This window comes from Chroicocephalus ridibundus, chromosome 23 (assembly GCF_963924245.1).
Source record: "Chroicocephalus ridibundus chromosome 23, bChrRid1.1, whole genome shotgun sequence".
Taxonomy (NCBI): domain Eukaryota; kingdom Metazoa; phylum Chordata; class Aves; order Charadriiformes; family Laridae; genus Chroicocephalus; species Chroicocephalus ridibundus.
Genome location: NC_086306.1, coordinates 5,034,676 through 5,171,572, shown reverse-complemented (window position 1 = coordinate 5,171,572; position 136,897 = coordinate 5,034,676). Strand labels below are relative to the sequence as shown.

General features: G+C 52.2%; 7 protein-coding genes, 1 long non-coding RNA gene and 1 other non-coding gene across 11 annotated transcripts; 5 read left to right on the top strand and 4 right to left on the bottom strand.

Annotated features, from left to right (window-relative positions):
• Positions 1-29,305: 29,305 nt before the first annotated feature.
• DUSP26 (dual specificity phosphatase 26) lies at positions 29,306-33,773 on the top strand. The gene is made up of 4 exons (XM_063358770.1): positions 29,306-29,648; positions 31,677-31,949; positions 32,326-32,534; positions 32,998-33,773. The coding sequence occupies exons 2-4, from the start codon at positions 31,771-31,773 to the stop codon at positions 33,195-33,197; spliced, it is 588 nt and encodes a 195-aa protein (XP_063214840.1). The 5' UTR covers positions 29,306-29,648; positions 31,677-31,770; the 3' UTR covers positions 33,198-33,773.
• A 2,859-nt stretch (positions 33,774-36,632) lies between these two features.
• RNF122 (ring finger protein 122) lies at positions 36,633-44,599 on the top strand. The gene is made up of 6 exons (XM_063358771.1): positions 36,633-36,757; positions 42,106-42,262; positions 43,171-43,216; positions 43,460-43,501; positions 43,845-43,927; positions 44,137-44,599. Exons 1-6 carry the CDS (start codon positions 36,733-36,735, stop codon positions 44,249-44,251), a joined length of 468 nt encoding a protein of 155 aa, XP_063214841.1. The 5' UTR covers positions 36,633-36,732; the 3' UTR covers positions 44,252-44,599.
• Positions 44,600-44,733: 134 nt separating this feature from the next.
• Positions 44,734-44,829, bottom strand: LOC134526746 (small nucleolar RNA U13). The gene has a single exon (XR_010074027.1). It is a non-coding gene; the product is annotated as a small nucleolar RNA U13 (small nucleolar RNA).
• A 407-nt stretch (positions 44,830-45,236) lies between these two features.
• TTI2 (TELO2 interacting protein 2) lies at positions 45,237-49,051 on the top strand. Of its 2 annotated transcripts, XM_063358793.1 has the most exons (7): positions 45,237-45,965; positions 46,239-46,425; positions 46,925-47,017; positions 47,400-47,584; positions 47,666-47,809; positions 48,297-48,459; positions 48,742-48,877. In XM_063358793.1, exons 1-7 carry the CDS (start codon positions 45,313-45,315, stop codon positions 48,820-48,822), a joined length of 1,506 nt encoding a protein of 501 aa, XP_063214863.1. In that variant the 5' UTR covers positions 45,237-45,312; the 3' UTR covers positions 48,823-48,877. The 2 variants fall into 2 exon arrangements, with proteins under 2 accessions (XP_063214863.1, XP_063214862.1); XM_063358792.1 differs by lacking the exon at positions 48,297-48,459 and having other exon boundaries at positions 48,742-49,051.
• MAK16 (MAK16 homolog) lies at positions 48,907-52,375 on the bottom strand. The gene is made up of 10 exons (XM_063358794.1): positions 52,293-52,375; positions 51,845-51,894; positions 51,508-51,617; positions 51,311-51,375; positions 51,016-51,167; positions 50,656-50,710; positions 50,491-50,565; positions 50,042-50,149; positions 49,760-49,816; positions 48,907-49,480 (listed from the first exon to the last, which is right to left on the bottom strand). Exons 1-10 carry the CDS (start codon positions 52,305-52,307, stop codon positions 49,292-49,294), a joined length of 876 nt encoding a protein of 291 aa, XP_063214864.1. The 5' UTR covers positions 52,308-52,375; the 3' UTR covers positions 48,907-49,291.
• A 41-nt stretch (positions 52,376-52,416) lies between these two features.
• Positions 52,417-56,485, top strand: LOC134526545 (uncharacterized). Of its 2 annotated transcripts, none has more exons than XR_010073995.1 (3): positions 52,417-52,561; positions 53,922-54,065; positions 56,393-56,485. It is a non-coding gene; the product is annotated as an uncharacterized LOC134526545 (long non-coding RNA). The 2 variants fall into 2 exon arrangements; XR_010073996.1 differs by lacking the exon at positions 56,393-56,485 and adding an exon at positions 55,947-56,267.
• Positions 54,089-62,552, bottom strand: SLC18A1 (solute carrier family 18 member A1). Its single transcript, XM_063358500.1, has 15 exons — positions 62,270-62,552; positions 61,685-62,045; positions 60,957-61,015; positions 60,619-60,702; positions 60,245-60,337; positions 59,859-59,948; positions 58,863-58,906; positions 58,700-58,760; positions 58,445-58,540; positions 56,628-56,706; positions 56,462-56,513; positions 56,188-56,251; positions 55,965-56,084; positions 55,627-55,760; positions 54,089-55,307 (listed from the first exon to the last, which is right to left on the bottom strand). The coding sequence occupies exons 1-15, from the start codon at positions 62,391-62,393 to the stop codon at positions 55,194-55,196; spliced, it is 1,575 nt and encodes a 524-aa protein (XP_063214570.1). The 5' UTR covers positions 62,394-62,552; the 3' UTR covers positions 54,089-55,193.
• Positions 62,553-68,439: 5,887 nt separating this feature from the next.
• Positions 68,440-77,509, top strand: ATP6V1B2 (ATPase H+ transporting V1 subunit B2). Its single transcript, XM_063358499.1, has 14 exons — positions 68,440-68,596; positions 71,296-71,351; positions 72,051-72,149; positions 72,792-72,885; positions 72,984-73,061; positions 73,569-73,708; positions 73,842-73,943; positions 74,325-74,422; positions 74,673-74,796; positions 75,220-75,370; positions 75,733-75,815; positions 75,907-76,011; positions 76,225-76,354; positions 76,478-77,509. Exons 1-14 carry the CDS (start codon positions 68,443-68,445, stop codon positions 76,618-76,620), a joined length of 1,557 nt encoding a protein of 518 aa, XP_063214569.1. The 5' UTR covers positions 68,440-68,442; the 3' UTR covers positions 76,621-77,509.
• A 5,814-nt stretch (positions 77,510-83,323) lies between these two features.
• LZTS1 (leucine zipper tumor suppressor 1) lies at positions 83,324-102,965 on the bottom strand. Its single transcript, XM_063358730.1, has 4 exons — positions 102,819-102,965; positions 88,673-89,160; positions 87,428-88,249; positions 83,324-86,140 (listed from the first exon to the last, which is right to left on the bottom strand). Exons 2-4 carry the CDS (start codon positions 89,021-89,023, stop codon positions 85,475-85,477), a joined length of 1,839 nt encoding a protein of 612 aa, XP_063214800.1. The 5' UTR covers positions 89,024-89,160; positions 102,819-102,965; the 3' UTR covers positions 83,324-85,474.
• Positions 102,966-136,897: the final 33,932 nt, after the last annotated feature.

Genomic DNA, 136,897 nt, shown 5'->3' with positions numbered 1-136,897 from the left:
AAAGGCAGAGGTTTGTACCTTCTGTGGTAGTAAATGGGCAAATATGACTGCAATAACCAAATCTGCAATTCTCTTCTGTTGTGGGAGCTCTTCCTCTCTGCTCTCTCCCTGTCAGCTCCAAGTTGCATTTCTCTCTTCATTATGTCAGCTATAACTATATATCTCAACCCTCTTTCCCTGCTCCCCCTTGTTCCCTAGAGCTTTTCCTGTGAAGTTCTTGTATTTCATTCTTTCTTAACTGCAGTTATGTCCTCTGCCTGACCATCAACCTTAGAAGTTGTATGGGTACAAGAAAATACTGCTATATAGGGGCATATTTCCATCACCTTATTCTCTAAAATGTCTGGGTTCAAAGCACGACTCCATAGACTCCTCTCACAGTCGCAAGATGAATTCCTCTCGTGAGCAATTCAGAGCCAGACCTAACTTAGGAGCAGAGGCAGCTTGGAGTGAGGAGGAGCTGACGGTATCAGTTTAATAATCATCCCTTTGCAAATGAGAACTTCTGTGCAGACAGCCCTGAGTGCAGAGATGATAAGGCAAGCACCCCCACTTGTTTTCATTTTTCATTGCTGTCAAGCAGGAAGATCACAAGATTTGGCTATCGTATCATAGCATATATACGCACCGGGCTGTGTCTTCTCTTTAAAACATCCAGCGTTGAAGGCGGTTAGAGGCTGACAGAGCCATAGCGCAGCCAGTGGCCTAATCCAGCCTGGGAATTGCAGTGGGTCCTGCATTACCGTGCATCAGGCCTCATTTTCCTCTCAAATCAATGTATATCAGAAGTATTTATAATTGTGTATTTGCACCTTGTAACCAGTAAAAGAATTGTACTTTCTTTTCTTAGCTTCAGTGGCTGAAAGGTTAGAAAGTGAAGAGGATATTTAATTCCTAGAACTCAGAGCATTTACAATTTTCCTCATATAGATGGAGGTGTGGACACATGGAGGTGCATGACTGCATATATTAAGGATGTCATACAGAGTCAGTGACAAACTGGGAAAAACTCTCATAACTTCCAAGACCAAATGGTATAAGAGAGATCAGAGGAAAAGCCTGGCAGAAAATGACAAATGCTTCCTTTCCAGGGAGCCAGAATCCCATCTCACTCAAATAGCCACCAGTACTGTTCTTGGCATCATAGCGTTAAGTCTCCTGAAATTGCCCTACTGCTTAATCCTTCAAGCCTAGCATAACATGATGCTTAATTAAATATACCGCTTCCTCTTCCAAGTAACGTTTCAGGAGTAAATGGAACCCTTGGCCTCAATGAACAGGCCATTTTGTGTGTAGTTATTAGAGTCAGTTTGTGAAATGAGCTTGCTGTGCTGCGGAGATGGTTATTATAACACAGCTGTCAAAGACAGAAGCTGCCCATATCGCAGAGGGCGAAGGTAAAGCTGCCTGGCCCCAGCAGCCTCCCTGCTCTGACGAGGCGCAGCCTGGAAGACCTCCAGCCCTGGGATGCATCACGGCATCCCACTCCAGCCCCAATCACTCAGGTTGGAGCCTGACAAAGCAGGACTTTATTACTAATGAGAGCAGGAACAGGCCATGTTACACCACTGTGCAGGGTTGCCTGAGCTCACCCGGACTGTGCTGTTATCGGCCTGCTTTAAATTAACTTTTCTCCTCTGTGTGGCATAGCATCAAACTCCTGAACTTAGGAGCCTGGTGATACCTGGCCCCTTAGTGCGAGATACCTGTTTTTAGAGCACTGCCAGCATAGGAAAAGTGTGCAATTGGTGAAACCTAAACCTGTTTGGCAAAACAACAACAAATCTCTGCATGGTGCAGAGCTATCAGGTTATGTCTACAGCTGTACGCCTGCTTTGCCCACACTCGGGGCCAGCTGGGCGTCAGCCAAGCCTGAAGTGGAAGCTGTATAGAGGTATGAGTGCGGTGCCAGCACCAGGCTGGTAAACTCTCCTGAGAGGCTGGGCACATTACCCTGGGCTCAGCATCGCCCTAAAACTGGTCCACCTCTTTTGGACTGGAGCTGGCTCATATTTTCCCGTAGCTGACCCTGTAGATACTCCTTTAAATCCATCATTTCCCTGCTAGGTCTCTGCATAGTGACGAATCTCACCTAGTATAATTACTGCCCAACTCCAGTCCCTAAGGTCAGAAGCTGGTTCCAAGGAGTTAAAAGCATATCCAGGGAATTTTGGGTGATCTGGTATGCACGGGCTCAGGCACTATTTGGAATAGTTCAGTTCAGGAGGCTGCACTTAATTAAAACTGCAAAATAGAACAATTAGCTGAGGCTGAAAATTTCCTACAGCCTCAGCTGAGTGTAAAGGGGTGTTTTCTAATCTCTCTATTTATCTTATTGTTAATCTGTAGCTATCAGTTAAAATAATTCTCCAGGCTTTGATGGGTTCGTTTGGAAACTACTCAGATAACAATAGAATCATTTAACTTTTCTTTGGTGAGGTTTAATTTGCCTTCACTTTTTTTTCAGTGCTTGCCATTACTGAAGGGAGTTTGTGCTCTGATCTCAGGCCTGGTATGTTACGGAGGGTGCCATTGGGGTAACAACACTGGCTAGGCTGGCGGAAAGGGCAGAAGTATCATTTAAGGCAGTTTTCAGATGCTGTAGTAACTCCCAGTCGTGCTGATAGTTTCAGTCAGTTGAGGAAAAACATGCAGCAGAGTCTTGGGCCAGGAAAAAGCAGTTGAGGTATGGAGCCTTTGATGTCTGAAAATTGGTTTTCTTCAAAAGGAAAAAAGCTTCCTGTCAGTTCACAGCTACAGTCATGGGCAGTGGTGGCTTTTTCCTGTAGTCACAGTTCAAAACCAGGCTAAAAGTTAAAGAATAAATAGTGTGTAATGCTTAGTCAGTCACAAGGCATTACTTTAGGTCCATTTTCTGCTTGTCACGCTAGGGGCATCTAATTGAATTGGCACCGGTGAGAAACTATATTGCCAGTTCAGGGTGTCACAAACTTCTGCTGATGCAAGGAGGCACAGCGCAGTCATTTCGCATGAGCCACACAGCTTCTGCCAACCTGTCACCCTGGCCGTCTGTCCCAGCCCTTGCAGGGAGGCTCTCTGGGCTCAGTGGAGATTTAAGTCACACCATTCTGTCCTGGATCGCTCCGTTTGCCTTTTAACAAGGCTGGCAATTCTGGTGCGTGTGGATTTTTTGTTTAATCCAATGTAGACGCTGTTCTTTCAGGCCGTTTCACACAAGTTGCTGGGCAGGCAGAAATAACCTGTATTGTTTGCTGGCTTCAGGCAGTGCTCGGGGCTGTAGCGGGGGGGACAACAGCTCTCCCTCCCTGCCCCCTCTGAGCGGAGCCCTCCACTTCCACCTTAGTATTTGATTCAATAACTATGAATAAACTGTGGGAAGAACTGACCTTTGCAGTGACCCTTCCTGCACAAAGCTCGTGTTCTCGCTGAGAGCTGCATTTTTGTTTTTAGCATGAGTTTTAAGCACTCTAATTAAATCAGGGACCTGGTTTAATAATCCTGGTTGGCTCAGGCAGCTGAGACAATTCGTTCACAGTTGCTTTATTAATGCAGCAGTAATCTCCAGGTTGGGAGTTCACCTCTTTATTCATTCATCCAATTCTTTGGGAATGGGGAATGATTTTTAAAGCAGCACATGCTCTGGCTGGGAAGGCCCAGCCTGCAGCCCAGTGCATAGAATTAAAGTGCTTGCCCAAAGAGGGCAGAGGAGGATGGAGCAAGGAAACCACACTGACAGTTTTCCATCAGGCTTTCACATTATACCACTTTGTATTTCTGCAGCACCCGGCATAGTTCAGGTCCATTAAGTCTCTCATCTAAGGTTCTGGGCACCCACTACAATTAATAAATCTATTGTCACCTGTCCATGGTTTAGAGCGAGCCCAGCAAAACCACCGCCAGGTTTTGAGCTGAAAATCACATTGTTCTATGAGTCATAAGTATGTGGCTTTGACTGTTGAGCTTCCTGTATGTGGCTTGGATTAGAATTTATTTTAGTATCCTCCCTGTAAAACTGATATATTCATCCGATGTCTGATGCTGTTTGCACTCACTAGGGTGTAAACCAGGAGCCGCTCGATTCAAATTGACAGCTACACCACATAAAAATTGGCATGAGCAAGAGGAGAATCAGTCCCCTGTGTATTTTCAAGGTGTAGAATGAAATGCCTTTCAAAATGCTGCATAATACACAACCTAGCGAGTATACAGGATGGTTTGATTTTTCTTGGTTCCAAAATATGTAAGAGAATAGAGATAGGAAAAAAAATTTGCATTGTTCAATACATGGAAACTATATCACAAAGTGGCTCTAAGGCAGATATATTTTCTTAGATGACACCAGTTTCTTAGTAAAATATCTGACATCTCAGCTGTTGTAAATCACCATTGCTGTGTTGACACACGTGAAGCTGCATTGATTTACACCAACCAATGATCTGGCCTTTATTCATTATTATGACCTCAAATTAATCCCTCTGGAGAAAAACAGAGAAGTTTGGAAAGTTGGGCTAGTTTGTTTTGCATGTGTATTTAGTCAAGACAACTTCCAGAAACTCAGATAAAGAAAAACATTCAAGTGAAGCAAAGATGAGTAATTGACGATCACAACTGTGATTATAAGGTATAATTACAATTAGCTGCACAAGGGTGTTAATCATGAAAATAATTACATGTCAGCTGTTTCCAAAAGAAAAGAGAATGTAATTAAGTGGCCCAAATGGGTGACAAAAACACAGTGCAGGACTGACAGAGATGGTGCTGGCAGAAGGGGGAACAGGAGTGTGCTCAGAGGCAAAGTCCACTGGATATTTGCTGGTGCCTCAAGACCTTCCAAAGAAAGAAAAGCGGGGAGTCAAGCTCTTAGCTCTAATAATGGGCTGTTTAGGTTGATTGAGCCAATTTTACCACCACTAGAAAATGGGGAGAAAAGGAATCTCAGGGATACAGCCACTGGATTTCTAATCTTTGTTGGGTTAGGGCTTGCTTTATTTCTTTTTGCAATGGGATTAAGATCAGGCCAGTCCTCAAGCCACCTCTCCTTTACTGGAAGCTTCTTGGTTTCTCATACAAAATAAGGTTTGAGGCAGCCACCCAGTTTTTAGAAAATATTGAGCAAGTCTCTTCTGTTTCTCATGGGGCTGTTTTAGCTGGTTGTACTGGGAGCTTGTTTTTGGTCCTTTCTCTCTTTTTCCTTAGACAGCTACTTCTTCTTCCAGCTGGTGTTGGGTGAATCAAATGCTGCAGCCTCCCGAGCAGGTCACTGTGCCACAGGGTAACTGTCAGAAAATCCAACCGTCCATTCCCTTACACACACATTGTGAATTATAAAAAGCTCTCTTCAGAGAGCGAGGGTGGCAGGGTCCTGTAATTTATCTTGCATGAAATGAGCTTGTTTGAATGGACTGGAAAAGCCAAACCATTAATTTAGAATAGCTTCTGGACTCTGCAGAGCTGCAATTCCATTCTACATATCCACTGCCGTAAAAGTTATGGCATTTTAATACCCTTTCCTTCTTTCCTTTTTTTTATTTTGTCCTGCTGCGGACTCAGTGCTGGCTGCTCCGGTTGCAAGCTTCTGAATGCTTCTTCACCTCACCAGTCACGTGTGAACAATTGAGTAAGTTTGCTCAGTGTAAATCCTCTTCTTTAAACTCATTAAAGTGTGCCAAGCCTCTCCAAGAGCCATTTGACATACTCCCCTGAGTAGCAAAGTAGTGTTTATTATGATTATTATTACTATTATTATTTTCTCTCAGCTCCATCTGTAATGTAAACACCATTATGTTTTAATTATCTGTTTGAAAAGGAGATTTAAAAGTGAATCCCGCAGGAACCTGGCCGGCATACACAATAGAAATCCCCTTGAGAGTCATTCCTGTAGGTGAAATCTGACATGGGAGGCATCAAAGGTGTGCTGGAAGGAAGAGGGCTGAATGTCACAGCCATCCCGTACCCACAAAGTCTTTTGTCCCGTAGAAGTGGGACTGAAGGCTGATGAATCACCGCCTCCAAGAGGGTGTTTTTCCAGGTCTATTCTCAGCTGTCTGTTAGGGGAAGGAAAGTGCTGGCAAAAGGATGTTTTTCTACCTTTGGTGAAGGGATTGTCACCCATTCAGCAGAGAAGGGACTCGGGAACTAAAGGAGCATCATCCTAAAGACGAGGGAATGAAAATGCATTGGTTGCCATGGTGCCTCATCTCAGACACGATGATAATAACAAGTATGAGATCACACAGGCAGCGTACCTCTGCAGACCCCGTACAGATCACCAGCTGGAGATCTGGTTATTCTTGGCCAGCTTCTCAGATCCCTTTTTTGTTCCCTCGCTCCTACGCCAGCTCTGTCCTCTCCCCTGTCACGCCCTACAAAGGGAACTAGGAGTCTCTGCTCTTTGCTGGTTTTCCTCCCCTTTCTCAAGCTTAGGACTGTGTTTTAATATGCAGGGTTTGGTGCGGAACACTTGTACTCAGACAAATAAAGGAAATAGGAGGGATAAGTTGTTAGGACAGGTGACCAAAGGGTATGGAAATGCATTCAAGAATTAAAAATGCTGCCAAAAGGCAAGGCACACTGAGGGAGTGGAGACAGATCAAAAACAAGACAGGAATGAATTGTTGCAAAACCTGAAAAACATCTTTCTCACTTCTTAAGCTTGAAGTAAACTCAGCTTTGTGACCCCTTTTTCACACCCTGCATTGGGACAAATCTATTTGCCAATCCTCCTCCGCAATGTAATCACTCCACTGTTTAATGTTCTGCATTTTCCATTATCACTAATCTCCTCAAATGAAAGGCAGGAACCCAGGCTGCTCCTCTGCCCGTGCCAGAGCCAATGTGTTAATCGCAGCCCTCCTGCCTGCCAGGACTGTGGGAGGTGGATTCCCTCCTGCGCAGCAGTCTCTTCTGACCGTCCCCTGTGCTGACCGCAGTGAAGACACCTGTAGGGAGGATGGACAGCAATGCACAACAGTCTTCTGGACTACAAAGCTCTTTTTCCCCTTCCTGCATTCCAGAGAGGTCAGCAGCCCCCTGTAACATCATGACTTACATGTGACCGTAACACCTTAAAACTAAAGGGTTCTCAGAAACTTGGAAGAGGCCCTCCTGTGTCTTGCAAATCCACAAAGCTTAGAATTCCTCTGGGAGGAATGACACCGCGAAGATGTGAGATGAGAATATTAACACCCCCAGGGTTACCAAATAAAAAAAATTGATTTTTAATAACTCTAACCATCTCTTCAGCTTTCATTAGTCTCCTCTTTGGCTTTATAGTGCTGGGCATGAAGAATATGAGGATTTGAAGAATTAACTGAATTAATGAAGGCTGATTATTAATGTTCAGAGCTCAATAAAAAAGGGAGAGAGAGAACTGAAACACAAAAAAATGAGCTGAAAATAAGGGTAATCTTTCATTCCCCCAAAATGAGATACATTGAATTATTGCTGTACTTAAAATTGAAGCACCAGAGGAATGGAAATAAATACGTCCCATTAGCTATTGGAAGACCTATGAAATTTGCTGCAAGCAAATGTCCAAATCAGGAGAAGAGGATGATAATGAGGAAATGGTACCCAGGATTGTCGCTGAGGCTTTGGGCAACTCCTTTTGGGCCCGACTTTGAAAAACACTCAGCCTCTGCATTGTGGCCAGATCACCAAAGAACCCAGTGCCGCTTCTGCCCTGCCTGAGGATCGAAGGGGATCCTGGAGTCGGCAGAACCTGGTCCATAATCGGAAGCTGTTTAGGGGTTCAGCTCCTCTAAAGGTTTTAGCATTCAGTCTTGTAAAAGGCCTGCTCCTTTGCGCCTTTGAATACCTGACCATTAATTCCGCGTCTCCCATGAGAGCTGTACGGACAGAACCATTAATGCTCCCATGTGTTTAGGTTGCAAAATCTTCAGGAGAGGGATTGTCTGTGGAAATCTGAACTTAGTCCAGGCCTACAGTCACAACTGTAGCGCAGGTTTCACTAACAGTAATCCCTACCTCCCCTCCATCCCAAAGTCCTAACCAGCTTCGCCCTTATGAGAAAAGCAAAGCACTTAATTATCTGCATAGAAAGAAATACAGAACTGACTGCCATTGCTCCTTCTCCATGGGTGGGATCGTCCAGGATTGTCAGGGCTAATGGTAATTGATGTTTCCTTTCACACCTGCTCTCTTTCCTGCTTTATTAAGCCTCTGCAAACACTGCTGTCTCTGGGGAAACAGTGGGAGTGGAGGAGGAAGCCTGTGGAAGAGAACAATTCCGGTTGTTCAGCACAGCGTTTTGCTAAATTGCATTCAGCCTCTTTTGCAGAGTAATAAAGTGTTGTCTGAAAGGCAGCATGGAGTTTTAATTTTCTCATTGTCAATGGATGCTGTAATCACATAATTAACAAAGTGCGGGAGATAGCCATTTAAAGCAAGCCAAGAAAGCCAGGACACAAAGCAGATGCTTGGGGGAGTGGAACAACTTTTATTTCAGCTCTTCTAGACCTGGAGACCTTTTTAGTACTTGAAAGATGGAGGAATCCCATTTGGTTAACAGGAGTAGTTAAAAGGAGGAGTGTGCTTTGATTTGATCCCTGTACTAACTTAAAAATTCAGGGGTTAAGTTTTCCCCTGCATTGTCCCAATCTGAGAGTCTGGGTACTCAGTGAGGGGTAAATCCCAGCATCCAAACCACTGGCTGCAGGGGACACTGATCCCTGTGGTCCTACACCCTCAAATCTCGTGCTGCTTTTTTCTCTTGCATCTTCAAGATTTCTCCTTACCCCGGCAGTCTTCACTATTATCTATTTTTCACAGCCACTGCACTTCTACCATAGTTTATTACTGGTTGGTCAAAGCCCTGACTGCTTTATATTACAATGACACCAGTGTTTCTTCTGCTGTGGTTTTGCGTTTTTCTCACAAGTGAGCAAAGGGCTTTTTGGACCAAATAGCAGCAGTGCCTCCCCTCCTGATGGAGCTGTGAGGGTGTTGGGGTTGTCATGGCACCCGCACAGCCATAGCCTACGTCTGTCATATCGGAGTAATCAGCAATCTTCAGGGAGACAGCAGGCGGTGATACGTAACCAATAACTTCTCATACTCTGTGATCAGCAATAGGCAGCTGATGACTTTTTCAAAGTAACTGTAATAACCCGGTGCACAGACCGTAGGCACAAATGCAGCAGCTGCATCCAGACAGCTCTGGTCCTCGGCCCCGGGGCCTGTTTTACAGAGAGGCCAACGGCTTCTGGGCCTGAGCCCTGGCCCAGAGTCAGATTTTCTGGTGCTGAAGAGACTCATGAGTGCAGTGGTCTCTCCTCCGTTCTGCACCAGCTCACTGCGTGGCTTTGGCAAGTGGCAAGACCATTCGAATTTTTTACTGCAAATTCTGCCTGCCTACATGCTGCGTAAACGCCCTCGTGCTCCTCCAGTGCCCGGTGCCTGCTGCTCGGGTGTGGGGATGCTGAGTGTAGAGCAGGTCTTGCAGCTGCTGAGGACAAGCCCAGATCTGCCGCTGCATCTCTTCTCTGCAATGGCTTTCTTCAGTGTGGGCTGAGAGCTGGAGAGGGTCAGACCACGGTGTGCCCAGAAGCCTCCATAAAGCATCCTCTTCTTACCCTCTCTCTTTCTATTAATTTGTACATATTTTAGGGTGAGGAAATGTAATCTATCTGCAGGGAAAACTTTCTTCTTCAGTGGCTATTGACCAAAGAAAGAGACTGTCTGGAGGAAGGAGAAGAGAGGTACTATTTTTTATGCAGGAAATGCCTCCCTAAGTCTGGGAACCCAGTAAACAATTACAGCAATGGAAGGATCCCGGAGATTTAGAGATGCAAGAGTGCTGACAGAGGCTAAGCTTGACCCATTTATCTCTCAGCCCCTCTCAGCATATTTAGCAGCAGCTAAGAAGCACCTTGCAAAATTGAAACCGGTGAATTTAAATGATAGCCTCTTCTGTTCTGGCTTTTTAATTTAACATCCCTTGGATGCTCCCCTCCCCACTTTGAAATGTAGAGTCCTCTTCTTCTCCAATGATATATTACGTGTCTGTCCCCACCTCCACGCCACTGAACTGGAAATTGTTTACAAAATGGACATTACAGGTCTGCTGACTTTAATTAGGAGGAGATACCAGCTTACAGGTTGCAGGCAGCAAGTGCAGACTTTGGGACGAGTTGAGGTTTAGGGAGTTGGTTTGTGGGCCAAAGTGAGTTCAAGGAAATGTTGCAGATAATGAAAGGTCACAGTGTTCCCCTAGATGTTTGCTGCTGCGAAGCTCCTTTAACTACCAGACCCCTGTTAAAGTACTTGTTTGCTTTATACCTCATTAACTGAGAAAGAAATCACCCAACAGAGACCATAATTTTGTGTGCCTGACCTGTGGATGCTCTGTACTTATATGGCTTTGAAGAAACCATCAAGATTTGTAGTAGTATTTATAGTATGACAGTGTTTACAGGCCCCAGCTGAGAACAAGACCTACAGTACAAGGACTCATACATACGTAGTGAAAAACATGTGAGGCGCGAGCTTACGGGCTTAAAGACTGAGGGAGCAAACAGGCTGCAGGATTGCACAGGAGGACAGCGCTGGAGAATGGTTCAGGTGTGACACCCTGGTGACAGGGCCATGCGGTGATGACTGTCCATAAGCATCAAAGTAGAATCGAATGGAGCTGTGCTGAAATTCAGTATCTTATCAAGGCTTCAATACTGGGATTTAATGGGGAACAGCATCCAGATTATATAAAGGTTCGAGACAGAGACCGCTAATGGAACTGCCCCTGCAGTCAATGGAGGGAAGTAGTTTCAATTCTTGCATAAATCACCTCTGGGAGACAACGTTACTGCTTGATATTACACCCCTAAATAGTATGCGATGTGCATCCCACACTGCTATCTTGAATTTAGGCATCATAGTTGGTGGTTTGTCTCTCAGTGCCTCATTTAGTGTTTTGGGTGTAGGAACTAGACAAGGACCTCCAACATTTTTACCCATAACATCACCACATCTGTGCAAGATTGATGCCAGATTTATACACAAGCGCAAATGCACTGGCTCAGTGGAGTGACTCCCAGTTTGTGTGGGAGTAAATAAAAGGAACATTATCTCTGTACGTGCTGCATGCAGTCCCCGTTAAGATTTTCTTCAGAACTGTCACTGTCTGCAGTCACCCTTCCAGATGGGAGAATAGGAAACCTTGCTGGTAGCTACAGTGCTAGCAGCGGTGCAGAGCTTGTCTCATCTGCAAGTCACTGCTTGCACAGCCCGCAGCCACCCACAACAGTAATTATTCACAGCTCTTTAAATTCCTTTTGTACTGCTCCACTGCAATTTTAAATCACTCCATCAGTTGTGACAGTTTATGAGAGCTGATGTGGCTCATCCTCTGGAACAGACAAGCGGGCACAGGAGCGATTATTCCATAAACTCCATTTTATTTTTCACCCTGTGTCTTCCCTGATCCTTAAGCCTTTAAATATCAACTGGTTTCCTTTTTTTTTTTCTTTTTTTTTCCCCCTTGAGCAACTCTTGTCAGCAGGGCTGGAGCCCAAGTTGTTTTTTTCATAATACCCCAGTGCGTTCACAGCTCCACCACTCCCCCACAAATGACAGGCTCCATATTGTGCCAGGGAAAGGTAAATTGTTAAGTGCATTTACTTCTGTTAACAGAATAGTCAACACGGTGCAGTCACCTGTTTCAGCTGCCAGGCAGCGGTATGATTTTTAAGCAGCTGTCGCTTAGGTACATTGGAAGGATAAACTGCACTCTGAAAACTCAAAGATGCGGTATTTCCTTATGTAGCTCCTGTGAAATGATAACCCCTATTAATTAATCACTCCCTTTCCAGGGTAGGTGTCAAGATCAGACAAGAGCCAATCAGTAAACATGGGAGCATGAGTCTTGTGCAGGAGCGGTGCTGGCAGCAGCAGGACACGGGACGAGGCGAACGAGCAGCGGTGCCCAGGGATGATGGCATCGCCCCGCTGGTGTCTTAGCCCACAGGATAAGCTGTTCCGGAGCCAACCAAGGCCTTACAGGTAAACTGTAACGATTCTCCTTAGCTTACCCACAGCAATGTATAACAGGAATAGCCCTACTGAAAGTTAACAGGCTATGCCAATGTAAAAATCACTGAAGCCTAGAATTTTAAAATTCGTTTAAGCACCTAACAACCATTGAAATCAATGGCAGTTAGATACTTAGAATCCTTCAAATACAGCAGACCTTATTGAAAGCCAGTGAAGTCAGTGGAAAGAATCCTGTTGATCACCACAGATATTAGTCCGAGATGGAAATGTAAGACAGAATCAGGGAACAGTTTGATGTGGCCCTGTTGGTTTCTTCTGGTGTTACCCTCCAGGTGGTCCCAGTCTCACTGCACATCTGCACAAGCCAGGACTCTTCTTCAGACAAAGGGGCATGTTCAGATGTAAAACTTGAGCAGTAAATTGTTTCCAAATGCACAGCTAGGTCAAGGGAAGGAGTTAGCAATCCCTGGGCAGTTGTATGATCTAATTTAATTTCTCAAGTATATCAGTCTGTGGTTCATATAGTCCCTGACATATATACTTGGACAAAACCTAGGAATAAGAGTATGTGGGTGGCAGGAAAACTCTGGACGAGACAGGAATATAGACTCTTATCAGCAGAATGAAATCATCAACCCTTTATTGGCTTGAATTGCTTACCTTCACTCTTCTACAGAGTCAGATCTCAAGCTGATATATATCAGCTGAGGATCTTCCTCATGGCAGCATTATCAGCAGAGAATAAAGTCCTTAGAAATGTGCATTAATCATCTAGGAGGAAGCATTTGCATCTACGCACACAGTTGAATTTTGCCTTGAGGTGTGTCAGTTTTGTCTCCATTTAAAATGGCAGCTGTATCAGCACAGCCGAAGGCAGAATTCATGCCAGTGTGGTTTGGAGCAGCAAACGAGACCAAGGCATAAATGTGGCCAGGGCTTCCTCTTCTCACATTTATTTACAAACCTGGCCAGGGTGAGCCTGCATTTTGTTTGATACCATCACTGCATTCAGAAGCATAGAGGATTATTTCTGGCTTTGTGTTGAGGGTTATAGTCCCCTTCTGCTCCAGAAACCAGCTGTACGAGGCCACCCAAGTATCTGAGAAGAGGAATTAAGCTGCAAGATGGCTGGTGAGGTCACGTAACACCATGAAAGCTGTAATTTTCCTGCAATTGATTTCCTAAAGACAACTTGTGGTCTGTGTGCAGTGAAAGCTAATTTAAACAAGAAAGATGAGTCTTTCCAACACACCTTGATTGGCAATTGTGATAAATTCCTATAATTACTATTGACTCCACAGAGGGTTTTCGTTTGTTAAAAATGTTGCTGAAATGACAGCCCAGCAATGGAATAAAACAGGCAAAGGGGAAAGTTGCACGAAATGCCTGTCTTTGCAGAGTTCCCTGAGTAGATCTGTGATGAACCACCAGTTTTCCTTCTCTCTCCCACCAGCATCTCACTTCTCACAGTCAGATAATGCACACTGAAGTTGTTTTGTTCTGTTTTCTGGCCAGGTAGTTTCCAACATGGTCATTTATTATTCAGTCCTTGCACTGAAATGCAGAGCAACGTGTGCTTGAATCACATGGGTTTTAGTCATAGGAATAAAATATTTACAAATGTGAACTATTTCACAACTCTCTATGGTCTCCACCAAGCATTGAGAAATTAGGAGTACCATCCAGAAATATTTTGATCTCTTTTTAAAAAGTCACAAGTTTAACAATGCTATAATACGTGTGGCATCTTCGTCTTCTGATTTCTGATTCTTCAAGTTTCTCTCTTGCTTCATGTTTTCAAGCTTTTGTCATTCCCCCTCTCCTTTTTTAAGAAAAATGGAAATTGTGATGTTTTTTGCCATGGTTCAGCCGCTAAAATTGTAAGAAAAAATAAGAGCTGAGACCCATGATAAAATAGCAAAACCAGGCAACATTACAGCACCCCCCCAAATTAATCAGGAGGTTTGCAAAGCCCTAATCTCTAAGGAGTCTTTCCAGATCTGTATGAAAGTTGTTCTTGCCTCAGAGCTTCCAGGACAAGAAGAGCAAGGAAAAATGAAAACTGGAGATGGACTCCCTTAAATCAGCTGTGGCTGAGAGGGGTCCTGGGCTCTGATGTAGTGGCATCAGCAGGATTTGGAAGGAGCCCAGGAGGAAAAGAGCTCCAGAGCTAGTTTGCTGCCATTAAGGAATGAAAGTATGAGGCCAGGTCACTCAAGAGCTCGTGTTGGTGACCGAGCTCTTTTTACAAGCAGACCACACGTCCGCTAAATTCATTATTCCCGTCCCTGCTCTTTGCAGACAGCCCCAGAGCCCATGCTGGTTTGTAACCTCACAGATTAAGAAACACAGGCCTGGAGTTGCAAAGAATGCCAGTCTGCATGACCAAATCCAAAGGGGACAGATATTTTCCTCCTGAAAAGAAAACTACATGTTTACATCTGCTATTTGTTTCCAAAAGAAAAATAGTTTATAGGCGGCGGACAGACAGAGCCCGTGTCTTCTACGTGAAACACTCAAAAGCAGGCAGGAATCATATTGGCCAAACTTAAACCTGCCTCTCTGCTTTATAAATTTTCATACCCTAAATTTGGACAATTGTGTGGGTGTGGAAAGCTCAGCCAGAAGCCGTGTTTCTTGCAGTGAAGATGTGAGTGAACACAAAGCAACAGAAAGGGAAAAGAACAGCAGGTAAAATGACTGCCTTGTAGGAGTCCTCCACTCATTACTGCAATGATGATTTGACTTGTGCACTTTTGCTTTTGGGCTTTTTCCCTCCTTGGAGACAGAACACTTAATGATAAAATACCACCTTTGTTAAAGCAGAACTAGTATTTAACAGCTGCAAAGCAACCAGTTCACACTGGAGCCAGCTTCCTCAGTGGAGAAGGAAGGGGGAAATGTCAAGGGCACAGCAGGTGCTGCAGTTTCCTCCCAGCCTGCTCGCCTCTGTGTTTAAAGTGGGTTTATAGATTGCTCATGCCCAGGTCCATGGGTAAACTGCAGATCCAGTGCTACACACATGTGCGTGGATCTGTGACGTGCAAGTCACGGCTGTGAACACACTTGGCCGCCTGCAAGATACGGTGTTACCTCTCGCTTCACCTAGCAGTACTGGAGCAGATGTGTCTCCGTGGCCCTCTGTACAGGTGCCACCAGACACATGTACTAACATAGACATACCTTATTGCACATGTCAATATGCCGCTACACAAACTAACGTGACTGCAGCCACCTCGGGAGTACCTGGCCCTGCTCACAGCCAGAGAGCTCTGAGCTTTGCTTCCCATCCTGAAGAAGGTGAGAGCTGGGAACAGCTAAAACCACACCAGCTGCGGTCTGGCCGGCCTCTCTGGACCTTGCAAGAGTAGCTGGCAGAGACCACTCGCAGGTGAACTTCTTTGTGGGGAATGAACACCGAGGTCCCGACTTAGCCCTGTGTACAAATTGCAGTCCTTGGGATATTTGCACTGGAGGAGGAGGAGAGAGCAAGCTGCGTGCAGACACAGAGCAGATTGCTGAGCCAACAGAGGAAAGGAAAGTGCAAGCGCTTCCTACAGAAATATGTGACAAGACATTGGAAAAATTTCAGGCAGAGAACTCACTGTAGTTTTCTGTTCTGTAAGAACTTTGTGGGCAGAGAAGGAGTGAACTTCTGGCACTAAAGGACATTTCTGAATCAACTTTTCCAGCGATTGCTGAGTCTGTGCTGGAAAGCTCAGCACAGGAATTTCACAGACTGAGCCTTGCCAGTGACCGGGTTCCTATTCTCGGTAAGGGTCTGCTTTCAACTCTAAGAACTCTCTGCTGAAAAGGAGGGAGAAACTTCCCCAAGTCTATGTTTGAAGGCCCAGTTTTCTCCTTTAGATTCTCACTGGTTTTAGTGGGAATCTAGCATACACAAGGGAAGTGAGGGCAGAATCAGGACTTGGAACTTGCTTTGCCCACCGATGAGGGAAGAGGCAGGCTGTGCTCCTCAGGCCACCTTTCAGAAAGGCATCTTGACTACACCTTGCCAAATTGGGACCTTATTTTCACTGGGGAAGCTTCTGTGAACTTGGTCCCACCAGAATGTCTTGGAAATAACTGCACAGAAAGCTCAGATACAGATCTGTGTTACAATGCAAGATAAGTAAGTGGGAAACTGGGTCCTGTATCGGCGATGGGGAAAGACATCTTAAAAGATTAGTGTCCTCACCTATAGTTTGCCAATGGTTCCTGTTAACTGTATCATCCGAAATTAGCCCCTTTCCACTTCTTTCTTAACCACCTCTATGCCAACGCAGCCCTACGATTCCCAGCAGAGTTACTTTGTAGATAAGCTATTTTAGTGAATGGCAGAATTTGACCTGTCTTGCTGCTGACACACTTTCCTATCATTCCCGCCATTCCTAAGTAATTACATTATTGCATTATTGCAATATATATATTATTGGCTTAATTCTCCTCCTTTTCTGGAATTCCAGGAGTGTGTACGCATATTCCAGATATATTCTGCATTCTAGCCAGAGCTTGGCGAGTGCAGTATGTGTATCACACCAGTTACAGTTACAGCTATAGCATGAGTAATTTGGGGGAGGAGGAAGGTGAGGGAGCAGAAAAAGAAAGAGCTTCTCCAAATCCTTCAGCTCTTCACTTGGACACAGTGAATGAGATATTTAAATGCGTTGCCGTGGAAACAATCAAAGAGGGGGTCTTTGTGTGTGTGTATGCGTGTGTGTGTTTTAGTAATCCCAAAGGGGGTATTTAATTGGAATCAACCACAGCTTTTTAACTGTGTTTTAAATTGGATAGAAATAAAAAGAAGAAGCTGCCAGAAAAGGAACATTAAATAAAATGGGGGGGGGGGGGGGGGGGGAAGCCCACATGAAACAAGATGGGGGGAGAAAGGGAAATCAAAAGAATAAATTTACTGTAACTGGCAAAGGATTCATTAGGGTTACAACAAAGCCCAGTTCAATTTCCCTCCTATTGACATTAACGAGTTTGATGTAGGTCCAGCCTGAAAGGCAGCAAGAATGTCTTTCTCTCCCCCCTCCGCCCGGTCCCAGGGGACTAAGCAGCTGTCTGTAAATTGCTCTGCACAGGGGAATAAGGTTTCTTTTCTTTCCTCCTTGCGTTTTTCTTTGTCCACCCGCATCCCACATTGAGCAGTGCCCTTGGAGCCTGCCTCACCACTTTCCACTCATTGCAGCATCTCTCCTCCCTCCTGGACTCTCCGACTGGGACAAGCTGTTTTATTGCCAATGAACCTGAGATGTTATTTATTACTATCCTGCAGCTTGAATACATTGGGCTCACTGGGGTTATTTCTGGTCCCAGCTACAGCCCCTCTAGGCTCGTAATTAACTTTTATTATTCTTAATGTTAGTATTGAAGTTGCTATTTAAGCTAAAGGACACTGTTAGTATAAGAGCAACCTCGCTGTGAGTAAACTTATGCTGGAAATTAGAGAGAATTCTACACCTTGGAAAGACTGGTCTTGGATGAAGGCAGTAGGAGAAGGAAGCGTAACAGCTTTAAGAGAAAATTTGATAGGTTATGAATGAGATTTTATCTCAAAGAACTGAACTTCATGGTCTAGAAGGTCTTTTCCAATCTCTTGCTCCTATGTTTTACGCTTTTTGTATTAAAATGAGATGTCAAAGGGTCTGAATTACAATGCAGTGTGTATTCAGTCACGCACACACAGAGTAGGAGCCAGTTCCTGACCCTTGTGTAAAAAGACAAGATTACATTTGAGATTAATTCTGCATGGACGGAGGTGCCAGTACATGCACATTAAGGAAGGGGCATTGATCCCAGATGCCAGGATCAGACTCTGATGTTCCGCTGCAGAGAAAGCCAGCACAAAATTAGCACACAAGATAGACAGTAGCTGGGAGAAGTCCAGAGGCACAGCGAAAGGAAGGGACTTATTCAAGGTCCAGTTTCGGTGTTATTTTTAGATACACCACATTTGCACCACCCTCTGGAGAGGAAGTGGGAGAATGCGGCTTGGTCCTACTGCCTTTCTAAAGGGCTTGGAGCTCAGGTGACGGAAGAAGTTAGGCGGTTGTGTCATTATTAATAATCACCTATTGGACTCATAAGTGCATTTGTTAGAAACTGGGAATGCCCAGGGAGGTGAAGGAATCAGAGCCTAGAGCAGAACGAAGCTAATTCAGCCTCAGCCTTGTGTAACCTCGCAGACTGGCTCTGTTAGATTGAGAGGTGTGTGTGAAGAGGCCGTGACTGTGATGGAAGTGCTCTGTGCTTGGTACTGTCCCAACACATGAGAAAAGCAGCCTGTCAGAGATAAGTCTCAGACCCTGGCGCACTGTCAGGAGCAGCTTTACCTCGTGGACCAGAAATTAGGACATGCTGAGCTCCCTTCAGTTGAAATCATTATGTTTTGGCAATATTCTCCCTTCCCACTTGGCCATTCCTTGACTGCATCTTCCAGTTTTCAACCATGACAGCTCCGAGCCTTAGCTCAAGTGCAGAAACCTCTGCTTGCTTCTCCCTCCTTTTCACCATAAGCCAAACTCCTCCCTGCCAGCCTTTCCCCCATACTCCCCCCACTCTTTGCAACCGGCACCTTCCTTGAAGAAGAATAGCAAGAAAGAAGATGTATAGCTGTAATAGATTTTCCCCACTGGAGTGTACATTAAATTTAAGGCTTTGCTGTGGACACTGAATGGTTGGTCATTAACGCACCTCAAACCAGCAGCATAAAACAATCCTCATAAGTGCTACCATGAAAAATGGTGGCAGAGATCAGAAGTGATCAGAATGCAGACGGGAGCTGCAGCTCTCGGCGTAAAAATGATTAATGAAAAATCCCCAGCATCCTTTCTTCTCTTTGCAAGGGATGAAGCGAGTGAGCTTGACAAGAACAACGGCTCCTCATGTGAGGAGGATAATAGCAGGAATGATATGTCTCCAGGAGATTCCCAAGGCCTTGTGCGCACATAATAAATTGCCCTTGTCACTTTTGGGAAACTTATGAAGAAAGATCACCAAAGCCAGCAGAAGCAGTGAGGGAAAAGAACAAAAGATTCAACCCAAAAGAGCCCAGCCTTGCCTGGGACATGCACCGGCTCTGCTCACCCCTTGCCTCCGTTTGCTCAGCAAAGTGATTTTGAAGTGAACAGAAGGAGTTGGGTCCCCAAGCTCATAAAGTATCTGTCAGTGTATGATGGCAGTAAAGCCAAGAAAGGGTCTGCAAGATGCAGAGCTGCAGATCTTAAACCCTGTGTTAGAGCAGAGGATGCCACTGAAATGCTGGCCTGTGCTGCCATGGCAGATGCTGGCAGTCTGGTGTCCAGGTGACCGACAAGGATGTCGCAGCAGGTAAGCACTTTGGCTTAGGAGAGCTTGCTTTCTTCCTGAAGTGAGTCAAATTTCCTACATCAATGGTGCAAATCAGCTAATCGCTTCCTGCCTTAGTTCCCTACCTGGAAAACAGAAATGTTTCCTTTCTATGCTTCCTTGGCTGCTTAGATTCAGATTCTTTGCGGCAGGCACTGTCTCCCACTCTACGTGTGTATCAAGAATGTGATCCTGCAAACACAAGAGCCAATTCTCATACAAATACAGCCAGGCCTTTTGGTACCGCTCTGGTTCTCCATTAGGCATGCGGTGCTGTACAAGCGGTGCCACAGAGGCTGAGCTTTATCCCTGTGAGTTTGCAGAAGCCCACTGGTGAGGTGAGGAGGGATTCAAAGAAGGGGGTCACAGTGGGAAATCTGCTTTAATTTCCTGCTCTGCCTCGAGCTTCTGTGTGACATTGTAAATCGCTGAAAGCAAGAAACATGAAGATAGATGGACTTTGCAATGCTCGACTGGTACTGCCCAAAGCACACAGGGACCATCTAACAGGGTGCAATCAACACAGCTTCAGGCAGCTATTTGTGCATATGCAGGAAAGGCAATTTCACAGAGCAGGGGTCCTTCAGGCGGTGACTCAGGAGTGAGATAGTTTCCCTTTGTGAATCATCTGGTAAGACTTAAGACCTTGCAAATGATCCTTGTGGATTTTTCCTTCAGCATCTCTGTGTCACACCCTCTGTATTTTAATGATGGGGATGGCAGCACTTGCTGTTATCCTTCTTTCCCATGGGCATTCGTTTGAACACCTGCTGCAGGTGGCTCATCCTCCCTTGCTAAAGTACCATCAACCTCAGCTGTGAGAATATTTCCATGAATGCCTGCCACCTGCGTGGAGAAGATAAAGGCAGGTGCTGCATTGATGGCTGCTCTTTGGATTTCTGCCATAGCTCCAGGACTGGCTGTGAAAAGAGGGCTGGACGGTGGTCCTCTTGGCAGAACAGGTATGACCACGGTCAAACAGATGCCACTAATTCTGCATTGTTATTCCACTGAGAAAAATAGAGAGGAATGGTTTTTGCTCAAGCACCAGCTCTCCCAGGTCTGTGAGGGGAGATAACAGCCCATTGAGGCCAGGTTAGCGCTGTTGTTGGTGAGAAACCTGTTGTGGAGTTGGAGGAGGAGCTTCATTCCACTTTCTACCTCTGGGCAGTATAAATCATCCAAGAGCCACCGCACAGCAGTGGCTCCCTTCACCAGGATGGCCTCACCTGGACACACTTGTTTACCTGCTGTCATAATCTATTAGTCCCAGTGCTTTATGCAAGGCAGGCTCTGGTCTCCCAGGCTCAGCCAAGCTCTTTCAAGGTATTTGCCTTCCTTGTGCAGTGCAGGAATAATAATTGTGCAGTGCTGGAATAATAGTGGCCGGTAGCAGGGTCATTTATTTGGCCTTTCATTCTTCAGCATGATGGATGAGGATACTGATAAATAGTTGCCCCTCTAAGAAAGTCTGTTTTCGGTCCTTAGCTCTCATACGTGGCTGTAGGAATTGTCTTCCTGCTCACCTGCTTCGTGAACAACTGTTAAAGACTTCTGGATCTTTGAATGCTGCACCCAGGGTTAAAGGCCTTATGCTGTGCCGTATGATAAGGGCTGGGGATTTTCTGCTGCCTAACTGTAAATAAAAGTGAGTTTCTTCCCTGCTTACTGTCAGATCCTTCCCATGGGGCAGTGTCTCCAAGGAGGCCCCACAGACGCCCCTGGGGCCACATCAAATCTTCATGGATTTCACAGCCTGTTAAGTGTCCGATCCCTTGGTATTTCCCAGCTCCGAAGGCGCTCCGTTCCTGAGGGACTGAGCCGCTGTAGCTTCCAGGCCAAGGAATCACAGCTGCACATCCCGCAGGAGAAGGGCAGAGGGGGGAACATCCTCATCGGTTACAGAAAAGTTGGGAAAAGGAAAGCTGTGGCATGGGAATGGTGTGCGGGAGGCTTAGCTTCAGGGCTGGTTTTGCTTCATCTCCCTGCAAGACTTTGCAGCAGGCGCTGTGCAGAAGTCTGTGCTTTAATTTTCTCTCCTGTTTCTGAGCATATTTTCCATTATTTTCTGTCTTGTCTATGCAAGACAGAACTCAGGATAGATTTAGATACCTGCATTCTGTGACTGTACATTTCCTAGTACCATGGGACACTGATTTCATTTGGATTTCTAATTTATTTCACAATACTGTGGAATAATTAGAATTATTAAAGCCAAAATGTTCTTTGCTGCCTGTTTCTATTAGGCAAAGTAGCTCAGACTGTCAGGTCTTTGGGGAGGGAGGAGAAGGTTTGTTTTTTACCCCCTCCCAATCTTTTGTCCTTCATGACCTTTACTTCTTTTGCTAAAATTAACATTCTTGCAAAAAAACAGAGGTGGAAAATTGGTCCCTCTTCCCACTGCAGCAAACATTCCTGCAGAGGAAAGGTTATTCTTTTCATAGTCGTGCTATAGGGCATATCAGATGATACGATCTGCCCTTTCTCAGGCTAAATCATCAGCTCTAATATGTTTTCCTTCTTTCATTATTACTGTCCTCTGCTTGGAACATGAATGCTTTCCATGTTGACTGTAACGTTACTGTCTCTGCTGGTGGCAGATGGAAAGCCAAGCTGGAGGTACAAGTCATGTTACCATTAAGAGCCAGCAGCGAAATGTAATGGTTTCTAATGTAACCCTTCAAGTCATTGACAGAGCTGTTTCTCAAAAAAAAACAAACAAAAAAAAGAATAAAACCCCCGACCCTGAGGCACAGCTAAGTGTACTGGTAAAATCCTGTCTTTAAGATGTTGAGAGTTTTACAACTGGCTTTGATGGAACTGGGAATTTTTAGCTTTTTATTGGAATAAATCAATCAAGTGAGAGCTTTCCTGGACATAAGGAAGAAAGAATTCTCATACTATGAAATCAAGCAGCCACATTTTCAAAAGGAGGACTATTCCTGACAATCTAATTTGAAACATCACTTTGGGGTTGTCCTGTCTAACCAGCTGAAGCAGATCAGGCCCACATAATTTTGAGTGCATGCAATGAAGGTCAGAATTTCTATCTGCTGGGGAGAGCCAATGTGCCTGCATTTGTTCTAAGAAAATTAATTATTCCCCCCTGTTGACATTTGTCATTTCATAATGAGCCAAAGGTTCCTATGCAGATACCAAGTTCACATGTGGATTCTGGTCTCAGTTGGGCTGGGTTCATGCTGGTGCTGAGACATCGACTGCAGGGGCATCCTGCTTGTTAACTTGCATGAGCAATGCAAAGATGGTGGCTGGATGGTTGTCACAGAGCCAAGGCGGGGGGTAGTTAAGGTATCCTGCTAGAGGTCCAGGCTCTCTGGTACCCGCTTTGTTCGATGTGGGTGCTAGAGGCACATCTCCCTTGTCGGGGCTGTAAGAGGCTGCTGGCCGTCTGGGTTAGGGAGTGCTGGAAAGGCTGAATGTCAGCTTGAGCCGTGCCGCTCTCCTGGATCTTTGGATATTAAAGTTAATATCCCTAACTGTTGACTTGTCGAGGCCTCTACAAGCTTTCTAGAGCCGCATTGCTGGGGTCATTCTCACACAGTTTAGAGATCCATTCCTCCTCATGTTTCCATCCTGCACAGCCACTGCCCTTAGAGAGCAAGCCCTGAACTGGAAAGGAAAGAGAGGAGCTGATTTTGATTCACTTCACTTGCAAATTTAGTGCCTTGCCATTGTTACATCTTCAGGAACCCTATAGCCGGTAAGGGATTTTAAAAGCTCTCTGTATTAGCCGTCTCTCCCTTGTCCCATTCCCCGCTCCCCCCGAGCCTCCTCGTTCCCTATTCAAGGAGCCGTGGTGAGCCTTTGTGCGCCAAACGCCCAGCAGTCACCCTCGCGTCTCCGTTCATCAACAAAGAGAAACCTTATCTTCTGATGGACACATACAGCACATTCTCTCTGACATTTAAATCTCCCTTTGTAGCCAACTCAGATATTTTCGCTGTTAAAAGAAGACGGTACAGCCGGGTGATTTCATTACTGCAAATGTTATTACAGTGAAAGCCTGTTTAAGACATAATGTCACTGAAGGGAAAATAGGATCTAGCAGCAAGTGTGGCCTGATGGAGGGTGCTGGGATTCATCACAGGCTGAAAGAAGCCTCTCAAACATCAGACCTGCTAATGGAGCAGCTTTTTTTCTTCATCAAATCAAACCAGCCACTTCCTCAAAGCCCTAAGGCTAGGAATTAGAAAGAAGATTGAAAGGAATTAGGCACCCAACTCTCGCTGACTTTATATTTGAGCTCCTAAGCTGTTCTTGCTGCTTTAGAAATTATAGCTGAGCTGCTGGGGTTCTTAGTACCATAGACACAGTGAATAGAAATGCATTGTGTTAACAGCAGCCACAGGCCTCAAAAAGACACTGCTGCTGTGTGTCCATGTTCATAATGATTAGTTCTTGGTCCAAGAACACTCAAGAAAAGAAATAATCACAGACAGGTCCCAGCCTCCCTGAAGTCAGTGAGAATTTGCTCAGGACTTGGCCCCAATTTCCACTCTGACGTAGATATAATGCCTTTTTTTTCTCCAAAGCACGTTTCCCTAAGGATTTTGGATTTGCAAGAATAAAATTTGAGCTTCTCGAGTCAGAGGTGTCGCGCAGGCAGATCAGTGCTCAGCTCTGGCAGCGTGCGGCTTTGCACACGTGGGTCTGAGCTGCACCGTGCAGATGTGGTGGGTAGTTACGGAGCAGAGCCGTCCAAAAGACCTATGCCGTGCTCCCCCACCCTCTGCCTTTGAGGTACTGGTTTCCAGTGTCGATTGGCTCTGTTTTGAAGATCACTTTGCTATGCAAGATAGGTGTGACCTTCATCTTAGCCTTTAAAAAGTGCAAGTAGCTGAGACTCCTTGCTAATGGGGATCATGAATGTCTCCTTCCAGGGAGGCTGTGGGTAGTTCTCTTCCATTTGACATCTTTCCGAGCGATGAGTATCAGGTCAACAGCAAACCTCCCACCAGCTTCAAGAAGGTTTGGACTGTGCCCCAGCCTGCTCTGCTAACAAGATGTGACAAGCTGAAGTGAACAGTTAGGCAGAAAGCATCAGGATTTCACAGCATATTTTGCCAGAAACTTACTATTTTTTCACATGTTTTTTTCTTTGATTTTTTTTTTTCCTCCTTGCACTGTAGCAACTCAAATCTATCCCAGGCTGCTTCTGACATTAACAAGACAGTGGATGACAGGCAAAATGTGTCCACGAGCAATTCGGAGTCTCCCCGCTAAGTAATCATAAACACTGCAAGTTTGCAACAAAGCAAGCAGCTGTCTTTCTCCCCCTGGACAAGGACTGCTTCCTCACAAATTGAGGCTGTGCAGGTTTTACAGCTGTCGGACAATGAGTCTGGTGCCTGTTATTTCCTCCTTCTTTTTTTTTTTTCCCTTTTTCTTTCTTTTAATGGAAAATATCTCCGCATTGACAGAACTCAAGTGGCCGCCTCCAGCGGTGAATCAATACAGCCAAGTGACGAGGCTTTAACTTTCTGGCTGACGCCACTGGAATGGGCACGGAGGGGTTGTGTTACTTGCGCGTCCTCTCTTCCAGGGGTTTATTACCTTCGATGACATTTCTTACAGGGAAGCAGATACGTATTTGGGGGCTGGGAGAGGATTTAACAGCACACAGCTTCTGTCCCAGAGATGCTGAGGGTGAGGAGGGTGGGCGGCACTCAGGGAGAGCCCCTGGCAGAGTGGTCGCCTTGAGCTTTGCAGTTTCCTTCCAGACTGCTAGAGCATGTATGGAGCCCCAAAAGAAATCTTTATCCCTGACCTAAAGGTGGGTGAGTAGAGAGTGAAGATTACTCTTTATTACTTCATGACTTTGACAGAGAGTCAATCCTACCTTGGATTGACTGGCGACATGACCTTAGCCTTTTCAGATAAATTTTCTATTATATATTCTAAGGCAGCCTGCAGCGGACCCCACCTTTATGATGCTTTGTCCATGGTGCAGTTAGAGAAGAGCCTGTGCCACAGTGCAAGCGGTGGATTTACATCCCCCAGCTGGTAGTTATTGCCCCCTCAGCCGAGCGCTCAATTCCTCCCTGGGCAGTTTCAGTGCCAGGTAAATCACATTTGTTCAAACCCCTTTCAGTGTGTGGCTGTAATGCTGCTCTGTCGTCCTGCACTACCCTTTTCAACAACGCCACCTTCTTACCCTGACTGTTAACTTACTTATTTTTACCTTGGCTTAAGGTAAAAGGCTTAATTTTACCTTGATATGCTACAGCTATCTGTGCCCTCTGCACTCTCTCCATCTGCTCTCCTCCTCTGCAGTGGGTCTATCAAATAGCACATGTTGGATGAAATACATATATTCTTTCTGTTTATGATTGAGTATAATAAAGTCTGGCTCCTGTGCCTTCCAGGTGGCTTTTGGACATGCAGCATTTAGTGCGTGAAGTGATTGATCTCTGATCTTTAAAATAGAGCTGTGAAGACCATGGTGAATTTGCATGCATGGGGAGTATAAAGCAAGGAAATAGCAGCTCTGAAACTCTCTAACCCCTGCCCTTTATTTCCTTGTGTTGAGTTTTCCATGTCTGACAATGCGCACAGTGGTGATTTATGTATAACCAGAGCAGCCTCCAGTGGTTGGATCTGTGAACTTTTCCAAGCAGCCCTTTATCTTAGCTCACTTGTGGGTTTTCCAGACCCTGACCCTGATTCCTCCCTGCTCCAAGCTCAGCCTGGGAGAAGGGGGGCGAGCTGGGACCAGCGGGTGCCCTGCTTATTCTGCTGGGAGCCTATTTCGTCCCTAATTGAGCTGAAAACAGCTGCTCAATCCTCGCTGCCGCAGGCCTGCTGTGCACAGCAGTTTTTGACAATAGCTGAGATATAGGGATATCATAGCTGCCTGTGCCAGCATCCCACCCCTGCTGTAACAACAGCACCCCCCACAGCAGGCAAGTCTGCTGGTCAGGGGACATAGGACATCTCTGCCAGTGCTATCCTTAAACTATCCAGCCCTATAGATACTCTCTGCAGCAGTGCCCATCACTGGGGGAAGCCAGACCTACCTCTCCGTGTCTCCATAGCTGTGCTCCTGCATAATCTTTATCTGCCAAGGACCAGATGATCCTTCTCAGTTAAGGGCTCAGGCATAATGGAGTGATAAAGCTCACAGGGAAGTGACATTGCAGGACACCTTTGTGTCCTGTCCTGTAGCTGGATGCTTCCCAGAGGGAACGGCTTTGAGAGAATCACTGCCAGGAAGAGAGAGAGTTTGGGGGTTTGTCTTTTAAATTCTCTCCCTGTGACTTGGTGATTAGAGTGACTTTTGCTTCTCGGGGTCCTTCAGGGCAAAACAGGTGAGAGACAGGACTCTGACCTGGGGATGATTAGAAGGAGGTGGGGAAACTGAGCAAGATGGATGTGAAAATCACAACAAACCCCAAACGGTGTTTGTGCCCCTGCCGAGCCTGCAGACCAGATCCAGTGCTCTGAGTGGCCTCTTGTCTTCAAGGACAGGAGCTTCAGAAGCAATGCACTGAGCTCATAAATCCTACCAGGGAGCAAGGAGCAGCTCAGTCTTTGCTATAGCACTGATGTTTATGGAAAACAAGGAGACGAGGTGAGGCAAAGAGGTCTGAGCTGTGTCTAAGAAACTTCCCTTATAAAAAGATAGATTGCTGACACTTTTCCTTGATGCAGCTGCCCGGGCATTTCAAAGCATCTGAGATTTCATTATCTAAGAAGCAGTCACTGGCTTTGTTGGGGACTTCTGGCTGCCTTACAAAGCAATTCCAGTGTTATTATTGGAATAAAAACATAACAACTACTAATCCTCTGTTTAAATGACCAGTAAGTTCCCTGCAGGCGTTGCTCTGCCAAAACATTTACCCACCTAATTTTATTTCATGTAGTTTTTTTAAATTCAGATTTAACCTTTTGTGATGGGGGTTGTAGGCACTTCTGTTTAGAAGCACGTTTTACGGACTACTGGGAATGTAATTCCTTGGTGCAGGGGAGGGAGAGGGCTTCTGGTTGTCCGCGTTTAAAGGTGTCTCACAGATCTGTGATCCTTTTAGGTCACTTGATCCCCGTTTTTTGGAGGAGTGCCACCAGACAGAAGTGAAAAGTTCAACCTTTCTGCAGGTAAGTGGAATCAAACCCCTTATTCAGAGTACCGGACAGGCCTTTCCCAAGCTGGCAGCATCATGCAGCAGTGAAATACTGTTAGCTCGGTGAGGACAGCGAAGCCAGCCCTCACCCAGGACCTCCTGGGGTCTGTCCCTTGCTGTTGTCTGTGCACCCCTGGGAGTCTGAGCATGGAGGAGCTGGAGCAAACCGTGGAGGAAGGGGATAAATCAGGTCTCTGGGTGCTGCTTCTCATGTGTTGAACGGGAGCCAAAGGGTGGGATCAGCAACTGCTCCTCGCTGCCTGTTGCCTGGGAGCAGAGGCAGCTGTTGTCAGGGCAGCATTTCTTGAGGGCAGGAGTTTTTGGAGGCTGCCAGGAGAGGGGAGGGATGCTCCTGGCCAGCCTGCCGGGCTGTACCTAGTAGCTCTGGCTCTCTGTGCCTGGAACTGGTGGCAATGTAGCTACCTGACATGTCACATCTGCTGCCGCAGCATGGCTGATGGACATGGAGTCACTTATGGCTGGGCACAGTCACTCTGGTGGCATTCGCACAGCAGAGCTCTTTGATAAGGAGCATTTGGGATGGACAGAGTTGGAGCCTCTGTTCCCTGAGGATCAGGTGAGTGTAGCTGGCAGGAGGGCTTATGGGGACCCCCTGGGTCTGCAGCTCTGAGAGGTTTGTTAGTCTTGCATCTGGGTCTCTCCTGGGGCTTGTTAACACCAGATCAGTATTTCTGCAGGTGCAAAGGAACTTGGAACAGAAAAAGTCCATCACCCCTGGTATCCAGCTCCTGCAGCATCCAGCAGTTACTGCCTGGGGAAAACAGTTAAAAGCAGGGCATATCCCATATGCCTTCCTGAGCACATCCTCCAGCTTCTGTGTTGTTATCAACTTCCTAGGCTGAAGCTGTATCCAGAACTTCATGGGGAAGGCTGAGAGATCTGAAATCCAGGTGTGTTCAAAGTCTTTTTGAACCCATGAACCTATGTTAACCTCCAGTACAGCTCCTGACAACCCTGTTGTTTAGCTATGCACAATGGGAGGCGGGGGGAACCAGACCCGTGATGTACTGAAAGGTGTGTGCTGCTTTGAGGCTGCACTCCTGGGACCTGTGCTGTCCGTGATGGATGTTGAAGAAGCCCAGCTAAACCTCATCGCAAGCACATAGCGCGGTGCAGGTGGGACGGGACGAGTATCTGGTTATGCTGAGCTTCTGAGGTTGCATCCTGGGATAGCCACAAGTTAAGCTGAAAACAAAACAGGAAATTTTCCAGGGTTTTAATCAAATAGGAGCGTGGGAGGGAATGCCATAAATCTTCTTGGGATGTGTCGTTTGGCCTAGAACAGCACGTTTCGATTCTTCCTCAGGTTGTTTTTCCCACCACACTCCTACTTTCTGATTTGAGTGAAACTTTTAAATTGAAAGCCAGCACTTCAAAGGGAAAAGGAGAATATTCTGCCTGGAAAATGTTTAACTGAAATATTGCAGCACTTCTGAAATGAGTGGTGTCATTTAGAAATGTCAAAACAAAAAGCTTCAATGATTTGAGTTTCCTCTTTTTTTTTTTTTTTTCCCCAGAAAAAAGTATTCCCTGACTTTGACATGAATTTGTAAATAGTTTGTCATCTCACCACATACATCCCCCCCCGGCTTATTTTCTTAGCAAATGAAGAAAATGTCACCAAGCACTGGCTCTGCCAAAGAGACCTTAGCAAGGTGGGGGGGGGTGGACAAGGTCAACTGTAAAAAAAAAAACATAAAGAAGGATCCTCTAGAAACGGCTACAGATTTATGATATGGATAATCATGTCATCAGCACCACTTTATCGGCTTTTTTTTCCTCTCTTCTCTGTGCGCCTGTGGCTTTTGGTTTGCTGGAGGAGGAGTGAGAGAAAAGCTGGCAGGAGAATTTCGATATGTTATTGTTGCTGTTGTTTTTGTCTGCGTAGTAACGGGCACTTATGTGTATGTCTGTGCATGCTTGCATGCGATCTCTGCATTTGTGTCCGTCTCCCCCATTCCTCCCTTATCCATCCATGCACAGCATGATATAAACAAACCTGCCTCTGGACATGTCATGGCTTAAAATAGATGTTCATACATCAGCCTTTCTACAGCAGCAGCGGCAGCAGCAGGAAGACATGGCCGACTGGATCTGACTACAACACTCACTTTGAGCCGAAAAATCACAGCTCTCACAAAGGTAGAGTAACGGGGTGGGCGTCTCCTTCCTCCTGCGTGTCTGTCTGTCTGTCTCTGCGGAGTGTGCGGGGCTGAGCAGCCTGCGCTCCTTCAGTGATGCCTCTTCAGAGCTCGCTCTGTGCATCTAGGCAGTCTCTGTCTGTTTCTCCCCTCCCTCCAAGCATGGCACGACTGGCAGAGGGGCTCCGGAGGCAGACATGAGCAGGCTCGGGGGAGCGGGGTGCGAGCCCCCGGGCTTGGCTGCCAAAAGAGGGGGGTACAGCACATGCCTGGGAGGATTTTTGGTGCCAGGAGTCCTTTTGGGTCTGTTCTGAGGTCTTGGATGTGGGGCAGTTTCTCTTCCCCTGCAGCACTTTGAGGGGGCTGGCATGGGGGTGTGTTGGGGGTGGGATGCTGGAAGGGAGCTTTGGGCCTGAGGTTTCTTGAGATACACCTCAGGATAGGTGCGGATCACTATTAAGAGGGTCTGCTGTTTGGCTAGTTACAGCCTTATACGGATGATTTAGTTGCTTTTTTCAGACCCTTCTGCTGTTTGTTTCTCAGTGCTGCCCGGGGCTGGTGGCATGTGGCTGTGCTGCAGCCAAGGTCACACAAGGTTTAAGGGCCCCAGAACACGGCTGTGCTGAACGCCTTTTCCAGGTGGGGTTTGCCAAGTCTGAATTCCCAGCATGAAGGAGTCCAAAATTCATCAGGGCAGGGGAGAGGTGTCCGGGTGAAATCTGGCCCATACCCTGTGCTGGGGAGTGTGGGGCGCTTGGTGCCATGGATGAGCAGCGCAGGCAGGGCTGATCTCTCCTGTGCAGCACCCCGGGGTGCCAGCCAGGGTCTGAGAGGGGAAGGAGACATCCATGAGTCTCTCTGGACTTCCCCTGAGCTCCCCCATGCCCTTGCAATGTTTTCGTCCTCTGCATATTGCCAAGAAATGGCTGGAGGCTTCTTCCTTCTGCGCTGTTGGCTGCTGGCCGGAGCCTTAGGCAAAATGTCAAAGCAGACAGACATGCTCTGATCCAGCCTGGCCAGCCCAAGGTCACTGCATTTCCCAGAGACAACTGGCTGGTGCTGAGCTGCTGCTGGGGGGCTCTGATGGGATGCTCTTTGGACACCTTCCAGGGTAGCTCAGGGCCACAGCAGTGATGGTGGGAAAGAGAATTGTATTCTCATGTTTGGGGGGTTCTGTCAGCAGCGAATGAGCAAAAAAAAAAAGGCAGCTCTGACAAACACCTGGCTGCAAGGACTGTTAACTGCCCCGCGTGGGTGAGGCTGTCCAGGGAGGTTTCTTGCAGATGTGTGACAAGTATCGGCATGATCTAGAGGTTTGAGAGCAGAGCTGCATCCTAGAGGATCCACTCTGCAAAATGAGCTTTCTCATCCCCTGAAATTAACTATTTTCACCCCAAACCAGTCCTAGATATTCATATGCAGTGGCAGGACTGCTGTACTTGGAGGGGTTAATCCTGCCTCTCCCTCCCCACAGGCTTTTGTGCCTGGTCCGTAGGAGTCTGGGTCCTGGCCAGACTCTGCGTGGTGCCATATGGAATCCTCCACCTGTTTGGGGGTTTCTCCTCCCCAGTCCTGGTGGCTTGCCCAGACCTGGCCGCCTTTCATTGCTTCTGATCACAGGTTGGCAGCATCAGTTCTCGAGCTGGCATTGTCCCGATGGCAGGCAAAGCCCCAGAGCCAGCTCAGAAGGAAGGTGGTCCTGTGTAGAACATCTCTTGCCAATGTGGCCTCAACCCAAAGTCGTGGGGCTGGAGCAAAACCTCAGCCTGTGGAGACTCAGCAATCTGGCTGCTTCTCTGGCTTCCCTCACCAGCCCTGGCATCATAAACCTCTCCCCAGCAGTGTTGCTTCTTGGAAGGCAGTGTAGGTGATACTGTCTCACGCTGGGAACCACTGGGTAGCTGACTTGACACAGCCCTCTCATCAGGAAGGTGAGAACTGGTTGCTTTGGGCCTGTATTTCTACAAAAGTGATGGTGTGAGAGAGGTCCCCAGTTCTTCTAATGGCATCTTCACTGCTTCCATGACAGGACCGTGGGTGGCAGCAGCAGCAGAAGCGACCTCCAGGCCGCTCTCCGGCCTTCACGAACCCACAGGTATGCCTTGTGGGTCTCAGCAGCTCCAATGGCTTTCCTGTCGAGGTTCTCCAGGAATGGCACGAGGTCACCAAGCCGCAGCTCACGGGAAGAGCGTAACAACCATCCCATCCTCAGCGTCTTTGAGCTTGAAAGGTTGCTGTACACGGGAAAAACAGCCTGTAATCATGCTGATGAGGTCTGGCCAGGACTCTACCTGGGAGATCAGTATGTATCAGAGTGGGACAAGAACTGGGGGTTTGGGCTACTTTTGTGAAATGGGGAAATCTGGGAGGGGGAGGTTGGTAAAAGTGAGGGAGGGGAGGACATGATGGGTGTGGTACATTGGGACAAAGGAAGAGGAAGGACATAAGCATGGCTCTGCAGAGGGTTCAGAGCACTGCTGTGGCAGGGTAGGTGGAGGTGGTGTGCCCGTGGAGTCAGAGATTGACTTAAGAATCTTAAAGGGTCTGGCATTTTTCCTTTGCATCCAGCTTTCTCAGATGTAAATGTTTGTCCAGGACAGCCTTTACACTGTCCTTAGAAACTTTTCTTTAGCTGGTCTAGACTTCTGAATCTGTGCGCTGTTTCTTATTCTCTGCAGAGATATAGCGGCCAACCGGCGAGAGCTGGCTCACCTGCGCATCACCCACATCCTCAACGCCTCGCACAGCAAGTGGAGGGGGGGTGCTGAGTACTACGAGGGCACAGGCATCCGCTACCTGGGCATCGAGGCCCATGACTCACCTTCCTTTGACATGAGCCCCTACTTTTATCCTGCAGCTGACTTCATCCACCAAGCACTGAATGAAGGTCAGTGGTAAAGATTTCTGGGAGAGAAGTGGGGAGCTGAGATGGGAAGAAACTGCTCCGGGCAGGTGGGGAGCTAGATTGACATCCTGTTGCTAAGCATCCTAGAAAACACAGGTATTTCTAGCCTGGGATGGTGCCTTCTGCACTGGATCACTTCCTCCAAAGAGGGAACAGGCTAGATGAGAGCACTGGACCTGCAGGTCACAGCCGCAGCCTGTGTCCTGAGCTGTGGCTGGTCCTGTTCAGGCTGCTTTTGGAGATCACGATACGCTGATACCCTTTGCCAAGAGGGGACCTCAGTGCATCACAGTCATATTATAACTGGGGCCCTACATCTAACCCCAGAGGCTGCACACCTGAGCCACAACTCCAGGACACGCCAAGGCAAACAGTTGGGTCCTCAGTATTTTTTTAATTGGGATATTCGGTCTGCTGTGACACAGCCCCTGTGTTTCACCCCCAGGAAGGATCCTTGTGCACTGTGCTGTCGGGGTGAGCAGGTCGGCCACCTTGGTCCTCGCCTACCTCATGATCCGCCACCACATGCCCCTTGTAGAAGCCATAAAGACGGTCAAGGACCACCGCGGTATCATCCCCAACCGGGGTTTCTTGCGCCAGCTGGTCGCCCTGGACAATGCCCTGAGGCTGAAGAGGAGTGCATGAAGGAGGACGAGAGGGGTTGTGCGGTGGGACCATTGTGTGTGCGGTGCTCAGCTGACCCCGATGCTCGCTGAGTGGCAGAGATAGGGCTTTCCTCACGGTGCAGATGCTTGGCAGCTAATGCGTTACACGCAATTGGCCCCTGGGCCTCCCCCTCTGCTAAGGGGGTCCCCAGACATGCGAGCTATTCCTAGTGGTAAAGCATAGGCCCTCAACCTGCAATCTTGCCACCTAGGTAGGCGTAACATATAGCCTCCTTCCCAGCCTGCTCGCTCCAAGATGCCTCCAGAGGGACTCGGCCCCATGTTTCAGGTTATTCTATCCCTGTTGGCTCCAGGAAGCCTTCAAGGCTTTGTTATCCCACATGGCAGGTGCGTTGCCAAGCCAGTCCTGTCCCTCCCTCCCAAGAGACTGAAGCTCTGTGTTCCTTGTCTTGTTTCCCATTCGTTTTTGGTCTGTGTAGCAATGTGAATTAGGTCTGGTGTGTGGGCTCAGGCAAACAGGCCTTTTGTCGTAGTGTTTGGATGTCCTCCATGCCTAGTGTTAACGTGTAAAAATAAAGACAGTGCTAAGGAAAAAGCTTGGCCATCCCTTGTGTGCTTTGGGACAGACTTTATGTGTTCAGGCTTGGGATCCGTCGCAGGAGTCGGTGGGAGAGCATCACCCTGAGTTCTCTGGGTTGAGATGGACCCTCCCAGATCCTTGGTCCAGGGGCTGAACCTGTCGTACTCCACTGGTGGCCAGTGCCTACGCTGGGCCTCCCCACTCTTTTTTTTCCAGCAATGGGGACAGAAAGGGGAGCTCCTGGTGGAAAGCAGAGCCGGGCTGGCAGTCCCTAGGGTCACCATCCATCACGAGGTGGCGATGTCGGTCTCCCAAAGGCAGGAAAGCACCAAGCTATCACCCACAGGCTTGCAGAAGGGCCGGCCGTCCACTGGGACCTGCGAAAAACACCTTGGCTGCTTGCAGAGGCGATGGGCAAGATGAACCCAGGAAGGGTGGCCAGGGCCAGGAGCGAGCGTCCGTGGTGGCACATGGGTGCTGGGTGGCCCCACGGGTGCTGGGCTGCTCCTGCACACTGCCAGCACTCATTGTCTGCCTGCTCTTATTATAGCCCCATTCTTCTCTGTTTCCTGAGAGTGCACGAAGCACCACTGGGCTGCCGGCTATATGTTGTGCTGAGATCATGTAAACATGTAGCAAGAGGAGCCCAACGGCCGTGCAGGGTGAGCCGCTTGGCTTGGGGCACACCAAGGCCCGTGCTGTAGCACCCCATCACTGCTAACTGGTGGCCCCAAGCACTCCTGCCCTGGGGAATGCCTGCCTTTAGCTCAAGTGCAATAAGGAGAGCAAACTTTAGCTTGCGGAAGCTGGGGTGTCCTCTGTGTGTGTTGCACAGCTCCCGGGCTGGGAACTCTGCTCTTAGAGGTGCCCCGGGATGCTCAGGGCATGGCACCATCCCAGAAAGGCACCGGCAGAGAGAAAAGACTGACTGCTGGCAGCGGGGCCAAGGTTACCCCGACCAAGGGCTGCAGACACGGAGGCAAGGAGGAACTGTGTTGGGCAATGCGCAGGGGCTGGTCGTGCTCTGCGGTGACCCTGGTGCTGCTGGGACTGTTGGGCATGCCAGAAGCTTCAGCAGGGGGGATTGCAGCTTGGCAAGGTCCTGGGAGGCGTGAAATGCCTCCTGTCTGATTTTGCAATTCTGCTTTGTGCTCCTTGCTGCTGCGAAGCTCCCTTTGTGCAGCCTGCTGTAGATCGGCCCCCAAATGCAGAGCGTGACAAAGCTGGGATCAGGGAGGCTCTGAGCACGAGGGCACATTGTGTTTGGAGGATCAGCAAACTAATTCAGAGAGTGAAATCCCTGACAGAGCCCGTGGTGTACCTTGGTACCTTAGTGTGCTTCAGTGGCCGAGCTCCTGTGTTGGGAGATCAAAGTGTAACAAGGGGAAGTACCCCGATTTCAGAAGGACTATCAGCACAGCCCCAGCCACCAGCAGCAGAAACCTGCCTGATCCTTGGAGCTATTGGTGGAGAAGGATACAGCGAGCCCACCATACTGCCATCCCTGACGTGGGGGCACACAGAGCCATTTCACAGCCCCACACTGATGGTCCTGCTGCCTTCATGGTCACCAGTCACTTAGAGGATCCACAGTTTGGATGGAGATGCTGATCATGTCCAAAACCATCCCCTGCAGAAGACTGAGAGCCACCAGGAGCTCAGTGCTTTCCAGGAGGGTCCTGCAAAGGGCTGGTGCATATGCAAGGATGGGCTGGGCTCAAACCAGGTGATACGTGAGGCAGGTAGTCCAAACTTGGGTCACATGCAGAGCATTTCTGCTGGATGATGGGGCCATATTTAAGCAGAACCCATGGGAACACACATGGCAGAAAGGTGCATCGTGGGCACATGTACCATGGGGATGTGCGTGGCAGGAATGAGGATCACAAGAGGCTTGAGAGCTGGACCCGTGCAAGCATCATGAAGTTCAACAAGGCCAAGTGCAAGGTCCTGCACATGGGTCAGAGCAATCCCAAGCACAAATCCAGGCTGGGCGGAGAATAGATGGAGAGCAGCCTTGAGCAGAAGGACTTGGGGACGTTGGTGGATGAGAAGCTCAACACGCCCCAGCAATGAGCACTGGCAGCCCAGAAACCCCCCCCGGAGCCTGGGCTGCGTCCCCAGCAGTGTGGGCAGCAGGGCGAGGGGGGGATTCTGCCCCTCTGCTCCGCTCTGTGAGACCCCCCTGCAGTGCTGCCTCCAGCTCTGGGGCACCAACAGCAGAAGGACACGGAGCTGTTGGAGCAGGGCCAGAGGAGGCCCCAGAGATGCTGGGAGGGCTGGAGCCCCTCTGCTGTGGGGACAGGCTGAGAGAGCTGGGGGGGTTCAGCCTGGAGAAGAGAAGGCTCCGGGGAGACCTTGGAGCCCCTTCCAGTCCCTAAAGGGGCTCCAGGAAAGCTGGGGAGGGACTCTGGAGCAGGGAGGGGAGCCATGGGACGAGGGGGAAGGGTTTTACACTGACAGAGGGGAGATTGAGATGAGATCTGGGGAAGAAATTGTTTGCTGTGAGGGGGGTGAGCCCCTGGCCCAGGTTGCCCAGAGAAGCTGTGGCTGCCCCATCCCTGGAGGGGTTCAAGGCCAGGTTGGCCGGGGCTTGGAGCAACCTGGGCTGGTGAGAGGCGTCCCTGCCCAGGGCAGGGGGTGGCACTGGGTGGGCTTTAAGGTCCCTCCCAACCCAAACCGTTCCGTGATTCTATGAAAACGTGCACGGTAGGAGCGTTCCCCACGGGCGCAGCCTGTTTCTCACGCCCCCGGCCCGAGGAAGCCGTTCCCGGAGCGCCCCCCGCTCTCCCCGCCCCGCTTTCGGGGTGCTCGGCGCTGCGGCCGCCGCGGGGGCGGCTCCGGGGGCGGCTGCGGGGGGGGGGCCGGGGCGGGGTTTGCGGGCAGGGCCGCTCCGCCGCCGGCCGCCCAGCCCCGCTCCCGGCCATGGCCCGGCCGAGCCGCCCCGGCCCCGGCCCCGCGGAGCGGCTGCCGGATGCCCCCCTTCCAGTGGTGCAACGGTGAGAGCGGGGTCCGGGGGGGGCGGCGGGACGGGGCGGGGGGTGACGGGGATGGGGTGCCGCTCCGCTCCCTCCTTCCCGGGGGGCGTCTGCGGGGCGGGAGTTTGGGGGGAGCTGGCATCCCGCCCCCGCCGCCCCCCAGCCCCTCTCCGTGGGGCTCGGGGACATCCCGCCTGGTTGCCGGTCCCTGCTCGTCGCCGGAGCGGGGAGGGGGTCCCGGGAGCCCCCGGGGCTGTGCGGGGCGGGGATGAGCCGGGGAAAGCAGTTTTCCTTGCAGAGCAGCGAGTCCTGCTCAGCTCCCAGGAATAAAGCCAATTAGTAAATGAGTTTGCCATGCTTTCGCTTCGCGGGCTGCTTGCAATGATCCCCCCTCTTTCATGTGTCCGCAGAAGTGGAATAAACTGATTTTTAAAGGACCCCAGACAAGGCCCTGGCTCCTCGCTCTCACGTTTCGCTGTAAGAAATTCTCAGGAACGTGGAACTGAGTTTGCACATGTGAAGGGGGTTTTGGTTTATATGAGAAGTGGTTTATTTTTATGACTAAGTAGTTGAGAAGCTGCGCTGGGAATTCCACCATCAAAGCCCTGCCTGAGCAACAAAGGCTGGGTTATTTTAATTTATGAAAGGGTTACAGCCTTTGAAGCTAAATATAATGCAACCAGTGGCTTCCTGTCCTGTAACACATACCTTGTGTGTTCTTGTGCGACTTGGGGGGTGGGTGGGATAAGAAGCCCCTGGTCCTGCAGGCAGTTTGCTGTGGACATGTGGTGAGTGCATGGGTTTCCATTAAACGGGGAGCATGGAAACGCTCCACAGCAGAAAACGCAAACTTAGTTGTGTTAAAGGAACATCCTAAATAAGAGAGACTTTGCTTTTAGAGGCTCTGAGCAGCCACAGCTCTCCTCAGCTTCCCGAGGCACGGGCTTCAGGGAACACCGCGAACAGAGCCCACCCTTGTTCAAAGGCCAAGATGTGGGTTTAGGAGACGAGCTGTGGGCATCTGATCTGTACATTTTGGCTTTAAGCCCTGAGCTCGCAAATATTCAAATCGGTGGAGTCCAGCGAAATTGCTTATCACTGTGCTGCCAAGGGCCTTTGCAGAATTGGGGCTGTTGCTGCAAATAAGTCTGAGACCCAGTAAAGAAATCACATTTTCAACCTAAATAGGTATATTCGGGGTACCTTAACGGATGGTGTATAATGTCCTGCCTTGGCATTTCAGCTCCTCTTTTGCATCACAGTTTTTCCTCCTGTTACTCAGCTGCGGTTCGGGACACTTTGCAGTCACGGGGCACAAGGCAGGTAACTTTATTTGGAGGTGAGCTGGTGATCCCCCGTGGAGAACTGGGCTTAGGGGCAACTTTTGCAGGAAGCCTATTCCAGCATCACAGCCAAAATTATATGGAAGCTGCATTCAATTTTCTGATGCGAAGCCCACAGCTTTTGTGTGGGAGTAGAAAGAATGGTTTTATTTAATGACCTGCTGAGTTTTCCATTTGTTTTATTGAACAAGAACTGGGGTGAGGGAGAAGCTCTGCTCAGCAAAACCCCTGTGCCTGCGCAGTATGGCCAGAAACTTGTGTCTCTCCTGACTTGAAATACTGCGAAATACAGCAAAGTGTGGTGCCCAGAGGGCCAAACCACGCAGCAGCAGTGGAGCACGAGGGTCTGCGTTTGCAGAGGTGTTGGCCAGGCTGTTTAGTGGGGTCGTGATGGTTAAATCATGTTGTAGGGTTTGGTGGGGGGGGAGCAGGGCTGGGGTCACCCTGTTTGCCAACACAACCGGAGGCACCACGCGTCCTCACAGCAGTTTGCAGCAGGGTTGAACCGCACCCCTGCTTACAAAGGGGAAGTTTTGTATGTTTTTGCATGAAAAAAACACTTTGATGGCCAGATGAACCACCTTTCTGCACATCCTTCTTGCAGTGAGAAGGGTCCAGAAAGTCAGTGCGTGTCTGTAGGTACTTTCACAGATGCCTAGTGACCCCTCTTTTCTCATTTTTCAACTCAATAATTGTTATACCACGCTACCTTCAGGGATTCCGGTTTCAGGTACAAAACTGGTAAGACTTAAGCTGGCGAAATGGGTTATTTCAGTTTGGGTTTGGCGCCCATCAGGTCCTCATTTCATGTTGGTGAAAACCAGATTTGATCCGTTCCCCTTGAACTAAAAATACTTTGTCAGGCGAAGGGCTTTGCGCTAATGAAAACCATCGCTCGGCCAAGGCACCCGCCGTGCGATGGGCTCTGGTGGGGAGGAGCGGGAGGGGAAGGGGCTGACGGGGTTGGAAGGACCTCGCTCTTCGCGTTGCCTCCCCGAGACCCGCTGCTCCAGGGCTTGTCCTGGCAGGACCTTCTCATCTCAGCTGAGCCGATGGCTGCTCCCCGACAGGGAAAGGGCACTTCCCCGGAGCCACGCTCGCTTTTCGGCACCACGGCCTGGAGCTCATGAATTATTGAAAGCCTATTTAACAGGAATGAGCCTTGCTAAGCTGGTGAGTCTAAAATTAGCCTTGCCAGCTGTGTTGCGGCTGGCAGGGACATGTTAGACTGGCTCCTCTCTCCTTCCTTCGGTGCCGGGTTGCGAGTTACGGTGTCTCTTGTTCCACCTCAGGTTTTTTTCCTGCTGCTGGTTCGAGTCCCCCTCTCTCGGTACCCATGTGGCTTTTACACTCAGCTGTTGCCACCTGGGGGGAATTTGGGCTTCTAACAGGGAGCAGCACTCAGTGAGCAACTTGCAGGGTTGAGGAGTATGATTTCTACCTCATGGGACGGGCTGCAGCCAGGCAGAGTGCGGGGACCGTAGGGACAACCCCGTGCAGAGGTGGGAGGTCTGGGGGTGATGTTCAGGGCGTTTGAAGTCCTTTCAAAGGGGCGCAGAGGGATGCGCTGGGGAGGTTAGCCTGGGGTCAGCGGATTTCTCATCTCCGGGGCTCTCTTTCCCAGCCCGGTGCCTCTCCTGGAAGCTGCACACGGAGCAGGACCAGTTTGTCCTTCACTGGTTGGTGGTGAGCCGTGGCTGGAGCAGAGCAAGCCCTCGCTGTGGGCAGCAGCAGCCCCTCGGGCCCCTCTCCCCTCGCCTCTCACGAGGCTGGAACTCGTGTTTGGGCTGTTTCTGTCGCCACGGCTCTCGTGACACAGAGGGGAACGGCTGGTGCTTTTCAGCAGATTTTTGGAATAGCTCTCAGTTTGGAATACACGTTATTGTCTGACTTGTGACCCGTTGTTGTTACCACAACCCACCGCGCTCTGTTTGGCCAGCTTCGAATGAGGCTTCCTGCGTCCATCAACAGCTGCTCTGCAGCCTGTGTCCCACCACCGCCTGCACCAGCATTACCTCATTCCTCATTTAGTTGCTCAGTGGGTTTTTTTTAAGAGCTGATAGACTTTTTTCTTTTTGTTTTTTTTGAGCATTTCTCAATCATTTCCAGCAGGGAAATGGGAAAAAAAAAAAAAATAACCTTTCCTATTGTCTTTTCCTGCACCTGGTGGTCTTGAGAGCAGAAGGGTGGGAGAGCAGGACCTGACACAAATCCTCCCTTTCTCGCTCTGCAGATGAGGTGGCTGATTGGTCTCTGGCAATTACAGGAGGCAAAGATTGGCAAGTGGCTCTGTAGCAGGAAAACTCCATTTCCTACAGTCCAGACTCTTGTCTGGTGCCTGCTCTGCTGCACAGCAGCAAACTGCAGTCCCTGGAGCCAGGTGCCGCTCTGGCCACGGTGGCTTTGGCCATTGCACTGATGGGGTATGTCAGTTCAAAGCGCCCAGCAAAGCAGATACCTGACAAAGAGCCTGGCTGCCCTGCCAGGAGCACCGATGGGACCCCAGGAGATCAGCGTGTGCTCCCTCTCCCAGCCTAGGGGTGCCTGTGCTGGCTGCACCACGGTTGTGCCGCGGTTTAAAGAGGAACCTCATCTGAGCTCGCTGACGCCGCAGCGTTGCGTTTCCTAGTTGGCAAGACTCGCTCGGCCTCCTGCATCCAGCGCGTTGCAGATGCTGCTTTATTAGAAACTGCTTTATTAGACCGAAGCTGGTCTGTGGTTTCCCTGGGGATCTGCATTCAGCCAGGCTGGGCAAGCGTGGCCACCCCGGCTCTGCCTATGGGCTCAGCTCACGGCCCCAGCGCCGTCGTGAGGCCAGGAATAGCTGGGAACTGAGTGTCCCAGGGCAGAATCTCACCCCAGGGGTGCTGCCCGTCCTGCTCTGGCTCCCCTTGCCTGGCTCTCCCCTTGCTCTGCAGAGGTCCTGGGCGCCTCTCGAGCACACGCTGCTGCCTTCTCTCCCCATCACAGTGGGAAGGAGACCAGACAGGCCAAATCCAGGATCTTGCCGCTTGTGCAGAATTTCCTGTGGAGGATTTTGGTGGGTTGTAATTAAACCCAGAAGTGTTTCTGTAGGAGCTTTTTGATGAGATGGCGCAGCGCGGGAACAGAGGGTGCTGAGCGGAAGGGGCGGGGGGAGATGCTCCGTGGAACACAGATGGGGCTCCGGGGCTGCTCCCCTTTAAAGTCCCATCTGAGCCGAGATCTGATGAGAAATCAAAGCTCCAGCTCTTGTGGGGTCAGCATGATTTCAAGACATGAAAGGCAGTGCTTATTTAGTGCCAGAGCCTGACTTTGCATCAGGTCCCAGCAGAGGCAGCTGCAGTCGTTCTGGTGTTTCCCTGCCTTTCGCCCTTGGTTCGCTGGGGACCCTCCTGGGGTGGCCGTGCTGTCACCGGCTCTGCGTGTGACGCCCTCCTCCACGTTTCCCCTGGGATGTCTGACTTGCAGTGGGACGTGGTGGCCCAGGCGTGCGGCTGGTGTGCGCCGGCACCCATGTTTTTGCTCAGAAAGGGGATTTGGTCACTGTGGTGCTGAATGTGCACCATTCAGCCCCGGCGCTTCTCCCAGCACTGGGGACAAACCAGCCACTTGCCATTTCTGGCTCCCGCGGAGCAATGACAGACACCAACTGTTCTTGTTTTTCATGCTCTTTTTTTGCTCTGTCCTTTCCTAAATCCCCTTCCAGCCTCCATGTATTTCTGTGGAGATGAAAGCACAGGGCCTCCTTTTCTCCCCAACGCCTGGATTCTGCCTAGGGTAGGTTTGTGCCGCTGGAGAAAGGTTTCGTGGCCATAGAAAGGCAGCGGTGTCTGTTCTCGGGGGCTGCTGCTCTGCCTGGGGAGGTCTCCAACTTGCAGGCCACAAGACAGTGATGGCTTGGCGTTGGTTTCTGCCCACTTTGCAAACTCCAGAGGGGATGGAGTCAGCCCAGGCTCGCTCTGTTTTCACAGCACGTCTTCTTCACCTCTTTTTCCCCACTTCTTCCATCCTAAAAGCTGAGTTTTTTCTTCCCCCTGCCCAAAGGGTGCTCCTGCAGTCTGGGGCTGATTCATACCAGTAAACCCTGCACGATGCCTCCCATCACGTTCCAGGACCTGCCACTGAACATCTACATGGTCATTTTCGGCACCGGCATCTTTGTCTTCGTGCTCAGCCTCATCTTCTGCTGCTACTTCATCAGGTGAGCTGGGGGGGGGGGCCATGGCAGTGGGTTGGCGTCCCTGAGGCACCCCCAGCCCTTCCCAGCACCCCATTATTTTGTCCCACAACACGGGAGTTGCTCACCACAAGGATCTGACCCCAAGGAGTGGGGCCAGACGCCTGCCATGCTCGAGCCAGGCGTGATCGTGGTCCCCACGGTCCCCTGTGGCCACAGCAGGGCAGGAAACGCAGGAAGGGGCTCTTGTTTTTCAGGGGACCATGCAGAGGGACCCATTGTGTCGGGCAGGGAAGGAGCAGTGCTGCACGGGAGAGGATGTGTCTTTACATTACACTCCCTGTTCAGGGAGGGCTATTTTTAACCCAAAGCCGAGGCAGCAGCTGGTGTTTCTGCAGGGCCCGGGTGGCTCAGTCCTTCCCCCAGCGATGCCCTGTCTCGGACGATGTCCCCTGAGTGTCTCAGCCAATTTTGGGACTGTGGAAGCATGTTTTGGTGCCTCACTTGGAGGAGAAGCCCCACTGCGAGCGGTCCCCTTCTCCCTGTGTCTTGCTGAGTTTCTCTGCCTTGGTGGGTTTTCCCCGGTGCCCTCGCCCCGGCCAAGGTCACAGCAGGGCTGGGAGCTGCCGGCGGGCGAGTGCTGGAAATACAGTGTTTCCTGTGCCGCGAATGACTTCCTATGGCAGACAATTGGGGCTGCCGGCTCTTATCGCTCCCCGCTGACGATTCCTGCTGGCGCTGGAGGCAGCACGCGGCCCTGCGGCACGGCTCTGCATGGTGCATGGACTCAGAGCTGTTTATCCCCAAATCCCGGTCGGGAAGGTGTGTCCCCCTGCTTCCAGGTGCCTCCCGAATAATTCTGGCCACACTGTTCAGACGTGACCCTTGAGGGTGCTGTAAAACTGACGGTGTGTTTTTCTCCCTCTCTCCAGCAAACTGCGGCACCAGGCTCAGAGCGAGCGGTTCGGGTACAAGGAGGTAAAGTCGATGGTTGTGTCGATGGTTGTTTTCTGCACAGGGCTGAGCGGGAGGTGGGCGCAGGCGGGTGGGGACACAATGGGGACCGATGCTGCTTGTCCCCAGCTGGGCTGAGGTATTCAAAAGCGGCGTGGAGGGACACACTGCCTGCTGCGCCTGAGCTTGACCTGCCCGGCTCCGACCTTGGGGCTCCTGGCAAAATTCCTCCTGGTGTTAAATCCTCTGCTTCCTTTTTTTCCTCAGGTGGTTCTGAAGGGCGATGCCCGGAGGCTGAACGTGCACGGGGTGAGCACTACCGCATCTGGGCTGGGATGGAGTGGGGGCTGACAGGGAAGATTCTCTGGGGCATGTCCCCTCTGCTCCGTGGGGTTGGAGGTGGCTGGCAGGCAGTGTGAGGCCAGGATGGGGATGTGGGCACCACACAGCTGGGAATCAGGAGGGAAACCCCCTCCCTGGGGGCGTTTTGGGAACTGGGCTGAGCTCTCAGCTGGAAATACTTGGGAAAAGGTGCCACAGCAGTGGGATTTCATGGCCGTGGCATTCCTGCTGTGAGCGGGGCCATGCGTGGGTGTCGCGCCGGGTGCCACGTGTTTGCACCCACCCTCACCCTCTGTCTCGCCTCCCGCAGCAGACCTGTGCCGTCTGCCTGGAAGATTTTAAGGCGAAGGAGGAGCTGGGGGTGCTGCCGTGCCAGCACGCCTTCCACAGAAAGTGAGTAACAGCTGGCAGGGGAGCGCAGGGAGGGAGAATTTCATAGAATGGTTTGGGTTGGAAGGGACCTTAAAGCCCACCCAGTGCCACCCCCTGCCCTGGGCAGGGACACCTCCCACCAGCCCAGGTTGCTCCAAGCCCCGGCCAACCTGGCCTTGGACCCTTCCAGGGATGGGGCATCCCATATCCTCCGGTCTTCTGCCCCGCAGGTGCCTGGTGAAGTGGCTGGAGGTGCGCTGCGTCTGCCCCATGTGCAACAAGCCCATGGCGGGGCCGGCACCGCCCCGCGCCGGCATCGGCACCCTCCTGGACGAGCTGGTGTGAGCACAGACCCCCCACACTCCACACCCGACACATCCTGGCATCGCGGGAACCACCGCTCCCCACCCGCATGTCCCAGGGCACCGAACGCCAAGGATTCTGGGATTTCCAAGTTGGGTTTTTTTAACTCGCAGGTCGTTTTGGGGTGGGGGTTTTTTTTGGGGGGGGGGGGGGGGTGTTTGTTTTTTCACGGAGTGCTCCACGTGGAAAGGAGCCCCCCGCCCCCCCTCTTCCTCCTCCCTCTTTGCTGCACAGAGTATTTTTGTACCTGATCCCCGCCCGCGGAAGGGGGCGGCTGTACAGTTTTGTGTAAAAAAATGAATAAACAGACAATTTCTCAGCCTGCCTGAACTTTAAGCGCTCGTCAGTAAAAGAGAGGGATTGGGGGGCGCGGCAGTGACCCAACATACCCTCCTTTCTCGTCTACTTTTGGTCATACGGTACAGAAATGACGCCATTAGTGACGCCTCCCTGACCCCCCCGGAGCTCAGAAGGGAATTGTGCCACGTCGTAACGTAGGGCGCACACGTCACGCAGCCGCGTGCCACTCCCATTCATCATGCGCTATGAACCGGAAGGATCAGGCTTTTACTGCCGCGCACGGTGCTACCGCCGAGCCACTCGCCCCGCGGTCACGGCGACCTGCCTTCCTCACGGGCTCTTCACTCCAGCCGGTGCAGACTCCTCTGCATCAGCGTCTCCCGCGCTTACAGCCTCCTCGCGCCCTTCCCCGGGCCGCATGGCTGCCTCTTCCCCCGTAGCGGTGATTCATTACGTACGCTAATTTATTCATCCATGACCACGCCCCCGATACGTCTTTTACGGCAAGGGTAGGGTTTTGCGACAGCGGCGCGGTTTGCGGCACCTGTTAAAGGAGGCGGGAGCTCCCGGCTCTGAGGGGTTTTTGGGGTTCAGTCTTCGCAGAGCGCTGCTGCCTGCGGTCAGTTCAGGGATGTGGGTTTAAAGGGGGGGCGTATTTAAGGGGGTTTTAGAGCGAGGGAGGTCGCACCGCGGGGTGGGAAGTGGCCGCTGGGGTGTGGGTCCGGTCCATCCCTTGTCAGGCCATGGAGCTTAGCGGCCTACTGCGGGCCCTGAGGCTGGTGGAGCCGCGGGATGGGACGCAACCACCCCCCGCTGTCCCGCCGGCCGAGCAAGTCCTCTTCCAGATCGGGCTGCGCCTCTCCGAGGGGGCTGGCCGTGTCCCCAAGGCCGGCATGGTCAGAGACCTGGGTGCGCTGGTCGAGGCTGCAGACTGTCGGTGGCTCTTTGGAGGCCTGAGCCCTGCGACGGTGGGTGAGTTGGTGGCTGCGCTGAATGGCTACGCAGCACCCCCAACACAGGAGCAAGATGCTGCAGATCTCCCCAGTAAGGACAGCGCATATGCTGCTGCAGCTGAGAGAGCGGCAGATGTTGGCTCAGTGTTTCTACACCTTCTTGCGAAGCTGGAGGCTGCCAAGACCCAGGAGGCTATGGGCGTCCAGGTGGTGGGTCCAATCCTGTGCCGTGTGATGGGACCCATCTACATCTTTGCTGCAACACATATTGTGAAGAGGCCCTGGACAAATGCAAGGTCTCAGTTGGTGGCACAGGAGGTGCTGGCATTGCTGGTGCAGGCTGCAGGCTGTGGGTCAGTGGCTGAATTCCTTCGGGGAAAGAATGAGGATGAGGAAGGAAGATTTGCAGCAGTGATGGGGCTCCTGAAACAGGAGCTAACCAAGTGAGTAGGAAGGGGAGGGCAGCAGTGGAGCGGGTGGTGTGTTTGGCTGGTCTCTGCGTAGGAAATACTGGAAACTTTTGGGAAACTGTGAGTTCAGGCATTACAAGATAGTAGATAATAAATATGGGGCCAAGAGCTTTATGAATACACAGTGATGGGAGAGATGGAAGGGGGAAGGATCGGTCAGAGTTTACTGTCAGCTGAGGCCCAAATGTGTAGGAAATGAGCATTCTTTAGTTCCAGTGTTTGCTGAGCTTATATTTGTATTTCCAGAGACACTTGGAAGCGTAACCCTGCCACAAAGTTTGTGTTCTCCTGGACCCTGCCTCACATCACGCGGCCCTGGCTTAGCCATTACCTGGAGCGTGTCCTCCCGCCATCGCTGCTCATCTCAGACGACTACCGGGAGGAGAATAAAATCCTGGGTGTGCGCTGCCTGCATCATATCATTCTGAATGTGGTAAGGGATTTGAGAAATCAGGTCCCTTTCTGGGTGTTGTTTGAAGGAAGGGAGGGTGGGTTGGACACCTGTTAGGATTCATGACTTGTAATCCTGGTTCTGCTGTTAACCAAGCAATTCTGCTCCATCCTCCATAGTGTCCCTGTGTGTTTAAATATATGTGGTTCTTGCATCTGTGAACATGAAGCAAAGAATTGTTTTGCCAACTTTTGAACTCACCAATCATTCAAGCATTGGCCTGACAATGGTTTGCAGAGCAGGATATTAAAGTAATGCCAGTGGAACTGCAAAAATGCAGCTGGGGAGACGAAGGAAAGTGGCTGCTCCAGTGCATGGCAGGAATTCACCTGCATTTATTACAGCACCTGCTCCCGCTTTCTCTAAGCAGTCTTCCTAATGTGCAGTATGTGAGGGTTTGTGAAGGCTGTTCTCTTTTATTAGGTGAAGTGGGTGCTGAATGTGATGCATGGGAATAATGTTCTGTTCTCTGTTGTTGCAGCCAGCTGCTGATCTGTGCCAGTTCAACCGGGCTCAGGTTGTGTACCATGCCCTTTACAACCATCTCTACTCAAGAGAGGCCCCTCTCATCCAGGTAGGACAGCAGAACTTCACTTTAATCTGCCTTGTGGTATTGTATCGCAGCCCCACAAGAGATAGCCAATGTAAGGCATGAGGAGGCAGAACCCATTTCCTTGCAGACAGTCTAGCCAGGCTGTTACTAGCCAATGCTTGTGGTCGAGAGACAAAGTAACTCGGTAGATTTCAGGAAAATATCAAAATGGAGGGAAGATCTCTTGCTTCCTGTCCGCTTCCAGGCGGCAGCCTGGCTGAAAAGGGCTGGTAACGGGTAGAAGTAGTCAGCTCTGTCAGGTGAACTGCAGCAACTGTGGGTGGTCAGGGGGTTTGGAAGTTACTGGTGTTTTGGAGAGAACATCAGCAGGATTACCCTGATTTTCTGTCTCGCACTGAACCAGGCAGTATTGCTGTGCCTTCTGGACTTGCTGCCGATCCTGGAGAGAGCCCAGCGGCAGCAGAAGCAGGCCAGACCGACCGCCCCCTGCGATGAGGTGCTGCAGCTGGTCCTGACCCACATGGAGGCAGAGCATCGCCTTGCGCTGCGGCGGGTGTACGCCAGGGCCCTGCCGGCCTTTGTGCGGAGGTGAGAGCAGCAGCCTGCAGGGACTTGCTTTGGCCTTGATCCGTATGTCCCTCCTCAGTGTGTGTTTCTTTGTGTCAGCAGACTTGGCATCCTGATAGTGCGGCACCTGAAGAGGCTGGAGCGAGTTATCCTGGGATATCTGGAAGTCTGTGATGGCCCTGAGGAAGAAGCCCGACTGGGAATACTGGAGACGCTGCAATGCACCATAGAGCACGCTTGGCCCAGGTAACAGTCTGGGGGTGAAAGACACTATAGAAAGCGTATCCTGAATGCTGTCCCTCCTTCAGAGACAAAGTTACTGTTGCTTGAGGAAAAGGCCCTGAAATCTTAAGGGAGGATCTCTCACAGGGAGCAATAATGGGCATTACTGCTTTGCTGAAAATCCTGATCGCAAAGTTAAGCTGGGTCCTCGTTTTGATCTCTCTTTTGCCTGATTTAGAAGCATCATCTTGGCTAAAAACTAGACCATCCTAAGGTTACCTCTGTGTTCAGGGCCTGTGTCCTCCCTCCTGTGGGCATACTGAATGTGGAAGCTTCTTCAGCCTCATCGCTGAAGCAGTCGCTCATCTTACGTGGCAACTAGCTGCCCTGCGCCTAAATGGCAACTAGCAGCTCCTGCCTGGAGTGCCGAGGAACTGCTCAGCAAGGCTGTGCTTTCCCTGGCTTGCGCAGAGGATTTAGAATAAGGCACGGTTGCCGTTTCCCTCTGCAGAATGCCATGCAGGCTCCCTGTGCTCCTCAAAGCCCTGCTGAAGATGATCTGGGATGTACACACTGACCAAGGTTCAACACCAGAGCCGGTAACAGCTGCCTTGCTCCAGGGGGCCACTGAATGCCTCATCCTGCTGGATCGCTGCTCTGAAGGGCAAGTGAAGGTGAGCCAGGACCCAGCACTGCTTCATCTCTCATCCCTTCCCCCTTAGAAGGGGCAGCATGATGCAGGAAACAGCCCACTTGCTCCCTCAGTTCGACAGTACTTTGAAAGCATCGATTTCTGCCCACCTCAGCAGAGTACTTGACCTGATGAGTGCCTTGATACGTATTGATAGGTTTGTGCTTTGCAGAATTCTCATCCAAGAGGTAGCTGGCAGAGGGTTGGTAACACCATAAACCCGAGTGTGCCAAGGCACTGGAAGTTGATGCTTTTCTCATTTCAGGTCCTGCTGGAAGGCGTGTACAGCAGCTGTGAGGAGAACCGTGTACGGGAATGCATCAGAAAAGTGCAAGAGAACACGTGACGCGTGGCTCATCAACATTCACCCTGCTTTTTGGATAGTAAAATTTATTTTTTTATTTAAAGTTACTGTCTTTCTCATCCCACCTGTTAGCCCCATACCTCCCCTGAGCGTGATACGCTTGTGTGCTCGCCTGGCCACACGCGGGCTTCTCCAGCTTCAGAATGAAGCAGCAGTGCCCCCCAGGCCGGGTTCCTTCCCGGAGCACAGTCCAAGCTGAGCCTCGTGTGGTTGTAGAGAAGGTGGGGATTCTTCCTCCTTCAAACTGCGCTTCACACAGGAGTTGTACGAACTCGCTGCAACTGCCTGGGGTCGGGACAGAAACCCTTCTTTTCTTAAAGAAAAGTATTAGTCTAGAGTATGGAAAAAGTAATTAATGAGGGTCCTGCGGAGAGTGGCAGAAGCTGGAAGGAGTTCTAGTAACAGATCTGGAGTCCTGTCATTCGGCACAAAATGCGGGTTCAGGAAGGAGTCAGGCTGCTTTTGTTTTGGTGGTTGGCTCTGTTTCTTCTTCATACTCTATTTCAATGTAGCGACGTTTTCTTCTGGCTGGGCCTTTCAGGGGAGTTTTCCCTTTAGATTTGGAGTGAGAGGCTTTCTTCTCTACTTCTTCCTCCTCTTCCTGCTCCTCTTCACTGCTTGTCTCCAACTTATCCATGTCCTGAGAAAGACAGACAAGAGTGACGTCAAAGCACGCCGTGTAACCAAACCTCTTCCTGCAAAGTTATTTTGTGTATCTGATTCCATTTTATAATTCCTGGCTGCCAGCTGTCTAGCCAGAGGAGCTGGGGTGTCGTGGATACAGCGCAGTCTGACTGTACCGTTATGCTCCACAAATCTGATTTCTCTGGCTCTTATCCCATCACCTGCGACACCAAGGGGGTGGACGTTACTTTCAAACAGCTTAAGCCTGACTGTTTATACCTGGTGCTTCACTTACCTCAAAGTCACTGAGGTCACTGTCATCTGCTTCCACAAACTCTCTTGTATCCGTGTCCTGTAAGAAATAACGTCGGCAGCTAGAACACGCACACTGAGCACAATACGGCATCGTGACTCGTGATGGAAGAGCCACCCAGGCCACCACTTGCACACACGCGCTTTTTCTGCCTTCACCTCTCCTCATCTCCTCTTCCCACCCCGACATTCGCACTACAACGCCCAGCACGTGGGTGGATCAGAGGTGCTGCCCCAGCTCTGGTGCTGTGGCTGAAAGCATTACCTCGTCATCTTCTTCTTTCTCTGCATCAGATTCGCTCTCGCTTTCTGCATCCTGCTGTTGTAGAGCTTTGTCAAAGGCGTGAATGGGGAAGTTGTAAATGTCTCCGTACTGAAAAGGAAAATGTGAATTTTGTGGAAGTCACAGGAGGAAGACGGCTGTTGGCAGTAGGGTTATCTAAAGCCCGTGGCCTGCACGGAGGCAGCACCAAGGTAGGCTGAACTTTTGTCTCAGCCCCTTCCCTAATTCTGCACAGAAAATGAGGGGCTCTGTGTTTTGGGGGAGCAAGTCCTCCAACCTGTCATAAAGCCCCTCAAGAAGGGCAGCGTGCAGTTGTCCCCTACCCCTCCTACACGGGTGGTGCTTCTCTTTCATACCAACGCCCGTGTCCCTCCCCAGAGAGCCAGCAGGACAGAGTTTCACTGCTGCGTTCCGAGGGCAGGGATCCTTACTGTATCCTGTTTCAGTCTTTCCAGTAATTCCTTCTCAATGGCGTTATCCAGCTGGGCGGCAATCAGGGCTTTCTCCTGAGGGAGCAAAGAGGAGCTGTGTCAGTAGTTTGAAAGACGTGTGGAATAGAAGCAACAGACAGGGATTACACGAAAGAGCGGTATTACCTCTCTCCTCTTCTCTCGCCTTTCAATCTTTCTGCGTAAAGGAACAAGCTTCCTCCTGCAGGGAGCAATAAGCGCTAGTTAGCGAATCTGTCAGCCTCCTGTGCAGCAGATGAGCAAACGCTCATTCGGCACAACAACCAGCAGTTACATCGTTAGGAATGTGGCTGCAACTAGTTTAAGTTCATTTATATACTCGGACTACACCGCAGTTAAATCCGTTTCAGCCAGGTTTGTTTGCAATCCTGCCAAGCCTCGGGAGAACAGCCAGGTGCACCAAGGCTCTGCGTACAGCCGGTGACACTGGCGCAGTGGCTCTAAACCGAACCCAACGTAGTGGTCACTCCTGGTCATGTCACTTACTGTCGCTTGAGCGTCAGCTTCCGGATGCGGATGAGGTACTGTGTGATCTTGGTGAATCGCTGCTTGCATTTGTGTCGGATGAACCGTGGCCAGTAGATGAGGTTCTCGTCTATCTCTTCCAGTGCTTTCTCATAGTTCTTATTTAGCAGGACCTGGGGCGGGGGGAAAGGGAAAGGGTTGAGCCACGGAGCAGCAGGAAAGCGGAGACACATCTGCTCTTGGGAGGACTCCCATCACTCCCTGCCCTCCCCTGCCTCCTTAGAGCTTGGTTATCGGTCTGCTCTCATTAACTCACCCGCTCCCAGAGCCGACGGGGAAAAGCTGCCCGCTCTATTGTCTTCATGTACAGGTAACACCGCCCTAAAGCAAAGAGGAATGTGATCCCGGGACCGAGCGTGTCCCCAGCAGTGGGACGGTGCTGAGCCGGGGTGCCCGCAGGTATTCTCCCCCTCCCCACCCACGGGGGGCTGGTCGCAGCTGCTGGGCTCTCACCTTTCTCCTCCCTGATGGTGGCATACTGGCTGTTGGCCAGCGGGCAGGAGGAACGGTTGCACAGGCCGGTCAGGTTATACTCATTGCGGCAAAAGTTTTGTGTTTTTGTCCTGGAAAGAAGAGAGGTGACATGAAAGGGGGGAGGACCCCCACTGCCCGCCCTGCCCCTCGCAGCTGCCCACCCCAGCCTCTGTGACCGTCAGGCGTGGCTGTAGTGGCACAAGGGGAACATGTTGGTGTCCGAGGGGCTCCCAGATTTGCCCCTCCCGCCCCTCTCCCTACAGCCCCCGACTCCTGGGAGAGCTCGGCCCACCCCGTCCCCGCCAAAGAAACTCACGTTATCTTGTAGGAGCAGAACTGCCTGTTCCCCAGCGTGTCCCAGACAACCTGCGAGGACAAACAGCGGGTGACACACCCCGCCACCCCTCACCCGGGGCGCCCCCTGGCTCCTGCAGCCCCCCGGTGGGGCTCTAACGGGGGGGGCGGGACGGGGACCCCCCCACCCCCACAAAGATTGGTGTCCCCGCTCTGCACCCCACCGCCAGGAGGGTGCGGTGCCACAAGCTGGGCAGCGACACCCCATTCCCGCTCCCAGCCCGCGGTCCCAGTGTCCCCCCGGGGCGGGGACGGGGACCCTCCGCCACGTGCTCGGGGAGGCGGGGTGGGGGGCAAGGTGAGCCCGCAGCCGGACGCAACCGACTCAGCGCGGGGGCGGGCGCTGATTGGCTGCGGCGCGGCTGCCTGGCGGGGAGCGCGGACGGAACCGAGTCAAGCGGCGGACTCACGTCGTCCGAGTGCATGGCGGCGGCGGGGCCGGCGGCCTAGAGCGCCGCCATCACCGGAAGGGGCGGGGCGCGGCCTGGTGTCGCGAGAGCTGGGGAGGGGCGGGGCCGGGGTGTCATGGCGGCGGCCAAGCACCTCCCCCGTGTCGGGCCGGGGGCGGCTCTGGGCGGGGAAATAAAGCGGCGGCACGTAAACGTGAGAGGCTGTTGTGGTCGGTGCGCGCCGCTAACGGAGCCCTGTTAGCCGCACAGTCCCTGGCGGCACCGTGCAGGTGATAGTTGAGGCCTGTATCTTGCGTGAGGCACCGGGGTGGCGGCTGAGGGGGGTCCGGCCTCAGGCCGTGTCTGCTCGCGGCTTCTGAGGAGCGGCTGAGGGAGCCGGGGGTGTTCAGCCTGGAGAAGAGGAGGCTGAGGGGAGACCTTCTCGCTCTCCACAGCTCCCTGAAAGGAGGGGGCAGCCAGGGGGGGTCGGGCTCTTCTCCCAGGTAACGAGTGATGGGACAAGAGGGAATGGCCTCAAGTTGCGCCAGGGGAGGCTTAGGATGGATGTTAGGGAAAATTTCTTCACCAAAAGGGTTATCAAACATTGGAACAGGCTGTCTGGGGAAGTGGTTGAACACTCTCCCTGGGGGATTTAAAAGCCGGGCAGACGTGGTGCTGAGGGACATGGGTCAGCGGTGGTTTGGGCAGCGTTGGGTGGGTGGTTGGACTCGATGATCTGAAAGGTTCCTTCCAGCCTAGATGATTCTGTGCTCTGTCCTTCCTCCTCTGTGCTTTTGGCCATAGGACGAGGCAGCTGCCGCAGTGACAGGGACGGGGTGACTGACACCATCAGCTCCCGATGCAGACCCACGCTGTTTAATTTTACCCTGCAGAAGCTGTGAGGGAAGTGTTTGTCTGGAGATTCTCTGCCCAAGGGAGAAAAACTGTTTCCTCCACAGCTCCCCAGACCCGCCTCGTCTCCCTCTGTCTCCCCAAGCTGCAAAGTTTATATCGCTGTTAATGCACTCAAGAGTTAGATGAAGTTTTTCAGCAGGGTGGGTGAAAAGATCAGGTTGTTTGATGCAAAGATTACAGCCTAATTCTTCACTCAGAGCAGAGTGAAGTCCACTGACGTCATTGGCGTTGCAGCTAACTTATTAATTAAAACATCTGAGCTACTAACACTGGAGGAAAGAGTCCACCTTGCAGGAACCGGAGGCTCCTCTGCCGTCGTGATGCTCACAGGGGGTGGGTTTCCAGAGCAACCAGCCGTCGGGCACACAGAGGGGTTGAATGTTAATATTTAACTGGGAGGTGCACTGTGGAGGTGTGAATAGATCCCCAAATAGAATGGCTCACTTTTTTTCCCTTCCATCACAGAGAGCAAACACGTTTTTCCTTTTATTCTTGGCAAAGCAGGGAAACAGGTGGAAGATAAAAATAACGCCGTTTTTGAGAACAGGCTTAGCATTAGTCACTTCCAGTCAGCCTAAGAAATATAATTTCATCTTGTATGTGCAAAGCGAGGGGCAATGGGCCCACCGTGGATGTGGGATTGCCTGACAATAGCCATTTATGACCTTTGGTAATGAGTCATAAGGTAACAAATCTTGATGAATTGTTATTACCCTCCTGTTTCCCTGCTGGCAGGCACATCTGCATTGTGCTGCTGGGGCTCCAGAGCAGTGAATCATCTGTTCTTTCTGGCAAGCGAAATGGCTGCGCGTTACACAACTGCTCATTCAAGACAGAAATGAGTTTATATAAACTGCCAACGGTGGAACCGGAGAAGTTGTAAGTTTGAGGTTTCGCTGGAAAAAATGAGATCACGGGAATTTCTGTGATACTCACAAAATTAATCTGGTACCTCTATTACTTCACTCTCTCTCTTAAAATACTTTTACAGATCATTATACTCAGTAATTATTGTTAATAGTGCAGCTGCTCTCTTGCTAAACTTGTGGCCAGGAAGTTGCAAAAGGGCACTTAAATCAATCTATTGTACTTCTCACTGCAGCGCGTTGGGGTCACAAACACAGCCTGTTGCCCTATCTCAGCTGAGAGGCAGGGATTTTTAAAAATGCTGTTAGTCACTTATAATCACAAGGGATTGAACTGGATTTGTTGGCTGAGTCTGTGTCTAAGATTCTAAAACTGCTTTCAGTCTTATTTCTACCTGAAATTCTTAGAGTTCTTCAAATAAATGAATGAATTTAATGGATGTTGGAAAGGACACACAAGCAGCTATAAGTGGCACATAAATAGCGCAACACATAAAGCTGTACCAAGGCAGCGATGAGCGTGTTTTCACTGTGTTCAGAGGCGCGTGGAGCACGTTAGCAGTGCAGTGACATCTTTATTGACGGACTGGCAGTGACACAGATGGATGGTGCCCTGTTGTTACAGAGAGGTTTCATGCTGGGGAGCAGAGCAGAATTCTGGATAAATGAAATCTCCCAAAGCTGATGCCGCTGATTTCATTTTTGTTTTCTCCAGTGCTTTTCTTTCAAGAACAGTAAGCGCTTTAAAGGCATTAACAAATGCCGCTGGACTTGTCTGGGAGAGGTGTTGATAGTATCCCCTACTGCATGTGTAGGCCGTGCCCAAGACAAAGTTGTTCTGGAGGACAGTTTGATAGGATTCTCCTAATTTTCCTAACTTTTTTTATAGATGAGATATAGTGAGTTTGGGTAACTTGCCTGGAAGTGACACAGCAGATGAGTGGCTGATAGAGCCTCCAAATCCTGGGTTTCTACTCCCTGCTGTGAATCGCGTGGCCGAGAGAACAAGCCAACAATAACAGCCTGTGTCCGTCCTGTGTCCACAAGTCTTGGGGGAGGCTGGGTGATTCTTGAGCACTAATACATTCATGTTCTGTAAACATAATACAGCTTCAGAGCAGGGCACCCATCCTTGCACTTGCTATTCTGCATTTTCTGCCTCCACATCACTGTCGTCTGTCAGCGGGAAATTGCGCAGGGTTTTCTGGGTGGTGTAGCTCTTGGTTTGCATGGGGCATTCCTGGCTTAAGATTGCCTGGGGAAAGGAGAGAAGAAATCATGCTTTAGTGAAAGTGGTGATTAATTTGAATAGTTAACGGGAGAATTACCACTTTTAGAGAAAGCCAAAGCAGCCAACAACTTTTGCCCAGGGAACACCAGCTGTGAGTCAGGGAAAGGACTGTAGCTCTACACTTTTTTTGGTTTTATTGTCTGAGTTTTCTGTCCCTTTGTTAAGGGCAAAGTAGAGCCCAAAAGGTAAACACAATCCCTGGCAAATTTATTCTTCTCTCCCCACAAATCTCTGGGTTATCAGTCCCCTATACTTTAGGGGAATAAGGTACACTTAAACTCACAATCTTCTCTTCTTTAGCGGGAGGGTTGCGCAGGCACCAGCAGAGAGGAGCGTAAGTGATATTGATAACTCCAATGATGACCATCAGCCAGGGAAACCCGATGGCTCGTACAATCGCACCGCCGGTGGATGGACCTGCAAATTTAAAAATTAAAAAAGGCTAAGATGGGAGAGAGCAAAAGGTGCCTTTCCAGTTTGGTGTGGGTCTATAAATCTATGGTGACAGGGTTACAGACTCGGTGCCGGTTTCTTGGAGGGAACGCTGGGTGGAGGACAGGGAGCGATAAAAGCGAGATACACACTGAGTGCATCATCCCACAGGTCAGAGTTCCTCCATACCAATGGCAAAGCCCATGCAGAAGGCGACATCAGCGATGGCGTAGACATTGCCGTAGACGGAGGTGTGGCGAAGGTCCACGAGGTATCCCATGATAGGCATCATTGCGGAGTCCACCATCCCTGCCCAAAGCAAGAAGGACCTGATCAGTCGTGGCGTTCTCCAAGGGTGGTGGCAAGAGCTGCGTTTGAGCTGTGATACACAGCCTCAACGCCGACAGCTTACCTATGGCGAAGCCAAGGCCACTGTTCGGGCCAATCAGCCCGTAAATATTTTTGGCCAGAGGCACCTTTGAGAGGAGAGAGGAGGAATATATGAGTGAGGCCCAAAGAGCTGTGCGAGGTGTGACGGCGCAGCACAGATCTGTGAAGCCGATACACACGTGCAAACACTGAACAGGTACTGACTGTAACACGTAACCCTGTTTCAGTGCGATCGCCCACGCTGCCCCTGCTGATCCTTCGACAGAAAGGTCTCGAAATTGTCTCGCCGTACTTACACAAAGGAGACTGATTCCCACCACAGCCATGCCGATCAGGGAGCACAGCCACCTGCAAACGAGGAGAGGGCGGATGCTCCCAGCGTGCACGACACCGCGAGTGGAATTCACACTGAAAGCGCCGGACTGGGCTGGGCTGAGGTGAAACCTCTTACGTTCCGCTTACCGGCCCATTTTGTTAGCCAGAATCCCAAAAAGGTTGGTGCCGATGAGGTAGGATATACTGGCAGGGAGGAACGCCATCCCTGAGGGAGAGAGGATAAAAAAGCGTGTATCATCCTCAAGCAAATACAGGGGATTTGCAGAAATAATCACTTCGGTAACTGCCTCTCTCATTTGGAGAACTTTGTGAGCCAGACAAGGCAAGCTGCCGTCCAGCACCCGCTCCGGGGCTGCCTGTCCGTGCAGTGGGGCTCCTCCTGGCGTGTCCTCCACCGCCATCACTCCGTGTCACGCTGCGCTGGCTGCCCCCTTGCTCCGTGCCCTGCAGAAGGGTGGGGGTCCCTCCATGAAGACAGGGGGAGGCACAGAAAGAGCATTTGCTTATTTGGGGGGGGAACGGGCACAGCGATTCACCCACAGGCCCTGGGTGAATGATCTTGTGCTAAATGCAGGAGTTCTTTGTCCCCTCTGCCTTAATACACTTGTCCTCTCCTGTCACAGTTTCTTCCTCTTCCACCTTTCTCCCCTTGCCTCCTGCTTTTCACTTACTGAATAAAAGAGGAATAAAATAACTGCTTATATAAAAAGCTTAGGGATCACTATGCAGTCAAAATTAAATATTTGCACTGTTTGCTGATTTACCAGTTGTTTATTTTTAATATACTCTCCCACCAACTATAAATAAAACTGATCAGCTCCATTTCACTAAGACAACTTCCTTATTGAAACACACTGATTTATGTTTAATTTTCTCTCCTCTCAGTAACGGCTACAGAACACAGTTAATCCTGCAGGTTTAGCCCAAGCTCTTCTGTGCTTTTTTTTTCCCCAGCGTTATGGGAGTGGGCAAACCGAAGCACGCAAATAAAGAAACCCCTTGAGCTCATAAGAGCTTGTGAGATGGCTTGCAAGCTTGTGGCTTGCAGCTGAACTGTGTCCAGATCCAAACTGCTCTCAAATCTCAGGCACCTGTAAGTCCAGTGAATATATTTGGGATTTTCTTTGATGGCTGCTGACCTCCTGGTCCTGCTAAATCACCTCAAAGGTTCCCCTCGAGTTCAGTGGTGACGGGGGCAGCCCTGGGTGAATTTCTCTGCTTTGCCCTCGCCCAGCCTTGCTCAATCACTTGCTCATGAGAAGCATCGTGGGCTCTTAGTGGGATGGATGCTGCTGCCTGACCAGAGGATAACTCGATTAGGAGCGCTCTCAGCCCTCCTGCTCCCAGGCTGCAATTCAATTTGGGATCTAAGTGTAGCCTGGGGCACCCCCTGGGTCATTCCTCAGCCAATTGGGTTTTATAACAATTAGTTTTTATTTTTGTAGCAAACACAGACAATGTTATCTCCACATCACATTTTCCAGGCAGCTGGTAATTAGCCCGTACCATCCTGTCCTGCCTGGGACTCTCTAAATGGCCTTGTTTCACTCAGATCTGCTTCTGCAAAACCCATCTGGCTGCCACGATTCCAGCCCAGCACGATACCATTATCTGCCCTGCAGAAGACAGGATTCGACAGGCTTCCCATGCACGAAACAGCCTTTCTTCCACCGTTATTGCTCTTGTGGGGAGTCTGACTCTATACAATTTTTTCAATAATAGAGAAAAGCAGATTGTATAGCTACCACTCAGGACATTTCCAGCTGAAATTGGAGCAACACGCAGCCTGGGATCACTCGCTCTGCGCGGGTGAGGGTATATGTTTTCTTCTTTTTTAGAATGATATAAGAGATTATCCAATACGTCTCGCAGTGCCAAAGCAGGACCGGCTCTCGCTGAACTACCTCAAACGAGCGTTGGAGGCTGCAAAGCGCGGCACCCACCTAGCTGCCATTTCGGGGAGCACATGGTTCGCATCATCCAGATGGGCAAGGTGGGCTCGAGCATGGCCACCCCCATGTTGGAGAAGCAGAGGGCTCCTGATGGGCGAGAAAAAGGAGAAATGCTCCGTTTAAGCCACCTTCTGCTGCTGTTTCAAGCAGCTTCGAGGGAATCTCTGCGATGGGGAGGGGCAGGGGCAGAAAGAGGAGTGCGGGGGCAGAAAGAGGAGCGCGGTGCCCGCTGGCGCCCGCTTTTACCTGCAGCGACCAGGATGTAAGGGTCTCGCAGCAGGGTGAAGACCGGGGTGCCTTTGGTGCTCTGCGGGGTGGCAAAGAGGGGGGTTACCTCGGCCGAGAGCTGCCTGGGCGTCCCCCCCCACCCTCGGCACAGCCCTCGCGTGTCTCACGCCTCCCTACTCACCTCGGGGCAGATCTTAGAGGGCTGCAGTATGCAGAGCTGCAAAGCTGGGGAGAAAACGCTGGTGTTAGCTCACTTCTGGAGACGGCACCCCTCCAATCCGCCTTTCCCTCAGGCTTCTCCTTCAGCCCGACCCCTTTCATCGGCAGAGCCCCCGGGGATGTGGTAACTGTGTTTGGGGTCATGGTTCAGGCGGGCAGGGGGAGAGATGGGTCCCAGCCCCGCTCCCACCGGAGGGAGCAGCAAAGCTCCCTGAAACGGCCTGTGTTTGCGGCGTTTTGTCAACTCCCGCAGCAGTCAAATACGCAAATGCTCGCCGTCAGGCTGCCAGCCGCCTGCTGGGGAGCCACAACTAGAGCATGACAGAAATTAGATGTGGAAAAGAATAGGATTTAAAAAGAAAGTTTCAGATGTATGGGACCTGCGTTTCATTTCCCCAAAGCTCTTACATGCTTCATTAAAGATGTCTGGCATTACAGCTAGGCAAAAACGGGAACTGTGACTATAATTTAATTAGCTTAATACTTCCCACTAAAAATGCACATTTCTGCTATCTATAACTTTGCCGTTACACTCAGACGGCTCTCGTGGCCTGCATCTCTAATACAGCTACTGGGGAACGAACAGGGATCACCATTTCTGCTGGCAAAGTCTAATTCCTTCGTGGGGTGGTGGAGAGGCTGCAGACAAATGTGCCTTTCACAAAGAATTCGCAGTTCAAAGAGCTTTCCTGAGTGTGCGATTCAAGCCATTAAAGCAATCAGGGGGTTTATTAAGTAATGAGGGACTAATTCTTGCTATATTGCTGTGTCATGCGTCTGGTGGTAGAAAACATATGATTTAGCAATAACAGAATAACCAGTGCTGATGATATCACCCGTGTTGTATTAATGTGCCTCTTCCTTCACACAAACGCTGCAACATTCTCCCCAAAACATCCACATTTAAATATTTTCACGTGTTTTCTTTGGGTAGGATTAAACCATATTGGCTTCTCACCTCCATCTAAGAGGGCGAGGAAGGCCAGGACCAGGAACGGAGACGATTTCCCCACAAACTCGTACATGATGCTGCCAAAGGGGGCCCCGACTGCAAGGGAAAGGCTGTGTCACACGGCGGTGGTGCCACCGTCCCCAGCGCCCGGGCAGCAGCGCTCGGCTCCCGCCGCCGTGGCTCCCTCTGAGTCCCCCGGCAGGTGTTTAGTGAAGGTGGTGGGAAGGTGTCGGGTCCCGCGGGCAGTGAGAGAGCAGAGGGAGGGAGGAGGAAGGACAGCCGTGCCCGTGGGATGCCCGTGGGATGCAGACAGGTGGAAGCCGTGGGCGATGGACAGCAAAGCTCTGGAGATGCCGTAGATGTAAACCCCATTGGGAGCAAGGTTTCCTTACTCAGCACACCCAAGGCCAAGCCTCCAAGAGCGATCCCCATCGCGTTGCCCCTCTCGAAGTCGTCGGTGTAGACGCTGGCCAGCATGCCCAAGCCTGGGAGCAGAGGGAAAGCAGAGGCCACGTGAGGCTGGCGGGTGCCGTGGTGACGGGGTCTCCTCTCTGAAAGCAGCAGCCTGGGCTCTGGGGAGATTTATCTGCTCGCCGGCTGGGCTGTGTGGGTGCACCGTCTGCACCAGGCAGGCAGGCGCAGCGAGGAGGAGGAGTTTGAAGCCGAGAAAGGCACTCGGTGTGTCTGTGCTGCGGATCATTCCTGAGATGATAATCGAACACAGTTAAGGGGAGCTAATGCAGAGGTTGGGGTGTGACTCGTTTACCTGCGACTGAGGAGAACGAGGAGCCGATGCCTTGGAGGGCCCGGGCGATGAACAGCAAGGTGTAGGTGCCTGAGAACGCAAACACTGCGGAGGAAGGAGAGAGATGGCGTCAGGCAGAACTGCAGATGGAACGTTAAAACCCAGCAGAGGGTAACGGCCGCACGGCTTGCACCAGTTTGGGTGCTGGGCTCTGCTCCTCCTTTTTGTCACCGATTTCTGAGACCGGTTGCTCTGCTCTCACCCCTTTCTCCTGCACGGGGACAGCTGTGCAGGCTCGGACCAAGGTATTTTCTCCTGCGGTGCTGTGTAAGAAGGGCAGCCCCAGGGGCAATACTCACTGACTGTGGAGAGGAACATGATGACGAATCCGATGAACATGGGGATGTGGTATCCTATCCTGGAAAGGGGAAAAAGAGGCACCATCTCAGGGAGGATTCCTCATTCTAGCTCGAGATCTGGTTTTGCTGCCCAGCCTTCACACACGCGTCCCGGTGGGCTGGTGAGCATCTCCTGAACGCGCGGATGTGCCCGTGGGTGCTGTTCAAGGAAGCATCCGGTGTCAAAGTGTCCCCAGGTCGTTCTGTAAAGGACACCCAGAGACACGGCTCTGTTTTGCCAACACATCTGCCCACCCAGAGCATGTGGAGATGAGCCCAGCTCCCCTCACGCGTGTCTGCTAGAGACAAAGGCAAAGAAAAACCCAGGGGCAGAAAATCTGAACAACAACATTCTATCCAGAGCAGGGTGGGAATCTTTGTTTGTTTATTTGATGGTTATTGGTATTAAATATCATCTGTCTGCACCTGAGGAGAGCATTAGTGAGGCTTATGTCGTAATAGAAACTTGCAAGCCATTTGTAGGCTTTTAGAAAAGGAAAAATTCATGCTAATTTTTATGCCTATATTCTCCCCCTTGCTATTTTACCCACCAGTTTCTGCAGTTCCGTGATTGCGGTGGCTGCACGTGTGCAGCACAGACCTCCACTGCTCGGCTCATGGTGATTTCATCATGGGCGGGAGCTGCCTGTCCCTGAGGGGTTACACCAGGTACAAACCCTCTGACCTACCTGTTGGTCAGGAGCCCCACGGAGGGGTTGACCACCAGCTGTACGAGAGCTTTGGAGGCAAAGAGCAGCCCCACGCGGACGTTTTCCTTGGCCAGGAACTCCTCGCCCTCCGGACAGCCGCTCGGCAGAGGTGGGCTGGTGGTGGGGGGCTGCGACGACGGGTTGATCTCCGTCCCGTTCACCAGCTCCGTGGCGCTGGTGGAGCCCGAGACAGTCACCGTGGTGTTGTCAAAATAGGAGAACATGGAGGAGAAAGGAGGAGTCTTCAAGGCTGGAGGAGCTGGCTCAGTCCGGGCTGGGGCAACAGAGCTGTTGGCGCGTTCGTATTCTGTTGTATAGAGGAAGGTGGGGACGATCGGTACTGGAAAAAAAGCCAGGGAAGGGATTAGTTAGTGATTTTGCTCCATTTTCTGTCTCGGCATGCAGCTGAACTGAATGGTGCTGGCTCGATGTCGGCGTCCTGCAACCTCCCTGCACCCAGCCCTCCCCACGGCTCTCCCTGCACAGGGACCCTGCCGGCACCGGCCGGAGATCGACGGAGGAGCTGAACCCCCCGAAGTGCACGGCGAGAGCCGCACGCCATACCCACGACCGTCAGCAGCATGTTGTCCAGCAGCAGCGCGACGAACACCACCACCAGCACCAGGCTCCGGGACGCCCTGCCCGCTGCCAGCCAGCGCCAGGGCACGCGGTCGGCAGCCGGGGACATGGCCGGGAGCCTGGAGCTCAGCCGCGGTCCTGCTGGCTCCTGCTCTTCAGGGCTGAAGGTCTTCTGTAACCTTTAAAGAAAACACTCTGCGTTACAACCTCCCGCAGCTCATGGATTCTCCCTTGAGAAAGCAACTCCTGAGGTCACTTAGCGTCCGTGTCCTCCAAGAGCTGGGTGCTCTTCCCTAGGAGCTGGGACCGCCAGCTTTGCTCTCAAAGACCGTGGTTTTATCCAGCTGTCATTTAAATTCGCAGAGGGAGTGCGCTCTAACCCATTTCCACTCTCCTGAGACATCTTGTACCTGCTTCAAGGCATCATTTAAGTCTTCCAAAGACTCAAAGCACAGATCAAGCCGGTAGCTTATCTGTGGTAATCTCTACATCTTTTATTCCATGTTTGTTCTTTGGAGATTAAATTAGGTCTCAAAGGAAATTCATTTACCTTACATGTCTTTTCATTTGACCTAATTGAAATGTCATGGCAAGACACAAGACTTAAAAGCCTAACGTACGTGATTAAGATCAGGGCTTCAGAGGGACTGGGAGAAGATTTCTTGCTCGGTCACACTGAAAATATCAATCAGAAATTTGCACTAAACCAACCAAACAATTAGCCATTTACGTTCTTGTAGCTCGTAGGCACTTCAGACTGCCACTAAGTGGCAAAATGGATGGAGTTGAGTCTGAACTATCGCTCTTTCCAATACTCCTGTGGTTTCCTGAAATCCCAGCCAATGATATTTATCAAATTTTAATAAAAAACCACAAACAGTCCAAACCCTCTAGCATCGACTATGGGTGCCACAGAAGTCACTTAGCTGGGAAACGGGGATGGTTTCTCACCGTACCTCCAAGCAGTAACAAATGCCAAATAATAGAATTAATGCAAGAGAAGATATATATATAAAAATTAGAGAGAGAGAAGGAGTAAGGAAGCGGAGACAATAAAGACATGTAGACTAACGTAGCCCTTAACATCTCAAGCCACAAACCCCATCCCTTTCCCAATGCAAACCTGTTGCGTGGAGCAGAGGAAAACGAGCTCTTACCCTGGAGCCCATCTTGGTGCGAGGAGCCGGCTGCTGCTGCGGGAGGCGGTGTGGGCTGCGGCCGCGGCTCCCGGAGGATTTATGATTACCTTCTATCAGAAGAGGATATGACTGTCCCTCTTCCATGGAGATTTAATTGGAACCTCAAACAAGTTTCATTCAGCCCTGCAGCTCCCTCTGCGTCAGAGCAGGACGGTGAGGTGGGCTGAGGGGGCGAGGAGGAGAGGCAGGAGTGTTTATCTGCAGCAGAGGCACCCGCTCCCCAGGCTTTCATCAACGCTTATCTCTCTCTGAGCACCTTAACTCTTGCCTGGGTCTGAGCACACCAAACGCACAGCCCTCTCCTCCGTGGTTACGAGGGGCAGCGAATGGGTTCATCCCTGGCAGGGAAGGCTGGCATCGTTAAATGGCCCTGGGAAAGGCATTTATAAAATACATGACAGTCTAGGTCTTGGACTGCTGTCCAGAGACTGATGGCCATTCTCTTGCTGCCTAACACTGCTTGTTCTTGGTACAGCTGCCCTCCTTCAACTGTGACCTCATGTTACTCATCCTGGGGTAAAAACAGGTGGATTTCACCAACGAGACCTGCAGCACCCCAGGGATTTTTGGTGAACTCCAAAGCTCACGGAGCACAATTTAACAAAAGAGCGATATTGATGCTTAGCGATTTGATACTTAGCGATATGGCTTAGTGATGGTTTTTGTCAGTGTTGGGTTGATGGTTGGACTCCATGATCTGAAAGGTCCCTTCCAACCTAGACCATTCTCTGATTCTATGATTCTATGAAAGAGGGCTATTGCATCAGTCGCTCTTCCCCACTCCCTCTGCACATGTTTGTGCGTCATCGAGGGCTGTATGTGTGTGTTGACTGAGTAGAGCCCGCTGATGTTGGCAGCGGGTACCGGTGCGTGGGCTGACACCTGCGTGTTGCTGCCGATGGAGAGGCATCGGCCAGCGAGTGGGGAAGGACTCGCTGTGTGGTGGGCGGGAGAGGCTGCCGCAGGATGCACAGCCCAAAAAGGATCTCCCCACAGCCTGTGGCCCCAGAGTTGCTGCTTCTCCTGAGGGATCATAGAATCATAGAATCATAGGGTTGGAAGGGGCCTCTGGAGATCGTCTAGTCCAATGCTCTGCCAGAGCAGGGTCACCCCGAGCAGGTGGCACAGGGACGCCTCCAGGCGGGGTTGGGATGTCTCCAGAGACGGAGACTCCCCCACCTCTCTGGGCAGCCTGTGCCAGGGCTCTGCCACCCTCACAGCATTCCAGTCATGCGAGCTGTCCCACCACGTCTCAGTAATTGCGATGAGATCGTGGCCCTGCAACTGCACACAGATCTCCAGCTCTTCCTGCTTATTCCCCATGCTGCGTGCACTGGTGTATAAGCATTTCAGAGAGGGATGTGGTACAAGGAGCTCCCTCCACAGCATCCCTCCTCAGGGAAAGGAAAAGGTTTTTCCTTTATATGCTTTTAGCATTAGAGGGAAAATAAACTGAACAAAAGCTCTTCCTCGAAAGGAAAAGAGAAATATTTATGTCTCTGAGTCTCAGGTTGTGGGCTGGCCCATAGGATGCTGACAAGCTGCCTTTGCCTAGTCCACAACACACATCAGCTTTGCAGGATTTCCAAAATTGTAAGCGTGATGATAAGCTTTCATAGTGGATGGAAATATCTTTAAGGCCAGAATGCACTTGTCCGGCCTGTGATTTCTGAGAGCTCTGGGGGGAATTTCGCTCCTCCCCTGGTATCAACAGGTCCCTCCACATCTGAGCCCTGCCCTTGCCTCCTCCCCGCAGAAGGGTGCTGGGTCCCCATCCACAGCCATTCCCCATGCGTTACGCTGTCTGCTTTATCTCCAGGGACACGATCTTTCTTGCACTAACAAGGCTGGTTTCTCACAAGCAAAACTGGATGGAAAATTATATCCACGCATGGGTGAGGTACTGCAAATGCCATTTACAATGGGATCTCTTTTCTTCCATCATTTCTGTTTTCTTAAACTTTTGACACTTTGCTCCATGATTTCTTTTTTAAACCAAAACTGATACCATCATTCATCCAGGATGCAGAGATTTACTGCAGAGGAAGAAAATAAATCCTAAACATATTCACCTTTTCTCTGTCGGCACATAAATCTGCCATTGAGGCTATTTATCTGGCTTCTGCATGGCCAAAAAACTATTGCCAATAACGTGAGATGAGTGCATCCTACCAAGGAATTCCCTGGGTGTGCATTAGAGCAGAAGCTGAAGCCTTTAAATATGTTTCATGAGCTGAGAATTGAATGGCTAGGCCCGGGAATTACTTTCTAAATATCTGCAAAGTAGGCAGAGGATGAGCAGTGCAGCACTACCATCTACTGAGGGAGCTCAGAATTGCTCAGCTGTACCTTGGGCTCCGGATAGAAAATGATTCAAATTCTCCTTCGGGTGAGGAGATGTGGAGATGGTTGTTATTATTATTATTATTATCTTTTGCTTTTGCAGGCCCCAAGGTCAGGACACCACCTCATCTGGCAGCCTTACGCAGCCGAAGGAGATGGCAGTCGTGTCACTTGTTTTGCAGAGATGATGGGAAAGCTTACTCAGATGTGCTTTGGAATCGTTTCCATGCATCTGTTAGGTTTTTCCAGGCAGTTCGCTTTGAGATATTTTTTTTTAACCACTATAAATGTTTGCTGTGAATTTTTCTTTCAACAGCCCTACGGAAAAAAAAAAAAAAAAAATTATTACAATTTTCTTCCTGGCCAGCCTGAGGTAGTACAGTATAGTGAACATTTCTAATGTAATGGGAAGTATAAGAGAATTTATGGGCTGTCTGGAGGCCCAGCGTAGCACGTGGGCCCGAAAAACCGCTGATAGCAGACCTCACGCTGGCTCTGCCGGCTGATTGCAATTCCCGTGAATTCGGTCAACAGCAGGCTTCGCCGGGCGAGATTGCTCTCTGCTGCTGCCTCACCGCGAAGGTGCGGTGAAACCCACCCGCGGTGCAGCGCGGCTCCTGCCTGCCAGCACAAAGCAGCGTTTTACAAAGCAGCTTGAGACAAATGCCTTATAGACGCAATACGGCTGGCCCGGTGTCGACAGTGTAAACAGAGATGGGAACGGGCACCCGTAAAAACATACTTTGCTTTAAAATCACTCTTTACCAATATTTCCTTTCCTGGAAGGTTTCTATTACCCAGCACAGGAACCGCTGCCCGGGTGTTGGCTGCTGCCTGTTGCCTTACGCTCTCCTGTGGACGAATTTGCATCGTCCTCTCAAATGCTATGAGCTGAATAAAAATATTTCAAATGCAAAAAAGGTGTGTTTTGAGCAATTGGAGTTTACACCCCTGGGCCACCTTGTAGCCAGGCTTTGAACGCAGGTGGGAGCAGTTTGCAAAGTGGTGGGGGTTGAAGTAACCCTTGAGGCTGCCATCGAGCGAGTCCTGCTGGTTTGTATTTTGTTAAGTCCTTTCCACTTTTAACAAGCAGGAGAGCTCGGTAATGTGCTCACAGTCACGTTGCATTAGAAGGAGAGCTGAAACCTGGCCAAAACCTTCCAGTTTTGTGTTTAATCCACTCGATGGCATTGTCCCTTTATGTGGGGATTATTTATGGTGTTTACCCGCTCCTTAGCCAAACACTTTCTTGTGCCATTGTTTAGGTTTTTTTCCACCAGTCTCATGAGCCCTTGGTACTTTGTATCAACCCCAGAATTGCCAATATGTCTTTGAAAACATATTCCCCCGAAATATTTCTAGTTTTAATGCAGAAGGAGATAGAATGTTGTTTATAACATCAAATAATTCTATCTCACTGCTAAGCCAGGAGGAGAACAAACAGCAACTATTAAAATTTAAGATGTATGAAGAGATGCATAACCCATAAGGAAATGGAAGGTTGACAACTTAATGGTTTCCTGGAAAAAGGTGTTTATAAATAGCCCACTATCTTTTTTTATTGAATTAAAGGTTCAGGGGGTAAGACAGCTCTCATTCTGTCCTTTAAACAGTTGTACCAGTCAGCCCTTGATGTCTGAGTGTGAGGCACGAGTGCTGGTGGGGGGTTTCCATCGACAGCCCTGTCTTGTTGCCAGTTCGTACTTTATTTCTTATCTCTGATCTGCCCAAGCAGCTACCGCTACACTCATCGATCAAAGCACAGGTTCAGACTGGAGCATAGCTGGGCTGTAAGGGCAAGTGAGGATCTTGTGGGACCCCAAACCCCACAGCCGGGGCATTGCCCAGTGGGGCCAGCAGGACCCCAATGCCCCTTGCACCCTGGCCTGGGGACGGCTGTGCTGGGGTCACCGGAGTGGGAACCGAGGGCTCTGCTTTCCTTTTATGGCAGAATTACTCCTTTTCTTGTCTTCTCAGTCATTTAGCTCTTCTCTCAGTTCAGTTAATTTTCCTTCCTTCCTTCCTTCCTTCCTTCCTTCCTTCCTTCCTTCCTTCCTTCCTTCCTTCCTTCCTTCCTTCCTTCCTTCCTTCCTTCCTTCCTTCCTTCCTTCCTTCCTTCCTTCCTTCCTTCCTTCCTTCCTTCCTTCCTTCCTTCCCCCCTTTTCTTCCTTTTCCTTTTTCCTTTTCCCCTTTTCTCTTTTTCCTCTTCTTCTCTTTTTATTTTTATCTTTTACATCTTTTGTTTTCTTTTCCTTCTCTTTCCTTTTCCTTTTTCCCTTTTCCTTTGTCTCTTTCCCCCTTTCCTCTTTTCCTTTTTTCATTTTCTTTTCCCATTTCTCCCCTTTTCCTTCTTTTTCCCTTTCCCTTTCCCTTTCCCTTTCCCTTTCCCTTTCCCTTTCCCTTTCCCTTTCCCTTTCCCTTTCCCTTTCCCTTTCCCTTTCCCTTTCCCTTTCCCTTTCCCTTTTCCCCTTTTTTCCTTTTTTCCTTTTTCTTTTCCCTATCCCTATCCCTATCCCCCTCACCGCCCGCCTCCCCAGCACCGCGGACAGCTCCGCTCCCCCTCCCCTCCGCCCCCTCCTCGTGCCCGGTGGGCGGGGCCCTGCGCGGCGGCGCTATATGAGCGCATGCGCAGCGGCGCGCGGGGCCGGGGCGGCGGAGAAGATGGCGGCGGTGCGGGCGGTACGCGGGCTGGTGAACGGCGCCGGGCCCGGCGGGCCGCGGGACCAGGTGGCGGCCCTCACCCGCGACTACCTCTCCCAGCCGCGCCTCAGTGAGTGCGGGGCCCGGGGCGGGCGGCGGGCGGGCTCCCCGGGGGCGGCGCGGAGGGTGGGCCCGGCCCGGCCTCCGCGCTGGGCCGCAGGCAGGCCGGGCGGCCCCGCAGCTCCGGCGGGCGAGGCCGGTAGGCCGGGCCGTCCCTGGCGGCAGAGGCGGCCTCCCCCGAGCCCTTCTTCGGGCACAGGCGGCGGCCTGGCCTGGGGGTGCGCGGGGGGTCCCGAGGGCCGGTGTCCTCCGGTCGTGCGGGGCCTTCAATCGCCCCGGGTGCTGCAGCGGCGCTTTCCACAGCTTTGTCCTGTCTAAACGCTCAAATTAGTCACACGCTGGAACCAGGAGCCGGTTTGCCACCGGGTGACATGGGCCGTTGCAGTGTCCTTCGTGAAAAACTTACGCTTTTAGCAGGAACTGAAAATTACTGTAAATCGCAGGGGGTGGTGTGGATTCTGTTCCTTTAAAATGGAGTTGAGAAATGTGGTGGAAAAGAGGAAATGCAGTAGCCTTGTAGAAAACCCTTTATCGCAGTGTAGTCGGGGGAAAGTCAAAATTGTTTGAAGGTGCCTTTTTCTGGCCTTTTTTTTAATCTAGGTTGTAATTACAGGAGTGACTCTACCTGTGCAGCTGAATAGCGTACTGTACTCACAAGGGGGTAGCCAGGGAGCTTCTCTGCGGTGGTTTCTTTGAAAATGTCCGTCTGGTTTGAAAGCCAAATTGATCATGACCATTCCTGCTCCCCCAAGCCTTCTGCTCTGCTTTACTCAGGAGTGGAGGCTTCTGCCAAGGCCGGAGCCAAGGTGACTTCATTTTCAGTTCATGTTTTTCTATGTGGATTTTGGCTTTTGCCCAAACTGGCATTGCCTGCAAGCTGGATATGAAAAACATTTGAGTTGCTTTTGATTTGCCATAGAACTGGTTGATCTTAATGGAAACAGGAATTTTGGGTCAGTGGCCAGCTGCTTTCAAGGGGAATTGATACTGATTGATGTCAAGGAAATATATTCTTGTGGACAAAGTGAGGAGTGTAAGCCTCTTCCCGCTGATAGAGGAGGAAGTGCTCATGAGACAGTCATGAGATGAAATTGCTCGCTGAAGATAATGTTTTCCATTTGTTGCGGACAGCGGGCTGCAAACACTCTGCTTAGAGCAGAGTCCTCTCCGTAGCGTAATGTCTGTGTAATTCTCCTTGCTCGGGGAAAGGAGCAGGCCAACTTGTGCTTTTGATTAAGACTAATTCAGGGGCACGTGTAATGTCTCGGAGTGTTCAGCAGGATTTTGACAAGAGTAAAACTGAGAAATAGGAGTTCCAGCTTTCAACTGTCTTATACACCCAGTGACCCTCAAACCTTATCTAATACTGTTTTGATTATTGCTGTTTAAGAGACTACACTGCAACAGTTCAAACTGTTTGTTTAAGTGTAAACACAGTGTTGTTGATAGTCTAGACAACACATGGTAAGTGTGCCAGCCCTGGGCAGACTGAGGTGTCTCAGCCAGATGATTCCCTGTGGCCTGGTGCTCATGGAATTTGTGATCTTTCCCAGCACCACGAGTGCCTGTTTCCTCTGCCTCGTAGCGTGACCAAGGACGGGTGCTGGTGTCTCTCCTCCTCTGCAAATGGCTCCACTTGCTCATTTCTCCCTCCCAGGGATAAGTGATTAAGAGTCACTCTCTTGGTCACTGTTCCTTGTGACCCTGATAAAGCTTTGACTCAGCATTACTTTTTTTCTGTGGCTCAGGTGATGCTGGGCTCTGGCTGGGATACTGCTGTGTCCTTGGAACAACACAGGAGGATGGTTTACTACATTTTCATGGCTTTTCCACAGGGCTGATAGCAGAGTGGTGAATTCTGGGTGCAGAAGTTGTCTGTAGCACTAATACTTGAGCTGCTGATGTTTAAGACATGAGCTTTCTGGTGAGCTGGTTGGCTGTGGCCTTCTATCGGGTGTCAATCCTCAAGTTAAGCCAGGATAACCCAAGAGTAGGAGGAGTTTGGCTAAGGTGAAATTCTACCTTTTACAGTACAGTGCATTGACCTTTTCTTGGAAGCAGGAAAGGTCTTATAAGGTTTCCTCTTAGCAGTGTGCCAAAAACCAAAACTTGCTGTAGGAGCTCTGTTGATCAGCTTTTGAGCACGAGATCTGCTTGCTTTGCTAAGTCTGGGCTTTGATGTGGGCCATTTTAATGTCATGGAGCAGGACACTTCTGCAGTTAAAAAAAAAAGCCTAGAAGTTGAGTACTGATATTAGGGTCTTCTCACCATTTGTTGGACATAAGTTGCAGTGGCATCTTCTTTATCACAGATTACAGCTATTGTTAGCCCTGATTTTTAAAGATCTTGCAACTGTATTTTTCTTAGCTTAAAATGTCAACTCTACATTGTATGGGTGTTTCTGGTGGCATCCAGATTATCCCTGGATATTCACTTCAAGTGACTTTCTGTGACAGACAAGAAAAAGGCGATATCGTATATTTTCATGTTCCCTCGGGTGCTTTGCAAGCAGTAGCAAAAAATGCTGGCCAAGTAATTCAGTACCTCATCCTTCTTCTGGAGTTCATAATAAACACAGAAGAGGTAAGGATCTGGGCCCCAAATCTGCAAACCTGAGACCGGTGATGGGAATGAAACTTGGAAGACTTTGCGTAGGATATTTCTGATATTCTGAGGAAGTACCTGACTTGCGGCTTGTTTTCTTTCAGCTTATAAAACTGTATCGGGTGTGAATGGTCCCCTGGTTATCTTGGATCAAGTTAAGGTAAAGTTTCAGTTTCTTAATGAATGAAGCTTTTCTGAGGGAGAGCTTACGAGAAAAGCTGTGACAGGTTAAATCCAGACTGTGAAATTCATGGGTCCACTGAGCAATTTTTATGGAAGGTATGTTTCTGACTGCTGAGATAAATGAGTGTCCAAATTACTGTGAAGCTAAGGAGAGTTGTCCATGTCCTGGAAGAAAGGGAGGGTAGTTGAGACTGTTGGGGGAAAGAGAGGAAGCATTGTTTCAGTTTTACCAAAATCCCCCAAACATGGTTTAAACTTGAATGTAGAAATGTATGTATTCACTTTGTTCTTCGCCTTTTTGTTACCAAAGCGTAAGTGCTCTGTAAAAGGGAACTTGTTTTCAAATTACTGGCAAATTACTGTTCAAGGCAAGCAACTGATGGCAAAGCCAGCTTTTTCTTGTCAGATGCTGCATCGTGGCTTTCAGTTAGTACGTCAGGACTACTAGGGTGTTTTGGCACGGATTCTACTCTGAGAGGGGACTCTGTATAGTCCCTGTAAAAATGGCCTTAGCCTGATAAAATTTAATTGTCTTGGAATGAGTTTTGTTCTGATGATAAAGCTATTTTTTAAAAACTTTAGTAGTTATTAAGCTTGCTTGAAACTGATAACGTTAGTTTCATGACTCTTCTTCTGGATTTTAATGTTTTCCACCATCTTTTTTGCTCATCTTCAGTTTCCTAGGTATGCAGAGATTGTCCATTTGACTCTTCCTGATGGCACAAGAAGAAGTGGGCAGGTGCTGGAGGTCAGCGGCTCCAAAGCTGTGGTTCAGGTACGGCTGGGGACAGGAGTGTCTCCTGTTGCAACAGAACAGCATTTTATTAACGAGCATCTGTCTGAGCCCTGTCGGATCTATCTTGTCATATGTTCTTTTGGTACTGTAAACATTAAAAAAGTCACTTACTTTTTCCAAGTGCAAGTGGCATGAATGATTTTAGAAGGTTAAAAACTGGAGTACAGTGACATTTTTTATTTGCATCCCCCCCAGATGTCTTTGCTGCTAGATTAAAATAACTGTACTGTAGTTGTACAGTATTAGATTCAAGATCAGCTCCATGTGGATGCGGGTATTTCTTCTAAGCAGCTGTTCTTGTTAGCATTAATTCTTCTTATCTGAAGAGCTTTACCCTGTTGGCAAAGGGAAATACTTGAGATCAAAGGAATGGCACCGGGTTTGTTGGTTGCTGCCGATACACTTTATTAATTTTGTTTAAAGTAGGTTTTTCTGTGATGTTTCGTACCAGCGAGGTGCTCTTGAAATGCGTTGCTTGCAGAGGACTGCCTTGCTTTTCTGCCCTGTGGCTGCTCAAGTTCTCAAGCTGTGAAGCAGCATTCTCGTGTGTTGATTTGTAAAGCACAATACTTACTCCCTTCTCCTGTGTGTGTTTTTTTTCTTCCTGTGGTATATTTACAGGTATTTGAAGGAACTTCAGGTATTGATGCTAAGAAAACATCTTGTGAGTTTACTGGGGATATTCTTCGAACCCCTGTCTCTGAGGATATGCTTGGTAAGTATTTGCATCTTGCTTTGAAGAATGAACAGACTTATCACATGCTAACTTATTTTCACAGTAACATATTTTGATTTTATTGCTGTTTCTTGTAGGCAGAGTATTTAATGGATCAGGAAAACCTATAGACAGAGGCCCCATTGTCTTGGCTGAGGACTTCCTTGACATAATGGGTATGTTCTTAATCCATTTCTGGTATGGAGTTAAAGACAAATCTGCTGTCTGATTTCTGAATGTTACCATAGTTTTAGTTTTGAACATAGGATCTAGCGGTTAGGGGGAGTTTAATCTTATTTTTTAAGTATGTGTGTGGCATAAAACTCACATTTACACAAGTGCAGGATGATGAGGTAGCAGAAAATAACCGTTTTCAGTAACACTTGGAAGCTGAAGTATTTGTAGACTGTCTTAATTATACAGCCTCCAAAGATAAAAAGCTAATAACTTGGCAGGCTTTTCTTGAAAGCACTCTTACAGTTTACTCAATGATGGAATGGCAGAGTCTTGCGATCTACAAAAGGCTCGGGGTTGACCAGGCACATCTATAGATTTGTAGGTCTAATAGTGGGGCGTGCATCTTTTGACGTGTGCCTTAGATCAGTGCTCAAGGTCAGTGGTAGCTTGATCAAGCTCCAGACATGCGCCTGGAATAACATGTGTTCTCTTAAAAAATATAACAGGTCAGCCAATCAATCCCCAATGTCGTATCTATCCAGAAGAAATGATTCAAACTGGCATTTCTGCTATAGATGGTATGAACAGTATTGCCAGGGGGCAGAAAATCCCCATATTCTCAGCTGCTGGCTTGCCCCACAATGAGGTGAGTACTCAAAGCTACTCTCTAAACGGTTAGCAGCTTGTGTTTCAGTGAGGTTAAAAAGTCAACTAAGATAAATTCTGGTCTGTGTAATAGCATCAAATATACAGATGGACTGAAACATTCTTCTGTCTAGATCGCAGCTCAGATCTGTCGCCAGGCTGGCTTGGTGAAGAAGTCCAAAGATGTGATGGACTACAGTGAGGAAAACTTTGCCATCGTGTTTGCTGCTATGGGTGTAAGTCAATATCATTGGCAGAAAAAGATGCTTGAGTAATAAGACAGTGCTGAAAGTAACTGAACATTACTTTTTTGAAAGTATTCTCAGTAGGTCTTACAGCTATAACTAAACAGTGCTGAATTGTTTGGCTGAATGGTGGAAAAGCCCAAATGGCCATAAGTACCAGAAGTGTGTCTGATCAGGACAAAGTATCTAAAACTTAAAATTTCTAGCCTGGAATTCTAGAAATAACTCATTCTGTTGGCAATGTTGGGGAGTCTTCGTGATACAAAGTGCTTTGCTTATGGATTACTAATGAGGTGTTTAGACCTTGATATGATGCAAAGCGTAACATGCTAAAACGTGGTGTGGCACTGATGCCTTAATATTGTGATTTAGGTGAACATGGAAACTGCTCGGTTCTTCAAATCAGACTTTGAGGAAAATGGGTCCATGGACAATGTGTGTCTGTTCCTGAATTTGGCCAATGATCCGACGTAAGTAGTCGCACTATGATGGTTGGGAAAAGGCTGAAAAGAACAAGTAAATTGGAAGCTGAAGCCTCGCTGGTGTCCTGCTGGATGTCACTTATGTTGGCATGTTGCAGGAAAGTTGAATACGAAATGCTGGCACTCCAGTTGGTGCACATAGCAGGTTTTCAGAGGATTTAAGTATTTGTAAGTTCGGACTGTTACCTCGCAGCCTTAAAGCACTTGCCATAAATAATGCCATACCATTCTGTTTCAGCATTGAACGCATTATCACGCCTCGTCTAGCTCTAACGACAGCAGAGTTCTTGGCGTATCAGTGTGAGAAGCACGTGTTGGTCATTCTGACAGATATGAGCTCCTATGCTGAAGCTCTGCGAGAGGTACGCAGTTATTAACTCATGTGCCAGGTGTTGGCAAAAGGGGTTTCTAGCATAAAGTGAGAATGTAGACTTCTGCTCAAGCTGTTACAATTAGTATTCTTTGCAATGTTCTTAAATAGCCAGTGAGGCTTTTAGTTACTCATTGATGGTTCAGTCAAAAAGCCACTGCTTCTGTGATAGCTAAACTTCCTTGACTAGTGGTATTCAGCAGTTTGATATTATAATTTCTGATGGGCCTTGGCATCTTGTCTGTCATACACGGTTGTGGTGACACATTTCTCGTAATAGGGGTTTGTGTGGCTGGATTTTGGTATCACCTGCAGGAGGAAGTCCTTGAAGAAACTAGTGTAGCTTAATTAGGGGAGACAGCAGGTCTGTGTGAGTGCTCTGACTTCTTGGAAATGTTTTTCTGGGTTGCCTCAGGTTTCGGCAGCTAGAGAGGAAGTGCCTGGCCGTCGTGGTTTCCCAGGTTACATGTACACTGACTTGGCTACTATATATGAGCGCGCTGGGCGCGTGGAAGGCAGAAATGGTTCCATTACTCAGATTCCTATTCTTACCATGCCCAATGATGGTGAGTTATTTTCAAGTGTTTTTAATAAATAGCACTTTAAAGGACTCCTTTGGAGTGACCTGCCTTACCTTGGACGTACAGAAAGATTAGGAGGTCCTTTGGCCTTTAGGTTTCCATTTGAATATTGCAGTTCTTGGCTGCTTTCTCTGTATTGCTAATAGAAATGTTCAGGCTTCAGGACTGTTCTCCAGGCCTTTACCAGGAGTGCTTACAGCTCTAATCCTGGCATAAGAACACTTGGTGATATACGGGGGTACCAACTGATGGCATTTTACTGTAGAAGTCACAGCAAAAAAGCTGCTGCATCAGTGCTAGAATCGATATAAAAGGCCTGAAAACTGTCAAACCACTCTTTTCCTCAGATATTACTCATCCTATCCCTGACTTGACTGGATACATCACCGAGGGACAAATCTACGTGGACAGGCAGCTGCATAACAGACAGGTGTGTACCACACTGGTTAGAACATATTTAAGATTACTCTGTACTCTTTGAAATACTAATGTTGGAATTCGTGGACGTCTCTTTCCTCCAGATTTACCCGCCCATTAATGTCTTGCCCTCCTTGTCTCGACTGATGAAGTCAGCTATTGGAGAGGGTATGACCAGGAAGGACCATGCAGATGTATCCAACCAACTGGTATGTAAAAACCTCCTCAGAAGCAGAGTCATCGTTCAAATACACCTCTCGCGAAACAGCCTGCGAAGGGCGTGCCAGACAGCTGCAACCCAGAACACTCCTGAGGCTGCTTTAAAGCACTGACTGTTTAGTTGAGACCCTTTGTTTGGGTTTGAACACAAATCATTACAGGGGTGATCAAGGTAAAAGCACTTTTGTTTCTATCCCTTCTAGTATGCCTGCTATGCTATCGGAAAGGATGTACAGGCTATGAAGGCTGTAGTTGGTGAGGAAGCTCTTACCTCGGATGATCTTCTTTATCTGGAGTTTCTGCAGAAGTTTGAGAAGAACTTCATTGCTCAGGGTAAGTGTCTTGTTCCAAGAACATCACAGGATGCGTTAACACCTAGCAGCTCTTGTTCTCAGATCTGCCTGGTGGGGAGGCGCTTTCCTGCCCCGTATTTCAGTCTGCGGTTGCTGTCTGCAGGTCCTTATGAAAACCGCACTGTTTACGAGACCTTGGACATTGGATGGCAGCTTTTGCGAATCTTCCCCAAGGAGATGTTGAAGAGAATTCCTCAGACAACACTGGCTGAATTCTATCCTCGAGATTCAACTGCAAAACACTAGCCACAGCTTCATCTCTGATTCCTTGCTCTGTGAAATGCTGTTTGTTTTCTTTTTTCATGTGTTGGTGTTTACTTGTTGCCCTTACAATTAAAACCAAGAATAGGTGACATTTGTGCCAGTGTTCCAATGTACACTGATACCAGTTTTTAAAATATCCCTTCTTCCAAAGCCTGGATCTTCAGGAAAATACTTAGGCCAGCTCTTACAAATGTGCAATAGCTATTACGAAGCTTGTTCTTTGAACTGGACTTTTTGTAGACATTTCAAGGGGAAAGTCTGAGGATTACCAGAAATTGCAAATCTTTACTTTGAAACCAGGAGCACGTGGTTTAGAAACCATGAAAGAGCCAATGTGACTTCCTTTGTCCAGAGCATCTGCTCAGTACGGTCTTAGGCGGTTGCTGAGCTGCTGGTAGAACAGATGGCACTCTGCTGTCCTGCTGCTGTGCCTGAAGACCAGGCTAATGTGTGGAAAGCGTGGTGTGTGACAACATACCTTTCTGAAAAGTGCCAGTTCCTGATTTTTTTTAACTATGGCTTAAGATTCTTAAAGGTGTGCATGAACTGAGAACACTAGTAGGCACGCTAGGTGCTTTTCCACAAGCAAAGGGTCTCCTCAGAGGTCACAGGCCAGTGTGTTGCTACCTGAACGTAGCATGATAAGGCGTAATTACCGAATCGAAGGTTTCAAACTGAAGTTTGCAGAGTAGGTTTCCTACTTACCCTTGTCTTTTTTTTCCTTTGAATTCTGGAAATGCCAGAGACACAAAAGAGCAGCTAAAGCATTATGAGATCAGTAGTGTCCCAGCGGGCAAAAACTGTAGGTAATTCAAGGCTTTGTGCTGCTACTGAAGGGGATTATGAGATGTAAAAAAAAAAAAAAGAAAAACCTTATATCTGACACAGTTGTACTGGTGGGAGGTCAGCTTTTAAAGTATGTCTTGTACTAAACGATGCAACAGGAGGAAGCAACCGAATGTGTGAATGGATATTTTGAATTCTGTTATAAAGCATGCTCCAGGTGGCACTGGGTCCCGAGTCGTGTTTGAAACTGTTGTGGTTTGCACTCCAGGCACAGATTTGGCTAGCCAGGAGAGCTCAGCATTCCCAAACACTGCAAACTTGGCTAGTTGATTCGGTGTTGTGTTTGTTCAGATTGGCTCAGACGAGGCTCGGAGCCCAGTGCTGGCAGGCTTTCTTGCTTTTTTCCAGGCTTAATGTAGTCTAAGCTCTGGTCTAGCTAACCAAAGCATGTTGCACCTCTCGAAACGCCTTCGGGGCTCGTCTAGGAAGGTGCTAACATGACTCGAACGATGGTGTACTAATTCCAGCTTTCCCTGACGTCTCCTGTGCGCAGTTCTTTCTAGAGTTTGTTCAGTGTTCTCTGTAACTTGGGCGCAATAGCAACTTTATTCCAGTGCATTCCACCCTAAAGCTGTGTCAAGTCTATTTTTCTTGAGGTAGGGATGGGAGGTTGGAAGTGTTGGCATGAGAATACTTTAATGTAGAGAATATCTAAATAAATTAAATATGGAAGGTGTTAAAAAAAGGAAGTTTTTGTGATTCTGTGGTTAAAACCAACTTTGGGTCTTTCAGCAGTGGCTAAGGTGTCCTTTGCCACTGGGGATGCTGTTTACCTGAACGAAACTATTTCATAATGTGCTGAAAGCGCTTTTCATTTCCCTTTCTGCCCATGCAGTGAGGGCCACTTGAGCCACCCCCACATTATTGCTAGCGCCGGTCGCTTTTGATGAGGAGGATTTGGCCTTCGGCTTCAGGACGGAGTGCTTTGTGCCGCTGGAGTGGGTGGGAGGCGCAGTCACGGGTGCAGGCTTTGCAGGAATGTTGGAGGGAAATGCGATACCCCAGGGGTCTCGGGGGGCAGTTTGCACCAGAGGAGGGTGGGAAACCTTAAAAAGCATCTTGAAAATGAGCTTAGATGTGTGTGGACTTTAAATTTTCTGTACGAACGGCACTACTAAAGGTAAGGGGGGCCTGGGTAGTTTATTCAGGTGATCCCTGCAGACAGCCCGGGGCATGACTCTGCTTAAATCCCTGGTGTCTGTCCCTCTCCGTGAGTCACTTGTGCGGGTTTGCAGCAGGGGCTGCTGAAGGTGAGAGACAGAGAACGGCGTGAAACGAGGAGATCCAGGATTCTCCCTGATGCACTCCAGGGAGCGGAGGGAAGCCCCAGCACGCCTTCCTTTGCTGAACAAGGTGCACGTCAAAACCAGTCGCTTTGAGGGAAGAAAGCCCCTTTTCTTGCTGCTGAATTTGCCGTTCATCTTTGAAAAGCTGTGCCCTGCTGTGCTGAGCTGTGCCCTTGCCGTCTCCGTAAACAGAGTTTGTTCCGACTGATAAAAGCCTGAGGCTGTCTCAGGTCTTCTATTAAATGTTGTACCAGGCTATAATTCGAGCTGTTTCTTGTACAGAAATACAAGTCCTTGAGGTAGACAGAGACATTAGCTCATTTTTTTTTTTAAAACTCATTTAAATGTCCAAGCTGGTTCCTGCAGTATATTTTTCACCAGGAGAGACGCTAAGTTACAAATCCCACATCCTCAGTATTAATAACGGCTTTGATTGTCCCACAGAGCTTGAAAGGCTGCTCATTTGGTGTGAAAGGAAGATCGAGTATGCTGAAAACATGCCTGATGGCTTAAAAAAAAAAAAAACCAAACTTTGGGCAAGTGCTTTTGACTTTTTCTACCCATTTCCCCCCTCAGGAGTCACTGTCTGGAGGGAGCCTGTGGTTGGGGCGCAGGAATAACCACGAGCAGATGGCAGCCGCCGGCGTGCCCTAATGCAGGTTTTGAAAACATGAGTAAGAGGAGAAATTCCAAAGTCCGGTGAGTTCCTGAAACCCCCTCAGCAGGTGACCGGTTTCGGGGACAAAGGTTGGACAAGCATTCCTGAGGGTGGGTGAGCACTCCTGAAAGGTGCGTGTGTGAGAGCAAAGCAAAAGGAATTCTGCAATAACAAGCATATTCCCGGCAATTAAGCTCCAATGAGATGCGTTCTGTGGCTCAGGGCGGGCTGGTGAGCAGCTCCCATGTGAGAGTCACGTCAATGAGAGTGTGGCTTGTCCGAGCCAGACAAAGGTTTGGGATGAATATAAATAGCGAGGGTGGCTTTGTGCTGGGGATAAAATAGCTGTTGTGGGCAGCACAGGGGAGCTGCGTGCTCAGCCTGCCTGGCGGGGAGAGGCGGGATGGGCTGCGGCGGACGCCGTGCGGGATGGAGCGTGGCAGCCACGCAGCGGCACTGTGCGCCCGAGCGGGGATGGAGCCAACTGCCACGTGTCGGCTCCCCAACCAGCTGTCTTGCTGCAGCCACAGAATCCCAGAGTGGCCGGGGTGGGAAGGGACCTCTGGAGATCACCCCGTCCCACCCCCGGCCAGAGCAGGGTCACCCAGAGCAGGTGGCACAGGGACGCCTCCAGGCGGGGTTGGGCTGTCTCCAGAGACGGAGACTCCCCCACCTCTCTGGGCAGCCTGTGCCAGGGCTCTGCCACCCTCACAGCACAGAAGTTCCTCCTCGTCTTGAGATGGAACTTCCCATGGTCAAGTTTGTGCCCGTTACCCCTTGTCCTGTCCCCAGGCACCACTGAGAAGAGCCTGGCCCCGTCCTCCTGACACCCCCCCTTGAAGTATTGACCAGCGTTGATAAGGTCCCCCCTCAGTCGGCTTTTTTCCAGACTGAAGAGTCCCAAATCCCTCAGCCTTTGCCCCTCGGAGAGATGTTCCAGTCCCCTCATCCTCTTGGTGGCCCTTTGCTGTCCCCTCTCCAGCCGTTCCCTGTCCTTCTGGAACCGGGGAGCCCAGAACTGGACCCAGTATCTCCCTCCTCCCCCTGTCTCATGCTCCCCGGCTGCTGGAGAAAACCCATCTGCCGAGGCAGGCGCAGCGTCTCCCTCCCCCTGCACGCAGGCAGGTCCCTGGCTCGCAGCAGAGCCTGTCCCACAGACTAAAGCTCGCAGGTAGTGAACAGCCCGAGCCTGGCACGGGGCCCTGGAAGAGGAGAACGACAGAAATAGCTGTAGCCGCCATCAGCCGGAGGCCCCGGGAGCAGGCTGGGGCTTGCAGCGCAGCTATTCAGCGCTAAGCCGAGAACGCAGCCCTTCGCTGGGAAAATAGGGCGGGAAAGCTGAGGGGCGCTGAGGACGGGGAGGAAGGGGTGCCCCTCCACGTGGCGTCGGGCCGGGTGGCGCGATGAGCTCTCGACACGGCGCTCAGCCGGGTGCTAAACAAACAGCCCAATATTTCATGGCGCAGAGACAGCAGGTACCATGCTAAATGGGACGTGCTGATCTCCCAGCTGCTGCCTTAGTGCATTTACATGCTGTTTTTTTCTTTTTTTTTTTTTTTTCTTTTTTTTTCCTGTTTGGTAATGACTAACGAGGACTGCCTGGGGGTCTGATCCCCCTTCGCCAACTGATGTCAGCCCGTCAGGTCCCCTCGAGAAGCACACGCCAGCTGTCGGCTCATTTGGGGGGGGGGGGGGGGGAAGAGCAAACATTGGGCCCGTTTCCCCCCACCCTGCCCCTTGGGTTTTCGGTTGGGGCTGGCAGATGTAAGGCAGGGGAGCGGGCTGGTGGGGAGAGCTGCCGCAGGTTATTTGCACATCAAAAGCAGCTTTGCCTCCGACCCTCCATCACCCTGGCGAGCAAGAGGTGGCTCGGTTTAATTGCTCTTTCAAAGGCAGCCCTGGTCTTGTCTCGGCTGAGATTTTTAGGTCTGACTCTGCCTCCCTCCCCCCCCCATCGCCCTCCCCAGCCAGAAACGGGTGCAGTGACACCGGGGTGTTAAAAGAAGATGCAAATCAGCTTTTCTCCGTCTTGAAGCTTATTTGCATCCGCTGATTAGTTCAACAACTAATTCAGACTCCTTCTGTTTGAGGGCGGTTGGTGCTCGGGCAGCTGGAGCGGAGCTGGCCCGACGCAGGGACCCCAGTGACTGCGGGGTAGACGCACGAGCTGGTGCTGCTTCTCCCCCTTTGCCCCCCATCCCCCGAGCCATCCGTGCCTGCCGTGCTCTGATCGGCTTGGGAGCCCTGGCACACACCGATGCCATCCTGCTCACGGTCAACCGGGCACGGAGAAAGCGCTGGGTATGGCGGGGGAATGGCTTTACCCCGGCGTTATCAGGGCTTTCTGCTCCTTCCTCCCAGGGCAGCAGGGACCGGGCTGAGGTTGTCTTCTTCCCTTCAGCTTTCCTTGCAATCTCACGGCGTCCCCACGCTGGAGCCGGGCCTCCATTAGAGCTGTGCTCGTGTGTAACAGCCCTACGAGGGCCAGGTGGTGCCCGCTCCCTGATTTCTGCCGCCTGAGCCCTTCCTGCGGGGGGACACAGCTTCTTCTCATCAGTAGCTCCATTAAGGTTTTGGAGGAAAAGGGGTGGGATCCTCACCTGGTTTGATAGGAGAAGCAGCCCGGGGTCCCCAGGGCTGGGGTTTTGGTTTCTCAGCGTCCTGGGCGCTGACTAGAAGCTGTCCTTATGGCGGGTGTGCCCTCAGGGATGCTGCGCTGCCTCCGGGACCTGCCCTGGCTCCTGCTCAGCCCCGGTAAGCCTCCGCTTTGCTGCGCTGCAGCATCTGCAGTTCAGTCGTGACCTCTGCAGGACAGGGATGTCCCCTGGGATAACCCGGGATAACAGGGGGTCTCCTCCCTGCCGCTCCCCTGGCCCGGATACATGGATAAGCCTGGGAAGGGCTCAGGGGAGCTGGCAGCAGCCGGGGCAGGTGATGGTCAGAGGTGGTTTCTAACAGAAGGTGCCGCTCAGGAGAAAGAGAGCCCTTGCACGTGGTTTTCCATCTCCTTCCTCCTCGGCAGCTTTCAAAGGCTCTAAAAATAAACTTCCCTCACGCCTCAGGCAGCGTGAGCAAAGCCAAGGTTTCCCTGGAAAGTGTCGGCGGGAGCTGGGTGCCCTTTCTGGGGGGCACAGAGCGGCTTGTGTGTGAGTTGGGCCCCCCCGACCCTGCGCTGCGGTGGACTGACTGCCCCGTGGGGCAGCCGGAGGAGTCGGGGCGAACAGTGTTTTCCTCAATTTGAGTGTTTCCCCCTGTTTCCTGCCCCCCAACCTCCCCCTTTATCTCCCCCCCATGCTGTTTAGACCTGTGAAACCGACAGATCCATGCGGTGCAAATTGTGAGTCAAACGGTTTTGAAGGAAAACAGCTTAAATAGTCAAAACATGCCCTTGTCTTTCGTTAGGGTGTTTCCACTGCATTTCTCCCTCTGTGATTCTTTTCTCTGCCGGCCGGGGGGGATGGACCTGCCCGCCCTGGGGATGTCCGGGGCTTTGGGCTGTGTGGGGTCGGGATGAAAGTCGGTCTCACCTGCAAAGCAGGGGGGAGAAGCCGTGGGGCACGGGCTGGGAGTGGGGCTGGGTGGATTATCTCCTCCTCTCCAACACCCCCATGTTTGCCGGAGGCCAAGTCGCCGCTTTTCCATGCATGGGTTATCCCAGCTGCACAGCGGAGATAACGCCGCTCGCCCGCATGGCAAAGCGCTTGCGGGGCTGGGAACAACCAGGGCCAGGTGGAAGGATGTCCCCAAAGGGGACCTTGGTGTGCCGTGATAAATGGTTTGTGGCTTGGGGGGGGGTGACGTGAGAGGGGCACGGTGAAGCCCTGTGCCGCGTTGCCGCTCACCGGCGATGAAAACCCTCCGAGCGCTGCTGAGCCGGGCACTCCCAGAGGCTACGGAAGTTTTTAAAAATTTATTTATAAATAAAAACATAAAATTACCAGTAGTTTACATCGGTCACCAGAAATAACATCCGAAAAACCTGCAGAAAAATAATTATCTGTACAGGCGGAGCCCGGCCAGCCACGGAGCGGGCAGGGCGGCCGCGGCTCAACCGGGAGCGACACAGCTGCGATGCAGACGGTCACACACAGCGTTGTGCAAAAGGCAGCACGTCGACGCCTCCGGGCGATCACATCACACAGCGCTGGCTGGGGGGACACACACGGGGCTGGGGTGATGGGGACTGGGGCTGGGGACACGGGGCCAGCAGGAGCAGGGCTGGGCAGGCGGGGAGGGCTCTGCCCCCCTCGCCACCCCCGGCGTGTTTGGCACTAGAAAGCTCCTGCTCGCCGTGCGCTGGCTCTGACGTGGGGTGGGGAGGGGGTGCAGAGCCCTTGGTGCGGGGTTATGGCTTGGATGATGCAGAAAATCCCTTCTGGCTTCGCGAGCCGGAGCGCAGCCAGGTGCCGTCCTTCATCCCCGATCCTTCGGCTCTCCAAAGCATCCCTCCGCAGGGCTGGGCAGAGGCCGGCTCACCCGGCGTGGCCCCGACCTACAGCTGTAGGGCTGGAACTGGGATTTGAGGTTGGCTTTCCTCCCGCGGACCCTGGCTAAGGATCGGCTTGTGCTGTGCGCTGGGACTGTCCGGGATGCCCCGGAGTGGCATGGTGGGGTGTGGAAGGCACAGACTGGTTTCCATGTGTGGCCTGTGGGGTGAGGGATGCTGAATTTTGCTGCTTGTGCACAGCTTTGAGCCCTTGGCCAAATTTTTGGTATGGGATCACGCAAGAACCCCACCCCTGCAACCCTGGGATGGGGCTTCCCGGGCTGGTGCCCAGCTCGCTAGTGGGCAAACAAATGTATTGCAGTAAAAATACCACTGGATTTGCACAAAGTGATCCCGGCTGGAGACCTCCACCTTGGCAAGCTGGATGCCACCTGATGCCCTCCCGGCTGCAGGGGGACGGGAGAGTCACCGCTGGTGATGTGCAATGGAGCCTTGTTATCCGCTTGCGGGCGGCAGGAGGAAATTTTAAGAGCTGGGGTAGAAAACATAACAAAAGTGGTTGGTTTGGGTTGTTTAACCCGCTCCCGTTGCCAGGTTCCCATGGACATAAGGGCACGGGAGGAGATAAGGCAGCCGGGGTTCCCAGGAGGGACGGTCGCAGTGCGCAAGTGAGAGCGTGTGGGGTCAGGGGGCAACGACAGCCCATCTCCCCCCTGATCCCTCAGGTCAGACTGTGGCTTGGAGATTTCTGTTAATTCTTCAATCCAGTTGCCCGTCTGGCAGCTGGAGAAAAGGGACACAGAGCCCTTGTCCGTCAGGGTGGGGAGCGCTGGGCTCGCCATGGCTGTGCGGGTCCGGGGAGGAGGGATGTGCTGTGGCCCAGGGATGGGACGGGTGCAGGGTGGGCTGTGCTCGTTAGTGAAAGGTGATTTCGGTGGGGGTGTCGGCTGTAACGAGGTGGAGGGTGCGCGTGGGTCCTTCCTGAGGCTCTACGGCAGCCGAAGGACAAGAGAAGTGGATGTGCAGCCTGCACCGCGGCAGGAGGCGGCACCTCGGTCCCACAGTGCCCCGGAGATCGGCACCGACCGGAGGAAGGTTAAGGAGGTGTGAGAGCAGCGCGGAGCTTCCTCGGGGCTGTGGACGGTGGGAAGGGCTGTGGCGTCCCTGTCCCCAGAGCTGTGCCGTCACGGCGTCCCCCCCAGCCTGGAGCAGAGGATCCCCTGGGAGTTTTGCATCATCGGGAGACTATTTGCTGAAGTCCTGTTCCCTGACCGCTCCCGTCACCGGCTTCTCAGTCCTACAAGGGGGCAGAAGGGATGCTGCCGAGGCGGCAGCAGGGGCACGGGGGAGCTGCTGGCACGTCACCATTGGCACGAGTTGCTTGTTCACCTCTGTAACACGACAGGCGACGGAGGGCACCGCCACGGTGCGACACGGGGAGGGGAGAAGGGCTGGTGAGCTGGCCAGGCCACCAGCTCCACTAATAAATACATGGCTCATCTGAACTGTACAAGGCATGGACCGACCGAGCCGCGGGGCAGCGCTTCTCGCCTGGAAGAGATGCCAACCCCTAAGCTGCAGGGAGAAGGCAGACCTGGCTCAGATCTCAGTGGCGATGATGTCCTCGTAGGGGACGTCGGCGCCCGGTATGTCCAGCTCGATGGGCTCCTTGCCATCTTCCCCTGCAGCAAGCTGCTGGAGCATCTTCTCTAGGTTCTGGTTCCTCTTGTACATGTGCAGGTAGCTCTGCTGCAGCTGCTTCTGGTAGTGAATCACCTTCTCCTTCTCCTCCTTCCACGTCTGCCGCTCGTGCTGGAAGCTGGAGGTCATCTGCTCGTTGTTGTCCTGCTCAGCCTTCAGCTCTGCCCTCAGCCTCTCCACCTCTCCCTGCAGGGCTTGAGCATCGTCCGCCATGGCGCAGGGCCTGGCCACCTCCCGGGCTTCGTTCAGCTGCTCCTTGAGGACGGCGAGCTCCGTCCGCAGGTCCACGATCTCCTGCTCCAGCAGGTTCACCTTCTCCCTCAGCAGCTCGGACTCGTTCTTCTTGCGCTGGAGCTCGTTCTCGCACACCTCCAGCTCCATGGCTTTGGTGCGCAGGGAGCCCTCCAGGTCCTGGGTCTTCATCTCCAGCCCTTCCATCTTCAGCCTCACCTCCTTCAGCTGAGCCTTCAGGCTGAGGATCTCGGTGGTCTTGGTGTTGAGCTCCGTCTGCGACTCCTTCAGCTGCTGCTTCAGGAGGGAGATCTCCCCCGACTTCTGGCACACCTGCGGGGAGGGACGCAGCACCCGAGTTAGGGCTGTGCCTTGGAGAATGCCAGCAGCACCCGCGGTACCCCGTGCAAACCATGCGGGACACAGCCGGGGTTTGGCATGCAGAAACCAAGGCCGTGAAATCCCACCCAGGGAGATGCCCCAGCACAGAGAGTGATGCCCCAGGCTCTCAGTGGGGCTGGAGGGGGCCCCAAGCTCTCCCTGCGTCAACACCCCAGGATTTAGTGAGCTGACACACCTCAGCTGAGGTGTGGAAACGGATGGCGTTGAGGAAGTGCTTCAAGTCTCAATACCCCGTCCAACACCACGGCTCATGCGGTCAGTTAAACTCGCTGAGCTTGTTTCGCCAAACAGACACCCAGCTGCACCCTGCAAAATCCCAGCTGGGAGCCAAGCACGTAAATCTGGCTGGAGCATCCCGCTGGAGCCTAAAGCGTGGCTGGTACAGCCGCTCCCCGAGACGGCTGCTGGGGGTTCGGTGTCCAGCCGCTCCTGGTGGGACCCTGCAGCTGCAATTTCGGTAGGGCTGGTGTCCAGCCTGGGAAAGTGGTTCGAAAATGCAAATAAACTAGAGATACTGACAGCCACGTGAGAAATCCTCGCATGCGAGGGAGCGAAGGTGAACCCCACGCTCCTCGAAGCATGTCGGGCAACAGCTCTGCCTCTCCCTGTGTGGCCGCAGTGAAATGCTGTCGGTGGATGTTATTCAGGCGGGTGAGCAGGCTCGCTTCTGAATTTTCAGCGGTTTAATGGTCTTTGTTCAGCGATGCCCAATCAGTGAGAAAATTAAGCTTAAGCACAGAGTGGAAGGTTTTACTGCTCTCTAATAAACGACCACGGCAAGTCCAAGTAGTTCTTATTTACACATGGGAAGGCAGCTTTACTGCTCCTTTGGGGCAGGCAGCCTGAAAAACCCTGCGCTGGAGGTTGGAAATGCGAATTTATTTTAATGACTGGGGGTTTTATGCAGTAGTTGTTTCCTTATACGATGTGAAGTGCTGAGGGGTTAAGAGGGGCAGTGAGTCACTCAATTATAACTTGCAGAGCCTCCACGCGACAGACCAGGGCTCTCCTTGGCTTTAGTATCTGTCTCCTACAGCCTGGGCTTACTGTGGGCGCCATCTGCTCTGCTCACACCCTCCGTGGTGCCGCGGGATGCAGGTACAGAAATGAAGAGCTCCATGGGTTATTGCTGGTGCTGGAGCTATCGCCTTCCACGCGCACGCTTTGCTTTCAGCGTTGGCAGCCCCAGATATCTCTTGGTGCTACGGTGCCACTTACCTCCCACTGGGTCTCCTCCAGCGCCGGGGCGAAGCTGGTCTTCTCTTTCTCATAGGACCTCAGCTTGGTCTCCAGCAGGTTTTGCTCTTTCATGAGGTTCTCCAGCTCCTCCCGGAGCTGCTTCTTCTCCTGCTGCAGCTGGAACACCTGGAGGTGAAGGACCTGCTGCGTCCGCTGGGTTTTCTGTGAGGTTTGTTTGAGCTTGCTATTGCATTTCTGCTTGAGGCCCTCCAGCTCTTCCTTGCAGCGCCGCTGCTTCTCTTCATAAGCCTGGCAGGAGCTGACTTCCTTCTCCTCAAAGCTTGACTGAAGCTCCTGCAGCTCTCCCTCCCTCTCTAGCAGCTTCTGCTCCAGCTCCTGGATGGTGGACTCGTCTGTGGAGATGGGTGAACGGATGCAAGTGGTCTTCTCAGTGGCGTGGTGGTGAGAGGCTTTGCCAGGGTTGAGGATCTTGTTGCCCCCATCGGAGAAGGACATGGCCTTGAGGCTCATCATGTTGCTGTCCTGGATGATGGCGCACTGCAAGATGTTGTGGGCTGAGCCCCCGAAGCGGCTGATGGGTCCCATGGGCGTGACAAGGGGGTCGAGCTGGTAACTGCTGCTGGTGCTGTGGGTGGGGAGGCTGGACATGGAGTTCCTGCCGGCGTCGGACAGACCCCCCGAGCACAGCACCGGCTTCAGCTCCTGCTCCTTGGCTTTGTCCGAGGCGTGCAGCGGCTGGGAGAGATGACCCCCGTTCTCCGGGGAGGAGTGGAGGATGGCGCTGGACCGGGGCAGCACCGGCTTGAAGGCGGTGGGTCGTGCAGCCGGCTTCTCCGCGCCCTGGGGAGAAGAGCAGAACCCGTAAGCACAGCCCGACAGCACGTCATCTGTTGTCCCCCAACCCTTCTGCCCCCAAGGATAAGACCCCCATGGCGGGGATGGCCCCATCAAGGGCTCAAAGCTCAGGAGGATGCTGATGGCTAAATCTGCCTCTGCTGGGTTGGGGAATGAAGGGATACGGCTCGTATTGCCGATCCAAATCCCCAAAAGCAGAGGGTGGGCAGGGTGCCCTCAGCACGTCCCCGCTGCCCCTCTCCTCCCTCTTCCTCAGCACAAATCATTGTCTCTGAGCCTTCTCCTGGACCAGGACGGCCCTGAGGTGGGACCTGCACCTGCTCTGAGGGCAGATGTGGTCCAGTGGACAACCTCCCCCCGCCCCCGCCGTCCCCCCCCGAATCTGGGAACACCATCTTCCCTACTAACCACTTCCAGCTGGCTGGGGAAGGGCATCAGCTTCTGCGGCGTGGGCGTCCCGAAGTCCATGCCGCTCGTCCCGGCTTGGCTGCCCAGCTCCCCGCCGGCAAGCGAGGTATAGTCCGCTCGGTGGGAGCCGTGAGCTTTCTGGCTGACCTTGATGTAAAAGAAGTCCTCATTCTTGCTGCTTTTGGAGCTGGATTTGTGGCTGGAGTCCTGGGAGAAGCCGAAGCGGAGCAGCCCGTCCGAGTACCTGTTGAGCTTTTTCAGGTGGGATGACTTGCGGAGCTTGTACTGGGAAGCTCGGCAGTGCTTGCTGTGGAAGCTGTGGCCGGAGATGAGGCTACTGACACTGCCCATGCTGGTCCCGGGCCGGGGGCATGCAGCGGGGGGAGCGGAGCCCGGCTGAACCGTGGGGCGAAGGGTCCGGGCAGCAGATAGAGCCGGCTGCTGCTGCGATCATAGCAAAGACCTCGCTGCGCCCCGGAGCTGCCAGCCTGGGGGAGGCAAAGAGAGCACGGTGAGGACAAGCGGCGTGGGAGGCGGGTGCCATTCTGCGCCCGTGGTTTGGGCATCGGCGTGGGTGGTTTCTGACAGTATGAGTGTGTAAACATGTGCTTTACGTGCACGTTTGGGTGCAAGCTGGCAGGGGCACATGAAAGGGCTTGAGCAAAGGGGGTGCGTGCACCTCAGAGCACACTCTTACCCATGTGCGTGTCCGGGGATGGGTCAGTGTGCGTTGTGTGCAAATGAGCCGGTCGGCTCTCGGGAGGGTGCACAGGGAGAGGGACGCTTGCCGAGGCTGGTACCCGGCTGCCAGTCCTGGGCTGCTCTTCCCCATCCCAAAGCCCCGGGTGAAGGAGGGCGGCAGAGGAGGAAGGCAGGGAAGAGCAGGGCTTTCCCCTCTGCCTGGGGATGGCTCCGGGAGCCCCCCACGAGCCGCCTGCGTCTCCCAGGCTGGCTGGCACCTGCCGTGGCACAGCTCCATCCTGCCCTGCACCCACCACTGGGAGCTGCTGGGTACAGTCCAGCTCTTCCAACAAGCACCCGTGCCTCCTGCTTGTGCCATGCCGGATGGATCCCTTCTCCCGACAGCCGCGCGCTCGGTGCTGCGAGATGCAGTCACAGCCTCTCCTGCATCAGCCTGTCGCTCCCTGATTTCTCTCCAATTGTCAGTGCTCCTCTTAACCTACCTGAAAAGGGATGCTGTGAGGCTTAATTATGCTTCATGTCTGCGCAGCACTTAAGAAAACGAGAGGCGTTATGTGTGTGCTAAGTATTGTGATTACGGTTCAGAGGTATGCGGGGCTGTGCATTAATTCTCTTTGCTATGGGGGGAAAATACATAAAATAAAATCCTCCTGGCTCCTGGTGGCCTTTGCGATGCTCGGCTCCCATTGTCAGGGCTGTAATGGAGATGAACCTTCCATCTAGATAATTAAAGGGTGAGGTGGGGAGAAGGGGGAAGAGCCTCTCATGGGCAGAAGTTAGTCCCGAACCAAACTGAGCTAAATTCTGTTTGCACAGGATGATGAGAGGGACACGTTTCTGCTCTCCGCTGCATGCAGAACTGCTCAAGGCTCCCACTCCCGGTGGTGTCGGCGCCGTGCCCTCTGGTCCATGTTGGGCTCCCATCACCAGAACAGGTGTCCTGGGGGTAAAATGTGCCCTGGGAGAGGGCTGGGTGGTGGAGGGGACGCAGACACGGTGTGCCAGGGCATCCTCGCTGCCTCATCCTCAAGGTCTAGAGAGTTGCTCCTGTGCTTTTCCCATTCTTCATTATGTTCTGCCTTAGTCCTGCTCCCGTGCAGGCTCCTCTGCATCCTGAACAGGGCAACACAAACCTGTGCTCATCCCTCAGCTTTATTTGTTCTCCTTTCCTCTGGGCCCTGAGGACCCAGATTGATTAAGTGTCAAAGAAAAGTCCCAGCAAGACAGAATATCCTCTTTAATCCCTAAATCCATTTTTGGGGAGATTAAGAGAAGTAAGTAAGAACCAAGGTCTGAACTGCTGCCTGGATGCTGATGTGCTAAAAGTGATCGATGACTTTGGCTTCATTCATTTTTACAGGGTAAGAGGCATAATGTGCGCGGAGGGGGAGGAATCGCTGCAGGGAACGGGATAATTGGCACAGGAGGTTGCTCTGCCAGCGTGTGTTCCCGACACCAGGCTTGTGTGTACGCGCCTGCAGAAGAGAAAAGGCAGTGTCACAGCAGCCGAGCTGCCAACTATAGCGACAGCAGCCCCGAGACAGCGCTCAACATGTGCGAGTAGCGGGGGGGAAAAGCAGCCGGTGTATTTACAGACGCCTATGGCAGCGCTGTCAGGGAGGTTTGATGCCTTAAAGCACAGAGCGATGCAGGGTGCATGGATCTGGTGCTCCGGGGATGCCGGACTCGCTGTCCCTGTGGCCAGAGCAGCGAGTCCCCTTGGACAGACGCGCTTTTGGGTGCCTGCAGAAGACAGGAGAAACGTGGGGAGGGAGAGCTGGGACTTTCCAGCCTCTTGGCAGGAGGCGTTTCAATCAATCCCAGCCCTCCTACACATGCCTGAGAGGGTTGGGCACGTCTTTTTCTTCTTCTTCTTCTTCCCTCTTTCAATTTTAAAAACGAACACTTCGAAAGGCGTGGAGGAGTTGGCGTTCGTGCACAGCGTTAGCAGAAAGAGAAAGGCTCTGGAGACGGCACAGCCGGGAGCACAGCAAGGGAGCAGAGGGCACAGGTTCTGCTCCAGCTTCGGGACACCCCCAAAAGAAAAGGGGGGGATCAGACGTGTCCCCCTTCCTTGTTCAGCCTCTGTGGCACGTGCTTGCGTCTTCCCCTGCGTCAAATCTAGTGTGACTCTACAGGGAGCCAGATCGGTTTGCTGAGTCAAACAAAAAACTAGTCATTATGTACATACATATATATTTAGATGCACGTATATATGTATATTTTAAGGGCTTTTGCATGCTTGGCAACAGCCACGGTTCAGTTAGGTTAGGCATATTGCACAGTGCAAAAGGGGGTAGGAAAAAAAAAATAAAGAAAGCGATACTGAGAGAGCAGGGTCTGGAAACGCCCCGGCGATGGTGGGTGTCCCAGTCTGTGCTGGTGTAGGGGGGGGCTGCTGGAGGTGGGGTGCGTGCCGGGCTCAGTGGGGGTCTATGTCCGTGGGCACAAGCCGGGAGCTCACACTGTGGCGAGCAGTGCAGGCAGGCCAGAGAAGGGTATCGAGGCTGGGTGTTTGTGGGGTGCACGTTGTCCCCTGTGGGTCCACGTGTCCCCCACCGGCATGCGATGGCCGTGCCACCGAAGCCAACTGCGGCAGCCCCCCAGCCGCTCAGCTCCCGGCACTAAATGTGATTACTTTGAAACGTGATTTTCCCTGTCACTCACCAATTAACCAGGACAGAAAGCCAGAAAAGACACAAGCCTTTCCCTCTCGCTCTGCCGCCTCCAGCAAATGAGCCCTTCAAAGCCCTTTTGTTGGTGGGGTTGGGGGGTGGGGGCCGGGGCGATGGCGATGGCACGAGCCCCGTGTCGGTGGGACCCCCGGGGCGACGCTGTGCCTGTGCTGCGTGATCCGTCATGGGATGTCGAGGGGCTCTTAATGAACCCCATTGAGGTGAAGGGGTGAGCCGGGAGGTGGGGGGGTCCGGCAGTGATGGACCCCCCAGTAAACGCCTGGGCAGTGTGGGCAAAACCCATGGGATGAGGGGCTGAACGTGTCGATGCACCCACTCGTATTTTTGCAGAAACAGAGGGGGGAAAAAAATGAATGGCATCCCACATTCATTGCAGTCATGCCTACCCTGCAATTGCACGTGGGAGAGCGGCTCTCCCCATCGCCTCCTTTCTGAATGGGCTGCAGGAATTTAATCTTATCTCCTCGCAGCATAGTTTCTTTGAAGCCTTTCCCTCGTCCTTGCACCATTTTCGCAGGCGGTAGCTTTCTCTCTGCCTTCCCCAGACAGGTCATCTCAGCAAGAGCCTTCCTTTCCTTCCAGGCTTCGCGGCGTTACTCCCTCCCTGCTGATCCTGTTCTTCTCCCCTCGGTATGCGAAAGCTTCCTTCTCCCCTGCGCTCTCTCGCCTACTCTTTTTCCCCTCTTGAATTATTATTCATCATTTCTGTGCAGATGCACCCACACATTTGGGTGTTTGTTGGGAGATGCAGAGATAATACAGAAGCAGCAGCAGCTGCCAAGAGCCTGGATCCCGGAGCAGCCTCCTTCCTCTTTCCCTCCATCGCTGCCAGGTGATGTGCCCCTCTTTTACTTGGTGATTTGGGTCTTTGAGACACCAGGAATGTGACCCCAGGGGAAAAATCTGGCCATTTCCATGGTGAAAAGCCATGCACGTGCTACCTGGAGCATCTGACTGATGTTTAAATGAAGAGAACGGCTTAATCCAAAACTTGGGAGCGCGGCAATCCTACTGAGCTGGATTTGGGATCTGCGGTCAAAACCGAGTTCTGATTTCTGGACCCCCAAGCCCATGCCCTAACGAACACCATGCTGATGAGATGGACGCACCCTGGACTACATCAGCATCTGCCTGTCTCCGCTCAGACTTCGGAGCTCGGCCCGCTCTCCCCGTGCCCAGCTGGAGCCGGGCTCTCTGAATCCTGCTCATTTTGGTCTCCAAAGAAATGGCAGCAATAGGGCTTGGAGAGCCCCATCAGCAGAGGCGACCTTGCCCCCACCCTGTAATCTTCACCCTAATCGCGCTAATGGGGATGAATTCAAACACCGCCCAGGCAGACGCCATCCTTGCGGTGCTCAATTGTGGCTCGGTGCCGGCGAAGGGCCCCATTACAAGGCTTTCATTCACTCTAATTCATTGTCCCCCGCTCATTCATTGATATTCATTGGGATCATTTTGATCGGAGGCAGGGAGTGAATTGAGTGCAGGACTCACAAAGCGCACCATGTGTTCTGCCCTGATTTGCCATTAGTGAAGGGGGACACTCCAGATGAAGAATAACCAGCCTCAATTACATGTTACATCCACTCTAATAGCCCAGGAGTCCATCACACTTAATGTTATTTCAATGAACACTAAGAGAATTCACACCCACGGGCTGGTGCTTGTTAGAGGAGCCAGCAGTGGCTTTGGCAGGGAGTTGGGTGGGCTTCGTGCCAGTAGTAGACTGTACCGTGTCTCTGCCGGTGTCCCCCGGCAGCTGGGCTCTTACGCCGAGGCCGGTGATCCTGCTGCAGGCCCTGGAGGTGAAGGCGCAACGGCAATAGGAGGGAAAAAGGCAACAAAAGGGGATCTGCATCCGTTTTGAAGCCCATCGGCAGCACCGAGCGCTGCCTCTTTGCACCCAGCTCCTGCAGGAGAACGGCTCAGGTCGAGGTTACTTAAACCCCTTTTCTCCTGCCAGCCCTGCTGGAAAAGCCAAAAAATCAACGCTGAATTCCGCATCAGCTTTGGAAAGAGCTTGAAGGAGCTGCGTGTGCCACTCTTCCATCCACCAAGCAATTGAGGCAGCAGTCCTGACCGTGGATGAGTCAACAAGCGGCTTTAATGGGAGAGCAGGGCAAAATCGTCCCTGTGATGATGTAGGCGGCACTGAGGCGACTGGCTTGAGCTATGTTTGGGGAAGCCAGCACTAGAATAAGAGGAATTTCTCAAATTAACAATGAATCATATTGGCAGAGCGAGCTTTAGAGGATATCGGCTCAACACCCGCTGTGCTGTGCCTATTTCTCCACTGTCTGGTCCCTCGGTGGGGAGACGGCAGCGTTTCCGTGAGCGGGGAGAGGCTCCGGGCCCTGCCCGGGGACGATTGCTCAACCCACAGAAAATTGGTGTAAGTCAGCAAAGTCCCCTGACTTTCAACGTCTGCGTTTCTGCAGAGCCTCGTGCTTTCTCTCCAGCAAATGCTTACTGGACAGTTAGCCTGAGCACAAACTAGTAGCACCAGCAAATATGTGGGCTAGAAAAAGTGATGTATTATTCTTTCTGTCTCCCTAGCCCGAGAGGGATGTAGAAGGGAGACAAACCGGGATCGCTTGGCGCTGGTGGCCGAAAGGCTGTAACCCCAGCCGCCAGGCGTTTATTCCCAGGAAAAGCTGGTGTTTGGCCTGGCAGCCTGCGGGGAGTTACAGCCCGCAGGGAAGTCAGGAGATGAGCAAAGCGACTTGTGGGGAGAGGGATGGGGCAGCACAACCGGGCTCGGCACATCAGCAAACGACGCGGTGATGGGGGACAAAACATCGCCAGCTTCACCTGCTCCCACCTGCCAGCCCAGCAGTGCTCAGCGATGGGATGGTGTGATTAAAGGAAGGCTGTGCCGGGATGGTGATGCTCCCCGGCCAGCCTGTGAGCGCCGCTCCTGCCGACCCAGCGCTGCTTACGGAGCCAGCCCATGTTTTCTGCGCACAGAGCGACGAGGGATTTCTGGTGCCGAAACGCCTCGGCTCTCCCCCGCACAGCTGCAGTTTATATTAAATAGCTTCGTATGCAAGCAAATCCAAACAGCGTTATCAGGAGCTGGGCTTGAGACAGTCCCGGCCTCCCTCCTACTGTCCCTGTACCGCATCTGACCCCGGGGAGGGGTCGTTCCCAAGAGGAGCTGGTCCCGTACGATGCACTGCCCTCGCTGGATGCAAGCGCAGCAACAGCAGGGCATCATGGGAATATCCAAGCACTGCTCCGGGAGCCTGATCCTCTATGTTATCCCCACCTCAGCTTGGTCTACAGCTCTTTATGTTCCTGATGCCGTGTATTTCTCCAAGTAACCCTCACTCCTACCTGTGATGTCCCCAGCTCTCCCCTTACACCAGCCCAAAGGCTGATTCTCACTTTGTTTTAGGTTAAACGCAACTCCAAGATGCTCCAGCTCGAACCAACCTTGGCTCGACCACATGCGAAGACGCCCCACCCGTGCCACCCAGAAACACCCAGACCCCCTCGCAGCTCCGTCCCCGCTCCTGCCGGCAGCCTCGCGTCACACGGATTTGGGAGCTCAGCGGTGATTCAACAGCCGAGCACAGCACCCACACAAGTCATATCAGTCATGCTCCGGGTACAAAGGAAACACTTGTATGAGACATAGTTAAATATTCCTGGGGTGGAGAGAAAGATCTTTTCAGCTTACTTAATTCCTAAGAGCATCTGGCTTTTCCCACTAATGAGCAACTAATACTGCAATTAAAGCCCTGCTAATTGGAAACTCAGAAATGCTCTGGTCCCTGCTTTTGTCTTTCGCAGGTCTGGGGACTCGCCGGGGCTGTGGCAGGCACACCTGAGCTGCGACGCCAGCGCTGGGGAACGGCCACCACCTCCAGGCTGGTGACTTCACCCCCATCCCATGATAGGCTCCGTCACTCCGTGGGAAACAGCCGAGACCCCACCGTGCCATGGCACCCGGGGCACCGGTCACCGCCGGCTGCTCGCAGGACCCCCCTCTGTTAACGGGGCAAGTTTCGGGGAGGGGGTTTTGGCAGCCCTGGGGATGCTGCCGGGGAGAGGAGCCTCTTCCTCAGGGAGGACCTTGCAGAAGGTACCATCCACGGATGGATCCGTGAGGCTGGAAGGTGCGAAACGCCCGCTCCTTCCCTCGGAGGAGGGCGAGGGGGCCTTCGCGGCCCCGCCACGGGTTAGTTATTTTGGGAAGCGTCTGGGGCTGGCAGCTGGTGCCGGGGTGGGTGACAGCTGAGCACGGCTTTCACTTGGGATCTGCGAGGCCCCTTCTCGCGCATCTATTTCCGACCCTGTAAAACACAATCTGCCAGGGTGCGGGCATGGGGGGGGGGCGGGGGGGAGGAGGCACCCAAAAAAGCTGGTTACAAGGAACTGGCTTGCCCAAGGCAGCTCAGAGCCTCCGTACATCTTGCAGGTGCCTCCGAGCGTGGTTGGGAAGTTGCAGAGATGCTGTCCTTTAATTCCCGCGGCGAGGTCTGTGCCTGGTGCTAATTAGCGAAGCTGCAGCCCCGGTCCGCAGCCTGACCAGTGAGGTTTGGTGTCCTACACATCTCCCACGCGCCTTCTCCGGGGTCTAATTGATGGAAAGGGTTTGCCTGTCCAGCTAAAAATAGCAAGAACTTCATGTAACTTGAGCTGAGCCCTAAATACTTCTCCTCCCAGCTTTCCGCTTCCATGGGCTTTGCATGTGTCTTTCTCTGTCCCCCTAATGATGGATAAAACAGCAATGAGGGACAGTGAGCCCATTGCCCCCAGGTTATGACGAGATGGTAGCACCAAGGGTTTCTCCCACAAGCCAGCCCCTGACTAGCCACCAGGGAATACCTGGACTAAGGACTAAGGTTCCTTCATCTGCAAAACTCCCCCAAGAGCGTACAGGGGAGAAGCATCCTCTTCATGTACAGGGAAAATTTAGAAGTGGAGCTGCAGGCTGCCATGGAGACAGGGCTCTGTTTGCAATCTTCTCGCCTTCCATTGTCTCTCCTCCTCTCCCAAGCGGTTGAAAAGCAGCCAGGAGCGTGGCCCGTGTTGCCTCCCCGTGTTCCTGCTGGCCACGGTCGCCCAGCCCACCTTTGCTGTAAGTACTCAGGGGGCCCAGCTGGGTCTCCTCTCTGGTCCTCCGCCTCCTCTAGCCTTTTGGCACCTCCTTGGTGTATCCGGGGATCATAAAGCAAATCTGTGCTGCTTCTCCATCAGCCTTGTTGGGTTGATGTGCAACATGAGCACTGTCAGAATGCATGCACCCACCGTCTGCTCTCCCCTGCCCTTCTCTCACTGGTCATGGCCATGAGCAGCCAGAGGCTGAGATAGGGCTGGTTCTCGTGGGACATACTCCTAAAGTCATGGTCTGGAAACTGCCTGCTGCACTGGGAAGCTTTGGCTGCTTCCCTAAGAAAAAGGAGGGGAAATAACTGACCCTGACAGCAGCTAAACCCCCTCAATCTCTGTCCTTAGCAGTCAGTGTCAGAGGAAGAATTTCTCTGAGGCAGGACCTAAAGATCTTCCTGCAAACTAAACTTCTCCATGTCAAGTCTATGCTTAGCTCCACAACACTTGAGCTCTAAAACTAAGCTGTGCATTATTTCCATGCTGTCCTTCCTTGTTTGCGACACCAGTTATCCTGTGGCTTGTCTAAACGCTGGGTATTTTTGTACCCTGCATGATGCTCATCCAAGTGGGAGCCGAGAAAAGGCAACTTCTGCGTGTTGATGAGGAGCCAATCCCGGTCCTCGTTGCGAAAAGCATCTGCTGCGCTGCCGCTGTCTTCGCATCCTTCAACTCCCTCTCTTGCTCTCCAGAGCGCTACATGTCCCTGTCCCTGCTCTGCTCAACCAGGCTTCGATGCGGCAGCCACAGAAGGGGAAAAAAAAAAAAAAAAAAAAAGGCAAATTCAGCCCTCGCTTCCTATTTGCCGCCTCCTCTTTTTTTCAAACTTGGCCCGTTGTGAAAACCACCCCTTTAATGCCTGGCTGCCAAATAGAGCAATTCTCTCAATAGAGGAATGTACATCAAAGTTGCAAGGAATATTCAATTAACCTTTAAAGGAGATCATCCACACCTGGCTTACAGAGATGTCACTTAATTGTTTAAAAAAATAAACACATGCACTTGCGTTGCAGAGGAGCATGTCTGTTGAGACAGTTCGGGCTTCTGCCGCCGTTACCACTGATGTCTTGCTAAAAGGCAATTAAATGTCTAAACGTTCCTTCCAACTTGCATTCTGCGCCGGAACCTCTGGCATAGGCAATATGGCAAGTGGCCAAATTCGTCCCTTCTGCATCTAGGAAACCTCGATAAGCTTCTCTGAGAAATTGCCACTGCTGGCAAATAGCCCCGTGTCGTTGCACGACAGCAAACTAAGACGGACCTTTCGGAGGCTCATTCTCTTGCAGCAAGAGGGAGGCTCTCGGAGCTGAGCACCGCCGATGCCCTACAGGGCAGAGATGCTCAGTGCTCCAAAAGCCAGAGGTTCAGGAGATAAGGCTCTTCAATAAATGATTAAACCCCCTCTTACTCTCAGGAGGAGAGCGTGCACATGCATTGCTACCCTCTGCTGGAAGGAGCTGGCTTTCACAGAGGCCTTAGGCTGCTAAGGAGATGAATGGAGAACTCCTTTTAGCTCAGGAGGAAAACTTGTGTGCGTGAGGAAGAGGAAGGTCTGAACCGGAGTGCTGCTGTTGAGAGGACCCGGTTGCAAAGCCACGCAGGGTCGGCGTTTGCTCCCGCAGCTCGGGAGTAACCCCGGCACTGCTTGTGCATCGGGGTGCCCCCCTTCCCCCAGATTTTGCTCTCCAAAACCAGGCGATGGCCATGTGTGCACGCATTCAGGCCTTCCCCGAAACCATTTGTTGAGCCTTCCTGCACAAGGGGGGGGCGGGTTTCTTAGCGTGAGCAGGCATAAAAACCCAATGGTAGCAAACAATCATCTGCGTTGCTGGAAAGGAACACAGGAAAGACTTTGTGACCCACGTGCCAAATCTTTGTACATTCCCTGCTATTTTTAACTAATCCCTAATGGCAACCGTCCACTTTGGTCCTGCCCACTCCTCCCGGCCGCGCGCCTTCGCTGCTGCTCTCTCCGACCAGGGGACCGCGCGCTCCATGTCTCCTCCCTGCATCCTGCTCTGTCCCTGCCCGCAGAGGTCTTACACCTACTGGTCTCCTGGGAGAAGCCAGGACAGCAAACCCAAGGGCAGCCAGCAAACAGAAAACATCGAATAAATTAGGCAGGGGGGACTTTTAAGACCTCCCAAGAGAAGGAAATATTTACAAACACATGCGAGTCAGTGGTTAGGGGGGCTATTAAAAAAAAAAATAAAAAAAGCCTCCAAGTTTCCCGTCAGTGCTAAGCTTTTCCTGAGGGCTGGAGGATTAAGGTCCCACGCCTGTGGGTGCAGGGCATGGGCGGCACTGCCCCAGGAAAGCCCGGGTGGCTCCGTTATGGAGCAGTACAGGGCCACGCTCCCCTCCCTGCCACTCTGTGCCGCTTTGAGGAGCGATTATAGCACCGGTTTCCTGCAATGGCTGCAGTGATACTATCTTTTCACACTTGTCCACGCAGCACCTTGCACCATGGGCTCGGAGCTCTGCTGGGATGTCTGTGGGTGACAGCGTCCCATGGAGCCAAGCCTGGAGCTCAGCTCTCGCTGCCAGAGACAGGGACGGGTTTTTTTGAACGGTCTCAAGGGAGGCAGGTACGGGATCCAGCCCTCGACCGGGTTTTGCTCCCTGTTGCGCCGAGAGCGGCTGCTCGGCGGCTGCCCACCTCTCTGCATGCCGCGGATGCCTTACCTGAGCCTGTGCTGAGCATGACTGTACCTGCCCGCAGCAAAATAGAGGCTTTCAAAGAGGGGAAAACAGTGATTTAGGGCAAACGATATCATCAGAGCAAGGGCTTCGGGAGGCACGGGACGGGAGAGCAGCAGCAGCTCGCTGGGGCAGCATCCCTGCCTCTGCCGGGCCCCGCTCTGCAGCAGAGCATCTGCGAGGGACGGGCTTTCCCCTTTCTCACCAGTGCTGTGGTCTCTCTGCCCCAGCCTGGGCTGGGGGTCTGCCCCTGGCGGGGGGCTGGGGGTCTGCCCTGGAAGTCCCTACACCCGCTTGGGCGGCTCACAGCAGAGCTGGCTTTTCTTGAAATCTCATTTTCCTGCCCGAGTTTCACATTCATTTGCCTCCCACCGCTCCGCAGCGCTGCCTGCCAGGGAAGAGTGACTAAGGGGTGGGTGGAAAAGAACGACTCCAGACCAATTCAGCAGCCTGCGGTGCCAAGAGGAGGGGGTCACCCGGGGAGCAGGAGGGGCACCGGCACAGCTGGGGGCTCCGAGGACGAGGGAGCTGCCATGGCAGGGAGCGCAGCCCCTCGAGCGTGTGCGTGCTGTGGGGCTGCGGCTGGAAGCCCGGCAGGGAGCTGAGAGCATCCCCCGTAGCGTGCGATTGTGTTCCTGAGTGCACTTCTGCAGCTGCCATTAATTGCCCCCACCGCTGATTGCACCGATGATTTTGCACTTACAATTCTTTGTCCCACTGATTAATGGCCCTGGTGATTAATTGCAGGGGTGAGACCGCAGAGTGGCTAACGGAGGGCTCCGCAGACCCTTGGAAGAGCCTGGCTGCAGGCGTAGGTGTGAGCCGGGCAGGTCGGCGCGGTGGGACACGGAGGGGCTGGGGGAGACGGTGCTCGTCGGTGCGTGGCCGTGACCGCAGGCTGGTGTGGGAGGCTGGGGCCAGGCGAGGAGCAGCCGGGCAGGCTCTGCCCTGGCAATGGTTTCAAAGGGAGGTTAATCAGCGTCTGGAGCGATGGTATCAAAAAGACAGGATTAGTGGAGACTCGCGAGGACTTTTTTTTTTTTTTCTGCTCGTATTCCACTTGCCGCAGCCTTCAGTGAGGAAAACGAGCTCTCGGGAGGAATTTGGAGAGCCACGGAAACTACTGCAGAAACGCAAGCCTGCCCGGGAAAATGGGTCAGGTGCTGGTCCCTCTGCGGTGAGCACACTGAGTCACACGTGTAAGGAGTTCACAGGCCTCAGCTCACTTGTGAACCCAGGAGTGAGAGAGAAAAACCCCCTCAGCACTGCTCTGCTGGGGCAGACCTGGCTGAGAAGTGCCCAGGGCTTGGCACTGCTGGAAGGGGCTGACGCCAGGGCCAGGAGGGTGTTAGCAGATGGGAACAGCAGGAGATCAAATACAAACTCCCCAGGGAGAAAAGGGTTCGTAGCAGGGATGCAGTGGTAACGCCGCTGCAGCTGGGATCCAGGTGTGTGGGCACAGCCGTGCGGGGGAATCGGGGCTGGGGGGCTCTGGATGGGAGCTGTCAGGGCTCCCCCACAATCCTGGGCCAACTTCTGTCTGTGGGACCCTCCTGCCACTCCATTGGGAACCCGCAGCCGGGGCCAAACATGCCTGAACTATGAGGAAAAGTGAGGTGCTGTCTGCAGAACCCAAGCAGGCATCCGCGGCCCCTTCGGAAATGGCAAGGTGCAAGCTCCTCGGCTGGCTGAGCAAAGAAGGGAGCGTCGTGCTCCGAGCCTGGTGCCCATCTCCGTGCTTGTTCCCCACCGGAGTCGGCAGCTGCTGGGGCTGTGCAGATCTGGCACCAAACGCAGAGCATCAGCGGGGTGAGAAGTGACAGCCTGGAGACGACTTCTGCCACAGCCACGGCAACGCTCGGGCACTGCTTTTAAAGGCAGAGGTTAATCCCTGGCTTTCCAGGACCTGGGTGGGCACCCCCGGGAGCTGCAGTGACCTCCCCTCCCTGCTTTTACCTGTGTGCCCAAATAGGCACAGACCCTGCAGCCTGCACAGGACGCACGCACACCGAGGAAAGCACCGACAAACCCGCCTGGCCATGCCTATGTGCACCCAGGGAAAGGCTAAAACACTTCCAGCGATACCTGGCTGCATGCTCACACGCAATACCCGCATCCAGGTGCAATTAATATTGTCACACAGAGGAACCCGATGCCCACACGAGCCCCCGTTCTTGCTAATCCTCTTCCACCCATGCTGCCCACCCGCTTGCTGCCCGTCCCACCCCACGCACACTGGCGCTACCGGCAAATAATTTCTACCAGGAGCGGGCAGCCCCTTTCCCGGGGGTGGCTCAACGCTGATGACAACAAACCAAAGGCATCTGCCCCCTTTTTTTTTTTTTCCTCTTCCCGGAGAGTTTGGGGACTGTGTAACCAGAAGCAGCCTGAACCAAGGTGCTGAACAGGCAGAATTTTCTCGTTGCCTTGAAAAGAAGTTTTCCAGACTTCAGAGGGAAGTGGAAAGACGGAGCTGAGCCCTGTGGGAGCCGCTGGCGGCTTCGACCTGGCAGAGGGATGTGCAGCCGAGGCGGCGGGGGGGGGGGGGGGGGGGTAGGACACACACAAAACGACACACATTTAACCCTCTCTCCCGGGCAGCTCCGACCCCGCGGGCTCGGGCAGCGGCTCCGACCCTTTGTGCCCGTTGTCCCTTGTCACCGCTGGGTCGGGCCGGCAAAGCTGCAGCGCCGGGCACCCCCGGAGCTGCATCCCCGGTTAACCCCAAAGCGACGCGCTCCGGCTCGCAGCCCCTCGGGGAGCGAGGGGGGGTCCCGGCCGCGCAGCTCAGCGCATCCCCCCCCTCCCCGCCCCGTCCCCTGCCCGCAGCTCCCCGGGCAGCGGTACCCTGGGGGCCGGCAGCGTCACCTCCCTCCCCACCACCACCTCCTTCCCCGCGTCCCCCCCGTCCCCAGCCGCGGGGTTTCGCCCACCTCGGGTGGCCGCTGGCTGCTCGGCGCGGCGGCGCGGCGCTCGGCGGGGCTCCCGGTGCGGGCCCGGCAGCAGCATCCCCGGCGCGGCGGCGGAGGAGGAGCCTGCAGCCCCGCGCATCGGCCCGCCCCGCCGCAGCCCCCGGCCTTTGTGTCCCGGACCGCGGGGTGTCCGTGTCCCTCTCCCCCCGCCCCGTCGGTGGGTTGGGGAGCGGGGGGGTGCCTTTGCTCGCTAAAGGAGAGCAGGAGGTGAGGGGGCTTTGGGGGAACGCGGCCGGGTTTGGACCGTCGGTGCGGCCGGGGTTCGGGCTGGCGCCTTGGGAAGCTCGTCGGGAAAAGAGCCGAGAGCCCGGGGAAAGCAGCCAGCAGGGAGGGAGCTCGCCCGGCCGGGAAAGGTCTGGGCTGAAGTTCCTGTTTTGCTTGATTTGGAGCAGGGACTTGAAGCCGAGTCTCCGATATCCCCCGTTTTTGGGGTGAGCACCGGGCTGGGCCGGGGTGTGTCTCGCTCATGCCACAACTAGTCCTCCCGGCAGAAAGGAGGACGCGTTCCCCGGGCCTCTGACCACGGGGAACCGAATTGGCGGGACTGTGGCCACAGCCGTCCTAGGTGCAGCTGGGGAAACTGAGGCACGGTACCTGCAGACCTGCCCCATCCCTGGAGACGTTCAAGGCCAGGTTGGACGGGGCTTGGAGCAACCTGAGCTGGTGGGAGGTGTCCCTGCCCAGGGCAGGGGGGTGGAATGAGATGAGCTTTAAGGCCCCTTCCAGCCCGAACCATTCCATGATTCTATGATTCTGGGACCTACTTCAACCGCGACGGGCGCAGAGGCAGCTGCGCTGTCAGGTATCAGCAGAGGAGCCTCACCTTGCTCACGCTGATGCTCACTTAAGTGGCTTTGGCTTCTCAAACAAGCCACCCCCTTGGCTGTTCTGCTGCAAGTGCCCATCTGGATATGTTTATGGGCCGAAAAGCAAATAAAGGCAGGAGAAGGGGAGAGCTGAGCCACTGCAGCGTGTGCACGGGTGGCTGCCCCCATCCTGGCGCCAGTGCTGTCAAGCCTGGCAAGAGTTTGCTCTCTGCATAAGCAGGTACCTAAAACATCCCAAAAGCAGGCTGAGGTCAGTGCGGGCTGAGGACCTCCTGTGGGGCTGCGAATTGCTGTGCCAAGGTGGAGATGTGGGGGGAGCAGCCTCCTCACCCCTCCTGGCCTTTCCTTTACTGCTGAACAGTGGGGAGGGATGCTCTAAAGAAAAATCCCTGAGCGTTTCTGCTAAAGCACCTTCCTGAAGCGATTCAGGCTGGAGCCCTTGTACTGATTTCTGTAGCCCAAGCAGGCTGTGCTTGTCCACAGGCAAGGCCCATCCTCTTGTGAAGGTTTTTTTCCAATATCAGGAGGAAGCCGAGCGGGTACCCACACGGACTATGAATTCCCAAGCACCGAGCAGCGTTTGGCGTGTCCCGCTGCTCCCCGGTAGGCTGGAGCCCGGTCAGAGGTGCAGTTATATTCCCACATCCCTTCCGTCCCGGTACGTCTGCCCCTGGGGAAATCTGTTTGCCTCCTTTTTCCTCACCTAGTTGTTAATCTCTTCCTACACGGAGGCAGGTTTCCTGCCTGCCTGCGCTGAGCCAGGCCTGTTTGCCATCGCCAGCTGACGCAGCGCTCAGGAATTCGCTGGCTGGCTGGCAGCACATCTGGACTTGCCCCGCGCAGGGTGCTGCGTGGCCGCGTCCCGGTCAGGTATGCAGCAAGGGAGGCTCCCCCCCAGCTCCGGCACACACCTGCGGCTCTCCCGAGCCCCCCGTCGCCTCCTGCCCCTCTCAGTGCCGAGATGGAGTAGGGAAGGGGGTCTGGGAAGACGGGACCCCCAGCGTGAGCTGGCACATGACGGCGGGTGTCTGTCTGAATGGCAGGAAAGCCACACATTCCCTTCCCAAAGCCGGTGTGGGAAACCAGCCAGGGCACAGCATTGAGTGTGCACGTCCCTGCGCACACACAGCCCCAGCAGCAGCGCAGGGAGAGGCAGGTGGGCCCTGCAGGACCCCCAGGAGTGAGAGGACCGCAGGTCCTGAGGGACGGGGACTAAACCGGTCTCAAACTGGTCTGTGCACCCATCAGCCCGGTGGGACTGGACTCCTGTCTTGCGGACAGTCCCGCCGCGGTTGCCAGCCTTGGGCAGGGCTGGAGGAGAGCGGCTGGGGCTCGGCGCCGGGGTTTGCTTTGCTCCCGCTGCGGGAGCCCGGCCGGCGCCCCGCGAAGAGGCCGATGGTGCGAACCGGAGCAGCGAGGTCTGCCGCCGCCCTGCCTTCCACCAGCGCGCGCCCAAATCCCAGCCCGCGGCTCCCACTATCAGGGCATTTGACACCGAGCGAAAATAGTTACGCCGGGGTGGAGCACGGGAGAAGCGAGGCTTTAGCTCTGCACAAACCGCAGGGCTTTGATTTATGGAGCTGGCGCTCGGCAGACGAGATCCACCCCCCTGCTTTTTTTAATATTGTTTCCTGGCAGCTTAGTTGGTTTCTCTGCTGATTTGAGCAACGCTCCCACAATCCTGCGGGTGCCTCGTTGCCTTGAAAGCAGTCGGCTGGAATTTGCTATTTTAGGACCTAAAAATTGAAGAGAGGAAGAGGAAGCAGAAGAAGGAGAAGAAGAAGAAGTGGAGGAAGAAGAAGAAGAAGAAGAAGAAGAAGAAAGCGTATTCATGTGAGCGCAGAGGAATGGTTTAGCAGGATTTCACTCGAGGGGGAAAAGGCACAAAAAAATAATTATGATTCATTTTCAGTCGAGCGGAGCTTCGTGTTTCTATAGTAAGTCATAACAAAACAAGGGCGGCGAAGCCAAGAAGTTATTTGCACCAGATGGGCCAGCGGTTGTATCTGCAGCTTTTCAGGAATCGTCCTGACTTGGGCAGATTTTGCAGCCGGGAGTTCAGGGGTTCAACCACCATGGGGGGGGACGACACACAGGGTGGCAGGGGGGGCTGCAGCTCTGCTGTGTCCCTTGGCTGTCCCTGCCTGGCTGTCGGGGGGGGACCGCTGTCCCCCCATATCGTCACCCGATGGGCCCGGTTGCTGGAGCGGCTCCTCCTGGGCTGAAACTCGTCCTCCCCGGCTCATCCGTCCCATTCATGTCAGCACTCGCCCCGTCTGCCGTGTCCTCGCCCCCGCAAACGAGTCTGACGACGGGGTGTTGCCTCAGCTCCCCGAGTCACCTGGAAGCTTTCCCAGGGCAGGGGAGCCCCGGAGAGTAATAGTAAAGGGCCCTCGCGGAGATTTGGGTTATTGAGGATCGTGGGGTGCTCGGGCAGATGCAGAACCCCTGGGGTTCTGTCCTGCCAGCACGGAGCTTGGATTTCCCCGGTGCTGTGAGCTGAGCCCTGGTGAAAAACCTCCCTGCAAACACGTCCCTGTCTTCCACGTTCATTAACGGAGAAATGAAAAATTCCTCCGACAAAATCCAACCCCCCCAAAAAAAAAAAATTTAAAATACTCCACTTTTTTCACCCTCGCTGCAAAGAGGCGATGAAGCACCAGCGACTTGTTTCCTGGGGGTGGAATTTGGGCAGGGGGTGGATGAGATGCTCACCCGCCTCACTGGAGTCTGGCACCTCCGGCGGCTGCTGGCAGTGCCGGGACCGGCTGCGTTCAGGGCGCAGGTGAGTCAGTCCCCGATCCCTTCCACTCGATACTAGTCTTTCTTAATCACTTCGCATCGTCATCCTGGATACAGCCCTAAGTGGATTTGCATGGATAGATTGAATAAGAGTCCCCTCTCCCTTATATTTTAGGATAAAGGATAAGCAGAAATGACAAAGGCAGGATTTTTTCCTCTTTTTTTTTTTTTACTAACAAATTATTTACAAATCCATTGAAATTGGATATAACTTAGTTCATACTAATTTACTGCTCTGTTAGGGTAGTTCAAGATAATAAGATCAGCGATAAAAGCAAGAAGTAGGTGTATTTAATGACTTTTTCCCCTACAGAGCTATGAAGCAATATTGGAAGAGTGAGGCAAGGCTGGGAAAAGGAAATGAACCCGCAAAATGCTCCGGAGGGTTGGAGGGCTCAGATGGCACCCGGAGGAGCAGGATGAGGACGCCAGTATAATAAATAGTACCTTTTGCACATGAATTTTAAACAGCAATAGAAGCACGGGATGCGAAGCCAAGCCGGGAAGCCCTGGGAAGGGGCACCCAGTAGGTTCATCCTCCCGGGAAACACGGATGCTCCAGTGGGGGGATGCACCCTGCTTGGCCCTGCGCGGGGATTTGGAGGTGAAACGCAGCAGGGAAGAAGGAGCGTTGGGTGTTTGGTCGTTTCGGCTGGGCAGGTGCGTTACAAATCACAATTAGCCTGGGAACCTGCTCGGCATAATTGCGGCGGAGCTGCAGGGACACGTGCGCGCTCACACGGGCGATCCTGCAGAATGAAAAAGAAGCCGGTTTAGCCGTCCTGTCGGGGGGTAAATACTACGGGAGCGATCGGCAAGATAGCGAGAGCTTATGTATGCGGCCAAGGAGGATCTCGGCTGATGCTAGTGGTGGCGACTTCTGTGTCACGCTGGCTTTGCTTTGAGCTTCGCAAGGCTGTTGTGCAGGGGGTGATGCATATTAATGCATATTAATCAGCTCAGCCCCGCTGTGGCCAAGCCACCAGCTGATATCCCTGACGTGACCGTGATATTGTCCTCATTGTGCCGCACAAAGCGGTTTCCAGCCAGGGCTGGGGGTATTTCTTGTTTTGGATGAGGTGGAGGGGGGAATCCACCCAGCTGATCCCCTCCCACCGGAGACCCTTCCTGACGGGGCTTCAGCGAAGCGACGTGGCACTTGTCAGCGCTCCTCCGTGCTCTCTCCTTGCACGCTCTGTAATTTTAGGGAAAATAAAGCCAGTTGATGCTGGAATGAAAAGTAAACTCCACGTGGCCGTCCCAGCCTAGCAGCAGAGTCTCGCTTGGGGAGTTCAAGCCTCCTTAGACGAGACTTTGCTCTCAGCTCCCTTTCCCGGAGCCCCGAGAAGCAGCCAGCAGCCCTGGTTTCCATCCCAGCCAATTGAGGAGCAAAAAAAAAACAACCCCAAAAGGTCATGAGAAAAGCGTATCGCACCCGAGCTTATAAAGGCAGGCTGAAATTTCCACTTCTGGGATTCAGCCTCTCCTTTCCCATTAAAATTAATGATAAGAGCACATCTCAGCTCCTTGGTAGCTCTTCGGCCTCTTCCTTTGCTTGGTGCTAAAATCGAGACAAGCCCAGGCTGCGTCCCCGGAGCCTCGGAGCACAGTTTGCTTTCGCAGTTAAACAAAGCAGCTTCCTCTGCCCGGCGGAGTTGCAAAACAGCGATAAGTCGCGGCGTGGTTCTCGGTATTGATCTGCGATGCTGATCTGGGTATCTGTTAGCTGGACACCCCGGTCACACCGCAAAGTCTTGCTTGTCGAGTCCAGATCTCACGCAACCGGGAATTCTTCTGAAGCGTCATCCTGGCGTCATTTCATTACACGAGCTCCGATAGTAAACACAGTTTCTAGTCCTCAGGGCCAGAAAGAGAAGCTGGAAAATTTGGCTCCTGGGGGCATTCAAGACAAAAGGCAAACGCGCCCAGACCCTCAGATATATTATCTTTTAGAGCGCCGTGCGCTCCAAACCCAGCTTATGACTTGCGGAGGGGGGGTGACGGGTGGTGTCTCTGTGGGTGAAGGCGGGGAGAGCGGGTGGGGAACCCCAAGGTGGAGGCAGGAGCGGGCGCCGGGCGTTACATCTGGGCTCAGACACGGAAATCAGCCGCGAAGCTGGAATATCCCAAGCCCCCGTGCCGTCCCGACCCCGGAGCTCCGGCGGGGTTTGTCACGGGGCAGAGAGGGGCAGAGAGGAGCAGAGGTTTTCCTTCTTGCAGCCTTTTCCTCCTGCTCTTCCCCTCCTCCCCGGCATTACTCACTGGGTTATGCAATGCTTATCTCCCAGCCCTGCACACACGCCGGTAACCAGTTGGGCAGCAAAAAATACTCTGCTGGAAAAAGCAGTTTGGCTGCCTCTGCCTGCCTGCCTCCCCGGGCTCACCCTGAACGCTGCACAGGCTGCTTTTCTGCCGCTTAGCAGGGGAAACAGCAGAGGAAAAAGGGCCTGGCTTTCTCTTGGGACTATTCAATGTGCTGCTCGGCTCCGTTTGCTTCTGCTTCATTGGCCTACAAATCCAAATCCTCCTAAATAATTCAGCAGAGCTGCTGCGCTCAGGTCTAAATAATTCATCCTGGGTCTTTGAGGAGGGAAATGCGGTTACATCACCCTTCAGAGCAAAGCTTTTGGGGCTCCTCCACCCCCTTCCAGAGCAAAGTTTCCCTCTGATCAGGCCAAGATGCTCCTGCCGTCGGGAAAGGCTGCCGTGGTAAGGGCTTGGAAGGGAGCTGGATCCCACACAGCCACCAAGGGCCCGGCTCCCTGGCATCTCCCTTTGCCGTGGGACCCTGAAGATGGAGGTGTTCAAGGCAAAACCTGGCTCCTGGGGACACCGGGGCTGGGGAGGGGGCTGTCCCGTGGGGGCTGCACCCATGGGTGACAGCATCACACAGGGGCACTGGCCGTGCTTGGCGCTGGGATGGCGGAGAGTTGAGCTTCTCCTCTTCTCCTGTGGGATATTTGGGATGCTGCTGGGCAGGGAGGGAGGTGGGTGAGACAGGCTGGTCCTCGGGGAGGACATCGGGGAGGACAGGGGCAGCGGGGCCATGGCTGTCGAGCAGCCGCACGTGAAACGTGTGTTTTGGTTTTTCAAATCCCTCTCGCCGGAGATGACTCTCCCGGGGGAATCGTTGAGCAGCTAATGTCAGCAGCCGGCTGATCTCTCCATGAGCAGACATATGTGCCTGCTTTTCCAAGGGGCTGTTTAAATTAAAAATTCCCCCTCGGTGGCCAGGGCAAAGCAGTGATCGTGAACCCAGCTGGGGACAGAGCGGCCGCAGAGGGCATCTGCGAGCGTGGTACCCACGCGGACTTACCCCTATATATTTCAGTTTCGGTGCCGGCTGTGAGTAGCTCACACCGTATGTGTATCATGCTGAAAGCATTTTGCTTAAATATTTATGAAATCCTTCCAGGCCTGAGGCACAGCCAGATCCGGAGGTGTGCTGAGCTCCGCAATGGTGCGAGATGGGGGCTGGCGGGGAGATTTTGGGGGTGACGCTGTGCCGTGTCAGGCAACAGAGCGCTGGCTGCTTTTGTGACTTGGAAACAGAAGGAAGCAGGATGCTGACAGATGCTTTTTCCTACTCTGCCAACACAGCCCCGGCCTGTGCCCTGGACCCCAAACCCATCTTGCTCTGCACCCCGGACCCCAAATGTGACCTGGATCAGGGAGGAAGGAGAAATGCAGCCTGAGGTTCAGACCAAGCTGAGGGTGACAGCATTTATTTTGGAGGAAATAGGGGTGAAAGAGCTTGAGCAAAGGCAAGGAAAAAAATTATATGCCCTTCCACTGGGCAATTATTATGCCCTCTTCATTTTCCCGACCAGCAATGCCCCGCTCTGCAGGCTGCAAAAAAATCACCTAAATCCCCAACTGATCTCCTTATATTTCGCATCCCTTTCTCTTCTGCATCCTGGTGATAAAAAGCTGCCCCCACCCTTGCTGTGGGTCTGGGCCTTGGCCTTATCTCTGCACAGACTAATTTGATTTTCACGGTGGTGGAAGCGTTGGCAATTACCACAATAAAAGATGAGCTTTGCAGCCAAATGGGTGAGCGGTGGTGGCTGGGCTGACACCGCCTCACCCTCTGCAGCCCAGGGGTTCCCAGCCTCCTGGGCAAGTGGGAGCCATGCATTAGGGAATATCCCTCCCCAAAAAAAAAGACTGGGAAGCGTCTCCCTTTCTCCCCGCCCTGCTCCTTTGCTCTGCACATGCGGCAGCAGCGGGACATGCTGCTCCCAGGGTCCCCCGGGAATTGGGTGCAGGAGGGGGATGCTGCTCCCCGGGGGCCACTTTGCCCCACGCTGTGGGGGTGTCTGCTGCAGCAGAGGGGAAGGGGCTCGGATAAAATCCCCAGTTTTGGGTTCACCTGGCGTTATTTGCTCTGCATCCCGACGGACATGCTGCTCCCAGGGTTCCCCGGGGACTGGCGGTGCAGGAGGGGGATGCTGCTCCCCAAGGGCTCCTTCGCCCCACGCTGTGGAGTGTCTGCAGCAGCAGAAGTGAAGGGGCTCAGATAAAATCCCCAATTTTGGGTTCACCCGGCATTATTTGCTCCACGTCCTGACGGGGACACGATGCCCCTGGCACTCTTTCAATGCCCGGCTGCTCTTTCCCAGGCGCTGCTGCTCCTGTTTATGGCGCCCATAAACCCCAAATGCGCTTCGCAGGTTGGCTTCATATATTATAAACTGTAATCCAAACCCCATAAAGGAGCGAGTCCTTTGCATAATGAACACATACGTCTCTTTATGTGCTTTTATAGCGTGCCAGGGCTGTGGTTACAGCAGCTCTTCACCTCGCAGATATGCAATTAGAGCAGCGGGAGAGGCCGGTTGGGGCTCGGTGGACCTGTCCCCTGCGGAGATGTCGGTCCCTTGGTGGGAAGATGAGCAGAGCTGGGGGCACCTGGCAGCCTGGGGGGGTCTGCCCTGGGGGGAACCAGCTGGGCTGGGAGGTGGGAGGCCACGGGGAGAGGGGCTGTACCAGACACGGTTGCCATGGGGACCGCTTCCCCAAAATGATGCTCTGATGCAGCCCGAGCTGAGTTTTGGGTCGGGACTGGAGGATGTGGGGTTATTTTGCCATGCGCTGGAGGGAACCGTGGTGCGTTTGTGCAGGGCAGGAGGCCACGAAAGGATGCCAGGAAGTATTTTTAGGGAAGTGTTTTTTTTTTTTCCCCTAAATTGTGACTCAGTCCTTGTCTCTGCTCCAGTACAGTCACGGTCCAGGAGTCCTCAGACCTGACCAGCGCCAAGGCAACAGCAGTGATCATTCAAAGGGAACTGGTGATGTGTTAATTTGGTGCATGCAAAACCCCCCTTGCATTTACCTTTGCCTGCACCCATGGCTGGACCCTACATCCTGCCTTTGCCAAGGCTCCTGGCGGGCTCACGGCACGTTTTGGCCGTGGGTTAACCCCAGCTCTCTCTGCAGGATGAAATATTTGTGCTCTATCCACTGCAACTCGACAGAAAACAGCCCGGTGGCACAGGGAGCATCCGCTGCTGAGCTGAAAGGAGAGCTTTCGTAAGGAGGTTTTATCCCAACTCAAATACAGGATGTTTAAACTGGGTTAAAAGGCCCCGCGGGGACAGTTTGGGGGACGCAGCGCAGCCTGTGAGCTCTTCCCCGGCTTCATTTGGGGAGGAGCGGGAGTCAGCGCATGTGGAATCAGTTTTAGTGGGGTCTAAGAGCTCCTCTCCACCGTTTGTTTGTTTATTTTGCCCTGGTGTGAAATACCAATTTGGCTACCCTGTTGCAAATTCGAATCCCTTAAATCAATTTAAATCACTTATAAACGCAAGCAGTAATCCAGGGATTTACTGGAGCGGCGTCTGCATACACACAGCTGTAAACTGGTTTCACTAAATCAGGGTAAAACCCGAAGCAGCTATTCTTCTCTGCCTTTTCTCTGGGGCAGTTTACAGCAGTTTCAAGTTGATTTAAGCTAAACCCGGTCGGGGGCGGCGGGAGGCTGATGCTTTCCCCATCCGGGAGAGCTGCCTCTGCTGCAGAGAGCCATGCGACCCGTTAGCAGCTCTGCAGGCTGCGTCTCGGCTCACTCCCAACACACACCTCCTGGATTTGCACGTCTGTGGAAGATAACCCTGCCCAGACACCAGCTCATAAGGATGTGTCATTTTTTTCCCCCCAAGAGCCCACCCCGGCAGTCACAGCAGCGGTGGGCCTCTCAACACAGGGAAGGAGGCTCAGGTGTGTAAAAGCTGTTTTTTTGGTGAGACAGGGGGATCATGGAATGATTTGGGTGGGAAGGGACCTTAAAGCCCACCCAGTGCCACCCCCTGCCCTGGGCAGGGACACCTCCCACCAGCCCAGGTTGCTCCAAGCCCCGGCCAACCTGGCCTTGAACCCCTCCAGGGATGGGGCAGCCACAGCTTCTCTGGGCAACCTGGGCCAGGGGCTCACCCCCCTCACAGCAAACAATTCCTTCCCCAGATCTCATCTCAATCTCCCCTCTGTCAGTGTAAAACCCTTCCCCCTCGTCCCATGGCTCCCCTCCCTGCTCCAGAGTCCCTCCCCAGCTTTCCTGGAGCCCCTTTAGGGACTGGCAGGGGCTCCAAGGTCTCCCTGGAGCCTTCTCTTCTCCTGGGCCAGGGTCTCACCACCCTCAGTGAAGTGCCCACAAGAGCAGAGCTGTGAACGTGCAGGTACCCCCCAGCAGAACTGAAAGGGTCAATTGGGAGCAGTGGGCAATTAGGGAATTGCTGGCACCTGGGGAGCACCCAAGGGTGGTACAGGTGGGTGGGGTGGGATGAAGCCCATAAAAGGGCTCGTGGGGGAGCATGGAGGGTTTGGCTGCAGGTGGAGAAGCTGGAAGGTGAGGAGCGGTGGCAGAGCTGCAGAGCCAGGTGAGGTGCGTGTGACGGGGGTCGGTGCTGCTGCTGCTCTGGTGGTTGTTACCGGGTTAAGGGAGGTATGGCCGGTTGTTGGCCGGGTTAAGGGAGGTATGGACACTGTGTGCTTTGCAGTTGCTCCTCCTGTGGCAGGACAGAGCGGTCCATGGACATGGAGCCACCTGAGCGTGTCGGTGTTGTTCTCTGGTTGGGAATTAACAGCCCAGAGAAAAAAAATAAAGCAGAAACAGCCATGTGAACCCTTTTCCTGGCCACTCTCCAGAGCGAGGAGAAAAGGAGATGCCTGAGAGCTGTGTTGCAGGTGGTGGTCTGCAATCTGGCCTGGAGCCTGCTGTTCACCTTTTCGAGGTGTGGGAGAATTTGCAATATGAAATGTCCTGGGGAAAAGGGTCTGCTGTTTTCCCTGCTCGGGGGACTGTTTGTTTCTGAGAAGTGCGAGGGGCTGGGATGTTTCTGGAGAAAGAGGGGTGGTTTGTCCTGTTTGCTTGCACTTGGCAGCTCCCTCCAGCCCCCTGGTTCATGGAGAGAAAGCCCCGGGAAGGGGCAGAACTGAGATTTTTTTGCTAAAAACCCAGGAAAAGGCTGGTACCTTGTGTGAGGTGGGGCTGACAGGAGGATCGTGGAGGGGGACCAGCGTGGTGGTGGTGTGGAGGAGATGGTGTTGTCCTAGGTTGGCTGCACCCCACTCCTCAGCGTGCCTGGCAGAGCTGCTGTGGGATGGGTGTCCCTTTGGCTTCAGTCATCTCAGGTCTTTCCATAGATTTGTATCCTCTTGAGAAGGTCCATCTTACTTCAAAAGCTGTGTTAGGAAGCTGGAATGTGATTGTGTGGGGTTGTAGAGGTGGGCACAATGGGATTTTAGTGGGGAGGAAGCAGAATTTAGCAACCTTGTGCTTGCTGTGAACCGAGAGGATTATGCTGCTGGCTTTGGCACGGTTCTTGGGTTTGGGTGGTCTTGGGTAAAATATTTGCCCCCTTCTTGTCTACTGAGTCCTTACTGTGCTTGTGGGCTGTCTCCTGTATCTATAGTGTGTTTATCAAGCGGCAGCAGGTTAAAGGCAGTGCTCTAAGTAAATCCCAGGTTAGCCTGGAGCAAGATGAGCGGCATCTGGTTTGAGTGGTCCTTGTTGTGTACCGTCAGATAAAATCGTGGCTGTGCCTTGCCCGCGTGGGAGACGCTGGAGGAGAAAACAGGATTGCTGACAAGATAAGGTCGCGCTTATCTATGCAGAGTGTGACTTGAAGCCAGCACTCGGCCGAGACAGCGCGATAGGGAGAGAAAGCTGATTTAATCTCTTACTCGCAAGGTAGTTTTGTCAGGTGAAGCCATTCTGATGTAATGTCTTTTACATGTAATTCCCGGTTAATTCTGTTAGATCTGTGTGCTGAGCAGAAGCATAATGTGGTCAAGGGGTGGTGAGTTTGGTCTTAAGTGTTTAATTGAGGCAAGACTCCAGAGGCGAGCATCCTGCCTGTGGATAAGCGCTTTGTTTTACTTTTATATCTTGAGGGAAGGAGAGATGAGGGCCTGATGGTGCTGAGCTTCCTTACCCAAGTGTTTAATCCTTGTTGGAGTGAGCAAGGAGGCGCCTTGCCCCGGGCCCGAAGTTGGGGGGCTCGCAGCTGCAGCACTCGCCTTGCCCACAAGAGGCTGCTGGTGCCGTTCGCAAGCATCCCTAATGCCCGCTTTCCCTGGTTTTTTGAGTGAGAATTTAATAACAGAAAAAAAAATTAACAGCAATAAAACGAGACCAGAACAGCAAGGGAGTTGTTTTCTCTCCAAATGGGTGAGAGACTGGGAGCTTTTCAAACGTTCTGGGGGTCACCCCTGGGAAAGGGTGTTGGGACCGGGCAGGGCAGCGCTGCTGGGGGGTTCCCTGGGGACAGCCCAGGGGGAAAACGGCTTGGGCCATGGGGAATAGCGTCAAAGTGAAAAGTCATGTGCAAAGAATGAAGGAATGGGAATGGGGCTGGTGCTGAGATCCTGTATGACTCCGCTGGCTGCACCTTTCCATTTTGCTGGCTGTTTTTTTGTGGTGGTGTGGGTATCTGGGACCTGTGCTCCCATGGGAATGTCCCACTGTAGGGGAGGGAAGAAAAGCTCCGTTTTTGAACCTCTCAGCAGCTGAGTGGTTCTGCTTCAGCCGGGGGAAAGGGAGGACCTTCATGTCCACAGCATCTCAGTGGGGGAGCAGGTACCTGGAAAGAGGTAGAGATGAGTGGCTGAGGATCTACTGGCCCAGGGCTACAAGGGAAGGCCTGGCCAGACTCCTCCTTCTGTCCTGGCCTCCTGCATGAGTGGTTTTGGTCCTACTCCTCCTGCATACTAAAATGTGTTTACAGTGTGTGTTATTTCACATCAACAAACCTTGTTCCATGCCAAGGGGCCTGCTGAGAGCCACCTGAGAACGGCACCGCTAATAGATGGAGCTCATGCATTTTGCATGTGAATAGTTTGGGCTGGATGATTATAAAGCACCACCGCCCTGTGCTGGGCTTTGCTGCCTGCTTTTCTCCTGCCTATTGGTGGCAAGCGGCTCCTTGGATCTCGTCCTCCACATTAGCTTGAGAAGGGATGGCACAGAAAGTGGGAGCATCAATCCTAAAACCAGAGTGTAATTAAGAATACTTCAGCTCTTTACCTCCTGCAATCTGCTCTGGACACTGGTCTTTGCGCTCTCCCAGTGACAGGCCAGGCACCGCTGGTCCTAAAACCTGTGCTCTCCCGTAATCAGCAGTCAGGCTGCCCCGCAGTGCTTTTCCTGTCCTGTTCTATCTCATTTCATCCATGAAACTTGGTGTGGTTGCTCCGTGAAACCCCTGTGGATGTTTATCTTTTGAATCGTTGTGGATGCGCCCGTGCATTCGAGCAAAGAGGGACTGGAGACAAACGGAATGAGCATTCAAGGTTCAGCCTACCTTTCATGTGGTTATAAACGAAACACAAAGGCAATGCTGCAGCCGGTAATCCTTGGATGGCTTTACAAAAGCCTAGCTGCTGTTGAGAGGCTTTCTTCAAAAAAGCTTGGGTGGCCCTTCAATTAAAAAGGGCTGAGCTGCTGCACTGGAGCAGGTCGCTCCTGGTGACGGCTGGGACCCTGAACCCCCTCGCCCTGCTACTGCGTGGCCGTCAGTGCCCTTGGCACCTCTCGTGTGCCGAGACCCCAAGGCAGGGACTCCCTGAAACTTCCAAAGAGAGGAAAAACTCTTGTGGCTTCCCAGGAGATTCCAGCACGCAACAGGTAATTTACTTTAATAAGAAAAATCTAGGAAATTGATTCATAACTAGACTTACATTTTGCAAACATCAAATGTCATTTTCTTTTTTTGATACCGATGCGTATTAAAGTAATTAGGTTATTAGCAAAAAAATCTTTGCTGTTCCTGGGAACACAAGCCTGACTAGGCTGAAGCATCCCTGGCGCTGGGGCAGGTTTTGCTGTCTGCCCTTGGCCGAGCCTCTGGGCTGGCACTCACCGTGGGCAGCCTCTGCCCATTTCACCGGCCAGCCTGGGCTGTCTTCTGCTGTGGGTTCCTAGTGTGACCTTGGCGATGCTGTCTGACTGCCTGTCCCTCCATTTTCCAGCCTCGGCCTTTGTTTGCCGTGTCCTGGCAAACACTGTTGGCTCATGGGCTAGAGACGTTGCCTTGCTCCCCATTAGGAGATGCTCCTCGTCTTTCTGTGGAGATGCACTGCAGCTCAAGATGCCCTCGCCCTCTTCTGGGCACAGGGCTGGGAGGTGGCTGTGGCGTTCAGAAGTTGGTTTCTTCTGGCCATGCCACTTTGGCCGTCGAGGAGAAACCAGGAGCAGAGTTCAAACCATCTGCCCAAGCTCAGAGCTTCCAACCTTGTGAGCACGGCGTGGAGGGGAGGTAAAAGCCAGCCAGGTCCCCCAACTCTTCCCCGACCACGGTGACTAAAAGCCCCTCTAATTTCCTTGCATCTCATTGTGTATTGATGGCCAGGGATGTCGGGTAACTATGGCAACTCATTGATTAGCATCCAGCCCCTGTGAAATGAAGAACATGCAGCCATAAGAATTACAAATGATGCTGTATTGTCTGCTGCCAATAGGCTGATTACTGCCATTTTCTGCCAGGTAGACCAGCTTTTACAGGCAACCCGGTGGTGTGTAATTACCATGCTGTGATTGATGCATTGCTATAGTTACTATCTGCTGTGTTCCCTGACTAATAGTTTTTAAATTCCTCTTCAGATGGAAATGCATTGCCTGTAAATGTGAGAGGCAGAGGTCTACAGAGCCAGGAGATTCATCCTGAGAGGAGCTAGTTTGGGCGTGGAAAAGCGTCTCGTAATATAAAATGTGGTGGTCGAGTGTGTGAGTCACTCGGATCAAACCACTGATGGGGCTGGATGAATGGGGGGGATAAACCAGGTGGAGAGGGAAGCTGTGATGGCACAGGCAGTGGAAATCTCTCTCCAGGCCTAAAACATTTGTCACCTGTTGATGCCACATGGTCGTCTTAAAAAAAAAAAAAAAAGCTACAAAAAACACCAAAAGACCTCCCCTGGATCTGAGCAGGATCTGGCATCCTGTAACCCGAAAGCCTCCCAGAGCGGGGATATTTTTTTATCACCAAAGAGACGGAGCCTCAGACAGCAAAACCAAGTGGGTGGGCATTGAAAATAAAGTCTCTAAATGCTGGTGCTTCTTACACCCACCATCCTGCAGTGGCCAGGAGGAGGGACGGGGGGTGTGCGAGGGCAGGGGTGGGTGGATGGGCTGCAGAAGTCGGCGTCTTGTCCTCGCAGATGTGGATGTGGAGCCGTCCCAGCTGCGCGGAGCCCGTGCTGCTGGCAGCAGATGAGTCAGTGACTGATGTTCAGCCCTCCGTACTCCGTGTCTGTCCTGGGAAGGGATCAGGTGGATTTTGGCTCAGATCCGGAGGGCTCCCAGCTTGGGCTTTGCCTCTCCTGGGGTGGAGGTGCCAAGCAGTGCTGCAGACCTCTCCCCTCCTCTTCCCTCCCCTGTGTTTAGACATCTGCATAACCTACACAAAGCTAAAAGGGGGTTTGTTTCTTTTCAGGCTGAGTGCAGCCAGGGTAATTTAGTAGAAAAATGTCATGCTAATGCAATTCAAAGTTCAAATGATCTTTCATTTTGAGGGAAGGGAGAATGTGTGTGCAGTCAGAATGTTAAAACCCACTACTTGCCCTGCAATTCAAATAGAAATATGAGCTTCGGGGGATACATAAGTCACATGAAGTACTGTGAGTGAAACACAAAATGAATAAAAATGATCCGGAAGCCATTATTAGCATTGCTGGGGGGCAGATCCAGCTCAGAACAAGTGTAGCGGCAGTCAGGAGCGGTGTTGGAAAGGAGAAGTTTGCATGAAATTACAATAACATGGAAATAATGAGAAAAAGTTATCAGTAAGACGCTTTTCATATTAATATCTGAATGTTGCAGCCCAGGTGCTCCTACCTCTCTCCTTTCCAATCCCCATCAATGTTCAGGCGAGTACTTAGTTGGAGAGTGGCACATCGTAACGAAGCTCTGGTTCTTCTGCTGGGGTTGTGTCTGTGGTAGCTGCTACTTTGGCTGTGCAAGGAGGAGCTCTGCTCGGTGGCCGGGGGACACTTTGGGTTTGATGTCCCTGGGATGGCTTTTCTGCGCAGCGGTCGCCATCCCCTGGCACTCGTTAAATGTGCTGCAATCTCCGGGTGAAGGTGGTGGTGGTTGTTTGAGAGCCTTGTGCTCCCAAAGGGCATGGAAGGGAGCGAGCGTCAGCGCCTGGCAGGGCTCGGCCTTGGAAAAGGAAGGGCTCCAGCAGGAGTGAGCCGCGGGCAGCCCTCCTCTCAAAGCGAGAAATCGTCCCGCTTCAGTGAAAAGCAGCAGCCTGCCCTCTCCCTCTCCCTTTTGAAGCGGAGGAAGGGGGAAGTTATGTGCCATGGAGGGAAACTGCTTCTAAACAGAATTGTTCGAGCATCTCCAGGAGGCAACAGCAGGGCTTTTAATCCAGGAGAAACCGGCGGAGCCTCCACTGCCGCCTGTGAAGTTGACAGAGGAAACTCCCAGAGGCAGAAGTCCTCCTGTCTCTCCTGAAAATTGCAGGCGAGTTCCCTGCCAGCTACAGAAAACCAGCTCTCAAAGTTTCCATTGTCTTTATCTTCCCTCCAGAGCGTTGTCCTTTGGGTTTCCCCAGCTCTCCCTCCCTCGTTCTCCTCTCTGTAGTCACCCTCCCAATGGCAAATACTTCCCGCTCCATGGCTTTATTAGCACCGACAGAGGTTTAAGACTCACATAAAGCTTTCAAGACCCATGATTAAAAGTCACTAGTGGAAGTATTCACTGGCTTGCTTAGGAAAGGGAAGGGAAGATGGCAGGAAAAGCATCTCCTAAGAGGTGGCCGGGGAGCCGTGGGGCTGGGAGGGGGCTGCAGGTCAGAACACTCGCTGCTGCAAAGGCAGCTGGGACACACGCTCAAGCTGAAGGGGATGGATGGGAACGAACCGAAGTTGGGTCTTCAACAGTGAGGGATTCAGCCCACTGTTCCAATAGGAGGGGAAATTTAGGATCTCAAAAAGAAATTGTTTGCTGTGAGGGGGGTGAGCCCCTGGCCCAGGTTGCCCAGAGAAGCTGTGGCTGCCCCATCCCTGGAGGGGTTCAAGGGCAGGTTGGCCGGGGCTTGGAGCAACCTGGGCTGGTGGGAGGTGTCCCTGCCCAGGGCAGGGGGTGGCACTGGGTGGGCTTTAAGGTCCCTCCCAACCCAAACGATTCTCTGAGATTCTCTGAGATTCTCTGAGATTCTCTGAGATTCTCTGAGATTCTCTGAGATTCTCTGAGATTCTCTGAGATTCTCTGAGATTCTCTGAGATTCTCTGAGATTCTCTGAGATTCTCTGAGATTCTCTGAGATTCTCTGATTCAGTTTGCTATTAGTTAAAATAACGATCAGTAAACCCCTCCTACCTGGACACGCAGGGAAATTCCATCTGGAGAGGCAACACTTAAGAGTTGTACTGAAAACGCACGTCATTACCGAAATCCCTAAGCAGAATCGTGTCTTTACCTAATGTAATTGTAACTGCGTATAATTTTAAGGCTTCTGAATGTTAAATGTGTGCGTCCGGAGAAAAGGTATTACTGAGGTAATTGGGCTATAAAATAGTACGTACACACTGAGGGGTTCTGTCTGGTGATACCCTGGTAATCTGGAGAGGAAAATTTGATTTTCTATAATCCTGGAATGTGTGTGCTGCTGAATTCAAAATTTTCTCTGCGGTATTGTACGTATCTGAAAGGTAATGCAATATTTTAACAAGAAATTTTTATGACAATCCTGCATTTAGCATAACTCTTCTCTGAGTCCTCTGGATGATTGTTTGCAAGTGTCTGATTGTTAGAAAGAAAAGGTAATTGCGGAAAGAAAATGAGACTCAAGAAAACTATTTTGGAAGTTGAGCAGAGTCGTGGTGTGAGCAGTGCCATGGCTGATTGCCTACAGTTGATGAAAATCATTTGCATATTCCAGTTTTTCTCACCGCGTTTGACATTTGTCTGCCTCTTTCACCAGCATGTGAAACCGTCCCAGATGGTTTTTATGGGCTGAAACAAGAAAATCAATACCCTAGTGATTTTTAATCCCTTATGTTTTGTGTCTGTGTACATGTACGGTGTCTGAAATGTGCTTGGCTCGTCCCCGCAGCAGGGAGAGGTGGGATCCATCTCGGAGCTCGGGTGGTGCGCGGTACCGTGGAGCCTCACAGCACTTTGAATTTTCCTTTACAATAATCTGTCGGGGCAAGACCGTACATAAACGCAAGATGACACAATTTCTGGCCTAAAGAGATTAGGATCAGCTTTAATAAATCCATTTAAACATCTGGCCCCTCCTGGAAGCAATGGAGGAAGACTCCTTGCTTTGCGCCATCTGGTTCTTAGGGGTGGGACAGCAAGGACTTCATCGTTAGGGAGCAGATGAATGAAGAAAATGCATAATAATAATAATACTTGACAGCAGTAATGTAAATAGCTGTTGCAACCCACTGCTTGAGCCTATATTTCTTGTGCTCTAAAATGCAGAGCTGTGTCCATGTGTGTTGGGGGGAGCTGGATGCAGTGGGGTGAGAGGGGGCTCTGGGAACCTCTTCTCACAAAGCCTGTATTGGATTTTGTCACTTTTTGGCTTTGGCAAACTGCTTAAATGCCTCTGGGTCTTGCTCGCTCTCTTTCTGCAGGAGGAAGATAATATTTACTGATCTGTGCTATCGTTCATCTTATTGTGGCTGGTATGATAGTGGTGTCATAAACATAAGTAATATAAACTGAGCTAAGACAGGATGTTTTTTCACCTGGTATTTCATATTACTATTTTCCCTTTTCATCACCAGAGAGCTGCTTATTATTGTATCACGGGTTTTAAGTATAATACGGTCTTTTGTTTTTGATCTGTCTCAAAAAGAGAGGGAAGGAGGGAGTTTTCTCCAGACTGGGGAGGGGGCGGCAGCTCCCAGGGAGATGACAGCACACAGCGGGGCTGGTGACGCTGCCGTGTCCTGCGGCTCATGGGGACAGCTTCTGTAGTGCAGGGACGACGCCTCTCAGGTGAAAGTGAAGGCAGGCACCCGGCGGAGGTTTGTACGGGGCCCGCTGAGCCGTAGCTCGATGCCGCTGGGAATCTCTGCCCGCACCCGCTGTGCCCACAGACGTGTAAAGGGGGGCAGCCTTTGAGAAACCCGGGCTGGAGCTTGGCTCAAATCACTGCTGGTGCCTGGGACGGTTGGGAATATATCCTGGCAGCGAAGCAGAGGCATTTGCAGCCTCAGGGAGTCTTGAATCCAGGGATGCCGAAGTAAAACGGCGCTTGTTTCTGGTTAGGTTTGAATTTGGGTGGTGGTGGGGAAATATGTTGCTGTATGGAACCAAACTGCTTCAGCCACGGGGCACATCTGTGCTGGAGCAGTGATTTTTATCGTGCGTAATTATCGCTGTGCTGGGGATAAGCAACCTGCAACTGAGACTGGCCTGCGGAGGCAGATCCTGCCCTGGGGAGTTTGTGGCAAAACTATCCTCTCCCTGGACAGAGAGCCGAAGAAAGATGCCGAGTCTGGTTAGAGGAGGGCTGTGGGAAGGGGGGGAGCATCCCGTGAGCCTGTCCCACGCGTGTGCGGGGGGGCAGGGGCAGATTTACTCTCTGTTTGGCAGCGCCCATCACCGGGGATGTTTATTGGGTGTGAAGCGCGTTTGTTCCTTAGATAACACAAGATGTTTAGTAGCAACTGACTTAACGCCAGCAGCGCTGCCTGTGCCATTAGTGCCCTCGGAGGATTAATTACAGGGATATATACCCCTCTCTTCAGATGTCTCCGGAGCAGGGCGTTTGTAAATCAAGTGTGCGTTCATTGTGGGCAACCTCGCCAAAGGCTCTTTGCCAAAGAAAAGGGAGGAGAAAATGCAGTGTCAGGATGCTGATCTCTGCCGTGGGGGTAGCCACGGGGCTGGGGTGGACAGCTTGTGTGGGAGAGTGGGTCTGTCACTAAAGAGATTCTGGCCTGGAAGTGATGGATATAAGAAGATGGGGAAAAAAAAAAAATACTAATTTACTCCTTTTGCTAAAGCTCGTCGAAAAGTAGAACTTAATAGCTTAACTCCGGTGGTAACAGATCCTAAAGCACTTTGTAGTGAGCGCTGTGGATTCTGCTCTCATACCGCTGTAAATCCCGAATAACTCCTCTGAATCGATGATTAGATCGCCAGCTACAGCGACAAGGCTTGAAACGGTTTAACCAGAGTGGGAAAGTAGTTTGGCTGAAATCAAAGGCTTTGTGAAGATAACTCGGTATTGATGACTTTCCAGTAAAAGTGATTGCTTATTGAAAAGGTGACTTTGTAACAAAATCAACTTCCTCAGAGGTTTTGTTTCATTTTGACTTTTTGGGCCAAAAGTCTTAAATATTTGGAATGAGATGATAATTTCCAATAGCAAAATTATCTCAGGTGCAAGACAAGACTTCGGAGATAAGACTGCGGACTTCAAATAAGCCGTAGCTGTGGGTAATACCTGGTGTGAAGCCATTCGTCATTGCTGGGCAAGGTCGTCCCTTCTCCCTGCTCCCGCTGTCCTTTTCCAGCCCCGCCGAGAGCAATGTGAACCTTCATCCCCGAAGAGCCCTCCTGCTCCGTGGGAAACATTCCCTGCCATGGCTGGAAATATCCCCTGCTTTTGAAAGTCCGTAATTTCTTTGTGGAGGGAGGAATGATTCGTGGTAATGACAGTTCCTCCCCCCCCCCGCCGTCTTTTCCTTCCTCCCCTCTCCATCCAGGTAGGCTGCGCGTTGGTATCTCGCTTTTACTTAATGACTCTCATCTACAGAGGAATTTCCCAGGCAGAATTCACAAGCAGTGGTATTATGAATTCCTCCTGCCTGGCGATAACTTTTTTTATGAGGTTCTTATTCTTTAGATAATATATTAAAACCGTATTTTTTTTTTTTTGCCAAATTTGCTTCTGCTCATTCCTTGCCCTTGAATTTTCCCCCCTTTCCCTCCCCCTTTTCACCTGAGTGGCATTTTCACTGGAGATGTTTAATACAGCTCTAATCCCCTCATTCCCCGAGGTACACGAAAGCAGCTTTACGAACCCATAAATCCAGAAAGATAAAGTGCATTTTTATTAGTCGTGTTGCCATGAAAGTACGAAATAAGTAGTCTGATATGAAACAGTCAATAACAAATTTGCCTAATAGTTCCGCTTATTATAGCAAAGGCACTCGGGGAAAGGCTCTGCCAGGGTGTCGGCGGTGGGGAGCGACGCTGGGACGGAGGCGAGCAGCCCCGAGGACGGGGAATGTCATGGCTGGGGAGCTGGTGGGGTGCAGGGGGTGTGAGACCCCCCCGCAGCCCTGCGAGCGTGGCTTAGGAGCACAAACCCCTTGGTTCGCGTGATGCACGTGCAGCTGAATGGCTGGTGGATGGACCCGGCTACGGGGAAAGGGGGTGTGCGTGGGTTTGGGGTGAGCGGGGAGAGGTGAGAGAAGCTGCAGGACTCAAAAGGTGCGAGCTGGCCAAGGGCTGTGGCTGTTCTTGCCCACAACATGTGTGTGACCCCACCTGCATCGCCAGAGCAATGCCTGGCTGAGCTTGGGCTCGCAAAGACACAAAGCAGTGATGCGGGGCAGGACCGTGGAGCAGCTGGGGGGGGCTTTTCCCTCTCAGCATTTGTAACCCCTCTGGCCCCAGCCCCTTCTAAGAGCTCTGAGCTCCCAGGGCAGCCTGCCTGGGGCTGCTGGTGCCTGCCTCTCCTCCTCGGCACGCGTGCAGCCCCTGCAGCAAACGCACCCAGGCTGATTTTGTGGGTCGGTGTAGCCTCTGCCTTCGAGCTGTGCTGGGCAGCGAGGAGCAGCCGCCGGAGAAGAGCCCTTGTTCTCCCTCCCCCCTTACAGCATCGCCGAGACCCTCTGACCTCTGCTCTCCTGTCTGACCTTCGTTGGGCTCTTCTTAGATTTTTGCCCCAAAGCCCCGACCCATGTCACGACCCGTTGGAAAAAATGTGTTTCCCCGGGTCCCTGGCGAGTTTTCGCGCTTGGCCTTCGGCCTCGCCGCGGGGTTTGTGGGAGCCGGGGTTTGCGGGGAGCCGGGGCTGCCGAGCAGCACTAGATGGCAGGAGTCAGTCACGCAAAAGGATGAGGGCTGTCTGCCTCTGAAAATCCACTTGAAGCTGCTGAGGTGGAAATCTGCCAACTCACTCGGAGCTGCCTGGGCCAGGATGGGCTTAAGTGGTGAAAATCCCTTCTCCAGCCAGACTCCAGGACTCTGCCTCCCGTCTTTCTCCCAGTTCAAGAGTGTCCCGCTCGAGGATGGTGGGATTTGGCAAGGCTTTACAAACTAGGGTTGTATTGTCCCGGTGAATCTTGGCTTGGATTTTGGATGTGCTCAGCGTGCTGGTTTGGATGGAGGATTGTCCGGTGTTTGGACGTCTGCGATTCCTTTGGGGGATGCTTTTGTTGAGAGCTGTGGCTGGGTACCACTGGTCTTGCCTCGCTGAGGAGCATCACCCAGGTGGTCCCGAGAGCCCAGCTGAAATAACAGCAGATTTTCACACACCCATCCCCATTTAGATGCCATCTTTAGCTGCCCAACAAACTTCCCCTTGCTGAGACTTTTTCAATTCTGCCCGTTCAGCCCCTGCTTTCCAAAGAGCGAAGAGCAAGAGGAGCCGGGTGTCTGCTTGAGGCACTTTGCTGCATTTCCAGCCCGTGCCCGTCCCTCCCGGTACGGCACAGACAGCCCTGGCTCTGCGGTTCAGCCAAGGAGCCATTTAAGGGGGAGGCTCAAGGAAACGCTCTATTGCTCTAAGTCTTGTTATAACTTTTATCTTGCTGTGACTTTGCTTTTAGAGACGCTCTCGGTGGCTGGCAGCAGCTGTAGGCAGCAGCAGGAAGGCAGCAGCTGTCACATATCCCACTCCCTAATGGGGTTTCCTATCGAGCACGTGCCGGTGCTGCTGTAACCTTTCTGTAGTCTGTGCTGTGATATTATCGGGCCAGAAACCTGAGTGAGAGACGGATGATGCAAAATCAATCTCCGGAGCACCTGAAAGAGGGAAGATGGGTACCAAATGTTGTAGCGGCAACAAAAGAAAACAGTTTCTTCCTCAAATTCTTTGCCTTGGAAATGCCTCCTGGGATGGAGATGAAGAGTTTGCTGCTTTACCTCTTCTAGGCTGAAGGAAACGGGGAGAGGAATAGCACCAGCCTGTGCCTCAGCATGCCAAAATCGAGGGGCAGAGGCGCTGCTGCGGAGTAAACACAACAAAGCTGGTCTGTGCTCCAGGGAGGCGAAGATCTGAGCAGAGAGCAGCCTGTCCCCTGCGGCTGGTGCAGAGGAGGCACCGGGCATTGATTACTCCTTTCATCATGGCACAATTAGAGAGGAGCGCTAATGATCTAATTGTTCCTCTCATCCCAGCCCTAAGAACTGAGAGGAGATAGCCCATTGGTACTAATCCAGGCTTCAAAGCCTTGCTCTGCCAAGTTATCCCCTCTAATACTGTCTAATCTTTGTCAACCGGTAATGGTAAAACAAGATGCTTCCAGTGCCGCGTTGGGAGCCCAAAGCAAGAGAAGCATCCGCCAGCTGAGATGGTGTGAACTTCACATCGCTCCAAACTCTTCCAAAGCCCCAGATTTTGTACCAGGGCGTGAGCCGTCCCCTGGTGCCTGACCCAGCCCATCACTTCCAGCTTGCAGCCTCCCCAAAAACCTCCTCGGTGCTGTCGTGCCCCCCCGCAGAGCAAAGGCAGAGCTGCGCGGCAGAGTTTGCAGCCACCGTCTGTGGTGGTGAGGAGGCACACGTGGCGGGTACGTGGTAAGCCTGAGGGATAAGTTTAAAGCTGATAGGAATCACATTGCAGAATACAGGCTTATATCTGCTGCTGATGGGGAGGTTTATTTGCAGCGAGGCACATGTTTCCTCCGGGAAGGGATTAGCCCCAGCACGGGCTCTAAACCTGATGTTTCCCCATGAGGTGGGAAGCTCTGCATATTGCTGTGGTTATACACGGGGGGTACAGCCATGGCCATTATATTTTTTTACATAAACTTTCCTCCTGTGATAACCCACAGTTACTGTAAAGGTTCTCCCAGATTAGAGGTTCCCGGGCTTTGAGGCTGGGTCCCGTGTAGAAGCGAGTCGGGAGTTTCCCCGCAGGGATGGGGGATGGAGCGCTGATGTGGGGCTGTACCAGGCAGCAGGGTGCAGTTGTATCCTGGGTTTTGGGCTGGCCCCTTGCCAGAGGGGACTGGCAAACATCTGGGCAGAGGTAGCACGTACAGACAGCTGCTTTCTGCCGGAACATCTGTCCCTGTCCCTAGAAAGCATCCCTGCAGATCCAGAGATGTGCACGCACAAACACTGCTTGTAGACAAGGGTATTCTGAAGCTTTTATCCCCTCTGACTCCAGCTGGTGCCTGGGGATGCACTGAAAGACTCTTAAAATGGGAAACATTATTGGCAGGCCGTTATCCAGCTGCATTTTTTTAATTCCTGCCCAGTGAGGGAGCAAGGTGGGAAGCCAGCTGCTTTGATGAAAGATGGACACAGCCTCATTCCTCCAACCCAGCTGGGTTCAGCAGGCTCCTGGCAGCCTTGCCCACTTTTGGCAGGGCTGGAGCTGACCTTTCCATACAGAGGAGAGAAGAAAACAAGAGGGGGAAGAGTCTTTGTCTCGTGCTCTCCGTTCCAGGAGCAGGAGGAAAGCAGACACCTCCGCAGACCGTCTCAGACTGAATGGGAGAGCCAAAGCCTGGGGTTAATCATCCAGGCTGGGCACTGTCGGGGCATCTCTATGCACGTAAGAGCTCTTCAGGAGAAGCGTAATGTCTCTGCATGTGCACCACTCACAAGAACAAAACAGCTCCCCGGAGCTGGCTGCAATAACGGAATTGTCTTCTGAAGAGAAATCAGAAAGCCAGAGGGCTTTGGAAAGGGCAGTGCGGAGGCTTTTAATGTTTTTCTTCCTTCTAAAATAAAGATGATGTTTACTACTTCCCCCCTTTTCCCTTGCCCATGCAAAACAGATGTTGCTGTGGGAAAGGCAACCACAGAAGACTAATTATGCTTCTGTGCACGGTGAGAGCGCCGGCGCTGGGAGGGGGGCACTGGGGAAGGGCAGCAGCTCCAAGCGGAGGGGCACGGGCAGGCAGTACCGCTGCGAAAACTCGTAGGTGGGTGCTGTGTTTGCAGAGACTGAGACCGTCACCGCACGTGTGCGGGATGGGGAGGGGTAGGAGGGAAGCGGTGGATCTCGGTGCCTTGAGCACGGCGCTGCCGGGGTGAGGATGCGTACGGTGTTCACCACTCTGGACAACGTGCTGAGCTACTGCCGGGGCGAGCAGCTGGATAATGTGGAAATAACGGGGCTGTGGGCATCACCCCCGGCTCGTCCCACCTGTATCTATCGCTCGGGCTCTCCGAAGGGGCTGGGGAGACACTGGGGTCTGCTATGTGGAGGGAGGTGAGGAAAGTGGGAATTTAAGCTGAGGGGGGAAAAAAGGCAAGGGGAAGAGAAGCAGCAAGCGGCAGGGATGAAGGCAAGTGTTGCTAATGTTTGGCAAGCTCTCCAGGGTTATCCCGGGATTGGGGATGATTTATGTGCCGGAGGACTCCTCTCTCTGTGGTCTGCTGGCCAGGCGATCCGTCACTGCCTTGTGATGGACTGCCTGGTTCCCACGCGTCACTGTTTTAAGGTGGGTTATTGATGGCCCGCCTTTACAAACCATTCCTCCTAATTACTTTTTGGCCTGGGAAATAGCCGTCAGAGCTGGCTGGAGAGAGGGTGAAAGGGTAGGGCTGCAGCAGAGGCTGTCAGGAGATGGCTAAAACCCATGGCCCAGCGTGTTTGTGCCCCCCCCCATCCCAGGGACAGCAGCTCCAGACCTGCTGGGTCACTTCTGGAGGTGTTTAATCACCCACTGGTAGGGCTGGGCACCGGCTGAGTGGGTGGATGCTCCTAATCAGGTCAGGTGCAGAGATGTCTGAATTTTTCCATCGTTACAAACCTGCTCTCAGCACACCACATCATCGGCCGGCGATCGGTGCCTTGCGGTCCTGCTCTGCCTCCCCTTTCTGCTGATTGATTTGTTACCCGCGTCAGACCTTTCATCTGTGACGGGCGGAGATGCCGGCGGATCCCGTTCTGCCCCCTCGCCCTGTACTTGCTTGCTTTGCGCAGAGTTCAGATTAGCTGAGTAAAAGCCACCGCTGGTTTGATTGACTCCCGGATCAATTAAAGCAGCATGCGGACAGGTGGAGGGCTCAGATCCTGAATTTTACCCCGATCTCCTCCTTTCTGCTTTCTCCAGGGGCCTTTCAGGTTAATTGCCCTCATCGCTTGCTGCCTTTTCCTGCTGGCCCTGAAGGACCGTCTGGCTAATGTTGGCCAGCGCTGCGGTGAATCCGGGCTGGGGAGGTGCTGGGGAAAAGGAAGGAGGTAGAGAATTGATTTACTCCATCCGGCAGCAGCAGCAGTTGCTGCTGCTGTGTAATTCTCAGTTCAAGCCCCGTGGAGAATGCAAACAGCTCCGCTCCTCGGCCAATTTACAGCTGCTGACAAGCTGCTAAACAACATCTTTGTTATGTGCACGTGTGAGTCCGGGGGCTCCTCTCCGGGTGACAGCATGATGCACAGGTAAGGAGCGCGGATGCTGCCACCATGTCTAATGAGTGCTGCCAGCTGCCTTTTCCCGGCACGGCCCTCCGCATTTGGAATGTGTCTCGTCGGCTTCGATGGGCTTTTGGAAGAGGTTGACAGATGAAAGTTCACCTTGGATGAAGCTGGGCCCCCCGGCGGGTGGTTGTGATAAATGAGGGCATCCATGGCCGAAAGCGTGGAGACCATACCTGCCCATCCGAGCATGTGGGTATGAGTGCCCACCACCAAAAACCGAAGTCAAGCAAAACTGTGCAAAATCTGGAGGATTTGGGTTGTTCTCATTCGGGATTTAGTGTGTTGGAGCGTCCCAAAACAACGCAGATGCTCAGTTGCAAGGAAGATGCCTTCCAGCAGTGACCTGGGGATGAGGAGGGAGGAGGTGGTGAACCAGTCTCACCCCTCTTGACTCCAGCCTTACTTTTAAGACAACACTTTCATATTTATTAGGGAGTGTAGCGATAAGATGAGGGGGAACAGTTTTACACTGACAGAGGGGGGATTTAGATGAGATCTGGGGAAGAAATTGTTTGCTGTGAGGGGGGTGAGCCCCTGGCCCAGGTTGCCCAGAGAAGCTGTGGCTGCCCCATCCCTGGAGGGGTTCAAGGGCAGGTTGGCCGGGGCTTGGAGCAACCTGGGCTGGCGGGAGGTGTCCCTGCCCAGGGCAGGGGGTGGCACTGGGTGGGCTTTAAGGTCCCTTCCAACCCAAACCATTCTATGATCCTATATCAGCACTTGCTACACACCAGCCTTTTGGTCTGAGGTTTGCGCCTTCCTCCCTCCAGCTTTGCAGTGAGCAGTCCCTGTTGACCTGAGCGCTTCCAAGGCCTGCAGAGCTCCATAATTGCGTTTATCAGCATTAATCCGAGGCTGGAATTAGCTGGTCCTGTGTTCAGCGGAGGCCTGCTATTGCATTTAAGGAAATTATCTCCCTAATAATGACAAATCAATTATCGGTGCAGCTTCCAAGGAGGCTGCTATGGTCTACCTTTTTCGGAAAAGCAATAAACCTGTACACTCTCGCTGCCAAAAATTAGCTGCAGCAATACAGCCAAAATAATAAGGAATAACCCAACCATACAGACAGCGAGTTAATGAATTATCCTCTTTCAGTTGGAGGTGCTCAAAAGCAGCACAGAACTGAAGCACACCCAGAAACCTTGCTGGCTTTTATTAAGATATTCTACTTCTCTTTTTTTCTCCCCCCCCCCCCCCCCCCTTTTTTTGTTTTTGTCATCATGATGCTCACCGGGCGGTGAGGTTTGTGGCTGGGATCAGGCCAGTTTCCACCGCATGGAGCTTGGCTGGGACACGGATAACTGCAGCTGGAGAAGTTGCATGGGGACATGTCTCTTGGTTGTCCCCCACCCCGGGTCCCTGCCGAGCTGGGGAGGGGGTGGGAAAGCACCGCACCGACGTCTGTCTTGCTGGCAGGACATCCAGTCCCATCCTCCGTCTAAAAATGGGTCCGTGGGGAAGCTGGGGAGGGTCTGGGGGAAGCGCTGCCAAGTGCCTGATCGGCACCAGGCGCGGCGGTGACAGCCGGGGTTTGGCACCGATCTGTCCCCTTTCTGGCTTGGGGAGCTGGCGCTGGGAGGAGGAAGAGGAGGAGGAGAGGTCACCCCCTGCCCGTTGCTCTCCCCTCGCACCTTTGCATCTGTTTGCGGGCTCTCCTTAGCGTTGCTGCCGTTTGGGTGGCATGTGGGCCCCCGTTATCGAGTGGCGTTATTTGTGTTGACGGGATTGATGGGATGTTTCACCAAGCAATTAGAAAAAAAAAAAAAAAAAGTCCGACTTGTTCCAAAATACAAAGGCAGCAGCCGGCATAAATTAATGTGTGTAGTTTTTAAGTGTTTATTACAGCACTGTTTTCTTCTGTCTTCCCACGGGGGACAATTAAGAAAGAGGCTATTTCTCTGCTGCCATTAGGTATCAGGAGATGTTGCCATATCCCCTTAACTCCAGTGGACCTCCTCGAATCTGACAGATGATCAATTTAGCGTATTGAGAAGAGGAGGCTTATTTCTTCTCCACTGTAAGTTTAGGCATTATTATTTCCCTGGGTGGATTGATTCATATTTGGTCGGCTTCATTAGCTGAAATACGCCATAGACCAAATTAGCACTGAGCTTTCAGTGATCAAGAAGGATGGAGCAGTTTGTTCTTATCAGTAATTGATCATGGAGCTATTAATGGATGCAAATGTATTTGTTCACTCTGCTTTGATAAATAATGGCTCGCTGCTCCCCCGTGATATGATTTGTGCTCGCATTTCCTCTCACCGCCGCACAGTCCCCGGGCCATGGGCTGAAGCATCTGGCTAACGGGAGACAGATCTCGTGGCTTAATTTTACTTTGCTATCGGTTATTGATGGGGCCGACTTCCCCAGCCGATTCGCCCCGCTGCTTTGCTCCAACTTGCAGCAAGTTTTTTTTGTGGTCAGAAAGCTGTTTCCCATTTTTGCAGTGCGGGTTGATTTTCATTTTAGCGTTGACCTTTAGTAGCTGTTCCCGTAAGCTGGGGGGCTTTAAGGAGAGCTGTGCCCTCTGGGGGTGCTCTGGGTGCACTGGTCCTGCACCCATGTCCCTCCTGCATCCCCTGCTGCGCATCCCCCTTGGGTGCAGGCACCCACCAGTCTCCACATCCTTTGATTTCTTGCTGGAATTCTTGCTGGAATTCTTGCTGGAATTCTTGCTGGAATTCTTGCTGGAATTCTTGCTGGAATTCTTGCTGGAATTCTTGCTGGAATTCTTGCTGGGGATTGACCAAAATCAGAGGCTCTGCTTATCCATATCTATTTACCAGATGGTTTCCGAAACCTCCAGGACTGATGGGGATGAGGAGCAGAGGCAATGCTTGGGGCTGGGAGCGATTGTGGCTGTGCTTATCTCAGCTCGATAGTCTTGGGGGCGACCTGGAGGGCAGGGTGCTGCTGAAACGTGGTGTCGTCTGTTCGCTCTTCCCCCTGCCACGGCCTTTTATCAGCGCCCTGCGGCAGCTTCTCCCTCGCAAGCGCCGGTGCAGCACTTTGCGGGGCTTTGGTCTCCAGTTGGGGTTTCCTGGCACTGCTTTAGTGCACGCATCGGGGACAGGGACGAGGTAGCTTGTGAGGACACCTTTTGCTACAAATCAATCTTAGATAAGGTTCCTCCCCCACCCCGCTTCATTATGGTGATGGCATCGTTTTTGTGCATGGCAATTCTCAGACACAAATAGCACTAAATCACCTTCCTCTTCTGCGGTAACTACACTAATATTATTAATACCCTGCATTCATAAAACAATTTTCAGCATCTCGAAGCGCTCTGCACGCATTAATTTAGCCTCGCAACCTTCCACTGGGAGAATTGCCAGTATGAGTCACATCTTCTAGCAGGGTAGAAAGGGGTAGCATTGAAGAGGGGAACCAAGCCCTCTTCACGGCCCCACCAGCGCGGGCGCAGGATGAGTGCACTCCGGATGATGGCAGACGCTCTTGTGAGCGCGCACAGGGCTCGACTCCTACCAGGGGAGGGGGGGAAGGACTCTCCTCGAGGTCGCTCGCTGACTCATTTGCAGAGACAGAAATAGAGCCCGCGAAGAAAAGGGCTGTGTTTATACCCGGGGTGAAAAAATGTGAAGAACAATGATTCGAGGAAGCGAGATGGTGCTGGGCATGAAGGCTGGGGGGGTTGCACGGGGTAGAGAAAGGGGACACTCATTGCGGCCTTTCAGTACTTATAAAGAAAGATGGGGACAAGCTTTTTAGCAGGGCCTGTTGCGGTAGGACAAGGGGTTACAGCTTTAAACTTGAAGTGGGAAGACTGAGGCTAGATATAAGGAAAAAATTGTTTTAGGCTGATGGTGGTGAGCCCCTGGCCCAGGTTGCCCAGAGAAGCCGTGGCTGCCCCATCCCTGGAGGGGTTCAAGGGCAGGTTGGCCGGGGCTTGGAGCAACCTGGGCTGGTGGGAGGTGTCCCTGCCCATGGCTTGGACCAGGCGACCTTTAAAGGTCCCTTCCAACCCAAACCATTCTATGAACAACACCCAATCTTCAGTCTTCTGCTCCAGCCTCCCCTTGATAGGAATTTGTAAGGATTTGGGTTTCCCTGCAGGGCAAGGTCCCTCTTCCCTCTGGTCCCCAGCTCGAGCACAACCCGCGTTGTCCTGCAGGGAAGTCTCAGACATGTTGCGTGAGTCTCCCTTTCCCCTTCAGTTATGAGTTTTTGTAGGCAACGCTTCTTGCTAGGAAGATATCCTTCAAAGGGTTAAATCTTGAGGCATGACAGCTGAGGTATCGGATGAATGCAAAAAGCCAAGTGGTTCTCAGGATTTTTTTTTTAATTACCGTCTTCCGCCACATTTTAATTTGAGGCATCAAAGACAAAAAGAGAAAGCAGCACAAATCTGGTCTGTACCTGCGGTGGAAGGCTGTCTGTCTGTCATCTCGGTTCCTTTGCTGGGGACAAACAAACCCTCTCTGCTTTGTTCTGTGGCAGTGTTTTGTTCCGTGCATTAATTTCTTTTCTAAAATTAAAAAAAAAAAAAAAAAAAAATCCCAGAGATTTGGCGCATCGCAGAAGGGAAAAATGCTGTTTAGGGGATTAAAAAGAAAATAACTCCTTTCTTTCAAATAAATTACAAAGCACTCTTGCTGCTTTGTACCTGAGAACCTGTAGGAAAATAGCAGTTTATTTTTAGTGCCAGATTGGATGGAGAGATGAAATGACTGAGTCTTCTTCAAAAGCCACCTACCATGAACCGGTGCCAAGGAAGTGAGGCTGCAAAGTGATATTACTGTTTATTTTTTTTAATTCCCCTCCACCCCCCACCCACCCCGTCTGGAGTGGTTTGACATTCAGCTTGTTTTATTCTTAGTCCTGATCAGAAACCGAGAGGGTTTGCGTATCTTGGGGAGAGGCGGGAGTTTAAACGAAGGGTAGGATCAGCAGATTTGGTCTCAAAGAAAGGTGCTGAGCATCGTTCCTCTGCCTCCCCCTGCTCATGCCTGTCTCTGTGGCTTCCCTTGCCCTCCCGAGCCTTGTGCCCTCGCTGAGCTTTGCCAGTGCCTGGATCCCAAAGGTTTTTCCGCGGGTTTTTCCCCTGGGGAAAGCCCTGCTGTGCCCTCCTCTGCTGGGGCTGCCCCGCGACCCGGTGTCTCCTCCGGGATGGGCTCGGTGGCGACGGTGCGAATAACCCGAGCGGCTGCTTGCCCGGCTTTGACTGTGCTGGGATGCTGATGCTTTGGGGCAGATTAACACCATCATGTGGATTTTAATGGGGGCAGAATTCAGGCCTTTAGGGACGCGTTTCCTGCCCCGCGGAGTGATGCGTGCCCGGGGCGCGGAGGCTTTCCCACGGTGCTTTCCCCGTCTCCCACCTCTGGAAGGGAGAGCGGCGGCGGAGGAACAAGACGTGCAGGTGGAGCTCTCCGAGCGTTGGCATGTATCATCTTCTTTATTGCCGTCATGGTGCTTGTAACTACCTCCATCCATCACTCCCTCCGCACCGCCGTGAAATTAGCCCGATGCTCATTGGAGCAGCGTGCCGAGGTGCCAGCCTCCCCCGAAAGCACCAAGCCGTCCTCTGCTAAAAGTCTCCTCACTTTCCTTTCTGTTATTTCCTCCCTCCCCTTTTTTACAGCCGCATTAATGAGCTTTCGTTTTCATGGCGGAACAATGAAGGCCGTGGCCAATTATGCTAAATTACATGTGCGAGAGGCGCCGTGGCAGGCGTCCTCCTGCGCGTGGCTCATTCGGCTCCTGCACCATTAAGTGACCAAACGCCGCTTTTTGTCAAAGCGCTGAGGACAAGTTTTAGCAATAAAAAAACCCTGGGTTGCATCTGAGGCGGATGGGTCTGTAAAGCTCCCTCCCGCAGCTGCTGGGCGGCATCGCCCGCGAGGAGAGGCGCTTTGGGCCTCCGGATTGTGGGGAGGGAAGGAAGGAGTCGAGCATCGCACGTGGGCTGTGCTTAAAATGTTCATGGGGACGCTGGTGCTGGCAGAGGGTGCCATTTCTTCTTTCTTTTAAGCCGCTTTTCTATCCCAGCAGAGCTCCTCGTGTGAAGCGCTTCTGTGGGTGTATCTTAGTGTGTTCAAGGAAACAATTAAAGCGGTGGTGGTAATGGTTTTTTTGGGTTTTTTTTGTTTTTGGTTTGTTTTTTTTTTTCTTGGTAGAAATGTATTAAGCCTCTTCCTGGGATTTAAACTGCTTGTGAAGGGTTCGACTGCCAGAAAAAAAAAAAAGTTATATGGAGTATCTGGACTTTTTTCAGCACTAAATTCATACCCAAAAAGGGTCAGTTCCTCACCCGTGTCTCCTCCACGTTGGTCTCCTTCCCATAAAGTAAATCTTCTGGAGGTAATTGGTGCTCAGCCAGAGCCGGTGTCCGGCGCTGCTTCTTGGGGCTCTTATTGCATGAGATTCCCGAGGGAATTTTTTTTTTTTTTTTTTTCTCTCAGCCGCAGTCTGGAAACTTGGTGCCACGTCTCCTGTGGGCGCGGGGTCTCCCATGGCCATGGGCTGCGCCTCCTCCGGTCCTTTTGTCCTGGCGCAGGCGGAGTGATGAACTTCACTCGTAAGAGAGAAGTGGTGAAATATTTAGTGATATAAAACAGTGATTTAACAAAGTTAGTAGCGAATGAGACTGTTTTACGAGATTCGATGGAAAGGTACGCTTGATTATTTACTGCATAGAGGTCAGGGTCAGACAAGCTGTCAGGGAGTCCCGAGGCTCGGAAAGGATCCCTGGCTTTATAAACTCCTTCCCAGAGAGGAGTCTGGGTGCGGCTGGATCCAATCCTAGTCCCAGAGTTGGTGAACGGTTTGCGTCTAAAGGATTACGTATGCGCGATCAATCCTTTGTATCACCTAGCTAAGGTTTCAAACTTCAGCACGCTGTCGGTCGCTGACTGAGAATCTCTTGCGGCAAAGAATCTCTCAGCCTCCAGGAGCAGAACCTGAAGCGGGGGCGTCCCCACTCAAGGGGAGATCCTGGCGCGCAGCCGCCGCCGCGCAGGAGGGCTCCAAGGGCTCCAGGGCTGTCCGCTATTTAGGGAGTAAGAGAATTGACCTATAGGCGTATTCCCATGGGAACAAAATATCTAGGTGCCCACTCCAGGCAGCGTTGTGGCTGTGGTGCCAGCCATCCCCCAAAGTTCAAGTGCAGCTCATTACACCTCCTCCTGACGGTTGTGGCTTGAGCAGGAGCCGGGGTGGGGGAAGAAGCGGGGAGCGCAGCGCCCCGTGTCCTGTAGCAGCAGGATGGGTGTCGGGAGCGGGGCTGGACCGGCAGCACCGGGGCTTCGGCTGGTGCTTGATGCTGCGGTTGAGGCTCTGAGTCAGCATCTCGTCTTCCCTCCGCTTGGTTTCTGC

Coding starts and splice junctions, on each gene's coding strand:
- DUSP26 (XM_063358770.1), top strand. CDS start 31,771: ATGGCTTTCCTGTCGAGGTTCTCCAGGAATGGCACGAGGTCACCAAGC. Junction 31,950..32,325: donor GGACTCTACCTGGGAGATCA/GTATGTATCAGA, acceptor TATTCTCTGCAG/AGATATAGCGGCCAACCGGC. Junction 32,535..32,997: donor CCACCAAGCACTGAATGAAG/GTCAGTGGTAAA, acceptor TTTCACCCCCAG/GAAGGATCCTTGTGCACTGT.
- RNF122 (XM_063358771.1), top strand. CDS start 36,733: ATGCCCCCCTTCCAGTGGTGCAACG. Junction 36,758..42,105: donor CCCCTTCCAGTGGTGCAACG/GTGAGAGCGGGG, acceptor CCCTGCCCAAAG/GGTGCTCCTGCAGTCTGGGG. Junction 43,928..44,136: donor CAGCACGCCTTCCACAGAAA/GTGAGTAACAGC, acceptor TCTGCCCCGCAG/GTGCCTGGTGAAGTGGCTGG.
- TTI2 (XM_063358792.1), top strand. CDS start 45,313: ATGGAGCTTAGCGGCCTACTGCGGGCCCTGAGGCTGGTGGAGCCGCGG. Junction 45,966..46,238: donor CTGAAACAGGAGCTAACCAA/GTGAGTAGGAAG, acceptor TTGTATTTCCAG/AGACACTTGGAAGCGTAACC. Junction 47,585..47,665: donor CTGCCGGCCTTTGTGCGGAG/GTGAGAGCAGCA, acceptor TTGTGTCAGCAG/ACTTGGCATCCTGATAGTGC.
- MAK16 (XM_063358794.1), bottom strand. Junction 51,618..51,844: donor TTCTGCTCCTACAAGATAAC/GTGAGTTTCTTT, acceptor TCTTCTTTCCAG/GACAAAAACACAAAACTTTT. Junction 50,566..50,655: donor GGCGAGAGAAGAGGAGAGAG/GTAATACCGCTC, acceptor TTGCTCCCTCAG/GAGAAAGCCCTGATTGCCGC.
- SLC18A1 (XM_063358500.1), bottom strand. CDS start 62,393: ATGTCCCCGGCTGCCGACCGCGTGCCCTGGCGCTGGCTGGCAGCGGGC. Junction 60,338..60,618: donor CTCGTTCTCCTCAGTCGCAG/GTAAACGAGTCA, acceptor CTCTGCTCCCAG/GCTTGGGCATGCTGGCCAGC. Junction 55,308..55,626: donor CCGCTAAAGAAGAGAAGATT/GTGAGTTTAAGT, acceptor TCCTTTCCCCAG/GCAATCTTAAGCCAGGAATG.
- ATP6V1B2 (XM_063358499.1), top strand. CDS start 68,443: ATGAGCGCATGCGCAGCGGCGCGCGGGGCCGGGGCGGCGGAGAAGATG. Junction 68,597..71,295: donor CCTCTCCCAGCCGCGCCTCA/GTGAGTGCGGGG, acceptor GTTTTCTTTCAG/CTTATAAAACTGTATCGGGT. Junction 74,423..74,672: donor AATTTGGCCAATGATCCGAC/GTAAGTAGTCGC, acceptor ATTCTGTTTCAG/CATTGAACGCATTATCACGC.
- LZTS1 (XM_063358730.1), bottom strand. CDS start 89,023: ATGGGCAGTGTCAGTAGCCTCATCTCCGGCCACAGCTTCCACAGCAAG. Junction 88,250..88,672: donor TCCCCAGCCAGCTGGAAGTG/GTTAGTAGGGAA, acceptor TCTTCTCCCCAG/GGCGCGGAGAAGCCGGCTGC. Junction 86,141..87,427: donor TGGAGGAGACCCAGTGGGAG/GTAAGTGGCACC, acceptor CCCTCCCCGCAG/GTGTGCCAGAAGTCGGGGGA.